The 121,679-nt window shown below is 38.0% G+C and overlaps 3 protein-coding genes across 3 annotated transcripts; all 3 read right to left on the minus strand.

The window, feature by feature from the left end:
- Positions 1-24,191: 24,191 nt before the first annotated feature.
- Positions 24,192-48,104, minus strand: rassf8b (Ras association domain family member 8b). Its single transcript, XM_059326105.1, has 9 exons — positions 47,606-48,104; positions 35,401-35,571; positions 32,685-33,035; positions 32,339-32,544; positions 31,843-32,046; positions 31,618-31,692; positions 30,077-30,199; positions 29,391-29,517; positions 24,192-28,325 (listed from the first exon to the last, which is right to left on the minus strand). Exons 2-9 carry the CDS (start codon positions 35,510-35,512, stop codon positions 28,210-28,212), a joined length of 1,314 nt encoding a protein of 437 aa, XP_059182088.1. The 5' UTR covers positions 35,513-35,571; positions 47,606-48,104; the 3' UTR covers positions 24,192-28,209.
- A 13,002-nt stretch (positions 48,105-61,106) lies between these two features.
- On the minus strand, positions 61,107-79,662 carry pkp2 (plakophilin 2). The gene is made up of 13 exons (XM_059325795.1): positions 79,398-79,662; positions 77,678-77,748; positions 75,385-76,007; positions 74,728-74,866; positions 73,282-73,489; positions 73,008-73,185; positions 68,741-68,858; positions 67,627-67,788; positions 66,667-66,843; positions 65,220-65,373; positions 64,933-65,125; positions 63,536-63,623; positions 61,107-62,025 (listed from the first exon to the last, which is right to left on the minus strand). Exons 1-13 carry the CDS (start codon positions 79,588-79,590, stop codon positions 61,957-61,959), a joined length of 2,373 nt encoding a protein of 790 aa, XP_059181778.1. The 5' UTR covers positions 79,591-79,662; the 3' UTR covers positions 61,107-61,956.
- A 6,128-nt stretch (positions 79,663-85,790) lies between these two features.
- nudt4b (nudix (nucleoside diphosphate linked moiety X)-type motif 4b) lies at positions 85,791-99,990 on the minus strand. The gene is made up of 5 exons (XM_059325796.1): positions 99,521-99,990; positions 90,682-90,792; positions 88,661-88,705; positions 88,339-88,426; positions 85,791-86,446 (listed from the first exon to the last, which is right to left on the minus strand). Exons 1-5 carry the CDS (start codon positions 99,614-99,616, stop codon positions 86,226-86,228), a joined length of 561 nt encoding a protein of 186 aa, XP_059181779.1. The 5' UTR covers positions 99,617-99,990; the 3' UTR covers positions 85,791-86,225.
- Between the last annotated feature and the right edge of the window lie 21,689 nt (positions 99,991-121,679).

Consider the following 121,679-nt stretch of genomic DNA (forward strand, 5'->3'; position numbering starts at 1 on the left):
AAACAAGATGAAGAAATGCTTTGAAACTGCCAGAGGACAAAGAACGAGGAAGCACTGGTGACACGGTGGCGCGATATTGCCGCCATTATCATTTTCAATACATTTACATATCACTTCTGAGACCGGTGAGATGAAATTAATTTCTGTCTCAGAAGTGATTCTGTTTGACTAAGTCTCTGTGATTAAAGGAACTTTTTTTTGGTTGGACATTAAACCCTTTGAAATGGTTGTCTTTTATAATTAAACTACATCTTTCCATGCTAAAAAAAAAACCCCAGATGAAAGTATTTTTTTTTAAATGGTCAAATTGAAGCAGAGGAAACATTATATGTGTGAGCATGCATGTGGAAAATCAGCAAGGGAGGTGAAAGATGAATATAAAATTAAATAAAATCACATAATTGTGGATTTTATCTTGTTAAGTATTCACCTGACAGAAGTGTCAGATGGATTGGGGTCTTTAATTCTGGAACTGTCAAATTTGTGTAATTTATTCCCTCTTGAATTCAAAATGACATCAGGAGATCAAATGCTGTCGCTGATTTCCATGAAACGCTCACCTAATTGGCTTTTAAGGGGTGGAGCGAGCACTAGTGAATAATTTAACCGACTGGTTTTAAAGTAGTCTGACTTTGGTGAGAATACTATTGGAAATCCATTACTGTGCAGGGTTAAACTTTGATTATTTTAGAGCCACTATGCAGAAATTGCACTTGCATTTGATTTAAATGTAGTTTCTTATTCAGAAAGTCATTAAAACATCTTGTCAGTCTTCTCGTGTATGAACCCGGCACAATAAAAACACTAACAAACATGCCATATCATTGTGTTTAACATTTTCTGTGTGTATTTCAAAGAATCTGCAATTATTCAGCGTTTCACCTCTCTGCATTGGGTTAACTTTGATTCACACTATTGCTGTAGCACACTCTGTAAACATATTCACAGATATCTGAACATCATCCAAAATTAATTTGCATATGAGCTGTAGTGTAGCATAATAAACAACAGACCCAGAGAGATTAAAGTACAAGTAGTCTTCTCAGTGAATAATGTCACATGATTAATGAGCTTGTCACCATTGAGTAAGACTGAAGGTATGTTAAATAAAATCATATTCAGTTTTATTATACTATAATGGCTTTATTATGGGCTTAATTTGGGAGTTTGCTTTTTAGCCATAATTAAAAATGAGCAGACTGAAACTGCTCTCATATCCGCTCCAGGCCGCAGATATATTTGTTGTTCACTAACTAGCATAACGGCTGCCTCGTGTGTCCGGTGTTATGGTTTAACTCAGGAATGAGCAACTTAAATGCTGGAGGGGGCCACAATTTTTCATCGACACTACCACAGGGCCACATATAGGACTGTGCACTTAACCAGATATGATGAAACTGCAATTTTAAAAATGTTAACAGTGCAGTAACTTAACATATTTCATGCTCAGATGCATGTATAACAGTATAAATAGGAATACAAAAGGTTTGAAGCAACAAAAAACAAAAAAAACACCTACTGTGATTTCTTTCTTTTTTTTTTTGTGCAAAAACAGCAGACCAACATTAATTGCAAGAAGTAATTTTGTGCATTTTTACACTGCACTTTTAAGGTTTCATGCTCAAATGCATGTAGTTGTACTGAGGGCCACTTCAAGTGAGGGTGCGGGCCGTATGCGGCCCCGGGCCTCCAGTTGCCCATCCCTGGTTTAACTGGTGACCATGTTAACTGGCGACTTTCAGCCAAACTACGTCTGTGGTTAAAAAAACAGTCACACTTAACCTTTTGATGTAGACTTTTATAAGACTCCAGAGATAACCTTTTACTTCGTAATAAAATAACTAGATAAAGGGATATCATGAACATTAATGTTACTTCAAAGTGTCATTAATGTTCATGACACATCCCATGTCATGTTTATGACATGCTCATCAGGAGTCACTCTTATGTACACACCTTCAAAATAAAGCGTTACCATATCTTGCTTAAGTCACAAAGGCATGTTCAAAAAATTGCCTAAGTCACATTTTATTTTGACTTAGACATAATAAATCCGCTTAAGTCACACACTTGACATAGGCCATTATCTTAAAGGGGTAAAATCACATGATCTGATCAACTGAGGATGTAGGCGATTTTACCATAGGTGGCCGGCGTCATGAGGAGATGAATTAGGCAGAAAAACCAAACAATTTTGACAAAAATGACTTAGGCAATTATTTTAACAGTGTGATGATATATATGACCAGTGGTAGAATGTAACTAAGTACTGTACTTAAGTACATTTTTTGAGGAACTTTGTATTTTATATAACTTCATACTTCTACTCCACTACACTTTGAGGCTAACATTGTCATTTTTACTCCACTACATTTAGCTGCCAGAGATTTAACATGAAAAACATGATACATTTAAAGTGATTATATAGCCTACTTTTTTTTTTAATTAAACCTAATGACAGTATATTAAATAGTTTAAATGAGCCCTATCTTTACAAAATTAAAATGCTGCTTACAAAAATGCATCAATACAAATCATTTAATAATATATATAACAATCTGAGTGGCTCCATTCTGCATAACAAATACTTTTACTTTGATACGTTAAGTACATTTTGATGCTGATACTTTTACTTGTAGTCAGAATCAGATTCAGAATCATAGGTGAGGTAATTCTGCAGTGTGGTATTAGTACTTTTACTCAAGTAAGGGATCTAAAAAATTTTACCAAGGTAACTTGGTAAAACTAGAGTGTTTTCCTTGTAGTTGTTATACATATATGTTATTGTATGTATGTTGTTTGACATTCTCGATTTGTACATGAAAAATCAATTGAAAAAGGTTACTTAAAAAGAATAAGAAAAAAAAGTAGTCCAGCACATAGACCAGCGTAAAAACACAAATTGGCGTTTTTAACCTACATTTTATGTGGTAGACTCCTTTTCCATTGCCAGTAGATGCGAATGCCTTTCATATTTTTTTCTGGTGTGTCACATTTAATGTCATGAATGTGCCAGAAAACAGGCCTGGTAAACAGTATAAGTAGCATAGAGGCCAGTATAAATGTTACAATGGTTACTTCTTATCTGTTACCTATTCAATCTCTCTTTCAAACTCGATGTCAACAAATTTGGAAAGATGTTGCAGCGCTGCTTGGATGGAGATGGATGGAATTTGAGGCAGAGATGACAAAGAGTCATAGAAGTTGCCGACCAATAGAAAAGGGCGGCAACCCAGGTGTCATGTCTCCATCACTGATGGAGCTGTAGCTGATAAATGCCTCTGACTACTGCAGAGTCGTTTGTCCTGGGAATTAGTGACAATTGCAACCTTTTCATCTAAAGTCAAACTCCAGATATTAGTGGGCTTTTTGTCCAATTGGAACTGTTCGCTCCTGTTTCTAGTCTTTATGCTAAGCTAAGCTAACAAGCTGCTGGCAGTAGCTTCATGTAATCTTCTGTACAAACATCAGAGTGGGATCATTCTTCTAATCTCCCATTTTGGACGTTTTCTCAAAATGTCCAAAGAAATATTTTTTAAGTGCCACTTTAGTCTGAAATCAATCCCAGCATGCACTGGATGAAATGTAGGAATGCATCGCAAGCAGTTCAAACTGATTAAAATTTTAGGGTTCCAAACGGGCTCCAGTACTTCTTTGTAAGTTTGTGTATCACTTATTTGGAATCTTATTTTGGAAAGAAACTCTGGGAGACGCAACTGACAGTAGCTGGTAGTGACTTGGCATAAAAGACAGAACATGTAGCCCACAGACAGACACGGAGACGAGACGGGACACTTCAGTGGGCACGCTCAGATGGGTGAAATCCCCCGGTCCGACAAACTCATCCCACACGATCGATAGCTGCTGTGACAACAGCCCCTCTCGTCACAGGCTGGAGAACAAGCTGTTGTGAAGGTCTGAGAATGGAAGATAGGCCCCCGGAGGGGAGGCTTGATTTACGAGCCCGAGTCAAGATAGAGGCACAGTCGCCCACGTACTGTGGACGGCCTTCCTGCCGCATCAGTCTCCCTCTCCCTGCCTGCCTGCCTCCCTGCCTCTGTACTTGTCCTCCTTCCAGTGTCTATTTGCCTGCCTGTTGACAGCTGAAATGGGCTGAGATGACATACCACCCAGAAAAACATTTCATTCTCTTCTTTACCCTCAGTTGGATTTATTGGATAGTGAAATCCTAAATGTCACCTTTAGCTCGTTTTACTTTTCTTTTCTTTTTTTTTTTTTTTCACAAACTTGGCCAGAAGGGAGGATGACGCGTGTCAATGTTTAGATAGATAATGCAGGAGAAAGTGCTAATTTGAAGATGTCATGTAGCCATCGACCACAGGGAGAAACAAACCGGTGACATTCAGGAGGTTAACTGTGTCTGCTAGACAATACAACCACCCGAGGTGAGAAACACAATGCATTATTTTGTGGGGAAAATATCTCCTTTGTGCACTATCTGCAGTAGCAGACATTAGGCTGAGAAAAGGGCCAATTTTGCATTGAGAATCAGCTTGCTTTTACAGACTGCTTCCACATGTTTGCTTTTTAAAGGTAGCCAGTGTGACATTTAGATTTAGTGGATTTTCGGCTCTTATTTGAACTGTTTTCAGCTACAAAGAGAAATATTGTACAGTAAAGATAGAAGAGATACCTTAGTTTGGAGGCTTCTGCATTCCTTCAGACGAAAAATATGTCTTATTTGACCGTAAGGCCACAACGAGCAGTTATTTTGGCAAAATGGCCAATTATGTTTCTAGATTAATCGTTCATACTGTTCAAATACTATAATTTACAGTGATATAGATCAGAGATAGGCAGTAAATCCTCACAACTGAGAGGCTGAATACCATTTTTTTCAGTCAGCTTCTTACCAATGGGATGCAAAATGAAGACAAAATGTTCTGCCAACGTTTGAAGGCTTACAGTTGTTTCACATACATCAAACCGGCACAACCACGCCCCTTTTTGGGTGATAGAAAGTGTGAGAGCCTCGGTTAACTCTCTACATGACAGTTTTTGGGCCTTTTCATGTTTCGCTCTTCATGTGATAGCAGGTCGCTTCCCCCAAAAAAGGAACACGGCCTTGGCAATGACGCAGTGCTGGTCTGATCTATACTATTTAGAGCCTTAAACCTCTTTAACTGGGGATCAGTATTTTGAGATTTAATATTTGTGCACAGCAGCTCCTTGGCATAGCGTTGTCAATTTAAACTGGTTCGTTTAAAGTAGGCGTTTGGCTCCTACTTTATCTTGTCTGGATGACATATTGCCAGTCTGATGTATGGGAGGTTTTTTACATATTTGTTTCATTTTTCACAGCTCTTCTTGCTGGTTTATAAGTGGGCAGGGCTCAGCTAGAAATAGGGGATTTCTGTGAACCAATCATTAACATTTGAATCAGTATCTGATAACAGTTTGCCGATTGGATAATTGATTGGCTTATCGATCAGCTAATTTATCGGCTAATTGATTGGGCTAATTGATTGGGCTAATTGATTGGCTAAGTGATCTGCTAATTGACCGGCTAATTAAAACTTTTTTAGTTTTATTCCACTAAAACCAAAAACCAAAAGAAGAAGAAAATGTTTGCATTGGAAACCACAGATAAGCTGATATAAAATGTTTTTCGACACCCTTTAGTGTGGTGTGGTGACTCAGTATAACGAGCGTTAAAGTCCGCATGGAGGAAGATTTTACGCACAAGATCAATTTTCAGGTCCTGTCCAAGTCCCTGTGAAACCAAAAGTTTAGGTTGTTATTTATTATAAGTTCACCTTTATGTCTGAAAGTGACATTCTACTTAATGCTTAATGTCAACTACAAATATGTCCATTAGTTTTTTTTTTAATTGAAAACTAAAACTGCGTTCAGTAGTTTTGTATTAAGGTGGGGGGTTTTCTAAGCCCAAACCCTTATCTTCTTCCAAACCAAGCAGTTTTCCTTGGGTGTTCTGTAAGGCGCTTATAAATAAAATGTATTATTATTATTATTATTATTCCTTTGAATTCACATCTTTAACCATGTGTTTTAAACTGGTACGTCACAAGTAGGGAATGAAAACGGATTGCAGCAATTCAGTAAAATTTAAATTCAACATGGGAGTTTAAAAATATTATAATGTTACACTTAGCGCACATAACTCCCTGTAAGTAATAGTGGTGGCTGCAGTACTTAAAGCATATTAAATATAAGATATAGATAAAGACAGATGTTTGAAACACCTTTAAGGAATCTAAGCCTATTTAGCAGTGACCACACATTCAGGCGATATTTTAAACCCCAAAGTCCTTCAAACCTCCAGCTGCACCGCCCTCCCCCCCTCTTTAATTTATCGGGCTGCTGTTGAGCAAGTGAAGACACCCTGCCTCCATCTCTCTCCTGAGCCGTATCAATATTCATGGGTCTGCCGGGTGCGTTTGTGCGATGGCTGTCTCATTAGCCTTTGATCCCCTTGCGCGAGGCCTGTCGGAGCGTTGATGCGCCAACAACAGAGCAGCGTTTGAAGTGCAGAGAGAACAGCTGCTTGCATTGATCTCCATATACTTTCTTTGCCATCCACACATACACAGATGCTGCCCACAGGCACATGAATACATGCATCTACTGTAGGGCTACTTAGTACAGTCTGACCTCACCACTGCAACAATTGCAAGTGGATCATTCTTATGTTATACTATGTAATGTAAAATACAGAGCTGAAAAAAGACGTTGATAAATCTTTGGTTGATCAACAGAAAATTTATTAGCAACTATTTTGCTAATTGCGTAATTATATGCTCATTTTCTTAGCGAAACGGCCTGTTTTTTAGTCTCCTGTGATATTAAAACTAATATCTGTTGGTTTGGGATGGTTGGTCTGACGTCAGCTTGAGCTCTGGAAATTTGTAATGGGTATTTTTCACTATTTTATACAAAAAAAGATCAATCAATTCATCAAAAAATTCATCTGCAGATCAATCAATAATGAAAATAACACAAATTGTTAGTTGCAGCCCTGATAAAACATCATATTCTAAAAGTGTATGCATTAATTACTTCATAAGTGGCAGGATAATGTCTGTAATGTGTGAAAAGACGGGCTTCATTTCACAATTATATGTCATCACAATCAACATGTAGTAGCATCGTCTTGTGCATAATGGTCTCATCAACAGGTATTATGCAAAAACACACCATCCCTGACAATTTCATAGACGAAACAAGCAAATAAACACTGTTTAGGCTGAGATTACACAAAGAATGTGGCTCACACTGAAAATGAGTAATGAGGTATTTTCTCTAACAAGATAGGTAAGCTTCTGAATTACACTGCAAGCTGGAACAAATCAGCGGAAAAAAGCTCCATTAAAAAAGCTCTTATTTACTGTGGAAATTATGTAAATTGCAAAATTGCTTGCTTGAAATCAGGAATATTTTCATTCATGCCACAAATAGTAAACAGAGTCAATTGTATTCTGTTTTTTAAATGCATCCTTTATAACATAATCCACCTTCTCTTTGTGAATTATCAACAGTAATTTGCAGGAAAAATCAGTAAAAGCAGCCACATGACATCATGTGTTTTGCAGCCAAAGCACACCACAATACGACACAGACTCAGGCTCTGCTCACTTCTTCAATTTAGCTTGAAATTAACCATAAAAAGCACACAATTCCACAATACTTCATTGTTCTTTGTTATAACGGGACAGTTCACTTCCTGTCTTAATGTTAAGACATTTTCTAGTGTGCAGCCAGGAGGCAGAGTTAGTATGACATCATGACATCTGCACAAAGACAGTCCCTGCGCTAGTCCACTCAATAATTCTCCACTGTGTTCTGAACGTGAAGAGCAGCACAGTTAAAAATGAAGACTTGGAGCTTGTCTGGTGCTATCACCCCCCTGGGAACAGGTTAGCAGATCAATACCGCCGATGTGCCTGATAACATTAGACGGTCCTTAATGGCACTAATGAAGAGAGTGGTTGACAGGCTCAGGGAGACTTGGGTCAGAGGAACAGTCTGTTAGCCGCAGAGACGTAAAATTGGGTTTTGGATGATTGTCACATTTTAAAATGTGTTTTAATGGATGCAGTTGGACTGGAAACTGCTTTAATTCATTGTTTCGTAACATTTAAGCAATGGCACGAGACATTTTGTCCACTCACAGCAACAGATCAAGATAAAAGGAGTGGAAAATGTGCACAAAAACAGGAAATTATATTTGAAAAAATAGGTGTGTGGCTATGCAAAACTATCAATGTGACTATTTTAAAAGTGATTATTCAAAGTATAATCACACACCTAACATAATATATGAGTTACAATAAGCTTTGGTGACTTATTTTTAGGGTGTCAGTGATGTATTCTGCTCTGCACACTACCAACTGTGAGTAAAAGGAGGAGAAGAATAGAAACAACATCAAGTTTTTGAGGTGATCAGCTCTTTTCAGTGTCCTTTTGTAACATCAGGTCACACTGTGCTGGGAATAAGTCTGATTGCAGGAAATGTTATCAGTCTTCAAATGTCAAAGAAACTACATCTCAGCACAATCGCTGCTGACATTTTGATAAATCAGACCCTATTTTGCGCCATCTACACACACACACACACACACACACGCACACACACACACACACACAGCAACCTGCTGCTGGAAAGCCTCGGCAGGATCTTTGCACACACACACACACACACACTACCTCACACCCCCAGCGCCTGACTGCTGCTGGTTCACAGTTCTGATAAAGACGAGGAGAGAGATGAAAGGAGGTGCAGGAGAGGCACAAAGGAGGCAGACAGTGTAACGTACCTAAAAGCAGACGTCTTGGTTTTAACTTCAGGAGCTGCTGGGATGCATCTGTGAGGCGGGACTGTCGACTTCTCCCGGTCTTCTTCCTCTCCGTCTTCTCTGGGATGGAGACTCAGGAGGAGAGCTGCTCCTTCGCTGCCTCCTCCCTGCCTCTGGCTCGCTCTGCTACTGTCTCACTATCATACCTCCCTCCCGTGCTGTTCCCCCTCCTCTTTTCCCCTCCTCTTTTTACTCCTCCCCTTTCCTATAACCTGCTCCTCTCTCCTACAACACCCTACTCCTCAAACTCAAGGGTGACAAAGGAAATCAACGTTTTTTTTTAACATTAGTTTTTCCACTGAATGTTTGCTGGCTCGCTAATATATAATCAATCAAAAAGTCATTGTTTAAACATCTGGTAAGGTTAGTTTCCTATATTCCATGGTTCAGAAAATAACATCACAAGTAACATCTGTTTGATGACATCACACTGTGGACTAGAGCTGCAATAAACAGCTGTTTTCATTCACGGATTATTTTTCGAATGACTCGATTGTTTTGTTGATTCAAAAAGTGGAAAAGATGCTCATTATAATTTCCAAATCCAACTTGATGTATGTTTGTTTTACGGCAACAGTCCAAACCTGAAGATATTCAGTTGACTGTCATATACAACCCAGCATCCGAAAGATTGTGTTCCCATACAACTAAACAGTACATTTAGTTAAGTTTTCAGGAAATGGATTTTTAAGTTGCAGTTTAAAACATGCGGTTAACGTTGTGAAACAGTTGCAGTTTGGTTAGGTTTAGGCACCAAAACTACTGCGTTGTGTTTATTAAGAGATCATGGTTTCAGTTTAAATTCATCGGACATAACTTTGTTAGGTTTAGGAAACAAAACTACATGGTTACGTTTATTGAAAAATCAGTTTGGGGTTACAGCGAGTAGTTTTGTTACCTCAATAACTCAACATGAACATTTGGTTTCACACAGGATGCAAACAGGGTTTAAGTCCGGTTTTGGCAACAAAACTACATGGTTTGGTTTAGTAAAAGATCATGATTTGGGTAGGTTTGTTTGTTACGTAAAGTACTAAATGTTTATTTTTGTGATCTCTGGGTTAAAGTCGTGTGCTTTCGAGCCATCCATCCACCCCAACCACTTCCATGCACAAAGATCGTGTTGTGATACGACAAGAACAAAACTAATCCTGGAGGGATAAAAAAAATTGGAGCCCAATCTTATATTTAAAGAAAAGTAAATTCAAAGATTTGAAAAACTAGAACCAGCAAATGGATGATATTATTCCTGAGATCAATTAGTCAAATAATCACTTCAGCTCTATGCAGCTAAAAATGATGGTCCAGTGTTGCTCAGTTGTTGCATGAAGACGAGTTAAATTCAGGCTCTATCATTTATTGATTTCCCTTATTAAAATGATAGAAATCTCAGAGGGAGAGATGTAGATAATGAGAAGCAGAAGAGTTAGTGAATTATTTTTAAGATCTCACATAATTCATACAGTACGGGCGATCGAGTTAAAGGGGCTGAAACTCAAAATGAAAAGGCTGTTGCTCGTGTTTTAACACAGTAATACAGTGATCAAATCTCATCACATCTGGCTTGTTACTCATAGCTTTCCCACCGTCTCCCATTGTGAAGAAATGAGTGGACTTACGAATCCAGAAAGAAAAAAGAAAGGCACTTATGACTCAGTGAGTGCTCTGAATAGAATTATATCACCCAGTGTGCGTTTCCGCCACTCACAGGTGAATAAGATTTATTTGTTACCTGGTAGTTATGAGACAGATGACCACTCTTGGATTCCTCTGCACTGGCCAGTTCTCAGTCTTTTCTCTCTTTTCCTCTCTCCTTCTCTTTTCCCCTTCTCTCCACTGCCTCTGCCCCTGTTTCCATAGTGACACTTTCCCCGACTCTGGCTCAACATAATCAAGTGAACGGGATAGGGGTGGGGGTTGGGGGCGAGAGAGGGAACAGGGAGTGGGTTGAAGGAATGGCCAAGATGATAGAAAAAAGGGCAAACAGCGAGAGATAAAGGAGCAAATAATGAATAAAGAGAATATCAATAAAGACTGTTTGTCAGCGGTGAACAATGTCTCCGGCTCGAGTCTGTCTCCGCCTGATGTTGGGTTCAGATCAGGCGCTTTGCAAAGCTTTGGCATATGGTTGAAATAATTATCACGCTCATCAAACAACTGGATGGCCACTTGTGCTTTGCGACAATGCTCCCACCAGAGCAGAAATGAATTATGGGATAGAGTTGATCAATCTGAATGTTAATGTGAGTGGTGCTCAGCGTGAGTCTACTGCATGGTGCCAGGCGGAGAAGGCGTGAACCAGCTCGAATGCTGGAATAAAATATTGTCCAACATTAAATGTGTTTGTTAATCTATTCTGCTCGACATGACTCAAAGGTCATCTGTCTGCCGGTCCGTCCACCGCTTTGATCTGGACTAAAATAATCTTCTGGGTGTATTGCAATTAAATTCTGTCCAGGCGTTCGTGTTCCCCAGAGGATGTATCCTACTAGTTTACATCTGGCACCACCTGCTGGTCAAAAATGTCACCAATCCAGTGAAATATCTCAACATCTCCTGTACAGACTGGCACTAATTCATTCTACAATTCTACAATTTCCTTTAGCAGACGATTTTATCCAAAGCGACGTACATTTGAGAGTTTATACAACACAAGCAAAGATCAAGTCAGAAGACGACACATGAGTTGAGTTTGAGTCCAATAGGATGACAGTGCTATCAGGCACCGCATAGGACAGTGCAAATTATGTGTGAAGGTGTTCATCAAAGAGCTGGGTCTTTAGTCTCTTCTTAAAGATTGAGAGGGACTCGGCAGATCGGGAGTTTGGAAGTTCGTACAGAGGAGAACTGTCTAGTTTGAGATGTAGGACCCTGCAGCAGTTGCAGTAGTCTCAACGTGATATCACGAGGGCCTGTACCAGGAGCGGTGTTGTATGTTTGGTCAGGTAGGCTCTGATCTTCCTAATCTTGTATCAGGAGAAACGACACGGCCGGGCAATGTGGGCCTAAAAAACCTTAAAGGTCAGTTGGTCATAAATCATGAAACACAAGTTTCGTGCAGAACTTGTGGGCACAAGTCGGTTGATCCGGGATGACAAGAAGCCCAGTCTTGAGGTTGAGGAGAAGGTGGTGTTCTGTAATCCATGTGGAAATATCCGCAAGGCAAGCAGAGGTACTAGCTGAGACAGTGAGGTCGTTTGGCGGGAAGGACAGGAACAGCTGGGTATCATCAGCGTAACAGTGGTATGAGAAACCATGATTGCGGATGATTCATACAAACACTCATTGTCCTAAAAGGATAAACTGTAATAACTTTGGACCTCTAGGTTTCCTTACGGGCCATTTTTACAGGTTTGAAATAGGTTAGTGGTACCGCCCCTTCTGCTAACACAAATTGAGACAGCAATAGTCTTCTAGGTGGAAGAGATGGACAAAATGATGCTAGAAAACCCATCAGCACACTTTACTGTTGGATTACTGTGTCCTAGCATGAATTATATAACACTGTTACAACATACTGGACTCAGAGACATTCCTTCATGCTGATAATTTCCTAATAGAACAGCTGTTCTTCCCTGGCGTTACTCACTGTGAGGCATTTGTAAAACAATTTTAAATAAATACAGCTTGAATTTCTGCACATGATATCGTCACTTACTTTAAAAATAGCAGCAAGAGTCCCACTGACGCACAAGAGCAATTGTGTTGTTGCAGATCATTATTTTGCTGCATTGATCAGCACTGAATGGGATTACTGTCGACTGCTACTCTTCCAGTGCGATCAACGAATGGCAGCGAAATGGCTTGTGAACTTTTCTAATTCTCTATCGATCCCAGGGCTGTTGTGGTGCTGTCTGCCTCTCTCCTCCAGGAAGGTCAGATGGCAGGGTCAGCCACTTGTGTGAACCCCGGTACAGATTTAGAGTTGTGATTAAAAGGACACTTCTTTGGGGTGAACGCCGGGGGTCATGAGGATCGAATTGTACTTTGTGGCTCACAGGATGGTTTCTCTAGACTGTGAGGCTTCTTTGCTGTTGTTGTGCTCAAAGAAACACAGAGATACATTCATATCTCCACAACCAAGAGGAAATAAATTGCTCTTTATAAATGTTCTGAGAAGCTGAGCCTGATATTGTGCTGCAACTTTGGTGAATATCTGAGTCCCACCCAGAAAAAAAGGAAAGGAGAAAAAAAGGGAAATTTTGAAATCTTGCATTGTAGAAACTGCGAATTAAGGATGTTTCCATCAACTAGTTTAAATCAATTAAACAAAGCTGCATACGCATACTTTCGACAGAAGATGGCAGTGTTATGTATTGCTGTAGGCTAATCCGTCAGTAAGTAGAAGAATTGCACAAGAGAGAAAAAACAACAAAAAGAGGTTGCTAATCGGACAACTTTGGCCACCCATGAGCAAATAGAGGGAAGTCTTCAGGAACTGGATTTTGAAATTGTTCTTTAATGTCAGCTCGTCTTGACTGGCAGAGAGGAAACAGCTGATCAGTAATTTGAGTTAAATGTCAGAACTTACAAAGAAAAAGTGTTTCCATCTCCCATTAAGTGCATTAACTATTTATTGAAAAAGACAAAAACCACCTCAAATGAGCGTATAAACTTTTATGTGCATTTTCAAAAGTTTTATCAAATTTTGGTGTTTCTATCAAGCTTTTCTTATGCAAAATGCACATAGAAATTCATTGATTGAAACCAGCTAGAGAGTTACATTAGAACGAAAAGTGCATTACCAAACCAAAGAAGCAACAGTAAAGGGTTAATTATGTTGTGTATGTTTGTGTTCCTCTCTAGGTGCAAATACTGTAATAAGACACAGATTTTAGATTTGTTTATGATCCAGAGCTGAGCATCTATTCAGTATTCGTATTAGAGCTGTCTCAGTGTTGTCACTTTTTACATATTTGGAACAGGAAAATTGCACATCCTGTCTCTCTGTGAAAGCCAAATTAGATGTTGGGCTTCCCCCTAACCACCATGTTGGCAACATCCCTATCATCCAATTTGGTGATAGCCCTGCCTATAAGAGCAGTACCTGGCTGAGCACAAACTTGTCAGAAAGATTTATGTCTCTCTAACTCTAAATTCCAATCTCAGCCTGTTAGTTATCCCCGGCTTTAGTTTAGTTGGCAGAATGATTGACAGCCGGCTGATTGGGGAGCTGTGGATTTCTGTGCCCTCAAGTCAGATTCTGGAGGGATTCAACCAATTACCGCTCAAGGGCATCAAGACAAGGTGCAGAGGGTTGACGCCAGTGCAGGTTGTACTCTAACCCCTCATGGTGCTTGTGCACGCCAGAGGGTACAGTAGGATGCAGAGACAAGGAACTGCAGAGATTACGGAAACACAATCAGACCTGGCAGGTTATGTCTCTCGTAATTGGAGGAAAAAGACGGTTTCTGTTGCTTGCGAGTGAAACATTAAAACAAAGGAAGAAGCAGGGGGTGGATGACAGCTTGTGTCACTGTCAATGATTGTGTGCATCTATTTAAAGCAACAGACCTAACCTAGAATATCCGTTTTCCTTCAAACATAGAACACAGACCTTCCCCTATCTGTGATGATAACTGCAGACTGGTCAAAATATGAAATACAGTATGGAACACCAAATCATCTGCTTGTGCTTTTAATTATATTGGCATTACTTATAATTTCCTAATTATTTTCCACTAATTTCCGAGGAAGTTTCCTGAAAATATATGATGTATTCAGAGGTAAAGAAAAGCTTTATTTAAAATATATACTTATTCTTTATTTATGATTTATGCTTCATCGTCTAATTGGGAAAAATGAACATTATGCTTTCTTGAAGAAGACTTGAAACTAGCACTTGACACCATAAAATCATTAGGAAAATGTTTTCTGAGGTGATAAATCAAATGAGAAGTGGAATAATTTTGTCATACAATCAGACTTCTTTTTGCAACCAGTGGAGTCGCCCTCTGCTGGCCATTAGAAAGAATGCAGGTTAAAGGCACTTCTGCATTGGCTTCACTTTACAGACCAGGTTGGGATTTTCATTTTCATATCTTATAACTCAAACATCGCTAAAATATTGATTCATGTGTCATGTTGGTTTGACTCACAAATTTAGCAGCACCAGCAGGGTTCAGTTGGGTCAGGTTTGGTTTGGGGTTTTAAACTTGTGCAGAACTCTACTGTGCAATGGCTAAAAGACTCTGGGTTATGATAGCAGTTCACTCGAAAACATTTATTAGACTTTATTAGACAATAAAAATTGAACAGTGTTTCTATTTCCTCTGTAAGCACTGCCAAACATATATAATTTATTAAAGGAAACTCGAAACTTATTAGACCCTTTCAGATATTACTGATCCAGAAAATAAATCATTATATTACATCTACTACTTTCCCACTCATGAAGCCCTTTACCTCAGCAAGCTAAAAAAAATTGAAATGCCATCTCAAACTTAACCTATGAATCTGCCTCAAAGGTTACAACAGAGTGGTATAAATTTAGTAATACTTAAAAAAAAGTCGGACCAGAGCGTTGTGGTCATTGCAGATCTGCACAAACCGATTTAACGTCAGCATGCACTGCCATTTTGTGTTAAGAGGGAGCTGAATGTATGTTATGTTTAAGTATTAACTGGTGACATCCATTTATAATGCTGATAGTCAGTGAAGATTTGCATTGCATTATGGTTTATGCATTTTCTGTTACAGGTGTTCCAATTTAAAATCACTTGTTAGCTGAAAATAAAGGTAATTATAGGTTTATTTTTTTTAAGTTATTGAATCATTTCATCCATACATGTACTACTTTGTTTATCATGATACCGCATGATAACATCATACAACATAAAAAAAAACAAGACAGTGACAACATACCACAATGAAAGCATCATATAGTCCAATAGCAACATTTTTGGGTGAGAACATTTTCTTTTATTGATTTGATTGAATTAAAAATGAAAAGTGGTCAGTTCCATGAAATGATTGTGACAATGTGATTTACTCTTGACAGATAAAGTGCAAATCTTCTCAAAACATATCACAATGAAAATGGAAGCACAATTACCAGAGGATTGTGTCTGAAAACAAAATCATGGGCAACCGTACATTCATAAATAATCCAAAAAGAAATAAATCCAGGTTTTAAACTAAGAAAAACATTTTTATACCTGTGTTTTTTTGGTAGTTTTAGTGATGCTTTGGTCCATGGCTGCATGCACTGTGTCATATTGTGTGTGTGGGTGTGAGTGTGGGTGTGTGAGAAAGACACACAGAGGGAGAGCAGACACCGACTTGTAAATGATGTCTTTCATCTCTTGACTTCAGATGTGGCTGTCACCCACTTCCATTATACAGCAGGATGAAGGGGGACACACAAGACAGACTGTAAGATGGGAGTGTGAGAACAAAGGAAACAGAATATGTGTGCGCACACATACACACACACACACTGGACTGGTTGGACTTGTATAATCACAGAAACCGAGATAGAAATTATTCTTCTTACTTGAACCTGCGATATGAGATTTCAGGGCAGATAATCTTGGGGATATCTAGGTGTGGAAAATGAATGAGCAACACTCTCAGCTCCCTCAACAAACACCGCTGTGGTGCCCTTGAGGAGGCCACTTAAACCTCAAATCGCTCCAGTGGAGCTGCTCAGTGGCCAACAGCATCAGACTGTGGCTGCACCGACTGAATGTCTGCGTGAATTTAAAGCACAAGGATGAAAAAAGCAGCCGGCAAAACCCCACTCGGGATATATTTAAAGGAAATCTGAATGTAGGCACCCAGGGGAATATCAATTTATTTAAGCCAAGGCTGAGGTGTAAAATAAAAAGTCCCTTGGGGAAATTAAAGTGTGATAAAACAGGACATTCACATATTACAGTAATACAGCCGGCCGTGTTCACCTTGGATATCCCAGATCCCAGAGTAATTCCTCTCACTCTCTCCTATCAGAATCACTTCTTATGTTTTCAGTGACAGCTCGGACAGCAGTCAGCACTGAGGGGAAATTGAAATTGCTTTTCAGTGTCTTCAAACTCCCATCTCCAGGTAGATTTCCTTTTAAGTGAATAATCCATGGCCGGATTTCATGAGGAAGTCTCACCTGTCAGATGCAGGAAATGTCTCTTTTACAAGCTACAGGGATTAATGTATTTAGTGTTCCACCAAATAAAGCTGGAAGAGTCAGAATCAGTCACACGTCAAGTAATTAGTGGTAGAGTTCACACTGTTGAAATGTCCTTTGCAAAGACAGTGAACCTCTCTGAGGTCAAGTAATGTTTTTCTGGAGCTCGATGTGACCTTTGACCTCCCATGTCAAACACTAGTGGATGGCAACAGTTTAGAGTCTTTCCTAAGACTTCAGCTGGGGTTATATCTATTTCTATTAAATTTCCTAAATTAACTGAAATTAAAGAAAGATGAAAATTACTCTTAATTAGCCGAAATCTGACACGTTTACATCTTATCTATCTATCTATCTATCTATCTATCTATCTATCTATCTATCTATCTATCTATCTATCTATCTATCTATCTATCTATCTATCTATCTATCTATCTATCTATCTATCTATCTATCTATCTATCTATCCATCCCACCTCTCAGATGCAAATAGTCCCTCATTCTAAATCTTCTCAGGTACGTCAGGATTTACCTCTGGAGCTCATGACTACTGGATATTTTTTTTAATGGAGCAACATAATGTCAATGTGAAGCATAAAAAATTCAGTTTTACAGGTGTTTGTTTTGCTTTGTTTTTTAAAAGGACCCCATTAGTTAATGCCAAAGGCAATCACTGCTCCTCCTCCTCGGAGTGAGCTGAGCTGAAAACACAATTAGATAAACCTAAAGTACAGTAACAATTCACATAGCGTTAGGGCAGCAGTGTTAAATAAGTTTAACAGACATTTGCTCGAGGACAGACACAGAAGAGAAGAGCGGGTTGTTACTATTCACCAGCAAAACTGATCTTAATGAGCGCTGCATGCAGAAGAGGATAAGCAGCACTCTTCACCTTACATACCAAGACCCTGGCTGCTGAGACGGCTTCATTAAGCCCAGCAGACTATGGGCTGTCACTCCTGAAAACGGGCAAGGCGGCCAAAGGAATTGGGAAACAACAACACAGTAATAACGTTGACATTTACAATAGGCGTCGGATATCATATCCAATTTCTCCCTGCACACCCTTAATTCCTTTTTAATTGCTTTTCCGTGTTGGTTCCGGGATAAGGCTGTCTCTCTTCATTTATGAAAGTGAAGAGATGGGGACAGTGGTGTGCTGGGGGACGGCGGTTGGTGTATGTATGTGTGTGTGTGGGGGGGGGGGGGGGGGGGGGGGGGTTGGGTATCAGATGCTAAAGGGGGTGCTGGTTGCAGGCGAGTTGCAAGGCCAATACTGAGATAATTGGAGCCTGTTTCAAACAAATCAAATACTTTTTAAAAGAGCTTTGATTAAACACTTTAGAAATGTGACTTAATTTGATGAAAATAACTGAAGAATTAAATGATTATGATATACATGATTAATTATCCTGCAGCACGCTATTGAATGTCGAGTTTCAAACACTCGTCCTTAAAGAGTGGATTGAAGTGCGAAGAGGGAAACAAGAAGGCAAATCCCTGTTTTGATAGAAACATATTTCTAAAATTGAACATATGGGACCATTAATTGTTATTATTCAGTGCAATTGTAACATAAAGACATGGTACATCAGTGTATTTAAAATGTTTGGGAATTACCCATCGACTGTGTAAAAGAAGTGGATGGAAGCCAATGCAGAAGTGCATTCTTTCTAATGGCCAGTAGGGGCTGAAACCAGTGGTTTCAAAAAGAAGTCAGGTTGTATAGAAGTCTATGTCTAATTTATTACCTCAGTAAACATTTTCCTAATGAGTTTATGGTCCCTACCCTAAGTTTCTAGTCCACAAAAAAACCAAGATGACAATGGCCAAAATGTCAAACTCAGGGCTTCAAAATGTTAGTCCACAAACTTAGCTTAGCTTAGCTTATCTTAGCAGAAGAGTGGAAAGCAGGGGGAAACAGCTAGACTGGCTCTAAATGTTTTCAGTTTTCAGACCAGCACCTGCAAAGCTTTGTAATAAATACTAGTTTGTATAGCAAATGTGTAATAATGACAAGTTTTGGTTACAGGGGCTGTGTATTGTTTTTGATAAATTTGCTGAGTCAGGCTAGCTGTTTCCCCCTGTGCCCGGGCTTTATGTTAAGCTAAGCTAACCAGTTGATGGTTGTAGCTTCATATTTCACGCACTAGTATTGTGAGTGGTATCAATCTTCTCATCTAACTCTCAGGAAGACAATGATTATAATTATTCCCCAAATTTCGAAGTGCTTTTTTCACCTGGACTAAACTGAAATGAAAAATACATCAGTTTTGTTCTACACTTTTAAAGATGGAGTAAACAACATCAATCAAGCATCAGGTCCATCACGCTGCTGCGTGACTGACAGCACAGCCCGGTGCACCACATAACTTGGCAACCCTGTAGTTACTTTTATCCAGCAGAGTGTGTGGTGGTTAATCAAAGCCCATAATTTCCATAATTCATGGATGCCCATCTGTTTGCCACCTCCTCCCATGCCCAGTGCAGAATAAACAAATTCAGGAGAGGGGCCAAGGGGCTATTTAATGACAGCATCAGCCATGGCTTGTGCAAATATCCGCACACAGACACACACACATACACACCAACCAATGTAGCCTAATCAATCTTCCAGCACAACTATAATTCATTCTAAACACAATTGTTTAATCCATCTAAGGTGCAACATTTGCATCATAATTCACAAATTGAGGTTAACTAATTAGGCTTCATGAGTGTAAGACTATTACTCATCCCCATCACACTGTGCCTTTTAGAAGACTTTCAGATAACTCACATAAAATCTCTGATCTCCATCCAGGCTGTTTCTCACAAAAGTTGTCACTCGGCGGCATCGTACAGATTTCCTTCTGATAAAATCAAAGTACTTTGATGTTATTGCAAGCCCTGGGACGGCTTCGTGATTGAATCAGCAGAGCTCGGGATAGAGAAAGGAGCCGATAATAGCTTAGAGGGAAGTGGATTTGTTGTATGATTTAGGGATAAATTCTCACCTAACAAACATTTTAGAAGTAAAGCAGCCAATAAAGAACTAAATCTGACTCTTCCTCTGACTCTGGGAGCGGTAAGATGCTGTACTTTGACTATTTTATCTTTTTTTGTGTTTAATTTAGAAACCTATTGTGATTGACAACATTTGGTAACACTGTTGATTAGAGCCTACACATTACATTGTTCATTTTGTACATGGGTAGAGGTGTACAGACACATCATTATGTGTCTAAATCTGTTAAGACAACAAAATGATCTGTCTCAGTATTTGTTTTTTTTAATAGAAGACCAGATATAAATATGATTTATAATGGAGGTCACATTAAATTTGGAAAATGTTGTATTTTTTAACTTAACATTGATTGGAAATGCAATTGTGTGCCTTCAATGTATCATATTGTTAATTTAGTTCATATTGAATTATAATTGATTTCATTTTTACAGCCTCATAATGTACTTTTTATAATTCAAAGAAGCATAATGGTTGTCGCACGGACATGTCAATCGTTTCTTCTGTGCCCTGAATAATAACAAGCAACTTCTAGTAGAAGAAATTTGCATTTTCATCATATTATTTGTGCTTTCCCAAATAACATACACGGATTTGGGTGCATCCTGAACTTGGGGTATCAATGAAATATAACTTCTGGGTAGTTACAGACACTGGAACTAAAAACCACCCTGTCTCATGTCATGTCATGTCTGTTTCCATACAAAAAAACTTTCCTTCGAAAAATAAATGAAAATTAAACGTGTTTTCTTCATGGTCTCAGTTGACACTTGGTTAATGTTGTGAATTGGAATAAAAGGAATTGGTTAGGTTTAGTAAAATATAATAGTGCGTATAATAACTAAGTTTGTTGCGTAACTTATGTGGGCAGTTTTATTGTATCAGAAAGTTTGTGGACGAAGACAAGAAGAATTCAGCGTGTAACAGCGTCATGTTTAAGATGGACTTACAGCGTTGATATTGTAATAAAAAAACGTAATAACCATTTGACATCCAGTCCTATTTCCTCTGCAAGCCTCCATTTAAAACACCATACTGATGTAGAAAAAAATAACATTTTAAAGTGAATAATAGCGCAGTGGTTTAATGGCTGGAGGCTTGGCTGGTGCCTGCATGCTGAGAGCTGCTGTCACTTACTTCCAAGTTTTATTCCCTAATGAGATCTAGACTACTGTATAATACATCAGCAAAAGCTATGGCTGCAAAACAAAAAAGGCAAACTATAAAAATCTAACAGCAGGAGACAATGATGGTTAAAAACAAGAAGCAGGTCGGATGAATTTAGCAGCATTTAAGGCTACAAATCTTGAGGTATTGTCTGGTGTGAGGGGGTCACAGATGTAATAAGAGCCCCTCTGACCCAGCTGTTGAGCTCCATTTAAAGGATTAAAAGCAGAAATACACCGGGGACAGACAAACGACTTTTCACTCAAAAACACCTAGTGTGATAACCAAAGTTCTCCAACTCTGTGTAAAGTATCAAAAGTTGAATATGAATCTGAAACTGAGTGTTATCCGGAGAAACTTTTATTTCAGTCGATTTCTCAGTATAGCCTGTCTGTCTGTCTGCGAACACAAAGCCGGCTGACCGGAGAGTGATTCTGACAGTTACTTGACTTCTGAAGTGCAGGTAAAGAGGCTGCTGAGACTCACTTCCTGCAATTCAGAAACATATTAAAAATTAAGTTGTTTTTATCCTTCGCCGATTTGGAGAAGGTCATCCGTGCTTTTATCTTATCCTCGTTTAGACAACTGCAGAAGTAACCCTCCCTCACGTCTCCGGCTCGTTCAGATATTCTCCGCTCAAAGTGCAGCCGCCAAATTTTAACATCCCCCCAAAAAATCAATGTTTTGTTGTAGGATGAACATTTCCTGATATTACCAGAGCTTGAAACGGTATTATTAGTAATACATGTTTTGATTTTCAGACTGTCAGTCCACACATATTATTCTTTTCTAACTCATACATCCTGTCTAGCTTTAGAGACAAGTGGATTTATCCACATGTTGTTGTTGCATGAGTTTGTTTGTTGGAATTTTAACCCTCTCCAAAACAAAAAATAACAACAATTAATAATGTAACAACCATAAACTGTTTGAAGTAAGTAACAACTTGTAAGTAGGTGGGTACAATACCAGTCTCATCTTAAATGTTTGCCCAAATTGCAATGTAAAAACACTGCTTTATTTCCATGTTTTTAAAACAAATCAACCTGGTGAGGAAGCAGATAATTTGAGTAAGAGCTTTAGCACAACAAATTCAGGTTCAAGACCCCTTCATCAAGGTTATGACAGTTTTGGATTTTCATCAGTTTTAGTTTTATTTTTGTTGTGATTTCTTGTTTTTAAATTCAGTTAGTTTTAATTAGTTTTTAGAGTGAGTTTGCTAGTTTTAATTAGTGTTTTTGTTTGTTGGGTGCGAGATTCAAAAAAAGTCACAATAAATGTTTTGTAACCACACAATACAGTTTCAGTTTCGTTTTTTTAAAAACTTGTTTTTATTTTTATTTCAGTTAATGAAAATGTTTTTTCAATTCTAGTTTTCATTAACTATAATAACCTTGCCCTTCATATGTTTTTTTATTTTAAAACACCTTGGTGTGGAGACACACAAAGACAGCTTGAGATGAACTGATGGAGCAATCATTAACTTATTATCTAACTGGCTGCCCTTCATAAATTCTGCTAGTGGCAACAGTTGTCATTTCAGCTTTTGCAAAATTGATGCATTTATCACTAAATGGCGTATGACTAACATACCAATTTCTTACAGGTGTAAGTCATTTCACTTGTTATTACTGATAATTTTTTTCTTTTTTTGCGTGTCATTTCATTCTGCGGTAGTAGACACTCAGAACAAGTGTTGTAGTATAAGGATCGATAAAATCCGTCATATGGCTCTCACCCATGAGACCGACTTGCATGTCCAGTTTGAAACCAGAATGTGTAGACTTTCTCAGTCACCAAATAGCATAATTTCTCTGCTGGCAAATCCTGCCATGAGTACGGTCAGGCTCACCTCAAGGCTTTGGAAGCACTGGCGTTTTAGCCTATATGTAAAAACTTGATATTGAATATCTGTATGTCTCTCTATCCTTTTTGTTTCTGTCTTGTTGATTTTATTTATTTATTTTTTATCATTGTGTTTTACTTGATTGTTTTATGGACCGCCCCTGTGTCCGAAATAAAGTGTTGATTGATTGATATTACTTTTACTACTTAAGTATGTAACTGTCAAACATAAAATGTTTGAGGCCATCCTGAAATATCTGGATCATCCGCTACACAAAACCTTTATGGACCAAAAAACAGCAGTGGACGGCTCCTCTCTCTCCGTTGCAGGATGGAGAGATACAGAAGATCCTTCTCTCCTACAGCCATCAGGCTGTCTCATTCTACCAGAGATTCTACCAGACTAACTGAATTTACCCTCCGGGATAAATAAATACATTTTGATTTGATTTGATTCGATTTAATTTAGATTTATTTACAAACAAACCATGATATCTTACCTAAACATATCCAAGTTGTTTTGTTTGAACTCACAAAAATAACTAGGTGCAGTGATGGAATGTAACTAAGTACATCAAGTACTGTACTTAAGTACAATTTTGAGGGATGTAACTTTTATACTTCTACATCACTACATTTAAGAGGCAAATATTGTACTTTTCACTCCACTACATTTAGCTGACAGCTTTAGTTACTTTTCAGGTCGAGATTTAACATGAAAAAATCAGTTGAAAATGATTGTGCAGTTTTAGAAATGAAAGCACATAACAGTATAATAAGTAGTTAAAATTAACCAGACCCTGACAACAGTAAAACACTGCTAAATGCATCAATAATGATAATAATAATCCCATTATATGTCTGGAATATTGTGTAACAATCTAAGTGGGTCCATTCTGCATAAGAGTACTTATACTTTTGATACTTTAAGAACATTTTGATGATGATACTATTGTACTTTCACTTAAGTACATTTTAATTGCAGGACTTTTACTTGTGGTGGAGTAATTTCATGTGATATTAGTACTTTTACTTAAGGAAGGGATCTGAATACTTTTTTTTTTTTAAACTGCCACTGTGTCTCCATATGTGTTATGAGTTATCATTACATGACAGGTTACTCTGATGATATATGTCCAGTTAATTGTGTAGATTTTCTTATGATCAGAGAAATATGAAATGAAATCATGAACAATACAAAAACAAAACACACTACTCATCACTGTATAGCAGTTTATTCATTTCTGGCATGTTTTTTTAAATATATTTTATCCACTTATTTATATATTTTACATAATTCTTGAATTTGATTTTCATGTCTTTCATACATATGTTGATTGAAAAATGACCCAAAGAAGAAAATTTGCTAAAAAAATACACTAGGTGAATTTGTGAGTAAACAATACAAAATCATACGATACAATAATTTGTCTATATGACGAGTTAATGCAGGTCAGTGAAGTTAGCCAAGCACAGTTCATGTAATCAATTCATGATTCATGTTTCAGCAAGCCCCTTTCTGTTTTAGCTTAAACATGAGCCAAGTGAAACACTTTAATTAAAAAAACAAAGCAACGTCTCTCACAGAAACACGTCATTATTTCAGTTACATTTGTCGTGCTGTATCTAGGAGCCCATGCTACATGTTAAATTTGTCAAACAGCTGCTCAAGTCCCAATGAGAGCAAATACACGATTGAACTTGTCAAATGGCTCGAGACATCGTGAACAGCATTCATCCATAATTACTTTCTGCGCATTCTCGTCTGGGTAATTCTGTGTGTTGAAATATCCCTGAGCCGCAGCGTGTCTACACTTGATGGCTGTCTCCATAATGGCTCCATCATCTCATTTGTATATTCTCTTTTTATTGAAAAGCACCATTGATGGCACAACAGAAACCAATCACTGGCAATGTCTGTAAACTTATTAACGCAACACGGATCTCATTTACATCCACAGATGTTGTATTTGCCACAATTGTAATAAAAGGCAAGAAAATAATGTATAGTTTTTTTCTGCTCGTATTCACTGAGCTGGCTGCTCAAATCTCCACCAGTGTGAATGTCAACAAGGCATAAAGGGACACAACAAACCCAAAACAAAAAATATCGTCTGATGAATTGTTGCATCCACTAATTGGAAGTCCAAATAAACCAATCACACATTATTGCATGCACACAGAGCTGCCTGTTGAACGGCAGCGTTAAAATCTAACCTCTAGCACTCTGCATATATCAATCTACTTTAAAAAAAAAAAAAAAAAAAAAGTCCATAGACTGATGTGACATGTAGACATTATTTACAGCTTTTTCTTTTTTTCAATAAGGCATGCCATTATTTGAAACTTTCAGTCAACGAGAGCTGTGATCCCTTTATTAGTCTCTGTGTCACTGCTGAAGTTGTTGCCATGACGATAATACTGCATACTGAGGGAGAAGGTGGAGAGAGAAAAAAAAGGACAATTTTCTGAGAATAGTTTGCCAAGTTGTGATGTGAATTCCTCCGGTTAGCTTTCGTACCGCAGAGCAAACAACGAAGATCCTTCACACCCGAGGGAGGAATTCACTTTGTTATCGTTTTGCTCGCAGCACAAACACACGTCGCTTCATACGGGTTCTTGCGAAGGTCAATAAGGTATTGAGTCTGTGAAGTGATTTCAAAGCTCGTGGTTGTATATCACACTTTGTAAACTGAACAAAACACAAAGAAATTGACACGTGAGAAATTAAAGTTTGTGAATGGATAGAAAAGATTTGTAGATGTATGAAAAGATGAGAATTAGTGCACAAACTTGTTAGTGGTGGAAGCACTCATTACTTAATTAAAAGTAGATTATCACAGCATTGCAAAAGATAGTAAAAACTCCAAGCTTTGAAAAAAAGGACATCATTTTTCTGAGGTTTTTCTCTTTTCATTCTTTTTCCAGAAATTTGTGACCTTAATCTCAGGATTTCAGATTTTTTTTGTTTCTTGCAAAAATATGACTCAATATTGAAGTCTTTTTCTTGCACATTTACAATTTTAATGTCTGATTTTTTGTTTTTCAGAAGATTAAACCACTACTCTGGTGCCCTAATTTTATTCAATTTAAAAAAAAAATATTATTATATTATTTTTACCTACAATGGCCTTAATATGCTGTTGTTCCAGCATTTCAGAATATTGTGTAATGTATCATTTGATTATAAATACAGATGCATTAATGTTCCAATCACTTTAATGTTGCAGGGCTTGGGCTAATTTCATTGACTTTATATAGTAGTATATAGGTAGCTTAATCTCCTAAAAAATATCCCATAATGTATGTATGTGTTATTTTTTAATAGAGATTTAGATTACACATGCACACACATTAAAAATATGAATTTGAGCCATGTTCTTACTGCCCAAAGCAGGGCAGAAACGCATTTGTTTGCATGTAGTGTTGATAGAATTAGCTGAAATGTATTACTTAGCCATTCTCATGGATTCAAATCCTAAATTTAAAGTCACAATTTTCTGAGTTTTCTTCACACGTTTGACATACAACCACAGACTTTGAAATGACTTCAGGTTTGAAAGCTTATTGACCCTTATTTGAGACAGTTTGAGTCAGTTTCATACCAGAAACCCAACAAAAAAAGTAGTTCACATTCAGAATTGATCATCTATAAACGGGCAAATGCAGTAACAGCCAGACTTGTGTGGAATTTTAATTGTATCTTAACTGTAGTTTTTTAATTAGTTTTAGCCTGAAAAAGTAAAGAAGTTGTTTTACGGTCAACTTCTTCAAAGAGCTCAACCGTCTGGCACCTAACAAGAGCAAATTATTCAAAGTGAAATTGCAGATACAATATGACTCAAGTTGGTACACTTCACGGGCATATGTTGCATTCATATAAAAAAGTACATTCATCTAACTATTATAGTTTTTCACACGAGCTTTGGTTCATATGAGACATCTTTAGTTCATAAAAAATTCAGATGGAGTAAAAGAAAACAGTACGTGTGTGTTGTAGTGTGTGTAGATGTGTGTGTCCCTGCTTGACGAACACAGTGAGACACCTCAGATTGCAGCTATACTGGAAGCTAAAGCACCGAGGCTTTGCAACAAAACAAAACACACAGTCATGTCTGACAGAAGAAGACAGATAACATTAGAGCAGAAGTAATATTCTCTCACTTTACTTCCACCTGTCTGAATAATATATGTTTTGTCGCCACCTGGTGGTCAAACTGGGTATGATGTCATTGTTGGCAAACTTTTCCAGGCTTGATTTTTTTACTAGAGGCTTAACTGGAGGCCTCTGTCATCACTCATCGCTCCTTTCAGAGCTTTTTGGAGAAAGAAATCAAGTGAAACGAAGAAGATTAATGGCTCTGCACCAAATACGACATAAAAACTGAACATAGAGGCAAACTATTTCACCAAAAATGTCCAATAATTGATGCCGTTACTCCAATTATCCCCTCTATTGTTTCCTTTATATGACAGGCAGACAGTTTTCCGTTTTCGCCAAACACAGGAAATATAAAGCAGTTAAAATAATATAAAAATATTCAAACTTATGTGAAAGAAAAGGATTGAGCCACAGTTGAGTTATACTGACATCAGTTACCATTATCACCTGAATTGGTGCCAAGTATTTAATCAAATTTAAATGGCGCATAGTTCAGAAGCTACCTTGAGTTCTTTTATATTATTGACATCTGGCTTGAAAACACCAGAGTAAGGCAATCAGATATGGCTATGGTTATAGCACAGGTGTGGTGTCAGTGTTTGTGCATGCTCGTGCATGGATTATGTTTTAAACTTCCTCTAGTTCATGATTCACAACATAGAAAATTGATTTTTTCTGCACTGCTTTCCTGAAGCCTTCCAGGCAACAGAAATACATCTGCTGGCTTTTTTTTATTCAGAGAAAATGGAGCTGTAGACTGAGAATGATTTAAGAGGAATCTTCACTCACCCACTGACAGATTAAATGTTAGTTTGCAAATGGATACTGACATCAGTTTAAGTCCCAGTCTTAGTAAGATGGAAGAGGAGGCAGGGCAGGAAAGATGCAGAACAGAGCTGTTTTTTGTGATGGCACACTTAATGTTTTTCCTCCGCAGTTTGTTTTACTGCCTCGCTTGAGAGCATTTCAGCACTTTCGGAAGTCAGTTCTGGGGCCTTCCTGTCACAGGAACAGTCTCTCTAGTAACATGAGGCCCAACCTGCTGCTCAAATAATGTCTCCTGCACAGTTTGGGGTCAAACGTAGATGCCTTCTGGGTTGAAGCTGGAGGTCACGGTGCTTTGAAGGGTGCGTAGGTCGCTGGGTAAGAGGCGAGAAGAGCCAAGTCGTTTCAAGGAACCAGAGTCCACTTCTGTAGCAAGCACCAAAACAAAGAAAAGGACACGAGGACAATTAAAAATCTGACATGATATTTTTGCAATCTAGGATGTTGATTGAGATTTGTTTGTTCTGCAGGTCTGTGGAATAACTTCTGGCCCAATTTTCATGAAAGCTGCCTGTAATGTAGTAATGAGTAAAAAAAAAAAGGACCCCCTTAAATTTTGGAGCTGATCCAAATCACAGGGCGGACACATTAAATTCCTGTTTTTACTTTTGTTATTTCTGCCAGATAGGGCATTTGTGCTGCAATCATGTGCTGTTGGAATAATCAGAAAACATAGTTTCTGATCATAATTCATGGCCTGAATGATTATTTACCTTTCCTCTTCATTGTCACAAAAAAACTGGACACAGCTATCAAACTGAGCAATAAAATACAACACATCCTTTTGGTAGCATCCATGTTGTTTCTATATGACTCTAATTGAGGTGAACACACCACAGTCTGAAGAACGACTTCCCATCTCAGGGAATGAAACCATCCCAGGAGCATGTGAATGCACCATTGGCATTGGCGTGCCATTCTAACTGTTAATCATTTCTGTAACTTTGTGCAAAAATTTGCCATTAATGCATTTTACAAAACAAAACAGTTGCTACTGTAGTTAAACCAGAGATATCAAACTGAACGACGACACAAGTGAGAAAGAGTAGTATGAGGCTACCACCTTTTTGGGACTTTTCCTTTTGTTTTGAGGAAGAGAAAAAGGGATTTTCCTCCTTGATTAACTGTGAAAGTCTTACAGAATTTCAGGGCTGCTAGTCATTTGGTCCATGTAATAGGGTTACAGATTGAAGCTGTTATGGCCAAAGAGTCTCAAGTCTGCCGTCTAATGTGTCCTTCTCATGTTGACCACAAGGTGGCACTGTGTACATACACATGTGAAGATAATAATTCATGTAAAGCTCTCCAATGTCATAACTAACCTCATTTTGACTGAACTTTTAATGGTGATAGCAATGTGGCAAATCTCTGTTGGTGTGTTACATACATGTCTGTGTATAGGCGAGTGTGTGTGTGTGTGTGTGTACGTGCCATTGTTGTTTTCTCCTGTAGGTTGAGCGGGCAGCACGGTGACCTTGGTACCGGTCTGCTGAATGAACTGCTGCAGGTTGACCTGTCGTAGCTCTTTTGTCAGCTGCTCCAGCTCCTGCTCCTTCTCCTGTGACGGAAAAAAAGAACCATGAATTGTATGCATATTTGCATGTAACTCAGGTGGATTTAATACATGCAAATCGATAACAGATCACACTCTGCCCAGGATCTCTGCAGAAGTCATAACCCAGTTGGGAGAGCTAAAAAGAAGCTCCCAGATGGTTACGCAACTGCAGGCGAGGGATTGTGTACTTATTCAGGCCCCTCTCTAATCAGGCGAAGAATGCTGTAATACCCTCCCTCCCTTCCCCTTCTCATTACCTCATGCTTCCCACACCCTACTGGACCTCGCCTGTACTAAGAGCACTTCACTTCGTACGGGGATGCACACAGCCAAGGATCCACTGCACATCCCTGCAAGCCAGAGATTAAACTTCGCTTCACTGCCCACAACTTAATGAGCTTAGATTTCTACGGCTCCACCTGTGTGCAGATTCTTCACACACTGCAACTTTTTAATGAGAATTTTTAAAACATTTTCTGAAATTAAACTTCAGCATCCTCCACAGGTTTGACAATTTTGAGACTTTGGTATAAAAAAAACTAAGTAAAAGTACTAAACAGACCTGTAATCTCTTGCTGGACTGGCCAAGGGAGCGTTCCAACGCCCTGCAGCTGCTCTCCAGCCGCGCTGTGTGTTGGCTCTGCATTTCAAGCTCTGCCCTCACTTTCTCCAGCTGGGTTTGCACCTGAAATCCAGAGTGGAAATGAAGAGGGAGAAAGCCAACGCTGACCACAACTTTTCAGGAGAAATTAGTAACAAACCCACATAGTAACAGTGTAGGATGGTTCTTTTGTGCTTTAATGTGTTTAGAACTTCAGAATATGAGATTATTGGCTATGAATAAAAAAGCAGTTCAAAGCCCAGTTCAGACCAAAGATTTGTGACGAATTAATAACGATTTTAGAAAGTTCTAAGTTGCAGTGTTGAGAACCGGTACGTCTCAGCTCAATTGAAACCAACTGATGGTGTCGATTGCGACACAGCATTTGAAGTCGCCGGTGGGGATTTTTAAACCGTAAAGCATGTCCCCTCTTTCAAAAACATCAGCCCGTAGCAAAGTCGGCTGGTCAACTTATTTAACTAATGTAGCTTGCTAGTTAGCTATACTTGTTTGTAACTAACAACTTAACACATCCACACACTCTTGTCACAGTGTAGGAAAGTGCACTGCAATTAACAGATGAGTTTTTCTGTAACCAGTGTAGCATGAAAGCATGCCAGAATGAACGAGATAGCTAGCTATCTAGCGATCCGCTAAATTAATACAATTTAACAACCTATTGTTTCATCCACACTATTGTCACAGCATAGGAAAGCACATTGCTATCAACAGATTAGTGACTTTTTGGGGAGTCATTTTCTGTAACCAGCGTAGTGTCTAAGCATGCTAGAATTAGCAAGCAAGCTAACTAGCAAGCCGTGGTTGAAATGGCACTTTATAAATGTTAAATGTTAAATGGACTGCACTTATATAGCACTTTACACTACAGACTGCGCTCATTCACCCACAATTCACCGCAAACATTCATACTGGTGGCAGAGTCTATCCTACAACGGTGCCACCTTTGGGAATTCATTCATACAACAAAAACGCAGCACCGGTGGGCCATTTGGGATTCAGTATCTTGCCCAAGGATACGTCGACATGTAGGCTACCATGGTCTGGGTTCGAACTACCGACCTTCCAATCCACATGTGACCGCTCTACCAACTGAGCCACAGCCGCCCAAATTCAGCAATTTGTTTGAGGAACAGCCTTGTTTACGTAGGACATTAGCCTTAAAATGTACTCAAATATGATATTTTAACACAAATTTCAAAACAAATTATATCTAGTTTCAAAGAAAGCCTGAAGTTATAAAAGTTGCAAGTAGTTGCATGTTTCAACTCATCGTGTTGTAAAATTTTTGGTTTAAATTGGGCTTTATGAGTTGTACTCATCTATGTGAGGAATAACTTTAGTTAAATATTCTAATAGTCTTTTCATACGACGGACACTGAGAGGGTCATGAATGAGAGATGCGTGCAGATCCACAAACTATTTTCCTCTCTGTTTGCATGCTGCTGATTGAATTTTGTAGCCCAAAGTAGACTGGATTGTACCTCCTCCTCGTTGACCCTCTGGTTGAGCTCAGCCTCCTGCTGCAGCCGCTCCTGCTCCAGGCCTCCCTCCATGCTCTACAGAACATGACAGATTATAAATAACATGGAGAACCTGGCGTGAAAATGATCTTCACAGAGAGGCTAAGTAATTCAACTTTTCAATTCCAGTTTTAAAACCCAATAAAACAGCATCCAGGGGCAGTTTCTCTGTGATGCTGAGCTCACCTGTATGCGTGCCAGGTACTCTGAAAGCTTGGCCTCGCAGTCCCGTACGCGGCCCTGCAGCTCCACTAGCTGTTGCCGTAGTTGCCGCTCACTCTCATGCTCAATCTGTAGCTCGTTCTGCCAGAATTCCTCCTCCTCCATCTCTGCATCGTTCCTCCTCACCTGCTGCTCCAACAGCAGCAGCTCCTCCTCCAAGTTTCCTCCCTGGTCAGTGAAAAATGATTCAATTTAAAACTCTCCAGCCACAAAGAGAATATAAAATACTTATTAAAGATGGTAAAGGAATAAAAGATGATGCAGGGATGAAACTGCTATTAATTCTAAATGGGATCTGGCGTTGCAGCCCAACAGGGTACAGAGATTTTAAAAGAATATCGTTTTGCTTAGTGCTGTGTAAAACTGAACAGATTTGTGAGGGTTTAGAGTGCAGGTGTTATGGATCAGCACATTATCTTTCCCTGTAAGTAACAGCACTGGCAGCTGCTCTTTTACTCACTTCATCGTTCTCGCCGGCGGCCTCATCCCAGTCTCGCAGCTCGGCCTCGCAGCCCAGCAGACGGCTCTCCAGGGCCTGCAGTTTGTCTCTCTGCAGCTGCACCAGTCGGCTCAGCTCTCTGGCTGGACTCCCAGGTACAGACGCTATTCCAACACCTCCAACCCTGCTCAGGTTCAGACTCACACCCCGTTGCTGGGGCTGTTTGGCTGGGTGGATGAAAGGATGGAGATTGGATTGTTGACAAGTAAAAGCATAGCAGGAGGGAGGGAAGAGAATGAAGTCAGTATAACCTGGACTTTGGGACACAACAGTCCGCTTGTATATTCTCAATAAACTACAACGCTACCTTCAGAATCTTTGCTTTTCCCAAATATGTCCCGGAGACCCTTGGCCCCTCCAGTGAAGGTCAGAGACTTGCGTTTGGGTTCCCTTCGTTTGAGCGAGCGGTCTGTCCCTGACGGGCGGAGCTTGGCCAGAGGTGGCAGGCTCTGCCGGTAGAAGCCACGCTCTGGGACGCGAGCCTGCCCGTCAGAGGTGGGCCGCTCGCTAACAGACGGGCCGGTCCGTTGGAGGATGAGCTGGACGTCGCTGGCATACTGACCCCACTTGTTAAGGGACACCACAGGGTTCTCATGCGGGGCCAGGTGACGTTCTGTCTCGCGCCATTTCTCGATCAAAGTGTACCTGCCAGTGCGTCCTGGGAAAAAAATAAGAAAATTGATGCATCTGGTGCTTAATTACAAACATTTCTTGACATCTTAAAGGCCCTGAGAACACAATCAGCTTCTCACGATGAGTGACAGGGTCCAACATGACCACAAAACATTTTGCCCAAATTACAACATGTTTGTTTATTTCACATTTCCCTTGTTTTTCGCTCTGTGTTCTTATTTTGGGGACCTTTAAGTCATCTTAATACAATGCAAATCTGCCATGTCCGCAATTTGTCAAATACAAATTCCAACGGAAATAACATACCATATTTCACCAAACACAGATCATGTGATAATAATCCGCCTTTATGAATCAGCATCTCTGTGATTTAAGGTCATATTTTTAAAAATGTAATTAATTTGCCATTTGTTTTCTCCAAGCTTTTTTTTTCTGCCTCAGCCTTGAGTCGAGAATTATTGAGGCTTAGTCCGCAATTATAAATGAACGCTTTTACAACATTTTGGGTGCAAATTTGGCAGCCTCATCTTGCTACACAGCATGTGGAACCCATTAGCAGGAGGAGCGAGCTCAAATCTATCATAGAAGCAAAATCTCGAGAGATGAGACAGATGACATGCACGGCAGCATGCGGTAAGGATCATCTTTCAAGAGGTTCAACACATATTCTGTGACTTGACATCATATCCATCAGTGAATAAGAGTAGAATACAGATTGTTTGCATGAATGTAGATTTAAAATTTTCTTGTTCAATTTCATGTTACATTTTCACGTCTGGACCATGTTGGACACAAGTGTTCTTGGATCCATTCCAATTATTGGATTGGTGTGATTTATAGATCCATAAATTAAAAAAAATAAATCTTGTTTCTGACATCTCTGCATCAAGTAAACTGCTCTCATCTGGAGCTGATGCTAGAGACTGTTCGATTTCAAATTTAATTCAGCTTTGCCTTTCATGAATTGCTTAGAAAATGGGTTTCAACAGGGATAATGTCTTTGACTGATTCAGCTCACACTTGTTCAGTAAAACTGTCTTTGTTATAGTTGGTATGCTCTTTCCTTGGGAGGTCCCTCTGACCTGTGGTGTTCCCCAAGGATCTATTCTTGGCCCGCTTGGACTCATGAGTCACAAACACATTTCAATTTCATTGTTGTGCTGACACAATCCAGATTTATGGCCTCTAAAGTTACTTGCATCATTTAATGGCTTGGTACCATTTGATTTAACACTATTTGTGTACGTTGTCATGGTGCAAACTCCTGGTGGTAAGAAATCACTGTAAGGGGGCTTAAAAAAATAAAGTGAGCTGCAGCTTAAAGAGGAAAGAGATTCAGTGAAGTCTCCCACGCTTGTGCAGCAGCGGTAGTTTCAAAGAACTTTACCAGCATGTTTAGTGAAAGAACTGAACAGTGGGAAAATTCAACTCAACAAACAGGGATTGTGTTGGGGAAAGGGTTGCGTTTAATGGTTCATGGCTCTGTGTGTGTGTGTGTCCGCCTGCATTCTTGTCTGTGCACATACAGATAAGAGTAAAACACTGCCCATCGTACCCTCACCCTCGTCTGACACAGTAAGGGTCCTTGTAAAAGAGGCACATTCATCACTACAGCCATTCACATCAAAGTGCCCTGGCCTGGACAAAAGCCACAGAGAACACAAAGGACAGTGGACGCCATAACTCCTGCTACACTGTCACCATGAAAGACATGCGTCTTTTAACTCTGTGACAAATCTATCTATGGGGGGGTTAGTGAGAAATCCCAGTAGAAATCCATCCATAAACAGGTCACCTTTCAGTTTGATGAAATCATGTTGTTACGGACTTGGATTCGCAGAGATATGCACGACACAATTCATGCAATAAATATCAGAGTGTCAACTAATTTCTCTGCAAATGTACATCACGTAAATAAACCAAAGTCTGCAGCATGACTCATCTCGTTTTGTGCAGCCCATTTATGGTGAAAATCTCTTTGTGCCCTCTAGTCACTTTTCATTTTACTGCAATTCATCATCTCCAGTATATCTGACAACCTGCCTGGCCAATATCGGACACAACCCACAGAGCAGAAAATCCCCATAGGGATTTGTGTGGGACTAAATATCATTAACGCCACCTTAGATTTTCAGTACACAAGCCGGATGGAAAAACTTTTCCATCCGGCTTGTGTACTGAAAATCATCTCACAGTGTTAAATCTGCTCTTCATTTGGTGGTATTTCACATTATTAGTTGGGGTTTTGTTTTATTTTTAGTGGGCTGTGCATCCCTCATTATATAACCAATACAAATTACATCTACTGCTCATATTCTTGTGATGTTAAATCTTTTTTGAGGATCTTCCACCTGTGAACACTGAAGACAAGCGCACTGTTTTGTTCTTACCAATGGCTTGTGCCAAAGCAATGACCACCTCCTGGCATGTGGTGAACTCCGTGACTCCGCACACGATGCGCTGCACTCCATCCACCCACACTTTCAGCTCCATGGCCTTCATCCAGAGGCCCTCATTCCTCCACACCACAAGGGGGTGCTAATAATGTTTAACTCTCCATCCTTAAAAAGAAAAAAAGAAAATATTCAGTGTTATGGACTTTGTTACACTCGACTCATGGCTTAAACCTGCATTATTTCCGATGGCCAGCAGGGGGAGACTCCACTTGTTGCAAAAAAAAGGTCAGATGTATATAGTATATGAGAGAATTACCCTTCTTCTTACTCGTTTATTACCTCAGTAAACATTTTCCTATTGAGTGTATGGTCTCCATCGCTAGTTTCACATCTTCTTTAATACAGTATGATGTTTATTTTGTAAATAACGGTCACATTTTGAGTAAAATAGCTGGTAAAACAGGGTATGCTTTAGGGTGGATCTTGTTATCAACAAGTCACTACCACAGTGACTTTTTAATTATAACAGAGGCTTCACAATGCATATACATCACACAAGTCTTGTGTGGTTTTGGTCACCTAGAAATTTCTTTTTCAGATTTCGGTTGTATTAACACTCAAACACTCTCAATTGGCATCCCAATTAATATCAGTTAATGTGACTTACAGATGCACCCTGCTAACCTTGTTAACCTAGCTAGCTAGTGCTGGTAACCATCCTCTTGTCCAGTCACTTCTGGCTCCAAGTTGTGATAGCCATAATGCCATCACCAACCCTAACCCTAACTCAATTCATTACAGGTTTTTTTTTTTTAATTACAGTTTCCTTGAAAACATCAATTTGGACATACAACACCATTTTTTTCAACCACATTTTTCAATTTATTCCCAGAAGGCCACTTAAACAAGACAACACACACATTACAGTATGATGAAAATAACAAAAATCTTTAAAATCTTTATAAAAACATCAACTGAACCCCACATGGTTGTGCAGATTGACACCACTTCCCTGTAAATAAACAACTTAACAACACTTGTTCTTCTGAAGTAGTTTCCTGTAATAGTGCTGATAAATTGCTGCAAGAACACACTTGTGGTGCAGTGATTGTGACCGTGTAGCAGGCCTCATCCAATATATTTTTCATTTGCTGGTGTCGGTGCAGGAAAGCTCACAGCGGTTGCATGAACGCAGAACGAGAGCCATTTCAAACTGCTGACACCAGCACCTCAGCAGCGAGGCAGTCATTACCAACCTGGCAAGGCCACGACAGCCAGCCAGCGCAACAGAGCAGTGAAGGAGCTGGTGTCTAATGCTCAGACCATTGCAACCCTACTGGGCAGCAGCCCTCCTTTTTCCTGACTGGGCCATCAGCTCAGCTCTTACCCTTGACTTCCATATCGCTTGAGGCCTCCCTGAACAATTTAGGCAGCTTCGATCTTCATCACAGCTGGAATGGGACCCCCATCCCTCCTGCAATTTAACTACTGATCCCCATGAGGCCTTTTCCTACAGAGACTGCATTACACTGCACACTCCTCTGCACTGAAGGCATCTGGTAAGGGCAAGGCCTGCCATTGGTGGGGAACGGGATGATTTGTAACTGTAGACAGATACTGCGGGATGCATCTGAATCCAGATGCCTGTTACAGCCCAGTAAAGAAATGAGACTATACCCATGATATACCACAGCTCAGCTGAAAGGAGGGAAAAGGGGGGACAATAAAGAAAAAAGGGGGGTGAAGGTGAAACAATAGAGGGACAGATGGATAACAAAGCAAAAGAGGGTTTGAGGTTTCCACAAGCGAAACAAAACTTGTTGCTTGAAATTTGCTGTCAGCTGAACAAAAGGTCTGTGACATGGTTTTATAACACACAGCATCCTAACAGATGTGATGACGCCTTCAAACTGTCACAGCTGCTGCTGAAATGTTGTGATACGATGCTTATTCAATGACGGCTGATAGTGAAATCACACCGGGAGGAAGAGCCAGCGTTGACACAAGCTTGTAAATCTGCTCCTTGCTTCTATCTCGCTCGCACACGGATACACACACTCTGCATGTACACACACATTGGTGTGAGAAGTCGTGCTGAAGTCATTCACTCCTCTGTGATACAATCATCATAAACCTGTTATCAAAACAGAGTGAAATAAGCTGCAGCAAATTCATTTTCACATTTTTTGAATCCAAATGAGTCAACACTGACTGTAACACAAAAGCACTGCTCCAAATATTCCACTATTATCTAAAATACAACAATAATATGTACGCAAATGTATTTGAATATATATACAAATTTGATACAGGTCATGTACAGAGCGTATTTAATTCAGATATTCCAAATTCGACCTTATTCTGAAAAGTATAATCCAGGTAGGATGTGGGATATGCCAACACTATTCAGGTTTTAGTAGCAATGTGTGTACAGAGCATTCAGAATATGTGTCTTAACAGGGGTTTTTACAGCAGGTTGTGACACACTGCCTTTTTTCCTGTTTATGGTCAGCTGCTCTGTACGTTGCTATGGTTATGGTACACGAACCCACTAACAAACAGCTTGCAAGGCTGGAGGAGAGATGCTATACCAAGAGAAAAGCCCACATGTCTGAATGGAAGGAGAAACCTGCCTACTTTTAACAAGACTAGGTCAAAACCGTGTATATTGCGGACTATGTTTTGTCAAGTTACAGGAATAGTTATGTCTATATATGATGTGAATGTTTTGGATATTAGTAAGTCAAAGTCAAAGTCAAATTTATTTATATAGCGCATTTACAGACGGCTGAGCCGCACCAAAGTGCTTCACATAAAAGTGCAAAAAGTGCAATAAAATACAGAATTGACAAAGGTAAAAAGTAGTTAGAATGCCCTGTTTGTTCCTTTAATACAAACAAGTAATAATACACTTAAAGATATAACATGGGAGTTGTGGCTCAGTTCGTAGAGCGGGCGCCCTCTGATTGGAAGATTGGTGGTTGGTAGCCTACATGTGGAAGTATCCTTGGGCAAGATACTGAACCCCAAACTGTTCCTGATGCTGCGTTCATCTGTGTGTGAATGAATTCCTGATAGCGGCAGGTGGCAACATGTAGATTAGCTTCGATTACCAGTATTAATGTGCGTGCCAATGAGCCCTGTCTGTAGTGTTAAAGCGCTTTGAGTGCTCGCAAAGACTAGAAATAGGCAGTCCTTTTACCATTCATAATACATTTTAGAAGAACCATAGCCGTTTTGCACCACTCAGTGCTTTTGAGGCCCTAATAATTACCTTTGAAATTAAATGATTGAAGTAAAAGCATTGTCCTTATGATGCTAATGACAACGTGTTTGAAAACAGGCCAACACAGAAGTGTGATCACTCACTCAGTCACTTAGTCACATACACACCCATGTGTAGGGCTGACCTCGCCAGTCATCCTAAAATAATTCAAGCCTTGGTTATCAAAAGGTTTTTGGAAATGTGGAAATCTTGCAACCCTGACCATTTTAAGAAGGTGGTTGGAGGATTGAAAGAGGGATTCTGTGAAATAATAAAATACTGTACAATATTCCCTCTGAAGTGTTGTGAAAAAGTAAAAAAGGCACAAGATTAAAATACTGAAACATAAGACATATAACTCAAATTTGTACTTAATTACAGTACTTGAGCACATCTACTTACATCCTCAACTACTGTAACATGCTCCCACTGGACCCCTGACACAAATACATACATATACAGCATATGCTGGTAGGTATGAGAAGCAGCGTACAGCTCTATAGGAGCAGGCAGCTGTGCAGAAGCAGATGTTCAGATCTATAGTTAGCTTTTTATACTTTGATCCTTATGATAAAACAGTCTTTTTATTACCACTCAGTGTTTGACTTCACTGAGAATCTAAATCTTGTACCTACGAGATACCAGGATATAGAAGCTCTGACCTGGGAACGTAAGGTCAGAGTATGTCAATGTCAAGCTAATCGAATCCTCTGCACAACAGCTCTAACAGCTTCCCCACTGCAGTCTGTTTCCTCCTGGAAACAAGCTTCGATTTTCTTTACCCTGCTAATAACTTCCAACGCTCAGATCACTAAGAGGCTCGCTGCGCAGCAGCCACCTCTGTGCCTCTCTCTCACGGCAACGGTTGCTTTTATTGTTCTGAATTTTCATCATCTATTTCCATACTTTCTCGCTGGTTGTGTCTTTGATCTAAAATCACAGTCACTTTGAAGCCCCCGCTGCCACAGTCCCGATAAATAAATCATACATGCTACATGGTGAGTGTACACAAATTAGTATTCTGCAACATGTGTGCTTCTATTTTGGTTCGGCTTACTCGTAAATGTGTACGTTCCATATTTAGTGCGAGGCCGAGCTTCACATCTCCACAGTGAGTAACTGCGGAACCTGTGGGAAAGGTGCTGGAGCTGCTGGAATTTCCTTTTCCATTAGTCACAGATTAATAAACACACAGACGCAATGCTTCACATTCCAGCTGCATACTGAAGCCTTCACGCAGTCATCCATTCACAGAGAAAGTTCACCCTCCTGCAGCAGCATCTCACACACAGCGTCACTGCAGGAATATTCAGGTGGAATTATCTTTTTATAGCTTCTGTTGAGGCTGGCATTTGTGGTCCTGGACGTCTTTTGCTGCAGCCATGTGGGTTCAGACATGAATACTGTGTCGTCTGGGCTGTAAAGCGTTGAGCTAAACTTAGTCGTGACTTCAGTCTGCCTCCCCTGAAGTTTCATTCTCAGGATGCCACAGGAAGGCAGAGCCAGGGAGGGGACACACCGTCCAGCTTAGTGTTTCTTGTTTAAATTTCCTCAAACATGAATGGTGATTAATGAGATGGATCAGCACAAAAATACCACTTTAATATCTGAGATGAGCTTTAAAAAAGGCACAAAGGGAGGGCTGCTTGGTCAATGTTGACATCACAGTTATATACCACGATAATGGTAAATAACTGACTTTTGAAACATCATGCATTTATTGAACTTTGGAAAAAAAATTGAAAAGCGTCTTGAACTTTAAATATAAGTCAATAAAAAATAACAACAAGAATAAAATTGGAAAAAAATAGATTAGTAAAATATATACATATGATTACATCAAAATAAATTACTCTGTTGTAACTCTGAGTGTATATATATTTACAAAAAACAAGTTTTCCAGTTTGAGCATTGGATATCTTGTCTTTGTACTGTATTCAATTAATATTAGGTTGCAAAGGATTTGCAAATCATTATTATGTTTGATCATCCCTATCCTAAGATAATAAAATTTGAAAAAATGTAAAAGAAGACCTTATTAAGTCACACAAACAAGTCTGGGTTGAAATGCAAAGTATCCACCAGCATTACCACAGGTACAATAACTATCATATTTGGATGATAATTTTGCCCTCTGCAGGATAAATGATCAATAAAAACGACAGAATGTACGATAATTTTACCATTTTGTGACAGTTGGTTTGTGCAGCTTTTCTCATATGACCTCATACCAGCAAATCATGTTAGGGTTACGATACAATATAATGATCATGACTCACAACTATGCAAGCTTGCTTAAAATAAACAACAACAATTGGGTAGATTTGTAGCCATGTGACATGCAGTTCAAATGGATGTTTTGTAAAATTACACATTTATTTCTTTACTCGTGTACAATAATTTCCCTCAGAATACGATCATTTTAGGCCTCTGGTACGATACTTTTTCATTTGCAATCGGTTGGTACCCACCAAAGAGTTCATTTCCTGGCTTGCTTCGGCCCAGTGCTCCCTCACTCAATCACTTAATTACACTTTAACAAACTCATTGATTACGTTTGGACCCAGTGACCTGGGTTATTTCTACAAGCAGCAACACACAGATTCTTGATCTCGCAGGACACCACAGGTGAATTGAGTAAAATATATAACTATATATATAACTAATAGATATCACCATGAAACGTCCTAACACTGTGTTAAAAAAAGGTATTTTCCAGAAACTTACTGTATTATTTTATACGTATGCAAGTGACATAAAAGCGGTAAATAAATTGTAATACAAATATTAACCATAAAATGGACATTAAAGATTTTTTTCAGTATTATTGCTTAATGGTTATGAATGTCAAATTAGAATGAATTCTATGGAAATACACATCATATTGCTGAATGTTAAATAAAGGCAACTTTCTATTTTTGTACAGTAAATTTCAATCTAAACATATTTTAAGAAGGAATTGTTAAAAACAGTAAAATGTATGGCAGAAAAGTTTCCAAACATTTACAATCATATTAAAGTAAAAAAAACTTTAGTTATTCTACATTTATACATTTCTTAAATTACCGATTTTTACTGCATATTATCTGTATTTTTCATTTGTATTGTTTTTTAAAATTGCAGTTGACTGTTGTTTACATTACAACCCGATCTCACAAAATCTGCATTTAAAACATGGACTTTAGACTTTGTGATGATGCATTGCATGATTATTTGATGTGCACTAAGTGCAACTTTTGTGCTAAATACTCCAATTCGGCATCATTCATAATTAATATGGCCGGTAGAGGGCGGCAATAACTCCAAACGTAAACGTGGGGACAGATTGGTGTATCATATGCACGCAAAATTCAATTTTGGCGAAAGCATTGCACATTATCTCAAGGTCTAAAGTCGTGATATTTGTATGCAGATTTGTGAGAATGAATTGTATATTAAGACACATTTTTTAATTACTTTGTATCGTGAAGATGTGACAATTTAAAGCAAGCAGCAGCAGCAGCGAGCAGTTCCACAACAACAATGACGCAATCCGGGGCCAATTTTTAAAGCAACAAGGAGGTTGAGGCAGCAGGAGGGGGTCCACTGAAACAAGTGGTGCCCAGACAAAAGAGCATGCTGCAGTGTGTGTGTGTGTGTGTGTGAGCCCACATGGCTCGCGGCATGACTGGATGCAAACAATCCCTCACCATGGCGACACAGCTCTGGCTTTGTCCGAGGCCTTACACAGATGACTGGATTGATTGGAGGGCACGGTCTGGGAAAGTAGACCAAACAATCACTCACAATTAAGAAGCAACCCGTGCTTTCCTGCCACTTCCTCTTTGTTTCCTCTGAATGTGAGCTTTGAGAAAACGTGGAGGTGTGTAGTTCCTTTAAACTCGCGATTAAGTTGCTGATGGAACGTCTCAGAGCTGGTCTGCTGTTGGAGGTTCACCCACCTCATTTGTTTTACACAACTCTGTAAACATGTAAGTATGTTCAGTGCTGTAAATATAAACCCTAGGATGTGTTGTTTTTATTTTTTTTATTTAAAGGTGTATATATAATTCACATACATATATGTACTGGATAATACATTTTTATTTAATTTATTTATGGAACATTTCTTTAAATTGTATTTCAGTTGAATTATACTTGAAGGTTGAGTAATTGTATGAAATTTGTGTAATGTCAATATTAACCCCCCAAAAACCCATAATTAATAATAATGATTTTTGTCATATATTCTTTTGGAGTTTTCAGTTGTACTCTTCTTATTTTTGTCTAATCTGTTTTTTATTTATTTAAATATGTTGAGTTAATGTTTAGTCATTTCCAGTAGGTTGTGCACTAATATTAAATCATAATCGATCTATTTTTAAAAAAGCATTATCTTTATATTATTTATTTAAATGTACATAATATTTACTTTATCTAATTATCTATTTTATTTTATTTATTTATTTTTTTAAATTATTTTTTCAGTTGAATTACATAAAATAACATATCAATTATATAAATTTTTTTTAAAAGTGCAATAAATACCTGGTATTTCCAAAGGCGATGAGTTATTATTTTAATTAATTGGGATGTCATAATTGACCAAATCTTCATTTTAATTTTTGCCATTTAAGAGAATATGAACATTGATATGAAATTCATGTCTTTCCATCTGGTAGTTCACATGTTTCACTGTGCACTGAGGTGGTGTCTGATCTACTTTGTCATCCATACAGCTGAGGCACAAGAAATGCTGATGTCAGCAGGTATTTCAAATATACAAAGCCAATTAAATTAGGATTTGACCCGTGTCCTCAGACAAAATGTCACTTTTCTTGATGGAGTGTGGTGGAGGCTCGGTGGCCCTCGCAGTAATAAGCTCATGACTTTGTGATTCTGAGTTGGCACGCAGCCTCGTATCATACAGCAGCATCTCTCATCCTTCCTGTTTCTCTCCCCCTCCACTAAATACACTGATAATCCACCCTGCAACCTGATGAAGATAGTAAAATAACTGGAACATGAAATTGGACCAAAATTGGCGCCAATCTGCAGTTTATTCATTCTGCAATTACTATCTAGTATCTACCAAATTATATTTTACATGTGTAAGAAAGTATCAGTGCACTTAAGTATTGTGATATTAGGTTTTATGATACTTTATTGATATTCAAAAACATTCTTTTTTTTAATTAAAAGATAGAAGATTTATAGGAGACAGATTGTACAGTGTCCGGTTTTACAGGAACTGTAATGAACGCAAAATACTGCAGATCTCACTGTTAATTTTTTTTTACTTTAATTTTCAGAATTATTGTATATGGTGGCCTGTTCTTTATACAATGACATTTTTTTTTTAAACGCACAATTATTACCTTTCTTACTGTATTGTATGTAACTGTATCTACATTGTAACTCTTGAATCATGATACATATTGTTTAACCAAATTCTGGAGTTTTCTCAACCCTGAATTCAGATTTTTGAATTCATAATTTTACATTGTAATAACTTTTAATCCTTACTTCTGCTAACTTCTGCAATGCTGAATTGGCACGATTGTAACGCCGCTATGAAATGTCAGCTAATGTTGTGACCACAATTTTGAGTTACCATTGATATGCTAATGGCTACTCTTGTAGCTGTAACAAGCAGCACCGCTAGCATCAGGTAGCCACTAGCATCGGTTAGCCGCTAGCTTTCGCTAAAAACCGAATTTCACCGCTTTCCTGCATTTCACAACAAAGAAATAAGAGTTAGCAGAACTATTGTCCCTTGTTTTGAACCCCAACTTAAAGATATAAGTAACAACAACTCACAAACTTGTTTTTGAGCAGACAACTGGCTTCCTTTGTTGTGCTAACTTACATTATTGCCCTAAATGTCAATAATTTATATTTCCAAGTTTCACCAACTTAAATCACTGTTTTAGGCAAAAAATACAAGTTGGCTTTTTTTGCAGTGTATATTTTTTATACATATTTAAATGCACACTTCTGGAGGAGTCTGAGATCTAAGATTTGTAATTCCAACAACTGCTTCTCTATAACTGTTGTACCTGACTATAGTGTTTCCATTAGTCTAAACTAATTTTAAAGCGATATTTTGAAACGTTGCCTTAAATTTTTTTTGAATTAGGAAAGTTTCCATCAACTGGTTTAGAGCAAATAAAAAAAGCTGCATAAAGGTACTTTCGTTAGAAGATGACAGTGTATTGTATTGCTGTAGGCTAATCTGTCAGTAAACAGTAGAAGAAGAGATTGCACAAGAAAAAAAAATACAACAAAAAAGAGGTTCCTAATCGGACAACTTTGGCTACCTACGAGAAAATTTAATCAGGAATTGGATTCAATTGTGCAACTCATATTTGTTCTTTCATGTCAGCTCGTTTTGACAGGCAGAGCAGCATCAGTCATGTGAGTTAAATGTTTGCTAATTCAGAACTTATTCAGAAAAAGTGTTTCCATCTCCTGTTTAGCTAAATTTTTTTTTTCAGAAAAAGACAAAAATCATCTCAAGTGACTGTAAAAACTTTTATGCACATTTTTGAATTTTTTTTAATTGAATTTTGGTGTTTCCATCAAGCTTTTCTGAGGTGAATCTTCAAAGTGCACATAGAAATGAATTGATGGAAACACAACAACAAAAAAACGACAAACTTGAAACGACAATCTGTGTTTTCTTTCCCATTTACGACCTCTGTTTCAGTGTCTTCATGTTAAGCTGAGCGCTCTGCTCAGTGGAGACGCCTTTTAGAGATTAATTCCACATCAACTTTGTCAGCTGAGGAGAGTGAGGTGGCTGCAGGTTAAACAAAAAGATGGAATGAGCTGAGTGAAAAGATTCAGAGGGGAATCACACAGAAAAGCTTTCCATTCAGGAACTGTCAACCACTTTTCTGTGAGGTACAATGTAAGATTTTCCTGTGAACAAACCGGCAGTGGAGTTCTACAGGGATACAGCAGCATTTTAAAGTTAATGGAAACACATGCCACAGTGTCCTTTATCATGTGTGGAAATAAGTTGCTGAAGACATATGGAAAAACATGTAAAATCCAGCTCTGCATTGTATTTATTCTATATGTGCTGGGAACCATCATCATGTTGACACTGGTTGACCAAACGGCCACCTTGCAGTCTCAAAAGTTAAAACTAATCAGCTTGCTGGAGACAATAAGCCTTTAACCCTGTAAGACTCGGAGCTTAGCAGGCATGGAGGTGGTGGGAGGGGGAGTCTGGACTGGATTTAAAGTCTGTGAAATTACAGTTTTCTGCTTTAGGAGCACATGTCTGATGTTGAGGCTAAATGAGATGGAATTTCATATTTACTAGTTTAGACAGCTTTGCATTGTGAGATCAATTAATCATCTGGATTATGAAAATGACTGAGGGGAAGAAAATAAGACACAAGCAAGGGCTTTAAAATGGAGCTTTGATGTTCAGCTTGTAGTTAAAGGGACACAAATTAACAGGATGCTGAGACAGCACATTGGGCTTTTAGACATTGTTGAAGGCATTTTGCTGGATTTGAATCAACTAAAAAAAACGTCAAATTAAACAAATGTTGGATTGTGTTAGACTGCAGACCAATTTGTCCCGTCAAATCATTTTATTTGGCAGTTTTTAAACATCTAGAGACAGGTTCAGTTTATTAAATTCAGTTGTATAAAGAGAAACAAAGTCCGCGCACATCACAACTTTCACCCTGGTGACCCCTGTTTGTCTTCCATATGAAAACTCAACATTGAGTTATTATAACTGAATTAACTATTTATTTATTTATATATTTTTTTTAGCCAGAAAGGTCCCATTGAGATAAAAGAGCTCTACTTCCAAGGAGTACTGGTCAATGTGACTATGCAAGTAACACAGCTAAGTCACATTTTACTCCTTACTTGACTTACTTTATGTAATTACTTATGTTAGTCAATTAACCTAACAAAAACACTTTATTTGTCTCAAACCACAACCTTTTTCTAACCTACCTTAACAACCTGAAACTGTTTCACAACATTAACCACGTGTAGAACTGCTAGCAATACGTTTAGATATCTGGAGGTGTTGATCTCCTGCCACCAGTGGGGGCGCTAATTAACGAAAAATGCTTCTGTGAGTCGTATTAGAGGTTTGGAACTAATGACCTATGTGGTTGTTTGGGTTGAAGGACTTTTTGAAAGGATGGCATGCTAATTTTTCTTTTCTTCCTTAAACATATGCTTCTTTACAAAGGAAATAAAGAATGACTTTAAGTCAAAAGAATAATAGTTTCCAGAAGCCATTCTGTTCGCGAAATACCGAAATTACCTTTTATGTTAAATTGTCTTGTGCTCAAGTGTGAAGTGAAGAAACTAGTATTTTATTATTTTTGTTACACAATATTCCTACTACAAACATAGTGCCTGTGAATGAGTGTTGCCCTTGCTTCCATCACACAGTGCTTCAAGGACTTTCTCCTCTCTTACTGTAGCTGTGTGACTCAGTTGAAGGAACTCTGATTAAAGCCACTGCTGAGTGAGCGCTTATTGCTCAACTCTATTAAGAGATTCATCATCGCAGGGACTCAGCAGATCCACTCACACACACTGACCACTCACTCATTTCCTGCTGGCTCACAGATCAAATATGTAACCATGTGGAACACCACCATCACTCCATTTAAGGATGTGTTCTTGTGTGAAGTATGAACTTAAAACTCTCTGCCATATTAGTGTAGCATTTAAAAAGAAAGGATTAGGAGAAAAACAGGAATAAATCTGACTCTGTTGCGAAATAAAGTTATGCAACTACAGCTGACCAGTGTGTCATAGTCCCTGTGTGTCTTATAGAGATAGAATAAAAAGAATATCCCCTAGAAAACCATATATCTGTTATTTAACTGCATACAACCTGTTTTAATTGAAGCAGCTTTTAAATGTTGACGCATTCAGAGGCAGAATTCAGCAATAACAACATACCTGTTTACAGCAGCAGATCACTGTGTGTCAGAGCACTTGAAACTCTTCTGTTGTGCTGTAGCTTCAGTGTTTCTCTGTGGGATAAAATCCGCTACTTTCCGGTGCATGTTCTGCGGGTTACATGCGGGAGATCCTGTGTATTCCGCATCAGATGGGACGCTGCGCTCACATCCCCGCCTCTATAACCCGAGTGGATGTAAACATGCGTCCGTCCCGTTAGTGGACATCCGACATGGGGCTGTGAACATCTGCCGCTGTGTGCCTGTTTAGCCCGCTGCTCCGGCCGTCAGTGAGGGGGAGACCACAGTGCTGGTTGTAAATTGCATCGGAACTGAACTGGGACACCGCAAGGCATGATGGACCGCTTAAAGCTGCAACGCACTGGCGACGCAAATGGACCCCGAGACCCACTCAGCTCTGATGCAGTTTGCAGTCACGATGGAGCTGGAGGGGTTTGATCTCAGAAGATAAAAATAAGAAGAAGCGATGTGTGTGTTCAGTGAAAAGCAGCGTTTTCAGGCTCATATAAAGAACAAGTTTTCACATCTGTAGTGAGCTTTCTCATCCTATTTGTACAGTTGTTAATGTCACTATGCAATTACATGCATTAGATTTCTGTTTGTGTTTTTTAAGGGGTGTTGCACTTTTTTATCACGTGTCTCTGTTTTCCATTATTATTATTATTATTATTATTATTATTATTATTATTATTATTATTATTATTAATTTTTTCAACATTATTTTCATTATTATTACATATTTTTATTTTCATTAAAGCCCCTCTAGATGAAAACACTGACTAAAACTAAGTACGTTTACTCAATTACTGTTCTTAAATACATTTTTGAGGTAACTGTGCTTTACTTGAGCATTTCCATTTTATGTAACTTAATACTTGTACTCCATTACATTTTGAGGCCAATTTTGTACTTTTTACTCCACTACATTTAATTGACAGCTTTAGTTACTTTTCAGGTCGAGATTACATGATGAACTGGCATTTTTTTAAAAACTGAACTTTTAACAGTATATTAAGTAGTTAAAACAAGCCCTACTTAGAGAAAATCAAATGCTGAAGTATAATAAATGGATAATTGAATAATACAATAATATATTTGGAATATTTCTATATAACAATCTGAGTCATTATGCATAATGAGTACTTTTACTTGTAATACTTTAAGTACATTTTGATGCTGATACTTTGGTATTTTTACTGAAGAAAGTTTTGAATACAGGGATATTACTTGTCGTTGAGAAATTTCATAATGTGGTATTAATACTTTACCTATGTTTTAGATCCCTACTTCCTGACTTTTCTCTCAAAAACAGGTAGTTAAATAACACTGTCAAAGAGTAATTATATCTACTCATCTCCTTCCTTTTAAGCACATTAATATTTGTTTCCAAACTTTAGCTACTGGACACAGTATGTATCTGGGTGCATTCAATATCATGTACTACCATACTATTTAGTGTGCCAGAAAAAAAGATGAAGTTTGTCCCAATATAGAGTATGCAATCAAATGCAAAAAAAAAAAAATACTAGGATGTCCTGCAGCATTCCTGTTGCATTTTGCAGTATGCAAGCCAACATGCTTTTTTCTGTCTGTGCTGCATATATGAGTAAAAGGGTCAAAGATCAATGATGCAATGTCATGACCAAGTATTATATGCATACTGCATGTACTTTGTATTAGCAGCTGCAGTACTAAAATTAAAAAGTAGTACCTGGAACAGAGCATATACTGCATATATACCATATATACCACATCAGACTTGTGGAAGTTGCACATTGAACTGTGATTGGCTTCAAAGTAGTTGTGATGTCACAAAATCCTGCTTCCAGGTATGCATCTTAAAGTGGCTGTACACAGATTTCAGATCTAAAAATAGCAACAGTGGGGACAGAGCTAACATCTTTCCAATCTCCAAGTCAAAAATCATATTCAAGTATGCACTCCGAGTGTTCTACTCTGCAGGCTCTGCAAAGTTTCCACTTTTTTAATCTTGTTTATCTCCTTAAGGTTTAGGAAAGGCCGACACAAAACCATATGACAGTGTGAAAAATCGAATGCTTGCAGCTGGAAGTATAATTCCACACACACACATTGCTAAAGATACGGCCTAATTGGCATCTTTGGAAACTTTGGGATCTCCACTAGAATTTAAAGACACTTCTGTGGGTTTTAGCCATGCAAAGCTGCACAAAATGCTTGGATTAGATGGACACTGAATGTTTGGTAAAATGTTTATATTCCTACTGCGAGGCGACTGGATCATTGCTCATTGAAAAGGGCTTTGTGTGATGCAGCTAATATATGCAATTTATCTCAAGATATTAACTTACCCACGAGAGTAAGTATTAATAGGGATGGCTCAATTACATCAACATGCATTCATCACTTTTTTACTAACTGTGAACAAAAATGCTCAAAAGAGGAGAGATTGGCTTGCAGTCTTATTTGGCATTTGAATAATATTTGTACTTTGTGTAAACCCAGCAGCCTGTTTTCTCTATTAGTACCTAAGATCACACGTGATTATGATCCCAGACAGGCCTTAAGCTGTCGTTTCAGACTACTTAGACCTAGGACAAATGCACTGAAAAGAACTGTATTGTACAGAGCTAATGTATACTGGAATGGACTTCTGTTCTGCTTCATCCTTAAGTGTAAGAAATCAGGATTCAGAAGGGAATTGAAAAAAGCTGTTTTGAGTAAAGAAATTAGGTTAAATTCAGTTGACTGATATCTGTAAAGCTGCAGAGTGCCTTATTTTGTACTTTTTTGGTTAAACTTGTACACAGACAGTGTATATGTGTGAGTATGTATGTGTAGGTGCTTGTACTATGTATGTATATACGTGTACTGTGTATGCATGATGCATGTGAATGTTACTGTTATTTGTCTTGCTTTTTAGGGACCCCAGGAAGAATAATTGTCACCATGGTGACAACTAATAGGGATCCAATAAACAATAAACAAACTCCAGACATATTTCACATCCTGTTGCATTTTAGGGTGCAGTGGAAACAGTCTTCATTATGCAGCCCAGACTCTGTGCACCAATACACTTTAAAGGCACTGCTGTGATAATTTCATTTGTCTTATTAGAGCCACAGCCCGTTTCATTTCCAAATTCTGAAAAAAAAAAGGTGTGAGACTGTGAGTTTCTTCTTATTTAAATTCCAGCCAACACACTCGTGTCTTCATGTTTCACAGCATTAATCATGACAGCCGCCTGTTGTGCTGATCAGGCAGAATCACACGTGACCTTCAGCTTTTCAGCATACAGTAAATTTCAGTGCAGATATGACGCACGACTGTTCAAACTGAAAAAGTAGCATTTTCCATTTTAACAACATTTGCACACCACAGTTCCTGCCACTATTTAATCTGTTCTTAGACGCTCAATTAAGCCGTCTCTCGGAACTCATTTTGTCTGCAAATGTCTTTACATGAGTCATAAATTTGATAAAAACTACAATATGGTTCTGCTTGAAGCCAGTTTTCATTTTAATAGCACTCATTCTTTCCAGTGTTGTGCATCTTTATATCAGTTTAGGATTAAACTCTGCAATTAATCCTCAACATATGCTTCAGCTGTTGTGACAATCAAGCCACGTGTGATTGATGTTTTCTCACAGGCGGTGGTGTCAGCGTTTGACAGATGCTTTCAGGATTTAAAGCTGCATTTTCAAACTTAATGCATGCTATAGTCAGGCTTCTCATTCTGTACCTTAAAGGTCAGGATTTTGAAAGCAAAGAAAATGTTTTTTATTCATTACAGAGAGTTAAAACATGGGGATTTACACTTTTTATATGCATTTTAGTTAGAAATTTGCCTAGAAAGGTTCAAGAAAAAGCATTATTTGAATGTAACATGAACAAAAGTCACTGAGGTCCTCTGACAGGTGTTGTCACTTTGCTTCATTAGGCTGAACCTGAGCAGCAGAGGTGTAATCAGCCAGGACAAGTGGAAACACCTGTGTGGGTGAGCAGTAGCACCAGCTCCTCCTGAGTTCAAATTTAGAGCAGTAAAGTGTTTAAAGTGGAGATTTATGTGTTTCTGAATTAAACCAGGTTGTACCACACAATGTCATTCTTCCATAAAGATTAGTTTTATTAAACTCAGTAACTGCCAGGTGTAGCCAACTGTTGCATCGCTAACTTAATTTACAGACAAAATTAACATTAGCCTGCTATGTGGAAAGAAGAGTAAAAAATGGAAGTCCAATAAAGGACACATCTGACCAAACACTTTTTAATTATACAAACGGGGAAGATTTTAAATGACATATTTTCCACTATAAAACTTTAAAGCTATACTGAACACACATTTCATGAATGCATAGATTAGAAAGAAGGAATACAGGTACAAAGAATTTGTTTCCAAGCCAAACTACCATACAGATTGTTTGTTCCTTCCCTCTAATGTGATCCACATTGAACTATGGAAATTTTAAACATGTGGTTAATGTTGTGAAATGCTTAGTTTGGGAAAAGATTATGGTTTGGGGGAAAATGTGTATGTTTCTTGTGTATGTTAGTTAACCTAAATTGCATGCATGGGGTATGAGGATGAGAGCCTCGGGACAACACTGGTTGGGTTAGGGTTAGGTGAAAATGATCCAGCCAGGGAAAAGATTCATAGAGGAGTCTTTAATTCTTTACTTTAATAAAGTTACAATAAACACAAATCTTTAAATCACATTCTTCCAAACACATACATTTATATAAACAATCTGATGAAGCCGGTTTCCATTGATAAGAAATGTGACGCTTTGTTTCATAGAACTAAAGTTATTAACTAATAACCCACACTAGGTTTAATCACAACTGAAGCTAGCAACTTAAAATAACTCAGTACTGATGTTTGTTGTCACATGGAACACAAACTGTCTCGTGGGTTCAAGTCCTGTGTTTGTTTGACCCATTTGTCAACTCCGTCACCTTCACTTCATTGACTTTGTCGCTCTTTATACCACATCGCCTGACTTCCTTAAATAACTGTAAATATGGATTGTGATAGGCTGCTTGGCCCCTGACCTCCTTTTTTTCACAAAAGTAACCCCTTGGCAAATGTAGTATAGCTGAGGTATGGGGCTGCTTTTTAAGGGGAGGACAGTCTTAAAATCCACAAGTTTCAACAATTCTGCTGAAAAGAAGACCCACCGTCCAAACAACTGATTTGTGCATGATTTTTTTCGATAGCTAAGATGTACTAGTTTGAATAGTACAACTAGGTTTATTAAGTTACTAGGTGGTCTACACACAAGCTTTGATGGACGTAGGAATAGCTGGCGTAACACAGTCCTGGACCTTTGTGAATATAAGATGAAGTAAAAAAAGACTCTTAAGATATCCAAAATTATTTACTGCTATTTTTATTTTGAGACAATTTAATTAACCTTGTTTTTCTTTAACACCCTGATAAATAATTGTAATCTGTGTCCAGCAGAACCCAAATCTCTAGTGGCCGCTACATCATGTCCCCCGATCAGACCTCTGCCATTGACCTTCTGCCTTTTCTTACATCCATACGGCTGTGTGCTGTTTGCCAAGAGTCGAGTCAAGAAGCGTGCTCTTGACCTTTCTTGTTGTCCTACAGACCACAATCACTCTTTGATCCTTTTCTCAATCTCTTCAAATGCCTTCTCTGCACCCGTCACAACACAACCTGCGTGACCCCAATCAATCACGAGTCAAGCATCTCTCCGGACTCCACACTTCTCATGCTGCCTGACTTTTCTCGGCTCTCGTCCTCCTTGACCTGTCTGCTGTGTTTGGCACAGTCAGCCGGTTCCTCGTTGGCACCGATGCGTACCTCGAGATCTGAGAATTTAACTGCATATGGTGTCTTTCTACCTGGCTGACTGCATCTATCAGGTTTCATTGCTGGAATTCCTCTCAAGTACATGCAGTCCTTGGCTCCCTCCTGGCTTTCCAAGTAGTGAAGTGATGTTCTCCCCTCTACTTTATGTCCTTACAGGTTTTACTTGTAGAGTACTTGACATTTGAATAACTCTGAAGTCACATGAGACACCTGAAACTAAGGGCGACAAGGACCTGGTACATCAAATTAAACTGTGTTCTACCCAAAGACTCAAAGATTACCGAAAGTCTTCTTTTCACCCTTTTTCATATAGTTGTCAAATTTAAGATTTTTGCCTATTTCACTTCAACATGTCTTCTTACAGACTAGTGGAAATAAATCATTCAAATGCACATTTAGATGTTTTTTTTTGCATCTGTAGATTTCTTCTAAATTCATCAAAAGTTACCAAACAAAAATAGGGTTCTATATATCATGATTTACTGGGAGAAAACAAGTAATTTTATGCCAAATTAGACATTTAGCACCCCCATGAAGCCTGAATGGAATGATCCTATATTTCATAACCACGTATTGCTTTACTGCTGTTTCGACCGATATTGGCGGCCAATCAGGCTGCTTGGATCAAATCATTGAATAGTCAGGGGGTCACAACTTCTAGATACATCTATAAATAAATATAAATATATCAAAGACACATGCAATGATCACATGCAACTGGTGCTGCCACCTTTTTTGTCCAATTCAGACACTCAAGACTCAAAATCAAGTATAAAAAATAAGATCTTTGGGTTGAATAAGTATTTTTCAGCTTCACTTTTCTTGCAACCCCTCAGATTTTTTTTGCAACCTGACCCCAAGGTTAGGAATGTCTGTTCTTCACTGATATATGCCACTTTTTCAGGGTGAAATACATCACTTTAAAGGTTAGGCAGTTTGTCTTAACACAGGTGAAACTCTCTTTCATTCAGGTTTTCTGCTCTTAAATTAAGTCTTTTAATGTCTAGCTTCAGTTCAGGTAGTATTATTTGAGTGTGACTGCACAGCTTTGGAAAGTTCTGCTTCATCTCAGGGAGGGTGTCACTGATTGTTGAACCTTTGTCCCACTTTCATAAGATCTCAGCGCTCTGCCCCCTGGACTCAATGATTGCTTTGTCTCTGCCAGCTGATGAGTGAATATCAGGATGCTCGTCATCTGGCAAAGTGTTTTTAATTAGTTGTGCTTTGACCAAGTGCTCTGCTGCTCCCCAAGACAGGGATTAACTCAAACTCTGACAATGACAAAGGAAACAAAATAACTGGGCTTCAGGGGGACGTGGGTTCTTTAAAAAGAAAGGTGTTGTGCCAAAAGGGAAAGAGACGCTTGCTCTGGGTTGACTCCAAAGCTATCAATATACATTTCAGAGCCAGGAGAGGAAAAGAAAACCCAGAAGATGCATCCTCTCAGTCACAGAACAAGTGACCATGTGCTGCAGCAGACTGAGGCTTTTTAAAAACTCAGCTCAGCTGAAGGCCGTGACTCCTAACGAGCAGCAGGCAGGCCCACAGCTGAGCTCGTTAACAAGGTCCTCCAAAAAAAACTCAAATTCATCAAGATTTTAACCAAAGTCTGTTTTTTTAAACCTGTATGTACTGATTTATACAGCAGAGAGGAATCAATAAATACATTGTTTCTCATTGTAAAAGAAAATAAAATTATTTTTTTTGTATTTATATATGTTTTTATTATTTTCTAATGTACCGTGTTGTTGTGAGTAAGAACAAATAAAAAATAGAAAAAAAATAAAAATGTAACTTTATTCTCATTTCAGGACACAATCAACTGCAAATTCTTACTCTTTCACCCACAATGCAAAAATTGTTCACATAGTATAGGCATGAGAACTATGCTCTTGTTTTGGTTTTGGTCTTGGTTTTTGCTCCTTTTTGATTTTGTTTTACTGTTGTGGAATTTGCTTGTCAATGTACTATTTTCTGCCAGTCACTTTGTTCTGTAACCATAAAAACAATGAAAATCTTTTGGTCATAAAAATAGAACAAAAAAACAAACAAACAATAATATGAAGACAGTATAACCTCACAAAAAGGGGTGAAAGAGATAATTAGACTAAAGGAAAACTAAATAAATACAATAACGAGACAAATCATAGGATTCAATAGGATTGTCAGAAAATAGTAAGTGAGAATAAATTTAAAAAATGTCTATATTTAAAAAAATATTATAATTATTATTATTATTTATTATTATTGTATTTTTGTACTGTTTTGTTGTGAGCAATAATTTGGGTTTTATCCAAAATCAAATCAAAATACATTTCAATTTCAATTAACTTCAGTACGCAATTAGCTGCAGCTTCTTACTTTTTATCCCATAGTTCATTGCACAGCTTTGTCTACTTTTTGAAGTGAGCTCTGTACTTAAAAGCGTCTGGTCCTGGCTGAAAACACGCATCATACTGTGTCTGACTCTGTGACATTACAGGGTGGTACTTCATTCCACACATTCTCAACAGATCAGAGAGCTAAAAGCACACATAGTTGCAGGAAACCATGAAAATGCTCTGAGTTCTGCAACAACATATCACTTCATTTGCTACCCCAAATGCTCTTGAGTGATTATGTCAGTGGAAAACAATTTGAGTGCTGACACCCCTGTGACAATGGCGTCAGTGTTAAGAAAAAAAAGTTGCTTCCCTTTTAGCCTGTTTTCCACTGCTGCTGCTCCTCTGAAAGAATCCTTTCTTTCTCTTCGTGAACTCTAAACATGTTCAGTGGTTATGTGACAGCCTCGGCATGGTCCACTTCACTCCACTCTACTCCAGTAAACAAACCCAATCTCATGTGTCCGGACACCTGTTACTGTCGGCTATTTTGGTGTATTTTTGGTGTTTGGTGACATATATTATTTCTGTGTTGGTCTGCAGGGTTCACAGTTAATCCCTCACACACAGAGTGATAACGACGGAAACAAGCATCTTATCTTTGGCACTTTTGAGGGAAAATTGTGTGCATGGGCGGATTATGAGACAATGGACCCCTGGGCACAGACATGCAAAATCTTTCCTGCAGAGGAGCAAGACACACAGACTTCATAATTACTTAGTCAAATTGTGTTGTTGTTTTGTGTCACTTTGCAATTATTTTGGTCTTTTTGTAATTGTGTGATTTCTCTTTGTAGTTTTTGTGTCCTTAGTGGGTTTTTTGTGTCTCCTTGTGGTTGTTTTGAGTCTCTTTAAGGTTATGTGACATCTCGTTGTAGCTGTTTTGTTACTTTTCATAGTCACTGTGAGTCTCAACTCTTTTTTTTACTGCCCTTGCATTTGTTTTGTATCACTTTGTGGCTGTTTTGTATCACTTTGTGGTTGTAATGTGTCTTTGTAGTTGTCTTGAGTCTCTTTATGGTTGTTTGATGTCTCTTTGTGGTTGTTTTTTATTACTTTTTATTCATTGTGAGTCTTAGCAGCTGTTTTTACTGTCCTTGTGGTTGTTTTGTGTCTTTTTAAAGTCATGTGACATCTCTTTGTAGCTGTTTTGTGTCATTTTTATCATTGTTTTGTGTCTCTTTGTGTTTGTGTTGTGTCTCTGTAGTGTTTTGCTACTTTTCATAGTCACTGTGAGTCTATTTGCAGCTGTTTTTACTGTCTTTTTAGTTGGTTTGTGTCACTTTGTGGTTGTTTTGTGTCTCTTTGTAGTCATGAGGCATCTCTTTGTAGTTGTTTTGTGTCACTTTCATCATTTTGTGTATCATTTTGGTTGTGTTGTGCCTCTTTGTAGTTGTAATGTGTTTGTTTGTGGTTGTTCTGTCTTTGTAGTCACGTATCTTTGTAGTTGTCTTGTAGTTTTCTTCTTCTTTTCATAGCCATTGTGAGTCCCTTTGTAGCTGTTTTACTGTCTTTATTTTTTGTGTTACTTTGTCATTGTTGTTGGTGGTTTTGTAGTTATTGTTGTCTGTGGATGTTTTCCCCTTTTTGAAGTTGTCCTGTGTATCTTTGTATTCATTTTGAGTCTGCATGTAGTTGTTCTGTGTCTCTTTGCAGCTGTTGTATTCAATCAATCAATCAATCAATCAATCAATCAAACGTTATTTATATAGCGCTTTTCCTACATATAAATGCAACTCAAAGTGCTTTGAGTTTTCTATTATTTTTTTTTATGTCTCTTTGTAATTGTATTATGTCTCCTCTTGGTCATTTTGCGTCTCTATCTGATTAGTAAATGTCTCTTTAAGTGACATTATACAGGTGAAGGCCAGAGGGGCCCTGGGTTTGTGCTCCATCAGCCTGTTCAGTAATCCACGTGTTTGTGTTGATTTTTATCGAATAATCCCATGATGCTTTTGTATTTAAGTCTGGTCACCTAATTAATTCCATTACAAAAGAACAGGGTTCTTCTTGTGAAATAAGAAATTCTCAGAGCAACATAAGCTGTGGAGAGACAAGTAGGCTTTTGTTAAAAGGATTTAGCTTCTTCAGAGCTTTTTTTTTTTTCTCTCCTTGCGCCAAAACCAAGGCCTGAAAATCGAGGACTTTGTCACTGAAATAGTTCACAAAGTGGGTGAATTAGAGATTATGAGCGAAAAAGAGGAAAGAGCAGAGTTGAGTTCCTCAAATAGAACAGCTTAGGGATTTAATCTGAGGGCTAAACCACTCTGAAACATGTGGGATCGAGAGTTTATGAATGGGAAAAATAAATGTTATGTAGGAACAAAGTACCACTTGGGGACAATTTTACAGACCAAAACTGAATCTTTTCTCATCTCTTCATTGAGGTGAGCAGTTGTATTGATGCTACAACACTGCCCCCTGCTGGATATGAAAAGCAAATTGTGATTTCCTAAATCATAAACATGTATGGTTGTTTTGCATGTTATATGTTGTATACCAACATATGTCAATTAGGTAATATTAGTTGAGTATAACCAGTACTAGTAATATTTCAACATATTCAAGCTAGATATTTACCATTACAGATAACATTAGAAATTGAGAAAAATCATACTCGTATGTATATTTCATTTAATTTCATGTTTTCTTTCACCATACAATGGGTAACATTAAATGTATGATATTAACAGCAGGGAATGTTTATGAGTTTGTTTTTTCATAAAACTGTCAATCGTTTGGTGGAGCATGAGGACATTTGTAATTCAATTAATTAATTGTGAATTAAATGAATAAATGTATTAAATCAATTATTTTTTCATAATAATAGGCCAAATAAAGTTTATTTATAGAGCACCTTTCATAAAATAAAACGCAGCTTAAATCGCTTTATAATATTAAGAAATCAATAACATTACAAATGTGTGGACCAAAGATCAATAACAATAAAATAATAACAAATCCTGAAGGAATAAATACAAAAAAGGAAAGGAAAACAAGTTGATAATGGAAACATTAAATGTGTCATATTAAAATAATAATAATAATCAGAAGTTAGTTGTTGTTGTATATTTTGTGACAAATAGTACATTTTAATTACATTGGCTTAGCTTCATTGTCTTTACCATAGAGGACAATGAACAGTTTGGTAGGGCATGTCTTTAGAGTAGTAAGTATAATATGTCAAAAAATACACCTACCTTTGAATCTTCCAACACACAGATCACTCATGTTGCTTGTGACTTCCTGTCAGGAGAACTAAAAAGGCACATTATTTAAAGACACAGTGACATCTAGAGGATGTTTTTAGCATGGCATACCTCAACCAAATGGTAGAGATGGCTCAATCAGGTTCAGTTCAATGCATTCTTCAATAACATATAGTGATTCAATTTACCAGAATCCACTGTGCTCTCACCAACGAACAGATAAGCAGAACACTAAAGGGGTTAAGAACGCATGAAAACATCTGAAATGTGGATTTATTCAATTATTCCATCACCTTTGTGAATAAATTAGCATTTTCTGTCTTATAATAGATGCACAAATAGGTCTTGTACTCATTATGCAGAATGGGCCCACATAGATTGTTTTATACATTCCAAATATATCTATATCTATATATATATTTTATGTAAGTAGGGCTCATTTTAACTGCCTAATAAACTGGTTTCATAGTTTCATATCGGTGCTCAAAACCAATTTTGTGCCGCGTCATGCTACATTATGTCCTGTGTCGTTGCAGGTGCAGGCTGCAGCTCTGGGAGAATCACTGATACAAAGCTGTAATTGCTTGCTTCATTAATTTGATTTAGGAAATTCAACCACCGCCTGAAATCCAGTGAGGTCTTTGTAGATTTCCCAGTTGGGATTGGCTTCATTAGACAAAGTGGATCCCTGGAGGAATTTCCCTTTTTTTAAATAAAAAGTGTCTGAGCGAGACCTCCGAGGCTCTGTGGCTGAGATCTGTTCGTTTTCTGTGAGCTGCGACTTCTCGACCTGCTCGTTTCATGTCACATTCCCAGTCTTAGTGCACTCACTGTATCATTGTATTCCCCACAGCCTTGGCCTTAAGAGCCGTGTCAGGGAGGGGTGATGTTGACTGTCACCCAGCCCCCCCCCTCCTCCCCCCTTCAGCTGTACCGCAGTGCAGCTCGTCCTGCCAGGTTCCCCGCAAGGTTAACACGCTCCAGGGCCTCAAAGTCACCCAGAGGCCTGACGGGTGAATGTACCAACCAAACATCAGAGGATTTAATCCACTCTCATGAACCTCAGCTCACACATTGATCGTTTAACTTGGTTTTAATCTTGTCCATAGACGGTAAAAGGTCAGAAATTATGTTTTAACTTGTATATGTATTGATTTTCTGCAGGTCTTAGCTAGTTTTTGATGAATGAGTCGACCTTTTCTCACACATTGACTGTACCTGTAGCATAAAGATGATATTTACAGTATGTTATTAGACTTTGCAAAACAGTAATTTGTCATGATATAACTATTGACCTTTTTTTTCCATACTCAATCTAAAGTTAGTAGTGATTTATTAGGAGAAAACACATAAGCACACATAATAATCTAACACCTCCTACTTCTTTTTGTTATAGCTATTGTAATTTGGTGTTCTTAAAAGGTACAGTATGCAGGATTTTCCTTAACCAATCAAGATCCAAGTCTGATTTCAAAAAACACCCTCTAAAAACCAAGAATTGTTTTAAAACAACCTCCCAAAAAAGAGGGGTTTCTGAAAAAGTCCATAGAATGTCAGTGTTTCCTAAATTATTTATTTTTCAGCCTCTGTAGCAGCTAGAGACGTGAAATAAAAACCATTTAAAAGCTTAAATCCTGAGCTTTAGTTGTATAGAATATCCTTTGTCCTAAAATTCATTAACTTTAAAAAAAAAAAACACAACATAATAAAAAAATAGGAAGAATGATCAAATATTTCTCCCCTCGCCTGTCAAGCAAAAAAACAAAACAAAGAAAAAAATTATTCCGTGCCTCCACACAGATTTTTTCTTTGTTTTGCTTTTTCCCACTTAGCTTCCTACTCTGTATTTAAGGGAACTGCATTGCATTTCTTAGATTAAGTATCTTAAAAAAGACAAGATCATTCAAAACACTCAGAAATCGCGTTGGTCTTAAAGGTAGAAGCACGCATACACCTTTAACGGTCTTAAAGGTATATAAACGCAAACGTTGTATCTGGTCCTAGTGGGTTAAAACAATTAATACATTCTTACAAAAGTGATCCTTCTGAAAAATCATGCATGTTGTGTTGTCTGTATCTGCAGGGACCCTGTCCCCTGTCCGTACATTCTTTTTTTATTTTCATTTGCTGTGTTCGAGACGTTTTTGGGCGTCAATCTTTGGGAAAGAAGTTACAAAAATAGGGTACATAGTGCCAGAAAAATGAAACAGAACACACAATATGTTTTTCATTCAAAACACTTGATTCAATTCATTTCAATTCTAGTCAGACAGCAATAAATCAGCTTGTTGTTGTTGTGTGTTACAGTAGGATCTATTTAAAAATACATTTTACATACATATATTTATATATATAACAGTTTGTTGGTTTGTCAAAATTAATGCTGTTAATTTGACTTCTTTTTAAGTGTGAATATTTTCATTGTGGTTCTTTAATTACTACGTCGCCTGAAGTGCTAAAATAAACAAAACACACAAAACAGTGGAGCTGCCGCTACAGTAAAAAACTACACAAACATAGAGAAATACTTTATAATTAACTCAGCATTTATGCTTGAAAGACATTCAGTTGTTTAAGAAAAAAGTTTCACACTTATCTGTTAGTTTTTTTAGTTGTGTGATGTGATTCTTGTGTAAGCTGGTTTATTGTTCTGTGTATTATATTATTTTTAATATACCATTATGCTCTTTTTCTTTGTCATATTATCACTATGGCCTGCTTGTCCTTAAGTTGCAGTAACTAACACTAACAATAGCACTAACAAAAAGTTATTAAATGGGACCTTTAAGGGAAATGTAGGCATAATTCACAATATTCTGTCTGCAGCATTGAAAAACACACAGGTGGTGCATTACAGGAGGAACAGTGCATCAAGTGATTGTTGTTGTTAACAGGTGCAGCTTGGTATTTATAGATCTTTGGCTCAGTCTCTTCCAGAGTTCACAGCCTTTGTTGTCCTTGTGTTAATGAAATCAGTTTTTCTGTACCCACACTGTAATAAAAAAGGATTCATTAAATACAAAATGACAAAATAAAGTTCCTCAATACCTTCAACTGGAAAAATAACTGTTACTTTGAGTGTAACCAAGTCAAGATTGACTTCACTGGGCCAAGATAGCCCCTTTTAAATCCATAGCCCCGCCCACTAGGCTTAATGTCTATATAAGAGAAATATAATTACAGCAATTTCTCCCCCTATAAAGCATCGACAGCTTTCTAAGGCCAAATATGCATTCAACACAACATTTCCACATTTTCATAAACATTTCCTTCCCTTGAATAAGTTATATGCCACAATAAATTAATAAAACATCATAAATCACATCATAAACATGTATGCATAAATGTAAACAGGACCACCAAGTGTGCACCCTTGGTTTTACTACTGAAACGGTGAAGGCAAAAGCATAATGGCAAGGTTTATTAATAACTAGTGAATGGTGTGTGTGTGTGTGTGTGTGTGTGTGTGTGTGTGTGTGTGTGTCAGGTTGCAGTGCAGGAAGTTCTTGAAACTAATGTTTTGAATTTTTGTTACTTTGGTGCCCCCTAGTGGTAATATCAGGAAAGACACTTACAGGCCTTAATAACAGACGACTGATTGATCTGTCTGAATAACCACATTAGTAACTGTACACTATGAACAAATTAACTAATTATTTATGATACTACTCAAAAGAAGAAGTTTTCTCAACATGTGTCGAGAGTGTCTCAAATCTCCATTCAAATAATACATTCACCAAAGTCTCTAGTTTAATCTCTATCTGCATTATGAAGGCTTTTAAAGAGGGGTTTGTTCATGTATTATTCAGAGCCTGATTTCAAAAAGATTTTATTCCTAAATGTGGATTTTTTGTTACAATGTTAGAGTTTCATTTAGCAGACTCTCTAATCCAAAGCGACGTACATTTGAGAGTTCATATAACACAAGCAAAGATCAATTCCCTCTGTAAAAACCTTTGAACCTGGCTTTATCCAATGTTCAGATTTCTGTTCTGAAAATGTATGTAAATAAGCACATATTTAATAAGATGATGCATCTTTTGCAAATTTTACAATATAATAATGCAACAATAATTGTCTTGGTGTAGCTAATCAACTGGGGAAGCTTCGTGGTGAGCTCTATTTGTTAAATTCATCCCCCTGTTGTAGCTGTACTATCTCCATAAAGATGTAAAGAAGCTAATTAAATTCCCTTCACCTGACACAAATAACTTAACCGCTAGTATCTGTGCCCTGACACTTGTAAGAACTGAAAATGTTTAGTAAAGCTTCTACTGTGGGCCTCACAGCCAATGAAGAGCAAAAAGATGAAGATCAAAGAGGCTGCAAGAATACATGCAGACAGGATGGCTCCCCGCTGAGAGCGGTGTCTAAAAAGATGTTTCCAGCTGTGCTCAGTGTGTGCAGAAGAAATCAGACATGATGATTACTACAGGGTGGTAATCCTGTAGGAAAGCATGTGTTTCAGTGTAATGAGTAGCATGGATAACGTATGAACTCACCTTCCTGTAGGCGCCATGGAGGTCACTGTGCTTCCACATGATGTGCAGGAGGAGGCTTGCTGCCTGACCTGCTCTGGTTGGTCCAAAACTAGGAAATGGAAAGTTACAGTTATTCTCTGTGCTGATAATCAAACAAAAAATCCACTGGGCCCGTTGCGTGGGTCTCCCATATTTGGTTGATCCTCCACACGCCGTCAACACCCACCGGGAGTGTTTACTTATTGATTTGATCGTTTTCGTCGATATTTGCTCTAGTTTGCGCTAGTAGGCTTCAAAGTTAAATGCCTTTTGTGTTTTTTGTGTGATTTAACTTGTGTTTATTGTTGTTTCAGACCTTTTATGCTATAGCCTGGGTACTTCTTCATACTGCCTAAATTACAGTTATAAGCTAAGTGAATGAAAGCATGGTGTCTGTGTTTTAGTTAACAATAGCATTTAGCTGTAATGTTGATCTAGCAACGTGAAATAAGACCTGGAGTCTGCTCATGGTGTTTTATTTTGAAAAACGACCGGATTCGCCGTGCCAGAATGATCTGCGCTACTCGTGTCAAGCGTCAAAAATAGAACAGACACGTAATTCACGCATGGCCGAGTCCCTGAGGCGTCCGGGACACGTCTGACAGGTTGATACATTGACTAAAATGGCCGCGTATTACTCGCTTTTAACTGATTATTTTACTATTTTTATTTTATTTATTCACCTATTTATCTATTTACTTATTTAGATGCTCATCACATCGTTTCTATTTTCTTTCCCGTTGTATTTAAGTTTTTACCAGAACCTGTTGTCTTTTAGTCTTTTAGTTCTTATCCTGTCCTGTTGTCTCTTAGTCTTTTAATTTTTAGCTCCAGCGTTCCCTCATGGGGGTCTCCACACTGGGGGGTGTGTTGGGTCTGCCCGTGGGGATGTGGTCTTGGAGACTCCCTGGGCCCGGGGGACTAGGCGGCTCTGCACCATGTGTGGAGTCCGCCCCGGTCTACCCTGGTCCTGGTGGTCTCTGTGACGGCATCCTCTATGACTGTGGGCTCTGCCACCTCTCAGTGTGGAGGCTCCCACAGGTTGCTTTTTCCTCATCTGGATCCTCGGTGCCTTGCCATGTCTCTACACTGTCATTCAATATGTGCTGTGTGTGAGTCTGAGTGAGTGTGTGTTTGTGTGCGTGCCTGTCTATGTGCGTGTGTGTGTACATACAGATGTGTATGTGGGGGAGGGAGGGGTGGGTTTTGTCATTTTATTGTCTGTTTTTAATTCTTATTTTTTTGTAAAGCACTTTGTGTTACATTTCTATGTATGAAAAGAGCTATATAAATAAAGTTTGATTTGATTTGATTTGATGATGACGGGCCCGGTGGATTTTGGGGGTCAGTTTCCCAGAAGAGTAGGTGATCAGACTGACCCGTTGTCCTTGCTGCTGATGTTGATGATCTTTGGGAGCGCTCCGTGGTTGACGATGGCTCGGACGTTCTGCACGTCGCTCTGACTCAGGTTAATCAGGGTGTAACACAGAGTAGCCGTCACCTCGGTGGGCAGGTCGGTGCCGGTGTCGTCGTGAGGGAGCATCCACAACACCTCCGGCAACACCTGCTTCACTTCAGGAGCAAGAGGCACATAAAGTGTGAGAAATTAAAAGATGCAGTTTGGGGAAGAATAATAATATCTTAAGGTTTTAATAGAAACAGTTACCAATGTCAGGGTGCAGCTCCTGGTAGCGTGACAGGTTTCTTATTAGAGAAACGGCCGTCCTCTTCACATTACTCTCCCCCTCCTCTAACATCTTCTTGATGTGCTGGAGGCCATTTTCCCGCTGAACGATAGTGAAGGCGATGGCTTCAGTCACCTGCCAGGCCACAGGAAATGAATCAAATATGTGTCATATATGCTGTTACCTTAAACCTTTCTTTAAAAGTTCAAATGTCATCAATCAAAAGGAAACTATAACCAGGACGAACCTGTTGGACTGACCCTACTGGCCGATATATATAAATATATATGATATGTATATATTTCTAAAGATATATGTGTTTTGTATTTTTATTTTATAATTAAACAAAAATTCTCACTCTGTTTTTCTACTGAAATTACCTTTATAATAATAATAATAATAATAATTATTATTATATACTTTAAATCTTTATTTAATTATTTTTAATTAATTATTATAACAATTTCTCTCACTCCATTTGTCTACTAAAATGAACTCCTGTCCATGACCTGCTTGTTATAGTTTTTTCCTTTTTTATTTTACAATTAAAAAAAAATTATTTACAGGTCTCAATACATAATAAAAACTATTGACTATATGATGTTGTTATATGTTTGTTTACATTCTCAATTTAACAGTAAAACAGTTTATTATATCAGTTTTTCCAACTAAGATTCTATTTCTTGTGATTCAGTAGCTGTTGAAACCTGTGCACCTAAATAAAATATATGCTGAATTTATTTGTCAAGTTATTGGCTCAAGTTATTGATCAATCAACAAAAATACCTGATGAAATTTTTTATTTATTTATTTATTTATTAATTAGAAATAACTAAGATTACTTGTAATGAGAAAGTAGTGCTCTTATGTTTTCTTTGTTTTGTATTACTAAGGATCTGAACTGTTAAAAGCTTTAAAATAATAATAATAAAAATAATAATAATTATAATTAATATTAATAATAAAGATTTCCTTGTTTTTTCTTCCATTTTAGATTATTATCAGTCTAAAAGTTAATATCCACAACATCCAGAATGTCCCCACTTGCTTTGTAACATCACTTCAACTTTCATCAGTGAGAATGAAATTAACTCCACAGACCATGTAAATAAAACACAAACATCCTCCAAGTTGTATTATTAATATTTAAATCTATTTTATTTGTAAACCTTATTTTTGTTTTGATATTTGATTTGACTCCACCTTGGTTTTTTTTGTTTTGTTTTTGTGTTTTTTTAATTGCTTTTATTTTTCTACTATCATTCTGTTCTTTCGTGTTGATTTGAAGCATAAATGAACATGTACATTCTTTATTTTTGTATGTGAACGAAAGAAAAAAACCCAATAAAGAGAAGTTTGGAAAAAAAAACCTCAAAAAAACACAAACACAGTGTGTATCATGTGTAAATATGTCCCATCTTATCTCACCGCTCCGTTCCCGGCTGTGATGTTCTGCAGGGCTCCGACAGCAGCTTCCTGTGTGTAGTGACGCACACTGCGGGCCATCAGCGACAGGTACATCCGGATGGTGATGGCGCTCCACAACCACTCTATGCCCCGGGGGTTGGCCTTCTCCTCCAGCAGGGGGCACTGTCGCTCCAGATCCTGGGGAGGAAAGAAAAACAGTTTATGAGCTGCAGTCAATTTTATATCCGTGGGTTCACTGAGTTCATATTGACAGCAAGAGGCAGCTATTATGCAACTGAATAATAATGACGGACACCCTTATTTATTTTTGTCTTGTTTTGTTTTTCTTGCTCCTATCTTAAGTCTGCTTAACTGGGGAAGACTGGCAGAGAGCATGCATGCCATTATGCAGCATCATCACACTGTAAATTCACATCATTATAAAGATATCAAACTGTCCAATGCAGTCACTGAGTAGCTGCAATGCAGATGATTGTTTAAGCAGTCTAATGGGAATGCAAGGGCTTGTGAGTTTTCCATTAAATCAGAATAAATTCAAAAAGGAAACATTAAAACTACAGCTTACATAATAATGGAAAGACAGCTAAAGGTTAACTGCAGAGTTGGTGATCATTCTCTATGGGTGTTCGACTGTGTAAACTCCTTTCATATTACAATTAGTTTTTTGATATGTTGTCATTAAAACAACTTTAATGAAGCATATATTCATAACCGCAGGGCGTTTTGCTGCTGGCACAGATGCAAAAAGCAGGAATGTAAAATGTTTCATTTGCTTTGATGTTACTCTCCTCACACATAATATAAGAGAAAGATATTTATGATGGCTTTCGTAGAAGACGTTTCACGGGTGATTAAACCTGCAGCAATGCAGCAAGTTTTCGCAGAATATTGCTCTCAAACATTAAACCCCAGACGTCGTCCTTTGTATTGTCAACGTGGATTACTGTCCGAGGGGATTACCTCTGTGATCTTGGCGCTGCGATAAGCGAAGCAGCCGACAGCCTTCTGCTTGGGAGCCAAGTTTTGTCGAGATTCTCGGAGATCTATGGTGTACTTCTGAGGAAGCTCTGCCTCGATCTGATAGGACAGGTTGTGCAAGATGCAAACGCAGTTCTCTGTGGACTTCAGAGCAGAAATATAGATAAATATCAAATTAAATATAGTGCAGCAAGCTGTTATAGATAAGATACAACATACTGAAGCCTGAATATAAAATCAGTGAGTTTTGCTTTGACATAAGTGAGACCCAGGAGTCTACATTATGTGAATCTTTATTTAATTATTTTTAATTAATTATTATAACAATTTCTCTCACTCCATTTTTCTACTAAAATGAACTCCTGTCCTTGACCTGCTTGTTATAGTTTTTTCCTTTTTTATTTTGCAATTTAAAAAAAAAGATTATGTGAATTACTTGACATGCACAATAAAATATTACAAAATATATATAGAGTGCTTAACAAATGTATTAGACAACCGGTTTGTGCCACAGCTGTCCTAAATTAACAGCATTAGTAATTACCAAAATCATTTTTTATTTCTGTAATGGTTGATACAACAGTATGTAGAAGCTCTTAAACCAAAATGATATTTTTAATGCTAGAATATAATTATTATTGTTATCCATGAATTTACATATTTACTATTTTACAAAAAAACTGTAAAAATAGTAAAGCACATTATTACTTCTTGTTTAAGGTGTCACATTATAGTTATTTTCTTGCATTCAAACAGAAAAATTAGTTTTAGTGGTTGAATGTTCTGCTTGATTAATTTCTGACTTCTCTGAGAAGCCCAGTGAGCCGGCTCTAATCTGGGTATAAAAAGGTGCATTCAGTTTGTTATTTGCCCAATAAATAACAAAAACATTTTTATTTTTAAACAAGCTTTTGAAAGATTTTAATAATATGTATGTTTTCTTGTTTTTTTTCTGTACATGTCTGCATTCATTCATATAGAAACTCCTGCACAACCCGTAACAAGCTGCACGATAAATCAAACTGCTGATTAGTTCCTTGTGAAACAGACTGTGAAGATAATCATTTTCTCTGGAAGTCTATCATCTCCTTTTCACCTTGTCATCCGTCTTATAGTCAGCCACGGCTCCCCGGATGTAGTAGACCAGAGAGTCGATAAAATTCTCACACTCCCTCATTGCTTTCCTGCCATCTGGACCAGAAGAGCTCAGATTCCTGGCAAAACAAAAGAAAACAGTCAAAACAATCAAGGTAACATGACATTTCTGTGTGCAGATTAGAAAAATAAGCAATGTTGATGACACAGGATTCCCACGTTGTAGTGAGACACAAGTCCCCTTTCTGTCAACAACAGGTCCCGACCCTAATTGGGGTCGTGAGATGATTTCTGGGGGTCGCCAAATCATTTTGGAAGTCAGCTCTGTCTCCACTGTGTTAAAGTGTTCATGTGTTAATGTGTTTTAGTCCTTGGTCATTTAATGTCTTTTTTGGTAATTTTGTGTCTTTTTTTGGTCATTTTGTGTCCTTTTTTTAAATAATTTTGTGTCTTTTTTTTTTTTTTTATCATTTTGTGGTCAATTTGTGTCTTTTTTGTAATTTTGTGTCTTTTTTGATAATTTTGTGTCTTCTTTTGGTCATTTTGTGTCTTTTTTGGTCATTTTGTTTCTTTTTTGGGTCATTTTGTGTCTTTTTTGCGTCATTTTGTTTCTTTTTTGGGTCATTTTGTGTCTTTTTTTGGTCATTTTGTGTCTTTTTTGGTCAATTTGTGTATTTTTGTGGTCATTTTGTGGTCAATTTGAGTACTTTTTTTGCCTAATTTTATGTATTTTTTGATTCATTTTGTGTCTTCTTTTTATCTGAACTGTGCGCGTGAAATTCTGTTGAGTGAGCGGGGGTCACAGACAACATGCATGTGTAAATTGGGGGTCGTGACTCAAAATGGTTAAGAGCCACTGCTGTAAGGGACCATAAAAAGTGGAGCCAATATTGAGGTTTTTAAGAATCTTTTTAAATACCTAAATATTGAGGCCAATGCCTGGTATTCACAGTTTTAGTGAGTCTCTTGGCTCTTCTTCCTTTGACATCAAGTCAATGGAAGCACTATTTTGGATCTCAGGCCTTTCCAAAGCCAGCAGCAATCATGTCAAATAACAAAACATTTTTATGTAATCCAACAATTAACATTCTGACTCCACACAACAGGTCCTTTGTGCGGTGCTGAAATATAAATCAGAAAGGGACTCTTCATTTCTCTCATCCACGGGGAGCTCAAAAGGTTTGAGAACATGATTAGGAGAACTTGATAACATTGGGCCAGCGAGGACCGAGTGATTTCAGTGCAGCAGAGCGGAGAGAAGAGAAGAGAAGAGAAGAGAAGAGAGAGCACGATGAATAATTCAGTCTTTCACTCATTTGACCCGCTATGGTTGCCAGGGGAGCTGTGCGTCTGATATCTCCTGTTTTGTAAACAGAGAGATTTTATGTGTCTTCACAACTAAGTCAACAGTAGGATACATCATCTTAAACCATCATTTATCTGTTGTGGTCTAACACAATTTTATTATGGTTGATACATTGTATAAAAATAGGATGGGAATTACTTATCTATTTAGGCTTGATTAGAGAGCAGTATCAGTTTTCATGTGACGGTGTAGTTAGTAGCCACTGAACTGATCATTTGAGGCTCATGAGGAAGAAACTGCCAAAATCACAAGCAACTAACAGGTTTAATGAGCACAAAGGTTAGATCTGCAGCACCCATGAATATATGAAACTAGGAAACGGAGATGAGTTGTTGCTCTGTGTTAGAGCCTGACAGATATTATCGGCCAATATTGGCCTATCAAAGGCATATCAGTATCAGTGTATATACTGTCAGATATGTGCTGTTTTGATTTTTTTTCTCTACACAGTATATAATGCAGAAAATGTTGTTTGGCATGATTTAAAAATTGTGTTAACTACTTTTTTAAAATAGATCAGAATTGACTGAAACTGAACAGTAATTATGTTTATTTAGCTATTTATTATATTCCTATTTATTCTTTATTCTCTCAGTTATATTTACAGAAGTGGCTGACAATGTATAATAACATAACAATGCCAAATATCATTTAATTTTAATTAAAGTTTTAGTTTGACAAAGTAGCTCTCTGGTTACCTACCTCAATCCACATAAAAAGGGTCTATTTTTATTCCAGCTCAAAAAATGTATATATTTGCCACCATATGGGTTATCGATGAATTTCCCCCTCTAAAATCAGCATCAGTCTCAAAAATCCCATATCAGTCGGGCTCTACTCTGTATGTTAGACAGAAAAACTAAAACAGGGAAAAAAAAAAAAAAAAAAAAAATCAATGAAGAAAAAACATTAAATAAAGCTCTATAGCTAAAAAAAAAAAAAAAAAAAAAAAAAAGCCAATATGTTTTGACCACCATAGTTCTTCACCATTTCTTTAAATATATAACATTATTGTATATTTTTGACTGCCTCCTTATATATAAGTAAACCTAGCTAGTTTTAGCCATGCTATCTGCATGCATCATAATGACTCAGCAAGTTGTGATTTTGAATGAAAAATCTGAACAACAATTTCTTTGGAAAACTAACGACATTCCCATCTACTTCAGCTGTTCATGTCATATGAGCTCATATGGTTCAGCTGACCAGTTGTGTTCAGATTTTGTTACTACCTACACCACTTCTGCTACGGTAAATTGCCCCACGCACATTTATTACGTCAGATAACAACAAATTGAGTCGCTAATGGGACAAAATCATTTGTATTTGTATCATTTGTATTTTATGTTACTTCCTTGTCAAGGACGCATCGGGACACATGGCCGTTTACACTACAAAATATATGTGGTCAAACCGGTTCCAGACCAACTTAGCAAGTGGTTTGACTGATCCGATTACAGTGCATTTTAACCCTGTTTGCGCTCGTATTTAGTGATGACAACTTGTGATCCAATAACCCAAGACGCATTTTAAAACCAAGTGTAAACAGGGTCTAAAGCTACGTTCAGACTGCAGGCAAATGTGACCAAAATCTGATTTTATTTGCTCATATGTGACTCAGATCCGATTTCTGAACAGCACAAATCCGAATTTTTTCAAATCGGATCCAGGCAAGTTTCATATGTGGTCCTAAATTGGATACATATCTAAGGTTTTCCAATGCGTCCTCAGTCTGAACGCTTATGTCGCACTCTCACTCTAGCAGGGCAACACTCTAAGCCCAGGGGAGATTTGTTTTCCTCGAGGGTTAACCCCCTTCACATTTAACAACAGAAAGCAATACATGGGAGCTCAACATGGTCTTGAGATGCTGCATACTCGATTGCCTTAATAAGTTTATAACTGTGACTTGCACTGCACATTTACTGCTTAAGTGACCACTTTTACTCCTTACTCCACTCGTCTCCTGCTGCATATCACCTGCTTTCTCTCTCTCGCTCGTCCACCCACTCCACACACACACACACACACACACACACCACCTCTTAAAGGAGACACGGCATTCCTATAACAAAGTTTAAAATGTTGTTCTTCTGCACATGTGGGTCAGTTCGGGGCCGTGACCACTTCACACTGCAGTCTGATATAGTCTACATTTAAAAAATAATGCAGTAATAAAGAGCCAAACGAAAAAATTGGATCTGAGCAAAATATCTGAATTGAGCATCAAAGCCTGCAGTGTGAACATAGCCTTAGTCTCGTCAAGAACATAAACTGGAGTTTTCCTTAACCAATCATCAAGTAGCTGTCTTGTTGTTTGTTTTCTCCTTTACATTTCTTCTTCTGCTGGGTTTTTGCCAACAAGATTCACCATAAATCGAAAAGATTAATAGTTCTTTCCACAGAAATACAGTCAGCGTTTCCTGCCTCTTATTACAGCAGGATTCAGATGAAAGATGATGACAGCTTACACCATGCTGAGAGACTGTTTACTCATAACTCAGCTTGACAGAGACTGATACTGTATATTACTGTAGCTCGGCCATCTGTTAACACTTGCCCTTTGCGATATCATAAAATGAATCCCTTATGCTGCACTGTGACCAGACAGGCTCAACCATGCTTCTTTTTTCACTGTCGTAAACTTTTAACTCACTACAGAAGTTTCTTCACACATGATCAGAAAGTATGATTTCATTGGAGCTGGTGATCAAATTGGTGCAGTATTCAGCACACAAAGTAATTGATGATTTCTAATGATTTCTAGCAAAGTGCATGAAATTGCTGCTGTATTTAGTTTGAATATCTGACTCTGGTTGTGGTGTCTGTTTACGTTAATCTATTAATCTACACTGCAAAACCACACTGAGTATTTAGTTTCAAAGCTAACAAAGGAGCCTACCTCAGGCAGCCGGTAGCATTGTGGAAAGCATCAGCATCGGCGAGCAGCTCGTCTTTTGGGTTCTCGCCTTCAGAGATGCCGGAACTGGGAACCAGAACCGAGTGGGTGAGGACTGACAAGGCTTCTTTGGAGAGACGCTCCTTCAAAAGGTCATGAGAGGAAAGGTTCCACAACAGACCTGGGAGTGAGACGGGAATATTTTATTATTGGCAAAGACAGGGAGTTTGCATGGATTTGTGTGCAGCAAACATGGATGAAATCAAAGAAAACCGACCAGTAAGTTGCCGTATGGTTTCTACGTCACGGCTGCTCTTCAGTGTGTGCAAAACGGTAGCCAGGCCGTCATTTTCCTTCACCTCCATCTTGTTCTCGCTGCTCTGGTAAACAACGTTACGCAGAGCCCCAGCGACGGCACACTGCACCTCCTCGTCGTCGTTGTCCAGGAGCTGCAGGAGCTTTCTAATCCCACTGAGGTAGTACATCTAAAAACAAGAGTTGATTATTGATTAACAGATTCTTCAGAATCTACGTGAGTGTTGACATTCAGAAAGGGTTATTCGATTATCATTTACCTAAATGAAAGGGCTGATATCACTTTTAAAGCCATAACCAAATTAGATAAACTAGTTTATTGTTCTTGCTAAATCTTACCAGACTAAATCAACAACCCCATTGTGGTGCTGGGTTGGGAGACAGAAATACTTAAAGGAACAGTTCACCTTAGAATCTTATTTTTAGTGCTATTTTTCAATCTAGATAATTTTGGAGTGAGCTGTCGAGTTTTTCGATATTCTCTGTAGAGATGTCTGCCTTCACTTGAATACAAAGACAATTTGCTTGTGGTGCTCAAAGTTTCACAAAATACAAAATTGTTGTTTACATCTCATGCTTTCACAAGCATGAGGGTCTCATCCACCAGTGTATGCACACTTCCTCCTGTGAGGTGATTTGGTTGGCAGGTTTAGTTCGATAGAAGAAAAATAGTTCTGCTCACAACAAGATCTGTAAATTATCTTGACTAACTGGGTCATGATTTCTGAAAAGAGACATAGCTGTTTAGTTTTTTAAATGTAGCTTTTTGGCGCTTTGGAGTACCACAAGCTGAGTGGCATCTAGTTTGCATTATATTCTAGAAAACTCACACCAAAACACTTGAGACTGCTATAGATTTAATGCTATAAATCAAGACAAAACTTGGCTCAGGACTGTTGAAATGTGGAAGGAAAACCAACTACAAGCATCTCAAGGGCTGAGTTGTGGTAAGCTTCACCTCATTAAAGGCTTTAACGATAACTTTGTGGTCGGGACTTTAACCCTCCACATCTCGCCTCACGATCTGGTCTGTTGGGGTGCGAGTTTGCACTTCATAGCTCATAAAAATCTGCATCTTTGCTCAAAAAAAGCCATTCTTAATATTGGTGAGGAGCTACCAAATGAAAACTTGGAAGACAAGGGCATGACTTTACCTGTGCCAACAAACATTATGTTATATCTCTTTGGATTCCTCTCTCAAAGCCAAACCAGATCAGGAAATGAAAGGCTGTTACTGGAACAATGGCTAGATGTGAAATTGGAACATTTGAACTGTACAAAAGAAGCCCAGGGGTGCAATAATGCAAATACAACTCGAAAAAAATCTGAAAAATGTCTCATCTGGGAAGCAAAGTCGTGTGTAGCAAACTCTGTAAAATGATCCCATACAATGTGTGTTAAAACATACCATCTTTTTAGCCTCGGCACTCTTAAAACATTGATTCTGTATGTAGGTGGCTGCACTGATTAGCGTTTCCTCATTTTCCTGGGACAACAGGTTCACGGCCCTCTCTAACGTCATCTCTGGAGGCTTGTTTTCTGGCATCCTGTGTGAAAATTCATAGCCATGAATGAAAAAAGATCCCAAAATATCTCTAGATACAGTACAGGCCAAAAGTTTGGACACACCTTCTCATTCAATGTTTTTCATTATTTTCATGACTATTGACATTGTAAATTCATCCAAACTATTAATGAACACATGTGGAATTATGTACTTAACAAAAAAGTGTGAAATAACTGAAAACATGTCTTATATTCTAGTAAGCAAAGGGTGGCTACTTTGAGGAATCTAAAATACAGGACATGTTTTCAGTTATTTCACACTTTTTTTGTCAAGTACATAATTCCATATGTGTTTATTCATAGTTTTGATGCCCTCAGTGAGAATCTACAATGTAAATAGTCATGAAAATAAAGAAAAACGCATTGAATGAGATGGGTGTGTCCAAACTTTTGGCCTGTACTGTATAAATATAGAAATATCTAGATTCGGTTCATGAGCTGATCCACACGATGCAAGAATATATAAAATTCTGAAATGTTCACAAACACACGATCTTACAGCGCCATGACGGTCTGTGCTTGTACCGCCTGAATGGGGAGTTCTACTTCCATCTGCCCCATGTCCACCTCCATGCTGGTGACCGAGGGCGGGTATGAGTTCAGTCTGCGTAGCCCCTGACCCTCCCTCCTGACCCGCGCCAACCAGGACAAGCCCTCATCAGGCTGGTTAGCACCAAGCATCACATCAGCACTTTGTGACTGCATAGAGGCTCTCTCCTGCCTGACAATAGTTTGGTCGCGGTTCCAGCGAGAGCCGTATTCACCGCTTTGCTTAAACGCTGCATTTGCAAACACAGGCTGCGATCCTGCTGTCTGTTTGAACGACCTCTGCCGGGACGTCCCGTGTGCAGATGTGGATGCAAGCGGGCGTGTGAAGCGGGGTGCGTCTGAGAAGGCGTAGCGTCCAAATGAATCCAAATCGAGCGAGTGGTCCAGCAGAGGGCCCGCCCTGTGTGACTGAAAGGGTCCTGGGTGGGTGTACGTCCCATAACGCAGGGTGTTATAATTGAAGCGACTTCGAGGTAACTCTGGGCTCGGTGGTGGAGACACTTCCACCCTCCTGGAGGGTCTCCGCACATGGCTGGTTGAATATGAATGGTTAGTGAGGCCGAATCCATTTACCTGTGAAAAGGAAACACAATCTGCAGTTTAATACATTGTTTTAAACTGTATTTATTGGCTTTTAAAAAAAAGAAAAAAAAAAGTACGATGTAACACAACACAACTTCAGCATCTACACCCATATATGTACAGTACTTAGGACAACATGAATACTAAAAGACCTGGTCCTGGTACACATTTATGTATCATTTACATTGTGTCAAAAATATTACCTTTATTAGTTTCTTATTCGACCACTTTTATATTATTTGTCGTAGTCCATTGGCTTTCATGTATCAAGAGCATATTGAAAAAAGTTTCACATTTCAAAAACATGATAAGGTAGTATAAGTATCAATATTCAACAACAATTAATATTGAGAATGTAAATATCACTCTATAAATGAGTAAACGAACAAAAATAATAATTAAAAATTTAAAACTCTCTTCCTTAGGTGCTTTCCCTGACATCCAAGTCTAAATGACCACTCTAATTTTCCCAGATGTAATAAATTTGAAATTATCAATAAGGGGTTGCCATATTCTGTAAAATGTTCTCTTTTTTTTCTCACAGAGAATTAGATTTTCTCTAGTGTTTCATTACATCCATCCATCCATCCATTTTCCTTACAGTATAATATATTATGTCTTGTTTTTTTCTGTGGCTAATTTGCCATAAACACTTTTTTTTAATTCACAGTATGGCCAGATGTTCTTATTGCATATCTACATGGAGCTCTGAAACTGACAATAAGTCAAAAATACAACTTAATACTTAATAAAATAATAAAATATCCTTTTATTCTACCACTAACCAGTTGGCAAAAGAAATTCAAACTTAATTTATTCCATTTAGTCAGTCTATACACCATACACCTTGAGCTAACAGTGTTAAAAAGTCATATTTAATCTATGATCTATCTATAGATAATCTATCTCAAGCTAAATGTAAGGGCGCAGTGATTCATGTGATAGGCTTGAAGGTTCTGAATATAAAGCAGCAGCAGAACATTTGACTACATTCAAATTACAGAGTACAATATTTCCCTGCAGTTCTTTTATAATGGATGGGTACAAAAGAGAGGACAACAAGTCCTGCATTCAGGAATTAATGGCAATAAGAGGATGTGAAAAGTGGATCAGAGCCATTTTATCAGCGTAAAAAAGGACTAAAGATTTCTTTTTTTTTTTTTTACCTTTAGGTGACATATAAAGATTGTCAATTGTGTGTGTGTGTGTGTGTGTGTGTGTGTGTGTGTGTGTGTGATTGCTTCAAGGTTTGAATTGAAGTTTTAGTATTTTTGCAAATTCCACAATGATAGAATTGGCTTCTTAGAAAAGTATCTAATTTTCATTGTTTTGTGTAAAAGTAGGTCCCCATTAGTCACCAAATAATCTGTGTGAAATATGCTAATTCATGTAAATGATGTACCCTGAAAGCATGTTTACTTGTTTTTCCGGATGTCCCCATAAAGCCTGATAAAAACATCACTTCATAATTTCAGAGGTTTGAAGGCGTGTATAGGCTAACTAAGCTATGGCAAGTTTACTCATTTTTTTCCAGCTCTCTACAGCCTCTAGAAAGGATGGTCCCCACAAGTGATGATTATAACTGGAGTCGATTTATGAAAACCAGTATGTGTGTGTGTGTGTGTGTGTGTGGCAGAGAGAGAGGTAACAGAGTCACTTACCTTCATGTTTGGTAAAAGTCCATCCGTCGCATCAAAGCTCCTTCCAGTGTTTTTCAGTAAATGGACACTGCCTGAAACAAGTTGAAGAGGTTTTGTTAGAGTGTACAGTTTCACACTGTAATTACCTAAACATGGCAACACTAACACTTCCTCAGATCAGGGGGACGACTCTTACCCTGCAGGTCTGAGCTACCAAAGTACAGTAAACACGGCTGTGAGCGCTAGTAAACTAACCAAAGGTGTTCATTTGCATTCAAGAGGGATTAACAAGAGGAAGGCAGAGGGAGAAGCACAGAAAACAGATCAAAAACATACTTTTAATCTTGTCTATTATTTAGATATGTCATTCATTAACATAATGGACATAATAATAATAATAATAATAATAATGATAATAAATAATTGATAAAATGTATGTAGCGATTTTAAAAATCCTCAAAGATGCTTAATTTGAAAATGAGAAGTAAAATAATAATCCACATATAATTCCAGTACTACAGGATGCCAAATAACACAAGAACCACAATACAAAGGTAACATAAAATAAGTGTAACACATATTATTACGTAGAGAAACAATTAGTCAACTAATTGATTGGTCTATAAAATTAATCTGCACCTACTTTGACACTGAATCATTTGCTAACTAAATTTTTGCACTTTCTTTTTTTGGCTTTTGGTTTCCCTTTTCTCCGTTATTATGAGGTTTATTTGAGAACATAAGCATCAGATTTCACCCTCGGCAAAAAAAAATTCTGACCTGTAGGCCAACATGGTAAATACATAAATCACGGCTACTGATAAGCAATGTCAGACTGATCTTTTATAGAACAAAATCAGTGCTGCCCTGAAAATAACATTATTTTTGGTTGATGGCTGACTGAATTCACATCGCCGACCCATCCACATCTTTATTTAGCCAACCAATGTATAATAAATAAGGACATAACCCTGTGGAAAGCAGGCCAGTGGGAGAGATATCAAATTCACACTCTGTCAGCTGTCATATCCGTCTCCCTTTAGGCAGATGAATGAAACTACAGAAACCTGTTGGACGGGCAGAATACTATGTAGCGTGCATTCCAGTCATGAAAATGCCTGTATTTAGACTTTTACAGTGAGAACACTGCCAGCATAGAGAAGGCCACTGATAATCGATTGAGTAGATTTTCATGCAAAAATGGCAGATACTGTTGTTTTCAGCCTCTCAAATATGTTGATCTCCTACTTTTTAATGTTTTAAATCATTTTTCTTTGGAGTTTGAACTGATAAACAAGACATTTAAAGATGTCAACTTGGACTTTGAGAATCTGGGATGGACTTTTTTTTTTTTTACTGTTTTCTGACATTATATAGACTAGCAGAATATTTTCAATGGCATATTTTAAACATTACTTTACATGAAGGATATAAGCTTTAACAGTAAGAAATAAACAGCCATGAAACCTTCATTCAAAGTGATCACTAACAATAATTGTTGGAGACTATTGCTTAATGGCATGGTTTAATCATCTACAGTACTTACAAAACAAAAGGTCAACATTAGATATAATTTAATGTAATTAGTATTTGTTGTGACTATGAATAGTGGGAGGGATGAGAATGTACCCTGTACACTACCCTCTGTAATTACACACACTGTTGTGGATACCTGTGTAAAGTTGTATTGAGTCATACATTACAATCACAGCCATAGAAGAAAACGTCAACACTACATTACCATTTGACACAGACTTCCTCGCCTTCCGTGCCAGAGTGAGCTGAACCTGCTGGTGAACACGGAGACTCCGGTCGTTTGAATTCACTTTTGTCGAGGATCTCGGAGTCAGCTCGGCCGGCAGAGCCAGACTGCTGTCATCCAGCACGAACGAGTCCTGCGCAGGTAACGCCGATTTAAAAAACACCTCCTCCATCGTGCGCAAATCCAAATCCACAGTCTAGGTCTGTCGCCTCATTTATCTCCGTGGCTGCTGTTCCTGGATTAATGTGCAGTCCTGCTTTGTTGTCCCTCTGATCACTGAGGTGGGTCCTGACACCGGGGAGGGCGGGGCCACAGGCGACGCACCTGAGGTGTCAGGTGTCGCTGCTGCCTGGTATCGGTTCACTGAAGCTACTTTTCTCTGGTGTTGAATGTAACTAAGTACATTTACTCTATAGCCGAATTACTTTTATGGATTTAAAATCAATGTAACGTAGGCTACTTTTAAACTCATCTACATTTAAACAGCTGTAAAAAAATAAAATAAAATAATAATAATAATAATGATAATAATAATAATAATAATAATAATAATAATAATAATAATACATGTAAAACAAATAATAAATAATTAATTAATAAAAAATAATTTTAAAAAGCTGTTTAAAATGTGATTTAAATGAAAATAAGGTAGCACACGCTAATTAACGTTAAGTGCGTTAAATATACCACTTGTAATATAAAATATAGTAGGCCTATATATATAGTACTACAGTTTTCCACAAAGCATTAGCTAGTTTAATTAGCTAATTGATTAACTGTACTTTTCACTCATAGAATATAACTAAGTACATTAACTCAAGAAACTACTGTTACTTTTATGTATTTCAGAGTTTAATATAAGTTAAGCTTCTTTTAAACCCAACTAAATGTTTTAACAGTTGTAGGGTTGGTTGACATTTGTTGACAGAGGCTAAATAAATAGATAAATAAAGAGTTTAAGACATGATTTTGAATTTAAAATACCATAATGCAAAGTAGCTCAAGGAATAGTTAAAAAATTTGGGAATTAGGGTAGGCCTATATTGTTTTTCCATTAAAGAGTTTGCTAACATTAGCTTAACTAGCAAGATAAGATCACTATTATTTTTAAGATGCTACTCTCTTTGTTAAATATCACCAAAAGACCAACTTTGTTTTATCTTTACTGATGAAACAGCTAAACAAAAGAGATGTAATAATGTGTCAATGATTAACTTTAGAGGTGCTGACAGGCTGATTTTGACAGAGCTAGGCTAGCTGCTTCCTCCTGCCTTCAGTCTTTATGCTAAGCTAGTAAATATCAGAGCCAAAATGTCAAACAATTCTTTGAAAACTAGCTCCAACTTGACCTGGCAAAACATAAAAATGCTGTTTTAAGTGACACTATTAAGCTGTAGACCATTCTGCTGCCTAAATACTTGTTTAAAGTAAGCTACATTCTGCTGGTAGCACCTTTGGTGACCATTACAGGGCCTGCTGTTTGGATTGTTCAAATATTTCTAAATGCAACCCACTAATTTTTGAATAATAACACCTGGTGATAGGTAAATATAGTAATAAAGGGCTTCAGGAGACAGGAGTTGCCTTGCCGACAAGATCACTTTTCCACTCAGCACCGCCCTCTTTGGCTTGAGTTGTAACGGGAAACTACAGCCGTCAAGAGGCAGGTCACACCAGGTGTGTCTTTCCAGGGAAAGGAGCCAGTCACTACCTTAGGCAAGTTGTGAAGTGACACACTTTTATTGCCAAGGATTTTTTCCCAAGATCAACATCCAGACATTTATGATATCTTTTTTTTATTTGGCCTCCAAATTTGCACTTTGTGCTGTTGACACGGTGCAGGCAGCTGCTTGGCCTTTTTTTTTTGTCTCATAAGAACAAAGACCGGTTTCTTTTCTATTCTGTCCTATTGTTTGGATCTTATAATATCCTCAATTATATTACTTCAAAAGAAAAACCTGGTTTACTCAGTGTGTTTGTGGTACTTGTGGATAAAATGCAGATTTAGCTTGGGAACACCCACCATTTAAGAATGATGAGAGGTGAAATTATAGCAGATTTTTCTGAAAAAGTCAAAACTGATTTTAGGGCCCGTGTTATATGATACTTTGGAAACTGTCTAACTCAAAAATATCAGCTAATAAACGCGTCACATTACAGATGCTAATCCCTGCGGAGAATAGGGGGTGTGGGTGAGAAACACAGTGACACACATTTTTACCCTAGGGCCTTTTAGCAGGTTAATCTAGTCATCACTCTACAGAAGCACTAAACCTGAAACATAATGGCTCATGCGCGGCTGACTTTTTGACAGACATTGTTGTTGATGTTGCTACTTGTAGAAGCCACTAAATCATTTGCCAAACCTTGACAATCATTCATAGACAGCGCATAGAAATAAATGAGAATTCAACAACATTTACAATAAGATTTTTCCCCTTTAATGAAATCTTTTCTCAGAAACAATCTTTCCAGTCTTCAAATCACGTTCAGGTTAAACTTTTCTGTGCATAATATTCATCACAAAACGGTGAGAAATCTTTAGTTGGCTTTGAGTAAAATGCTCTGGATACATCCATGTGACATTACAATGTGTTCAGCAGACAATCAAGCGGTCCAGATCCACTGGTCACTGAGTGGACGCAGGCTGTCTTACATGTTTGTAAATGAGCAAATACATTTCATTTGTGGGATTCTTATCTTTACTGTCATGCTTTACTCGTAAAAAGGAGCATTCAGAGAAAGAGCCAAGCATCAAACAAAGGTTCAGGTAAGTGGAGGAAGAACGTGTTTCAGCAAAACATCAACATGAATGAGTTTAAGTTAAATTGATGTTGTTTTGATTGTAGTCTGGGATAGTCTTATATGCTCAGTTACATTACAAGTGGATGTTTAAAACAGCATGGGGTAAAAAGAATAAGTGCTGTGGTTCATTAGTTATTTTAAAACAATGAAGGATGCAGTCAATTTCTAAAAACACATTTTTTTTCACATTATAAATGACTATATTCTGAAATTACATCAATTAAGTTTATCAAACAATGTTTGAGATTTTTTTTTTTTCACAAAGCAGTTGGCCTAAAAATCTGTATAATATAACGTGACATCAAAAATTTTCCCACCTGAATACAAACAAGTTTTCCAGTTTGGCACATCATATTTTACGTTCATCAACCAACAATATACACACACACATACACACAGAGAGGTTTGACGTGTTGGAGTCCTTATTTTTAGCAATCAAACAAGGCTGAAAGTTTATAATAGCTGAGTTGGTGTTTTGGTGAGTTTATGATGGCGCAGTGACCCTGGGGAAGTTGAAAGGTCACTAGTGTTTTGAGTCAGGGTCGCAAGGGAAATCCTAAAAGAGGAGATAATATATTTAACTCCTTCAGAACAGTCAGAGAAGCAATAAAATAAACTTTTGTCTGTGAAAAGGTATGACAAACTATTTTTCACTGTGTTACCAAAGCGTCCAAAACATTCCCCTGATCATTACTGCCCTGCCTTTACTTTTTAAAACTGCATTTCCCCCCAAAACATTTTTTTTTATTATAAAAAACCCAGTTTGATTACTAATGTCTATACTCAGTCTTGTGCATCTGACACAAGTTGATTAGCAAGATGCTATATATATTTTATAAAAAAAAGAAATTAGTTTACCCAACAGCTCTCAAATTTTAAAGGTTCAGTCTGTCATTTTTTGCCAATCTAAAGTGAACTTCTATATCACCCTGACAAACGCATTCATTTTTACCAACCATCTCCATTTAATACCATTTTTCATATCCTGAAACCCGTGGCACGTTTTTGTTGATACAAATATACTGTACATACTGTTCTCAGTGGGTTTTTTCTACATGTTTGTTTGTTTCCTGCCATTTACACATTGTTAAAAAATATATAAAATATTAAGAGAAAATTTTACAGGTACATTCATGTTAAAAACACGTGTTCAATGTTTCTCTTCAAAGCTATTTACAAATCTCTGTATGGTTACTAGTCGTCATTCAGCTGTCAACACAGGAGTGAGTGGGTGTCTCTTTTCAACAGTTATATGAGCAAAAAATATGAAAAATGTGACACTTTTACTGCCAACTTGAGCCATTTTGTTTGGATTTCCGTCTTTGTGTTTGTGTTAAAAATTTGGTTTATTTTTGAGGGAGTGTTTTAGCGTTTAACTGACAATGCGTAGTGTGGAGTGAGAAGACGGGTATGACCTAAAGGCCAAAAAGCATGAAGAAATGTTAATATTTGTAATAAAACTGCCAAATTGCCTTGAAGCAGCATGAGACAAATGCTCAAAATTAATTCAAAGAGCAGTTAACCATGAAAATCTACTTCTTTGATTACCGGAGTTGGAAAAAACCTCAATTGACCCTAGCAGCATGTAATACCTAAGGCAAAGATGTACAAATAGTTCCACTTTGATAACGTGGGAAACAGTAACAGAAGGTATGTGGCTTCAAACAGTCAACAGACCAGTGTGTTGGATCAGTCAAGGTTAGTGCTGTCGTAACTTCGGGGGAGAATTAGCTGAAGTTTAACGATGAACACAGCAGACATGTGAAAGGATATCGAACACAGCGCTGTGACTCAGATCCAGTTTTCAGTTTACTGAGGTATCAACTCACTGACAGCTGCTGCAGTCCTGCGAGATAGTACGTCATTGACCTTTGACCCTGCCGTTTGGGACCACAAGCCATTTTTGGCTCGGCATCTGGCGTTTGTATACGGTAATTGAGTAAAATATTTTTCATCTTAAATGCCATCATCCATTCATTGAATGGAGATGTTGGGGGTTGCTTTATCATTTTAGCATATTTATGTAAAGAAATAGTTCAGATTTTTTTGAAGTAGGGTTGGATGGATGAGGAACTGATCCATAGTCAGTGTATTATTTACAGTACACTGCAAAAAAAGCCGACTTGTATTTTTTGGCCTAAAACAGTGATTTAAGTTGGTAAAACTTGGAAATATAAATTACTGACATTTAGGGCAATAATGTAAGTTAGCACAACAAAGGAAGCCAGTTGTCTGCTCAAAAACAAGTTTGTGAGTTGTTGTTACTTATATCTTTAAGTTGGGGTTCAAAACAAGGGACAATAGTTCTGATAACTCTTATTTCTTTGTTGTGAAATGCGGGAAAGCGGTGAAATTTGATCATCAGCAAAAGCTAGCGGCTAACTGATGCTAGCGGCTAACTCAAAATTGTGGTCACAACATTAGCTGACATTTCATAGCGGCGTTACAATCGTGCCAGAGAAATTCAGAGTTGAGCAAACTCAAAAACAAAACTTAAAATATTTAGTTTAATCGTCCAACTTAAAATTTTATCAAAGTTTGTTGCCTTGTAATTTTGAGTTCACCCAACTTTTCTTTTTTTGCAGTGTAGATCACAGTCAGCACGCCCTCAGTTTGGCAATGGTGGAACGTAACTAAGTAAATTTACTCAAGTACTGTACTTAGGTACTTGTCCTTTACTTGAGTATTTCCATTTTATGTAGCTTTTTACTTCTCCTCCACTACATTTAGCCAACAGCTTTTGTTTCTTTTCAGGTCGAGACTTAACATGAAAAAATCTATTTAGAATGATTATGCATGTTTATAAATTCAACCACATAACAGTATATAAGTTGGTAGTTCAAATTAGCCCTCTTTTGATGACAGTAAAATGCTGCTTACATAAATACATCAATAATGATCCAATAATAAATTTAAAGTGTATAAAACAACTTTAGTGGGCCCATTCTGCATTTACTTTTGATACTAAGTACATTTTGATGCTGATACTTTTTTACTTAAGTAAGTTTTGAATGCAGGACTTTTTCTTGTAGTGGAGTAATAGATCTGAATCCTTCTTCCACCTCTGCAGTTTGAAGGAGTTCAGTGAATCCGCACCAACGCTCATTCACACAATAACTCAAACTAAACGATGGAGGCAGCGGTAGACCGGCAACTCCCTTGTTTTGCCGAGGTAAAATTACTGGTTTTATCAAAGGAGTCTGATGGCTTTGAAGAGAGGATTGATAACGGTTTCAATTCCCTCCATGTAAACTTAAAAAGGGCTGTCTGATAGCATAGTAAAGTGGTGAAAATATTCTAATTTCTCCAAACTGGGTCTAGGTACAAGTACCTCACACAACCCCAACTTAAATAAATCTGAAATATCGCTTTAAAGCTGGGAAAAATGTCAATAAATGATTATGACATTGTGTAAAAAAAATCCAGAATTTTGAAACATATCAATTTCCAGGCATCTTTTTTTTTTTTAAAGGAAATTAGATCCATGTAGTGTAACATGATATATGCTTTCATCATCATGGGTTGATGATATTATTAAGTCTGGAAACATTCCCCACATGGACGTGCTTTGGGGTCAATGAACCTTTTATTGACTAGAAAGCTTATCCATTCTGCTAAAAATAAAATAAAAATGACGTTAGTGAAATAAAACGGCCCAAATACAACATTCATACAAAGTTTCTGTAAGGCATTCCTTCACCAGGAGGCTGCAGATTCCTCTTCCCGAGCTGCAGCTCATCGCTCTGGTGTTTGCCAGCAAAAAAAAAAAAAAAAAAAGTGTTCTTGAGATATCCACAGTTTTCCTGTCAGAGACTTCTCCTGCTCCGTCACACGAGTCTTTAACACAGTTCTGGTGATGGCTTTGGTCTGTCCTGCAGCTAAGACTAGAAATTATACATACAGGAGAGCCGGAACTCTGAAAAGTCATTAGATTCATGCAAGACTGTACAGACTTTCAGTGAACTGTCCGAGCTGGACAGGACATGAGCTTTTGGTGCAGTCCTATCTGCAGGAGGAGCCCAGCACGTTGCCCGTCGAGGGCGTGGTGGCGGTGGCGCTGTAATGTGGGTAGTTGTCGTTGGGCGGTGGGCTCGGGAGGATGGAGTTCCCGTTGGTCGGGGAGCAGCTGAGCTGAAGCCTCCGCAGGTACTCGGCGTGGACGGGTTTGTGGCTCTGCAGCACTTTGATGGCCTCGTCCACGGTGAACCACTCCCGTTTACGGCCTGCAGAGGGAGACAGAGCACAATGTATGAGTCACAGGGAAGCTGTGTTTTGGGCCTTCTTTGTATCCACAAATATACAGTCATGGAAAAAATTATTAGACCACCCTTGTTTTTTTCCTGTTCATTTCAATGCCTGGTACAATGAAAAGGTACATTTGTTTGGACAAATACAATGATAACAAAAATAGCTCATAAGAGTTTAATGTAAGAGCTGATATCTAGACATTTTCCATGGTTTTCTTGCTAATGATTTTGGTTATTATCAAGAAAACCATGAAAAATGGCTAGATATCAGCTCTTACATTAAACTCTTGAGCTATTTTTGTTGTTATCATTATATTTGTCCAAACAAATGTACCTTTAGTTGTACCAGGCATTAAAATGAACAAGAAACTGAAGAAAACTACATGACTGTAGTTCAATCAGAGAGCCAGAACTTGTGAATTCTATGGATTTTCTATTATTACACAGAAAATACAATTTGTCTTCCACCACAAGTTGTTAAAAAAACCAATTTCTTCTAGTAACTTTGCAATAAATACAAAGAAACTCAAAAGCTTTAACATGTTACTCTCTTATCTATAATGGGAAACAATGGTTTATTGTCATAACTGAAATTGGGAAGTATTCAGCAGAGCTACTGCATCAGGCAGAGTGTATTTAAGTTTCACCCTCAGCTGATTGGTTTGTCTGGTCAGCAAGATTATTATCATATGCACATGAAAACATGGCATATATACCGACAAATACTGAATACTGAATGAGCCTAACAGGCACAAGCCCAGGGGCCCAAAGTGTCCGGGGTCAGCCTGGCCCTCCCCTCCAAATGTCACTCAAGGAGACATGTATCAACCACAAAGAAATGCAAGATGACCCCAAAGAGACATGAACCACCAAAAAAGTCCCCAAATAGCTAGAAAGAAACATAAATCAATCAAAAACAAAAGAAAACACACACAAAATGACCACAAAGAGAAGCAAAATAACACAAAACAACCTAAAGAAGACACCAAATGACCAAAACGACACAAAATGATAAAAAAAAAAACACAAAACAACTATGACAACATAAAACAACTACAAAGAGACATAAAATGACCATAGAGAAATGCAAAATGTCCACAAAAGGATACAAAACCACCAAAAATTACACAAAAACAAATGACTTAAAATTTAACAACTGAAAGAAGATAGAGAGACCAAACAACCAAAAAAAAAAAAACACAAAATGGCAAAAAAATATATATATTTCTTTTACAACTAAAAAGATACACAAAATTACTAAAAATAGACACAAAATAATGACAATGAGATGAAAACTTCAAATCTACTACAAATCACCATAGAGACAAATTACTTAAAAGAGACACAAAACAACCCAAAAAAGACAGACACGAAACGATCAAAACGACACAAAACAACCACGAAGAGACAAAAAAAAGAGGCAAAAACCACCACAAGGTGTGTGTCTTGCTCCTCTGTAGGAGAGGTGATGGGGCCTTTTGCATGTCTGTGCCCAGGGGCCCATTGTCTCATAATCTGCTTATGGCTGGAACACAGTGAACTTCTCAGGCTCGTGTTTACACTGACAGGTAGCTGATGCTCTCCACCGAGCACATAACAATGTGAGGCTGGATACGTCCAGCCTGCTGACAGCTGTGATCTACAGCAGCTCAGGACCACTGCAGCTACGACCACAGGCCCAGATTTATAGGCACCTGTTGTCACTGCATACGCCAGCGGCCATATAGTCTCCATGCAGTATGCTGGCATTCACATAAATTAAAAAGCAGGATACTGTAAAAGGTGAACTAGTCCTCTGCAGAGCAGGGCGAGCAGAAAGACACCAGAGCATGTGCAAACAAACATGAGAAGGTGAAGAGAAACCGTACCTATGTTGACCGAGTCCTCCCAGGCCTCCAGTGTTTCTGTGACAGTCAACACATAGACATACGTCCGGTGCTTCCGATCCTGGTTTTGCTTTAGGGATCAGAAGGAAAGGACGCTGATTATTGAATGATATTAAACCATAAATATTTCTCTTGTCGACACTATTCCAAAAAAGTCCACAAATCACCCAGAAATCATCTAATGCTCACGATAAAATCATGTTGTTATCTGTGCATCTTATAACCTTGTAATTGCACTTTATCATACACAAGTAGTACAAGTAAGTATAATAAACCTGACTAATATAAAGCTGTGAAAGCTTACCTCAAATACACCGAGCAGACGTCCTAGCTTGCCCTTCACACCGGCCTGAGGAATAAATGAGGAAAAATGGTTAAGGCTCTGGTGTGAAGAACAAACCGACAGTAGAGGACATTTCTCTGTGCAGTTTTTTTTTTTTTTTTTTACAGTTTTAAGTAACCTCCACTATGAATAGAGGGTGGAAACTTTAGAAAAGCAGTGTTAAAAACCACACACTACGTTCTGGGTCACAACAATGGGTATTGTGTATTACATTTCATGTTTTTGAGGTCTCCATGCACTGAATTCCACTTTAACCTCCCAGGCTTTTGTTTTGATGTAGAAATGTTTGACAAACAATTACCCAAACACAAAAACGCTCAGAACTGAACTAGAGAATAGAGCTCTGTGCCCGGTCTGAGGTATTTTTGGAGTTCATTTTTGTCCTCTGTGGCAGCACAGCTTCTTAGATTTATGGAGAAACTGTCAGCCAGGCTATAATCGTAGTTTCTCTTAAAAGGGTATAATGATTTCTCAGTATTGATTAAGAGTGGTTGAAGTTTAGTGTGATTCCAATTCGAGGTATTGTTATCATTTCCTAGAAATTACGTTTTGCCTGGAGGAAAAAGCTGGCACGATTCTTGAAAGAGCGTTATTGCGGAAATGTCATTATGCCCCTTTCATAACACCTAACAGTTGCTTTATTAATTCACGGGAATCGGATTACTGTCAAGACATATGACATCTGTCCTTTCCCCCCTCTCCGGTGCTCTGCTCAGCATACTTCACAAGTGTCACTCTGCCCCGCTGATGTTCCCGGCGGGTCGGGCTGCAGGATCTGTGAATGCACAGGAATCCAGCGAGGAGCCAAGTTTAGCCCGCTGACGTGGCTGAGAACACAAGGTTCTCAACCATAAGGGGACCTCTGGAATACCAGCGCACTCCTCAGTCACCCAGATACTGACTCTGTGGCCCTTCAAAAAAAAATCTCACCCTCAGCATGCGTACTGCAGCCATTTCTGTGTCTCCTTTTACTGGAACTGTAGTGATGTGCCCCAAGAGATGCACAGATGTTTATTCCCAACATGTCCTTTCCCCTATAAACATCACAGGAATGTCCCCAGCAGCAGCAAGTCATCTCAAATTGCCTTTGAGCAAACACCCAGAATTTGCCAAGTCACTGTCTGTACAATCTTGAACCCATCGGCTATTGGTCGGACGGTGATTTAGCCTCTGCGGGTGCGGGCCAATGTCTCTGATTTTCCAGTGTAGCTAGCACATATCTGAATAACGGATAGCAGATATCCGGGCCAAGAATCTCTCTTCTGTCATAATTAACAGTCTCATTAGCAACTTGACAAGCAAGAATGGAGTTAAGAGTTCACAGACGACGTCTACGACCAGATCTTTTCACAGGTAGCCAGTTTAGTTGAGTTACTGAAGTTGTTAAAAAGCTAAATCATCATCAGACTACAGCTGATGGTTTGGAGCAATTTGGAGATTATGTTACGCCTCTTTTGAGTTCCAAAAGGTTACCTGCAAACAACAAAGCCTGCTGAAACGTAATTAGTCAATAATATTCAGACTACAAAGGGAAACCACAATGCTTCCGATACTAAAACTTTGTCCTGTTTCTTGCAGAGTCAAACACACTAAAAACTGTCTATTTTGGTTCAAACTGCTGTGTTCAACAGTCCAGGAAAACACTTTGCAAAACTGGGAAACTTTGCATTTTCGGCATGTGAAAAAAGATCTTAATACAATTATTTGGACGGCTATTGCTATATGCTTCACATTTTTGGAGGGAGTGATCATTTTTGCTTGAATATTTTCATTGTCATTGAAATATGCATTGATCATGGTGCAATTATATTGGGAGGATCTTTACCAAACTAAGAGTTTTTCCATTGTAGGCTGGGACATGGTTTCAGAATGCAGTTTGACAAACATTTTGCCATTTACAAATTCTGTAAATTCTGATAATTTGTTCAACTCTAATTTAGGATAGGAGCCAAGAAACAAAATTATTTCTCAGGTTTATTCACCTCCTCAAACACCTCTCGTATTGCGGCACCACATGGCTCCTCCTCTGGCTCCATCCCGCCTCCGGGGACGATCCACTGGTCCGGGTGCCGACTGCTGCTGACCAGGAGAACCTTTAAAACAAATAAAAGAATGTTTAAAAATTGTATACCATGTCAATTAAATTATTTCACTTTGAAATAAGGAATGCATGTCTTCATACGCTCCTTTAGACACTGATAAACATCTCACATCAAGGGTAGGGAAGACCTTCCTGTTGTTTCAGAGGATCATTCAATCCCACACAGAAACTGAGGACTTGACATGATGACCCTTGACCCTTTTGACTCAAGTCTGAAGGGCAGATGACTGATGCCACCTCTGCTATTTATTCTCTGTTGCTGCTGACAGGAACCTAAATCCATCACAGCTTTAAATACTGAATCCTAACATGGTAAAAATGTTCTTCTGAGTGACACAAATACATGGAATTCGTGGAATATATCTGAAAATAAGAGACATAGCCGCACTCAAAATTGGTGCAATAGTCTGAGTAAAAAAGAATTCGGCTCACTCTCACTGGAAGAAACTGGATTTTTGGGCACCGTTGCATGCATTTTTTATACTTTTTTGGTGAAAACATTCTGCCGTTCCCAATTTTTTTTGTTTTGCCCTTTCTCAGAGGCTTTGTCTGAGCCTCAAACATTTTAGGGATTTTACAAAAAAGGCGATGAAGCTCAATCAAAGCCGGGGCTGAAGCGGTTCCAACAAAACATGACCCCAGCAAACAATGCATGTAAACCAAGCATGAGCCACTCGAATTCTGTCAGTGCTCCCCTAAGCGGCCTGCAGAGCTTGAATTACACTACAGTTGCAGTGTGCACCGATATGCACGGATCAGATGTGCCTGTGACTGCAGTTTCTAGCCGTATCCATATAGCAACCACAACAGACACAAGCACACCTGCTGTAAACATTATCACATTCGTCAAAAAGCGTATTCGCTCATTATTAAAATGCAACCTGTGACGGGAAATGGCTTGTAAAAATATCAACAGTCAAGTGAGAAAAGCAAATGAAATAAGATTCAGGCTTTGTTAGTTGTCACTTTTTACAACAATCAGTGAAGGTAAATATACATAAATAAAGAGGAAAAAAGTGTGTTAAGCAGCTTGTACAACATATGGTGACATTTACCTGTCACCTGGTCACCATATCCACTAATCTGCCAGAGGAGTAAGTCTGTCACTTAATCCTAACTCAGCTTTTGTATATCTTCCCTTACACTCTCTAATGGGATTGTGGCTGCAGATACTAGTTGCCTTCTGAGGCTCTTGTAAAGGCCGGAGGGCCCGGGGCCAAACCGATTGGACGACACATGCTCTGGGCTTTACCAGCGAGAGCTGTCGGCTGCTGTCTTTCTCACGTGCCCATTCAGCGAACTCAGCCACCTGCTTCTTCCCAGGAAATATAGGTTAGCATGAGGGGCGGGGGTTGAGATACAGTGCGAATGTCAAGCATGATGCCGTGGATTAAGTATGAGCGCGATCAGTAAACGCTTCCTGTCGATGGAAAAGGTTCAAGAAAAACCCACAACAGGTGTCTATCCCACACAGCAGGTGTGTGTCTGATATAGTGTACAGTAACATGTGTGTGAGGAAGGGGCCTGTGAACTAATAGTGCTGGTGCAGAACATGACGTCTTCTCAGTAGAGTGCAGACTGTAAAAAATGTGCAAAGTTGAACCTCGTAACCTGCTTGCGTGAGCTCTTTGATGAACAGGCTGGCCTTTGACAGGAAGGTGAGCTAAAACAAACTAAGCCTGAGAAAGGGGCACTTCACTCAATCTAAAAACAAAAAGGAAAGATAGTAATTGGTTTTTTGTCCGAATGTGTGCGTCATCGGTTTATTTGTCCTCCTTTTGAACTTCAATATCACCTGCCGGAAGTCTGCTCTCATACGGGCTATTATTGTGTCCTTTACTTCCAATGCGAGATGGGCTATTTCAGTGCTATGACGTAATAAAAAATTCATTATTTGTGTTCTGGATGTGTTTTTGAGATCTGCACTCCACCCCGCTGCCCTCGCCGTCTGATCGTGTGTGTCTGTGTGCTGAGCTGCAGCCAGCGAGGCTTACAGGGAGATCACTGCTGTCAACATGTCCTCAGTCTAAAGTGTGAGATGTATACAAAACACAAGCCACAGAGCTTCCGGGGAAGTGAGGACAAAAGCATATTTCTTCCGCGGTTGTTCCATTTTTATCTTTTTGTTGTTGATTGTCTTATTTGTCTCATCCTCAGAAATATAGCACTGGCTACAATTAGTTCTGTTTTAATGATTACTGGAATGTAGAGTGCTGAATCGACATATTACAAACTGTTTATAATTAAGAAATGAAATTAAGAATACTTCACATGTGCTTCTGAGATGAATACAGCTACATGTTCATAAGGGAGCAGCAAAGGGTTTGGCTTTGCCTTTAAGCTTTGCAAAGGGACACTTCAGCAAGGCGAGACATTTGTCGTCACAACAAAAGCCTCTGAGCTTCTATTCATCTCTCAAAGCTCCGAGTCACCAGGACAACTTTTAGAAACCCAGTGGATTCACTGAAATAATAGTATAAGTTCAATAAGAGGTCAGCATCTGAATGTCATCAGAACAACTCTATTGACTGATGTACCCCACAGCCCAGCCACATGAACTGAAGTGCCCCATTTGTCACCACTCATCACGTTGTACAACCAATTTCCATTACCTTTAGCTCGCCAACTTATACCAATTTTCCATTACATCTAGCTATTTCACATTACCATTAGGTTACTAATAATTATTTATCCATTACTTTTAACCTTAGACATGTACTTTAAGCTAACTATCAACCATTTACCAGAATACTTTATCCCGAGGGATAAAATAAACTATATCCATCTATCTGTTACTTTTAGCTAACTATTTTAACCATCTATCTGTTTTTTAACCATTTATCTGTTGTTTTTTAGCTAGCCATTTTAACCATTTATTCATTACTTTTAGCTCACCATTTTAACCATTTATTCATTACTTTTAGCTAGCTATTTTAACCATTTATTCATTACTTTTAGCTAGCTATTTTAACCATTTATTCATTACTTTTAGCTAGCCATTTTAACCATTTATTCATTACTTTTAGCTCACCATTTTAACCATTTATTCATTACTTTTAGCTAGCTATTTTAACCATTTATTCATTACTTTTAGCTAGCTGTTTTAACCATTTATCCGTTACCTTTAGCTAGCGATTTAAACCATTTTCCTGTTTGTTTTAACAAGCTATTTTAACAATTTATCCGTTACTTTTAGCCAACTATAAATCATTTTTGATTAGTTTCCTTTAGCTTACAACTATATATCCACGAATTTGAGCTAACTTTGAGATTATATCACTCTATTTGAACTGTTTATTCATTCTTTTTAGCCATCTATTTCCATTTATACTTTTAGCTTACCATTGAGCATCATCTGCTAATTTGCAAACACCGTTTCAAGCTCTCTCAATCGTAACTTGTGATGTTCAGGTGTTACAGCTTAGTGTGTACCATTTTTTTTTTTATGAGTAAAATTCAAGGATGTTGTAAGCACTTTCAAGGAACCTAAACCTAATCAAAGTTTCAACCAAGTATGCAATTGCAAAAACATTCCCCCAATTTTTGCACCCATGTTAGTCAATGTAATGTAAGTCTGGGTTTTGTAAATATGGCAACAGGATAGTTTTATTTTAAATATTAACAGGTTTTTGGTTAACATGAATGACTGTGAACGTTTAAAAAAAACCAAAACAGATTCTGTTGAAATTTTGAATATTAATTGGGAACAGGATATATAAAAATTCAAGCATACTCCTAACCTTGAAAACATAACGGTTAAAAATTAAGCATTTTCCAAACTTCCAAGACTTAATACGACCCCTGTTCTACTCTTCAAACCTTTCCAAGTGGAGCTGACACATACTCTATACCTAGAGCTCTCTCTGAACTATCCGATAACTTCACATGCAGATAAGTAGCATTGCCTTAACCTACATAGACGAGAGTTTAAAGCGTGTCGAAAAACCAAAACAAAATAACTCACACCGTCATGATACATAGGTCAGCGGTCAGGTGACAGCTGAACTTTGTGTACAGGGAACCCACTTATATTTGGAAAACGAGGCAGGGTGAAGGAGAAACCCCAGAGGGATCACTGCAGTGTTTCCCATCGACATTTTACCTTTTTACACTTCATAGGGGGCCCCAGTGTGCAAAAGGAGTTCTGCAAATTCAGGGGTAACACACAGTAAATCTCCTCTGGGTGATTAAAAACACTGTGGACAAATGTCAGACTCATGTGGCGTCAGCGAACCTTTCTCTTGTCAATAAAAAAAAAAATCAGTCGTGAACTTTTCACCGACACACTGACTGTCATTCTTAACTCGATATCTCCATTTGAGATATTAGAATCTCCACTGGTAATAAAACATAGGCTGTGACAGTCAGTCCTCTGGCATGGCCTCACACAGGGACAGCAGGCAGGGATATTCTGGAGGACATTAACACCTCCTCCTCCTCCTTTAGGAGGGACGCCTGTAGTTGTCAAATAAAGAAGGCTCCAAATGCCAGGCCGAGTGCCGGGAAGAGAGAATGATGGGAAGTCTAAGACAGTCGAGCAGTGTAGGGGCCGAATCAATAGTGCTAAGACAGTAATATAGTCGCAGCATTATTCAGGTATCAACAGATAAAAGAGGAGTCGTAAACAGGGACTGTTGGAGACAAATGGCACAGCAGGAGAGGCAAAGACACAGAGAAGCTGAACGCCTACATCACTGACTTTCTGCTGAAGCATCCACTCACACTGATAACCTCCCCCTCCCATTCCCAGTATGACAGTATTTACAATCTGCTGCAGTACCTTCAATATGTAGCCTCTGGGTCATAAACTCATAAACATGGTGGTTATTGCTTGAGCTGTTGTCTCGATTCAGATCATTTCTCTCTCTTTGAATAATGCATTAACTCGTAGTATTACATAAAGTTTGTTTTAATAAAGCCTCAACGCTTAGCAAGCACATTAGGTTGCTGTTAAAATCATGAACCGGCAAATAATTTAATGATACAATTTAAAGTTATAACTCGGATATTAATGCTGACAACAGTTAACTTAAAAGACAATTGGGGGAAGTGGAAAAAGTGACAAATGCCATGACCACTGCCATGACCTTTTAAGTTTATAAAGTTGTTCATTTGGAGTCCTATTTATGTCCATCTGACAAATCACAATTTTATCTCATTTTTGGTCTCCACCAACACTTTCAAGGGAAATATCAGGCTCAATATTCAGCTGCTAGCTGCTAAATTTTACAGTCTGCTGTTTGGTGCTGGACTGGAAGTGTACAGTTGTTTCCTTTTTTACATTTTTTTTCTGCTGCTGCTGGAAAGCGGAAATAACACTAATGACAGAGGTGAGAGTGAACCAAAACAGTAAAGTTCCAGACTAAAAAGACAAAACAACGAGCTCAATGCCACCGTAAAGCTCCAGAGAGCTGAGGGGAAATGTTCCGCCAGGTGATAAATCTCAGTCACTGAGTCCACTGCTCATAGTCATTTAATCAATTTTTAATAAAAAAAAATGTTAAAGCAGCTTTAAAGCCATAAAACTGTACTTTTGACTGAATCCATTGGTGAAATAATTCCACAGAAACACATCCGTTGTTCTACTTGTTTAATTTTGAATTAAATGTATCATTGTGGAGACTACAGACACTCTAAGACTAATTATTGAATGATATATTTCTACAACCTGACATAAAATTAAAGACATTTCCTTGGCACAAAGAAGCCAAGCATCTCACAAGCTGTTAAATCCAGGTTCCCTCCTCAGCTATCACTGCCTGCTCGCTGCACTGTCAGGTTCCTGTTTTCCCCGGTTGGGAGTTTAATTGCTGTCATAGTGTACCTCACCCAGAGGGCTCAGCTTTCTCCTTTCCTTTCCAAAACAAAACCGTCCAACAGCATGTATGGCTCTTATTTCACCACAGTTGAGTCTCCTATGTCTAGGAACTGATTGTATGTGTTTAAGGGAAGTATTGATGACACAAAGCCCCATACATCTGAAGCTTCTTTAGACAGAAAATGGCCATTGTTGGCACCCAAAGACATAATCAAGAGCACTGGATTGGATCTCATACTTCAGGCAGTGCCATCTATGTGATTGCATGAGCAGACATGCCTGTCAAAGCCCAAAATCCTGAGGGTGATGGTCACACCTACACTGTCACAATGTTCTCTGACTGTCCTTTCCTGTGATTACAAGTCATAGGAATTGCAGCTTAGAAAACAAAACCTGAGAAAAATTAGAAAAGAGCGCAGTAGTGCAAAGTTTTATCACAATAAATCTAATTTCATATCAATTGAAAACAAAATATTGAAACCTCTTTAATGGTTTAAACTCAGCTATGATGATGACATAACATCTGCACATGTGTAAGTGAGTGGATGTCCTATGCGTGTAAATCTTCCGATCTGTGTGTTGTACAGCCAAACACTGGATTGCTCAGAGCGCTCTGTGCCAGTCCAGGGACGCCAGACTGTGCAGTTTTGACTGTATATTGTGTAACAGTTTGTTTATGCCAAGCTCAAAGAAGAGGCTAAATTTAGACATGCAAGTCTGTGGGGCTGCCCCCTCTTATTCTATTAGTCTGCTAATTGCTCGTTTTTGACAAAGATTTATTTAGTCAATTTGTCATTTTTAATTATGTTTTTCATGCTGAATGACTTATTTCCAAGAAATAATAGAAAGTGCTTTTGGTATGATTTGTTGTGGAGAATTGTGGAGTTTTACAGATTAGTTGATTAAATCAGCTACTTTATTAGTCAGCATAATTGTGTGAGTGTTAGATGGCGAAGACTTTCTTTCTAGTCAAGCACAGCAACAGCATTTGGACATAACTATGCCATACTATGGATACATAAATATTATTCCCTCAAGGATACCGGAACATTTTAGTGAAACTCATAGTGATGATGATACCTTGTTGACTCAATGAGTCAGTGAATCTGACAATTCAGCCTATCTACTTTTTGTATTTTTATTATCATTTTGTTACATCTTGCATTTTTACTAATGTTATTGCAATATCCTCTTTGCTGCTCCAACACTGAACATATCCCTGCTGTGGGACTAATAAAAGATTCTCTCATCTGTATTTGATACAAATCACTGCATTTCTTATTGGTATCTTGTTTGTGTATGTTGCATGTAAAATATTGTATCTCAACACGTATGAAAAAATAAATAAGTATGGTGAGTTACCCAAAATAACAATATTTCAACAATATCTTGTTGTTATAACCTATTATTTGGTGAATAACACAGCTGATGTATTTTTAATTAGGTTTGGGTTGGATAACACTTCTGAAAGACACGGAAATCAGCTTTAAAGTTGGTCTGCTGTATTGTATATCAGCTCTAAACGTCTTTAAGACACAACAACAATATAACTGTCATCCCATATCATCTGTTAAAATAATCGCTTAAGTCTTTTTTGTCAAAATTGTTTTGTCAAAATGATCTCCTCATGACGCCGGCCACTTATGGTAAAATAGCCTACATCCTCAGTTGATCAGATCATGTGATTTTACCCCTTTAAGATAATGGCCTATGTCAGGTGTGTGACTTTAGCGGATTTATTATGCCCAGGTAAAAATAAAATGTGACTTAGGCAATTTTTGAACATGCCTTTGTGACTTAAGCAAGATATGGTAACACTTTATTTTGAAGGTGTCTACATAAGAGCTACATGAGCTTGTTATAAACATGACATGGGATGCGTCATGAACATTAATGACACTTTGAAGTAACATTAATGCTCATGATACTTGTCCGGTCATGTTTCTGACAGGCTTGTGTGACTCATATGTACACCTTCAAAATAAAGTGTTACCATATCTTGCTTTAGTCACAAAGGCATGTTCAAAAATTGCCTAAGTCATTTATTTCTCTTAAGTTACATAATTTACACACAGTGTTTTTTGTGAAGTTTTTTGTGTTTCCTGCAAAACTTGAAAAAATGAGTTAGGCGATTATTTTAACAAGGTGACGATATTCATTATTTACATGGTGAGGGCCCCTTTAAATCCTCATCCACATAATTGCTACGCAGCTGCCCGCTCAAGGCCGGCGGGATGCAGCATAATCATGAATGGCCACTGCCTGGTAATGGATGCTTAGCCTGTCGTGGTATTAAATGTGGAGAGGTGACGCGACATTTGATAGATATATTTAATAATAGACCCGTGTCCCATATTTTTATCTCCTCACTCAGCGCGAACCGACGTTAAAGCCCGCTATTAAAGGAAACGTGCAGCAGAGCGCCTCGCCCCCTCTCTGTTAGCTACCACAAGCTAACAGGAAGTTGACGAACTTGTTTTCAAAATAAGAGCAGAGCGTTACACTTATATGCCGTTTCGAACGGGGATTGCGTTCGGGCGTTTTATTTTTAAAGTCCAAACCGTTAGTCGGTTGTTGTTAATAGAAGTTGACTTGACAACAGTCTTTTTCCCCCTTTCTCTACGAGCTCCTCAAACTAGCCTAAACTGGATGGCCCAAGGCGCATCAACAGGGGAAACACAAACCAAAACAGAGGCACTGTGAGAGACAGAAAAACACTGTACGCACAGCTACACCTTGAAAGGGCCGTCACGCATGAACACCCACATGTTTCATTAATAATTATTGTCATTTAGAGTCAAAACCACCCCTGTGCTGTTTGAATGACTGGGCGCAGACAGGAGATGACTAGGCCACAAAGTCATACACAACCCCTGGATATTGTTCATGTGAAACAGCTTACCTCTTCTTCACGTTCATTCTTGAAGCACAGACATGCTGCTCGTTTCTTGAAGCCATCGCCATCGTATGTCCTGGTCTGGTTCGGTTTGAGCTTCATTGCGGATATGTTCTGCCTCCTTTAGATAAAAACCGGCAAAAAACAGAAAGGTAGAAGTAAAGGGGTCCAACGAGTTAACAGCAGAGCCGCCGCATCGCTTCTGCTGCTGCTCTCTGCATCCGTGGTCCGAGATGGTCAGAAATGAAGAGGAGGAGGAGGAGGTGGGGGTTGTTGGAGAGATCCCAAGGTACCCGTCAGATCCTGGATTTATGTTTTTCTCATGAAAAATCAGTGGGAGATAAATAAAAGTCAAGGCTCCGGCTGCTGCCTGTGATTTCCAGTCGGCAGTGCGTGTGCAGTCCCGCAGGCAGAGATCTTATGTAGACTACAGCCTACACAGCACAGCCCTCCTCTGGATCCATTTGCGCATGGCCGCTGACTCAGTACAATGAACAGGCAGGCTGGAGTTTAAGATATACAGATCACTCCTCTGAGGCAGCGACGAGCTCATTGGTTAGGTTAGTCTTGGTGGGTGGAGCTACGCTTTTTGGTCAATGTAGTGATAATAAACAAATGCGTAATTTGTGCTAAACTCCACTAGACTGGTGCTGCAGAGCGTGGGACAGTGTGCGCAGTCTAATGAAGAAGACTTATGACATATCTTTCATTAAGGACTGTTCTGTGCTTGGTGCAATATCTAAATTAACATTTTTTGTCAGTAAACTCTAAATTAATGTACATTTTCCAACATAAATGCACCACTAACTGTTGTAGTCTACCTGCAGACCAAAGAGGTATACTTTTAATCATATTTGACAGGTGCATTATTCTATCATTCTGATTTTTCATGATTTCAATTAATTTATTACTAATGACTTCACATGATTGCTTTCTGGTCCGTTTTAATTAGTGCTTCTTTTTTTTTCTTTTTTCTTTTTAACAATAACAATGTATTAGGGGCCTTGGGGACTCCAGTCAAAAGCACTCATTCCACCTTTGCAGTTTTAATTAATGGAACTATTTATTAAACGCATGTTTACTTGAAATTACTGAAAACTAAATTATACTAGAATAAAAGGGTGATAAATAAGCTTTTAGGTACTAATGTGGATTGCACTTGGGATAAAAAACAAGAATGCAGCTTGTTTTAAAGAAAAGTTTATTCAATTTCAGACACAATATGCAAAAATTAACTGTCGATTTCCTGAAATTATATTTGTTTTTCAAATGTCAATAAATGCATAACTAATACTGTTTTGAGAATAAGTAAATTAATATTTGGTGGTTGTTTCTCAATTTATTCGGTCGTCCTTGAAAAAAGAAATCTCTTTGGGGAAATATTTCTGTCTAACTGTGTTGGTCTAAAAATGCAAATCAAAAAAATAATTTAATCCACAAATGCAAAAATATGTTCAACATTACTCCCCTGTGGCTGCTACAATCCCTAAATTCCCAGAAAAAAATGCAGGTGATGACCTTTAATAGCTATAACATTGACATTTGTGTGATGCATAGCTTGCAAAATGTTTTCTTAGTAAGTTTGCAGAAGGAAAAGAAAAAATTAAACATGTATGTTTACATTTTATGCTGCCAAGACAGCATAACAATTAATAAGCGAGACGTGGTAGGAGGCCCCAGGAAGACCCAGAACACGGTGGAGGGATTATATCTCTCCCCTGGCCTGGGAACGCCTCGGGGTCCCCCAGGAGGAGCTGGACGTTGTGGCTGGGGAGAGGGACATCTGGAATGCCCTGCGTAGCCTGCTGCCCCCGCGACCCGGCCCCGGATAAGTGGAAAATGGATGGATGGATGTTTGATAAAAAAAACACTCTAAACTCAAATCAGAACACAAAACAAAGGTTATTTTTCTCATTAACTGTCACGGCGGGAAAAGGACATGTGAAAATGTATTATATAAGTCATAACCTAATCTATCGTCCAATTATGAACCTTCAGACTCTGTTCAGTATTAATGCCATCCAAGATGAACAAACAAAGCAAGCCCTGTTATTAGTTCATGTGATTGTCATGATGCAGTCAGCCCATGACTTTTTTATTGCTTTTATGGGAATTTTTTGGAGGGGAGTTCAATGTTTGGAGTTCCACCTGTTCCAAACGCCTCCTAATATTTGCCAAAGGAAAGTTATGATGTTACATAAAGTCATTTAATAACAAAAGTCCACTGGTTGCTTTAACTGAAAATCTGACTTGTGACACCTCCTGGATTCTAGTTTTTCTATCTGTCTTTTAATGGGGGTTTTTTTGTGTTAAAACTGCATTCAAGATTACGTACTGTAGTTACAACAGTTTGTGGGATTGTTGCATTGAATCCAGTATGTTGGGAAATCAGTCAGCAACTTCCTTCTTTCATTGAATTTACAGCTAAACTAAGGTCACTTTCAGTTCCAAACTGTGTGGAAAAAACAATCATTTGAGTATCTATGCTGACTAAAATATTTGCGATATGTCTAAATTCTGGTAAAAAACGTATGATCAGAGGTCACAGTGTTGCAATACAGTGTTTGAGGGGGAGTTGTCACTGTGAATAACAACCACCTCTGACTGCACCCCCTGACTAAACACATTACAGTAAAATCTGTCTCAGCTCATATCTGATGGCGCTCCCATGTTGTCGCTGCAAGTTAATGTAATGGAAGGTGAATGGATAATGTCATCCCTTCCCTCTGTAACTACCCCACAGGTGGGGTTTTAAAACTCTGATTGCATTGTGAGTAGCGGTAACTTATTAACTCATTAAACACTGTTTGAGTTATGTCATTGATGTGGGATAAAGCAGTTAATCGAACATAGTAGCATTCATGTGTGGATGTTTCTGTTCCTTCACCTTTAACCTGCAGGCTGAGGAGGATCCATATGTCGTAACTCAGCAGATAACATCAAAAGAAAAATGACCTCAGAGAACGAGATTGATCAAAGTGGGTCAAAGAGCGAGACAATCCACTTGTTTGTGAAGATAATCCAGCATTGTTGCTGTCAGTGATTCTTTTGTCTTATCTGACCGCCTTTCAACAACTTTTAGATGGATTTCCACAAAGAAGATAAAAAAACCCCATCTGAACACTTATCTTCTTTGCATCACATTTATTTTGTAAGCTTCTGGTTATAAAGACCTTCACAGAGTATCAGAGATAAAGTCTCTCACATAGAGGAAAAGTTATCAATATAGCAGTATTTCACCAAAAAAACAAAGCAAAACTGGCTGAATAACTTAAATCAAAGCAGAAAAACATGGAAAAACTGCTGCATTCAAGCGGTGTCGGTATAATAGGAAAAATGACTTCTTGACTGGGAAAATTCATGTGAAAGCCCCCTGAAGTTAGGACAAAGAACATTTTGTTACATAAGTTATACAGAAACATGGCAGACAAAATGTTTGGTTGATGGCAAGAAACTTTTTATTAGTTTACGTATTGCATATAAAAAAATTTGCTCACATGTGATTTGTAATACGGTATTAGGTTGTGAATGTTTGTAGCTGTTGACATATAGATTAAAAAAAGGCAGGTTAATCCATATTTTAAAGCAACCACAAGGAACTTTTGCGTTTCATATTTTTATTGATGTGTATACAAAAAAGAACAGAGGGACATACCTACATCAGGGTACATTAGTGTCGACATTAAACATGTTGTACACATCCTTAGATTTAAATTGTATGATTTTAAGAACAAACAACAGTCACACAAAACGAAACCAAATAGACTATACAGAGTTTAGATATTTAGACATAGTCTGTACAAAATGAATAAACTGACCACATAAACATAACAGATAAAATACATAAATAATAATAAAAGAGAGAGGGCAAAGAGGAGGAAGTAAAAAATAAAATACCACAAGGAACTTTTAACTATTGAATACTTTTAATGTAATACTGATGTCTCTATAAGACCAAGAATACTGAACATTTCTATACATTTATTCTTAATGCTTGCCATGGTACCATCGGGTCAGATTCTGACAAAATAATGCAGGTGCAGGTTCTCCAGAACCCACTTTAGCTCGACTTCAGCTTTGAAATAATAGTTTTTCGGGGAGTTCAATGTTCCAAATGCCTCCTTTTATTGGATAAGGAAAGTTATGATGTTACATAAAGTTACATAAAGAAATCCTGCAGGTTCTCCAGAACTTACTTCAGCTCAGACTTGAGCATCGGAAGGACAACACTAACAGCAATAAATACAGAAAAGAAGAGAATTAACACTAAATTATAGCATGACTTTCATATCATGACCTCTTTGTACAGATACTCATGTTCCCCAGAGGATGAATCCTAATATCTTTCTTGATGCCCTGACATTTCCTCTAGCACCAACACGTGGTTCACATTTGTGGCTTTTATTTAAATAAAAGTTTGTAATACCTTTTGGTAATCCCTTAACTTTTCATCTAGTTGAAAAAAAAAATCCTGACATGTTGACCCCAATCACCCTTTTTCACCTTTACTCAGAATCACCTGCACACCTATGTTGAGTAAGTGGTGGAGATAAGTGCTCTCAAGATAACCTAGAAATTCCTCAGTGTTGATGAAAAATATCACCACATGCTCAAGTCATGTTATCATTTTAACAACATCATCATCACCTGAATGTGACGGAAATCCAATCAGCCTGCAGGTCAGCGTGTTACTGAAGTCAAACAGCATCATCGTCTCTTTTTAGAGGTCTGATTACTTTACAGCACATAGTGTGAAAATATAGTTATGAAGTTACATCAAATAACAGATTACTTACGGAGACATTCCCAAATAAACCATGCACACGATGTAGAAAAATTATAAATAGGATAAAGAAAAGAAAATATAACAGCAAATATGGACTGTTATATATAGATCAGGTAACTGTAAACTTGATGGACTGAGAGGAAATGTAAGTCCAAAGTGACTGAAAGAACTGTAGTTTGTATCACATGTTAGAAAATTAATGTATTTATAGGATTGCATATAATATATATGATGGTAAGTCATTTATAATGGGCTAAATTTAGAATCCTGCTCCCAAATATAACAACATGTGCTCAGTCATGTTATCATCTATCTTAATGGCATCATTCACCTCGGAGGAAAATAAATCTCTCTGTCATCGAGCTACTTGAAGCGGTTTATCATCATCTTCTTGCATAGCAAACGAGGGCAATTAAGAGGTCCCCTTTTAGCCGAGGTGTGAGGGGGAACGAGGGATCCAGTTTCTCCAGATGGAGCAATGAAGGAGCCAGAACCGAACGGCTGCCTTCGCTGTCCTCACTTTATCAGGAGCGTCAGATGACATCTGCTCTCTGATAACATGATGGGCTCAAGCCACAAACAGAAACTATATACACAAATACATAAGCCACATGTATACAGTACAGTATGTACACAGAGATGTAGTGTACATGACAGACATACATAAAGAAACATACACTGAGTCTAGTCTGACTCTTCCTTTGCCTGTGATCCACTCAGCCAACTCCATTAAACATATAAAGTCCTGAGCTGATTAGCTGCTCACCCTTAAGTCTCTTCTTTGACCTCGGAGGCTTCAGATGTGAGGCATGTGAGGGGATGGCTTCCTGCCCGACAGGGAAATCAGAGTCTCAAACTGAAACGCCTTTTAACAAAAAAAGACATACATTTTCCGATCAAGATGACGACAATGAGGCATCGTTTATTCCCTCCTAAATTTAGCCCATGGATAATCAGGCAGTAGCGATCAGGCTAATTTTAGTCTCGGCCATCTGTTTTTCCTACGTGATGTCATCATTATTAGACACTTAAGCTTAAAACTAAGCTTTAGTAAACTCAGCCTTCCTTTTTTTATATTTGCTATGACAAACAGAGACAGGGCGGGTGTTTGCAGGTGCTCAGGGTGAGGCAAATGCTCTCATGGGATGGAGTTCATCCAATGATGGAGTGAGCTCCCGACAGCTGGCCAAGGCTGCGGAGATGGATGTGAGCTGCTGTCACTGTTGAATATAGAGCCTCTGCTAATGGATCTACGCCCTCCACCAATGAAGCAACAGGGAACCTTTCTATTTGTCCTGAGCCGAGTGTAACCTTCATCAGAGACTTTAATATCGTCAACGTTACCTCATCGTTAGCCAAATAGTCCCAGAGGCATAGCAGTGGACATTAGCTTACTAGCTAGGGTTAAAAGGTCACTATGAAAGTCCTCAATCAGGCCACTGCTGCCTTAAAATGGGGTCATTTTTACTGTATTCATAGGAAGAGTCCTTATAAACACTGTCCTCTTGTGTTCACAACCTCAGAAGCAGAAATTTTCTAAAAGCTCAGAGTTGTAACATAGTTTTGGTCATATAGAGTTAACAGTTACTTTAATCATGGTTTTATAAATGGTTTATCTTTGGTCATGGAGATGTGTCCGTCAAAGTAACTTATGCAAAACTGACTGTAACATAAGCAAGCTAACATTTCTTGGAGAGAATCGAAAAATGGCAAGAATAAAGAGGAGTCTTTTGGCGTCCATGTTGCCATTTCCTAGCAGTGGTACTCAACTTAGCCACTTTAACACCAAGCACGTTCTACCATTCAAGATTTAACTGCAAGCTCACAATTTCCATTTGAAGGCAACATAAGCTAACCAGTAACAAATGCTAGCTTAACATTTTGGAGCCTTAGGCTACTTTGGCCGTTTTTGACTTTTCATTGTGCCGGTATCTACCACTTAAACTTAAACCTCTATGACCTGATACATTTTTTTTTCACTTTGACTTACTGGATCAACATTTTGAACCCCAAGAAAATCATAAAATCGGATTTAGAAAATAATTTTTTTTACTTTCAAAAACACAATCACACTCACTTAAGAATTTCAAATTTTGCAAATGTGAACACAGATTGGAATGAGGATAACATTAGTTCTATATTTTTATACCAAATACTGTTGACCTTATCATGTTGCCGTGATCGGTGACCCCAGAAGGTGAAAGTAAAACAAGGTTAGCTCAACATTAGCTGGTTATGAGGTGGTAAAAAGCTACTCCTTCATCTAAACAGACTTCTTCTGCACACAGGACTAAGTGTGAACATCTCGTTCAGCACCAGTTTTGGTCGGTAAACATTTTGAGCACCAACAGTTTGCTTGGCTATAGCTGACAGAAGCATGCATACAGAGTTTTGCCTGGTTCAAGAATGTCAAAAATATATATTATCTGTCTGTCTGTCTGTCTGTCTGTCTGTCTGTCTGTCTATCTATCTATCTATCTATCTATCTATCTATCTATCCATCTATCTATCCTTTATTTTTGTACAGGTTTTGTAGGTTTGTAGATGACTGAAATTTCTTTGTGATCCTCACAGCATTTTAAGAAAAGCATCTCCGTGAGATCACTATGGAAAACAGCTCACATCAACATATCTTTTAACAGTTTATACAACAGAATAAATGCAGGTCTCAGGGCTGCAGATGCAAGTATGACAATGCATTGGTTGTCAGGACTGAAGGACACAATGAGTGCTTGTTGGTGCTTATTAAGGCCTGTCATTATGATAGCTGTGGATAAAACAAGGGTAAACATCACTTAAGAATGAATTACCCAGCGCACTCAGAAGGACAGGGACAAATACTCCAGGGTCAGAGCTCGTATTTCGAATCATAAAAATGAGAACATTTTAAAAGAAGAACATAAAATAATATATGTGCATGTTTTTTTTTTTGTATTTACTACGACTAGCAGACTTTACTTTGTGATGCTGTTTTTAGCTGCTGCTGCTCAGACTGGTGAGATCTGTTGAGGCTACCTGCGGGAAAATGTTCCTCTCACAATGATGCCTCTGTCTCCTCGAGGTAGAACAAAAACACAGACACTCTATAATCATGTGAAGATTAGGCTTTAAGGGGTATAAACAAAACCAGACAGTGTGATTGCCAGAATGTGGGAAAGTCGTCTGAGACAAAACCGCACAGTGATGATGACACACTGAAAAGACGTTACTCACCAAACAGGGAGCCTGGCTGAAAAACCTGAAGCAAGGCCCGTGGCAGGGACTGATGGCGAGGATGAGGAAATCAAATATCCACACACATGCCTGAGAGCTGCCCCGAACAACACTGTCAGCTCTGCATGGATGGGTTATTGAATGGGACTATGGGGCCACTGGGCTCCTGGACCAGAGCCTCTGCTCAAAGTGATTTTTAACATTTCTCGTTGGAAGGTCATTTCTTGATGCGACACAAAACGACCAAGTAGAAGAAGGCAAAAGAACTGCAGAGGGACACACACAGCTCCAAAGAGATGCAAAATGACCACAAAGAGACACAAAACAATTACAAAAAAGGGGGAAAAAAGGTGTCAAATGACCATAAGAGACTACAAAGAGACACAAACTGACCATTCAAGATTCAAAACAACTACAAAGAGACACAAAATGACCAAAAAAAAACACAAAACAACTACAAAGAGACACAAAATGACCCAAAAAAAACCCCCACAAAACAACTACAAAGAGACACAAAATGACCCAAAAAAACACACAAAACAACTACAAAGAGACACAAAATGACCATAAAAAGACTCAAAACAACAAAAAAGATGCAAAGTGACCACGAAAGCTCAAAACAACTACAAAGAGACACAAAATGACCATAACGACACAAAACAACTAAAAAGAGATGCAAAGTGACCATAAGAAGCAACAAAGAGACACAAAATGAACATAAAAGACTCAAAACAACTACAAAGAGACACAAAATGACCATAAAAAGACTCAAAACAATTAGAAAAAAAAGATGCAAAGTGACCACAAAAAACTCAAAACAACTACAAAAAGACGCATAATTACCATAAACAAAAGACTTAAAAAAACAACAAAGAGTAGAAAAATGACCATATAGACTCAAAACAATGGCAAATATGTACAAAATGACCATAAAAACACTCAAAACAACCACAAAGAGATGCAAAACACCTAGAAAGAGACACAAACATGATTACAGTGAGACTAAAAATGGGGCCTTGTACATCTCTGTGCCCAGAGACCAATTGTGGCACAATCTGTCCATGTATCGCTGAGCTGTAGTGACACACCAGAGGAGTAAGAACCTTGATTGAATAAAAACAGGACATATTTTTCAATTATTCCCAGTGATTCAGACTGCACTGCTCCAGTAAGACACTTTAAGAGGCGAGGTTAACCTTGGGGTGTTTAACAGAGGACACAAATAACAGTTCTCTGACTTAAGTGCTGCTGTGGGTAACAAAAATGAAAGGCTTATTGTTGTATGAAAAGGCTTGTATCAATAATGGATTAGCAGAAAGTGAAAGAAAATCCAGTTATACAAGTTGTAATGTCATTATCTCACAAAAAAACGTGTTATTAAAAAAGAAACCAAATGTACAAAAACAGTTTACTCACACACAGTAAGTGACATAAAGGTGTTAATAAACCCATTATGGTGTTAAATAAGGTGACTGCTGACAGGCCTCGTGTTTTGGACATGAGATGAACTACATGAAAAATAATTCATTGAGTTAATGGAGATCAAATATCCACTTTGCATTTGCCCTAACAGCATGTGTTCAAAACAAACAGACCTGTCAGAACAAGCACTATTGACGTTTTATTACAGACAGAAGGGAAGTCCCACATGAACCCAAGCATTTTTAAAGAGTGTGTCACTCCAGTTCAGTGTGTCTTCTATAGTCATTCAACAAATTAATCTGTGGACAAACAACTCAGACTGAGCTGTAGTAAGGAAACTGTACCTGCCATATACTGTGACATTGCTCTTCGACTGCTTGATGTGACTCATTTACTGGACTTGTTTTTAGATAATATATATTTCCTGGACTTATTTTTATGAAGCCAGAAAGTATGATAGTCTCTTCACCATTTTTTTCTGCTTGTGTAGCACTTAAAGTATGTTTTTCTTGTTGTAGTTCTTTTTCTCAATATTTGCATGTTTCTTCATCTCCCAGTTTCCAGGCCCTGGTCATACAAAGTATATTATTTGTATATTGTTACACTGAAAAAAAATCCTATCAAATGTCAAAGAAATAGTTCAACCTGAAGAGAGATTCTTTTTTCATATTCTACAATCTACAATCTACAATGTCACTTAGTAGACAATTTTATCCAAAGTGACGTACATTTTAAAGAGATCATACAACACAAGCAAGGATGAAGTCAAGAAACAACACAAGAATAAGTGGACTAAGTTGAGTCCTGTTAGGACGTATGTGCTTTTGGACTTAAGTGTTTTTAGGACGTAAGTGCTTTTCAGTAGTGGGTGCAGATGGTGTAACTTTTTTTTTTGTTAGTTTAGATAGATAGATAGATAGATAGATAGATAGATAGATAGATAGATAGATAGATAGATAGATAGATAGATAGATAGATAGATAGATAGATAGATAGATAGATAGATAGATAGATAGATAGATAGATAGATAGATATGGTATTCAAGTACAATAAAATAGAATAAAATACTGAGGTAGCATAAATAAAAACAACAATAGAAAAAAAACAGAGTACAACATGGACACTTAAGAAGTTTAAAAAAAAAAAGTTGGTAGGATGGCAAGATGATGGTAATTATACTGATGATATGATGGCAACAATGCTGTAGTGACTAGACAGTATATAATAATAATAATAGTACAGAATATAATATATAATATAATATGTAATAATAAATAGTAACAATATAAAATAAAAATAAATAAAATAATTATAAATAAAATAATATGATATATAATATATACATAAATAATAATAATAGTAGTATATTACAGTATATAGTAATAATAATAGTAATGTCAGCAACAGTACATATAATAATAATAATAATAATAATAATAATAATAATAATAATAATAGTTTGTTCTGTGTGTCGATTATGTGTGTAGATATTCAGGAAAGAGCTGGTTCTTCAGCCTCTTCTGAAAATTGAGAGGGATTCAGCAGATCGTATGGCGTTTAGCAGGTCGCACAGGGCTCTACATATTGTGTGATTCATTCCAAGGTTTACACAAGAGAAACTGTTGAGCAGAGGTGGTGGAGCATCTCGTCTGGTGACTCTTTAACCCAATTGTGCATGTAGCTGAAATTTCTAATTTCTTTTGGTGGTTTTATAAAATAGTTTTCATATGATCTAAAAATATCAAAGCTGCGCCCTTTAATATGTGTCAAAAATGTTTTATGTTATGTTATGGAATTTTTCTTAATGATACATAATTAATTACTTCGGCACAAGTGGGAAGAAAATTTGCTATTTGAAGTAGCTGCTCTTTTTCCAAAGAAGCCATGTTTTACTATATGAGGATTGTGCTTATTGTATGTTTTATAAAATCAGTGGAGATGGTTGTTGCATTTTAGCTCCAAACAGCACAGATTTTGAAATTTAACAACACAAGTTATTAAATTAATTTGACAGTATTATTTGTGTTTAGTCACCCATTCTCATTTCTAACAGTATAATGTTAGAATACACTAAACCCTACTAAAAGAAGCCACTGCCAGTGCTGCAGGGAAAGCCAATGGGATTTTTCCATTGGATTTTTAATTAATGCAGAAAATAAGCTCTGTGGCATACAAATGTTTATGATACATGCTTTGTTCAGCAGGATAATCTTCACAGATGGACACCACTTTTATGATTTTTCAAGAACAAATGCAATAACCAGGCGTGAAAAGCTAACATTAGGAACAACACCACAGTCACATGACTTCAGCCTCACCACTAAACTGATGATGGTGTTTAATGTCTCCGACAACCTCTGCAGTTTCATTTAGCCACCGGTTATCAAGCACACACAAAAGCTTTTAAATTCAAAAACAAAATGTGAACAAAATGCGAAAATCCTGCTGCACTCTATGTACTTTGCATCATGTAGAACAACTAAACTTACATAAATACAGAAGCACAAAGTTGGAAACTGTACTTGAAAAGCAGATTCTGCAGAAAAAAACAAAAACTTTAACTTTACAAGAGACACAAGGTTCTTCATCTCAGTTACAGTAAGTACATTGCAGCAAGACGTGACACGACCTCACAAAGCTGTTTAACACTGCAGCAAAGCCCTCGCTGTGTGGACGTTTTCTATATGTCTCAGCAGCCATCTACAGTCTTTTCCTCATCCCTTCCCTGAGGTGTGGTGCTGTTTTATGAATGAGCTGTTATGCAAGAAATGGTGACCTGAATACAGACAGACTGAGAGGGAGAGAGACAGCGAGCGAGGGAGGAAAGTACTGTACGTCTGAAATTCAAGTGACATCACTGCGTTGTTAAAAAAAAAAAAAAGTGCCAAATCACATGATCCATTTTTGTTTTGGTTGTTAGCTGAATAACAACTGCTGTGAATTAGGTCACAGCAGGTACTATTATAAATATGTGTTGTATTTGCCAGTGTGATCACCCTAAAGCTGCAGATTAACTTGTGTTTATCAAGATGTTGGAGGTATAATCATCATAATGACCTGAAAATAACCAGCACTGATTCTGTGGTTATCCCATCCGTGCCAGACAGCGTGCCAAGGAAACGGAGGTTTAGGTGCATGTGAAAAATCTATTACTCACCACCTCACAGGGCAACACTTGAACTTTGTGTGCAGTTTTACAAAGTAAATCCACTTAAGCTCACACCTCTGCCAACAGCAAATTATTCCCACTTGACTGAGATGGATTAGACTGAGAGAGGACGAGAGTGTGTGGGTGATAAATCTGCAAAAAAGATGGAGACTTTTTAAAATATATTCGGTAACACAGGTTTGTTTACTCACCAACTTTTATAAATTAGATTGTTTGTGTTTTAGAGATATTGTGCAATAAACTGGATCATTATTTCCAAATAATTCAAGCACAAAGAACAACCTACACTCAGTTTTGTCCTTTTTATTTCTATCTACGAGATATCCCATCTGCCTTTCTAAAACGCATGTAAATTCAGGGTTGGGTATCTTCTCTATGTATCAAGCAAATTATAGTACAATACAATATAATAAACACCTAAATGTATATTTTGAAAGTTTTCTTTCCACTAGTCTGAAAGAAATGGAACCAAAATGGCCCAAAACCTTGAAATTGACTGGTGCATGAAACAATGATGATTTTGCCTGTGGTGTCTCAGCTTCTTCTATTAAGAGGTCAAAGGTCATAAGCTAGTTCAACATGCAGGCTTTAGTCATTTGGTGAAAATGCACCTTCTCCAATCGCAGTTTTAAATCTTTAATAATGGACATATACTTATGGGCTACATCATGAGGTACACCTGTTCAACTGCTCAATAACTATATCTATATCTAATCAGCCAATCACATGCATTTAGACATGTAGAACTGGTGAAGACAACCTACTGAAGTAGAAAGCAAGCATCAGAATGGGGAAGAAAGGTGATTTAAGTGACTTTGAACGGCATGGTGGTCGGTGCCAGAGGGGCTGGTCTGATTTTTTCACAAATCTACACAACCATCTCTAGGGTTTACAGAGAATGAGCCAAAAAAGAGAAAATATCCAGTGAGCGGCAGTTCAGAAATGCCTGGTTGTTGCCAGAGGTCGGAGGGGAATGGCGAGACTGGTTTGAGATGATAGAAAGGCAACAGTAAGTCAAACGGGTGTGTAAAATGACAGTAGGTGGTTATTGTTGACGTTTTATTTTTTAAATGTGTTACTATTTTTTCTTTTTTGTGTGTTATTGTTGTTTCATTATGACTACATGGGTGTATGTGTACTTATGTGTTTGTAAGTTAATAACAAGTTATGTGTGTTAATAATGGTAATAATGAGTTTATAAACTACATTACTATGTGTTATACATACATATATATAAATATTATTGTTATATAACTGAATATAGTAAATTAACATAGGGAGAAGGGGTTGGATTTAATAAGCTTTGGCTTCTTCCCACTCCTTTTGAACACAAATAAGTGTTGAGTGTTCATCTTTTATTTTGTGTTCAAATAAATTCTCAATCAATCAAAAATAACCACTCGTTACAACCAAGGTATGCACCAGAGCATCTCTGAATGCATAACATGTCCAACCCTGAAGCAGATGGGCTACAGCAGCACACCGGGTACCACTTCTGTCAGAATTGGACATTAGAAGATTGGAAAAATGTTGCCTGGTCTGATGAGCTTCGATTTCTGCTACAACATTCAGTTGGTAGGGGCAGAATTAAGCTTAAACAACATGAAAGCATGGGGCCACCCTGCCTTATATCAATGGTTCAGGGTGAGGGTGTGGTACCAATGATGTGTTCCAATACCCATACTTCCAGTACTTACTATACGTTTGAGTACGCAGGGTGTTCCGATTCCGATCGCGGCGAAAAGAAGTGTACCTAAAGGACCCGGATGTTGCCCTCATAACGGTCAAAACGATGAGTGTGGAATGATGTACACTATACGCACTCAACGGCCGCCATCTTGTCTACGTAGCGGAAGAGGCGGAGCCAGGCAGAGCCGCTCAGCTCGAAAAAAAATTTTTTAATGGCGGCCGAAACAACAGCGGAGCATTGTCGTTGCTGACGACGCTGGCGCATTCTCCACATTTGCTGCGTTAATGGAGCCATATTGCCGGATTGTAGAAGTAAAGATTAAACAAAACAAAGGGTAATTTTTTCGCCGTTCGAAGCAGGAAGTTTTTCACGGGTGACGAGCCGCCGTGGCGGCTGTCACAAGCGTAATTTCCAGTAAATGCACCACAGAGTATTAGATTTGGAACAACACTCACCTGCTGAAATCTGCGTACTTAGTAAGTGTGGATAGTGTGCTGCGTTTAAGTGTACTCATGGAAGTATGGGTATTGGAACACAGCACTAGTGATTATGGTTTTCAACACCACAGCCTACCTGAGTATTGTTGCTGACCATGTCCATCCCTTTATGACCACAGTGTACCATCTTCTGATGATTACTTCCAGCAGGATAACGTGCCATAACCTCAAACTGGTTTCTTGAAGATGACAATGAGTTCACTGTCGGCCTCCACAGATCTCAGTCCCACAGAGCACCTTTGGGAAGTGGTGGAACAGGAGATTTGCAACAAACCTGCAGCAACTGCATGATGCTATCATGTCAATATGGACCAAATCTCTGAGGAATGTTTCCAGTACCTTGTTGAATCTATGACATGAAGAATTAAGGCAGTTCTTGTACAAACTGGTTCTAACAGGGTGTACCTAATGTAATTACCTGTGAGTGTATAATTCACACTTTAGTTTCACACAGGGGGAATCAGTGCTACCGGCTGCAATCTAAACATGTGTCTCAATAATAAACCAATCTTTAGCCTGTGTTAATCTAATCTCCATGGAAACCCACTCAGACACAACTCAGCCAAACAGACAAGACGTATCGAGCGCTAAAACCTCACTATCAGCACACAGATTGACGGGTTATTGATCAGCACTGTCAGCGTGACGTACACTGGTGTGACTCCCTCCGATACTGTAATCTATTAGTGCACAGTTGTGGGTTTAGTTCCATGAGATTCAATGAATGGAAGATGTTAATTATTTACATGTAACACAGCTGGGCGAGACTACCACCGTGCCCCTAATGACGGTGTGTAAAGTATGCATGTGTATGTGTGGGTGTGATGAGATCAGTGCACAGACATGATTATTTCCAGTATCTGATCAGGTCTGATTTATTTGCCCCATTAACTTGACCACAAACCACATGGAGCTGTTTGTTATCAATCATTAATTAAACACATATCTTTGGTTTAGAACCTGAAAGAAGCAGAACAATGTTCACTCTTGCTTCTTAGAAAACTTTCAACTTGTAGATTCCTATCCAGAACCACACACTGATTTTGTTATGTGCCAATAAAATATGTGGCATCTAATTAACAATCAGGAGATGACTGAGGGGAGGTGAAAGGAGAGACAAGACGAGAAGATGAGGCTCCTGAACGAGTCCAGGCTGATTTCTAAGTGTTTAAGTTGGCATGGAGGAGCAGCAGAGTGTTAGGAATGAGGGCGGAGGGAGTTTGTTACTTTAAGTACAATAACCTTTGCAGTACTTTCTGTCATTGAAAGTTGCTCTCCTGGTATTGAAACTCATAAAAAGACATCTTTGTTCATCAAATTAACACATTTATACAATGTATCTGTAAGTTTGGCTGGAACATTATGATTTTACCAAGAATAAAAAGTAAAAAGCTAGGTGAAGGCTCCCCATTTCTCCTATTTTAACTTTGCATCCGAAAAACATAACAAGTATCTGCCATCAAAACTTCTTGGTCATGTTTGGGGAAAGATGTTACATTACGTAATGCCACAAAACATAACATCACATAACTACATAAATGGTAAATGGACTGCACTTATATAGCCCTTTTACCCACTTATCCATACACTTTACACTACAGACTGCGCTCATTCACCCATTCACATTCACTCACACATTCATACTGGTGGCAGAGGCTACCCTAAACAGTGCTACCTGCCACCATTGGGAATACATTCACACACAGATGAACGCAGCACTGGTGGGCCATTTGGGTTTCAGTATCTTGCCCATGGATACTTCGACATGTAGGCTGCCATGGTCAGAGATCGAACCACAACCTTCCGACAAATAGGTAACCGATCTACCAACTGGGCCCCAGAAAATGGCAAAGGTAAAATAACTCAACGTTGACTTTTCGTCCTGTGTTTATATGATCCACCCTCCTTCAACGGACTTTGTCGCCCTTTATACACCATCACCAAACAGATGTCAGACTCACCCAGGAGTACTGGGTTCGTGTCCCATGTAAAAACAAAAGTAAACTGTACCTCGCGTTCTGTGCATCACGTTTTTGTGGGAAAATTTCACTTCCGTCACACCGTCTACGTAAATACATAATTTCCTGCATTTATTTACTGTTTACTGTTTAATCTTTCATAACACCTAAACCAGAAGTTTTGTGCACTAAACCTATATCAGTGGTTTTGTAGCCTAAATTCTCAAAATTTTAACATGGGTCCTTACGATGACAAAACAAGTTATTAGATCTTGCTGTCCTGTCATAAAGATCGTGGTCACTAGGGGTCGCTGCCTGAATAAATATGGGTCATAATAAGCTGCTTGCACAGACGACCATGTTTTAGGTGAGGACATTGTGAAATTTCACAGCTAACTTGCAGCTACACTTCTATGGATATCGATCATTATGCTATATATTGGTTTCTTAGTTATGTGGCGTATGAAACCGTGGCTGTCTGAATCTGTGTTTTTGAGACTGTCATTGGTACAATGCTGTTCCAAAGTGGAAATGCTCATCTATGGTGTTGACTGCTTATTTCACTCATGTCCTGGAGGATATAAAATCACTATATAGTCCCCTTATCAGGACACATCACTCTAGGCTCACATACAATTTTGCAGGCAGATCGGTTGCTGAAGGAATCATAAGTAGGCTTAAATGACAAGAAAACTTTAATCACAGGAGGTGTTGTAATCTGTTTTGAACATGTCGTGTTGTGTGGTGGTCTGCCAAAACCGAAAAGGTACTAATAAAAGTCATTTTTATACATAATTACAGTAATATTTTATACATTTACATATGTATTTTTTATACTTGCCTGTGAAAGTCTTGTGAGAAAGTTGTTTTTTTTTGCTAGGTAGTTTTCTTCACAATCTCAGTGTTCTTAGTGATGGTATGCTTTTTTGTAGCATGTGAACAAGGTTAAAAACTTTTTAAAGTTTTTATTGTTGTAGGTCTTTAACTGTAAAAATAAAGGTTTTGTGGACCCCACAGGTATTTTGTTCAAATATGTGACCGGGTGGCTACTTAAATACAAAGCACCCTCCTCTTACATTCAGGGGCCTCTGCAGGCACATAAAGATACACACACACTATATACACACACACCCTTCCATCCTTCTCTGCAGTGGCTGTTATATATATATATATATATAGAGTGCAGAGAAGGGGAAGGATGGCCCAGGACAGGCTGTCCTCGCTGTGGATGAAAAACTCACAGGAGCAGAAGAGGAATCCCAGCCACCAACACACACACACACACACACACACGTATGACGTAGTGTATTATACAGAAAATGATGTATTGTTTTGCAGGTTCTTCCTTAGACACCAAAGTATTGAACGCATTAAAATGTTAATCTTATGATAGCACTAGAAGAAAAGTTACCCAAGTTGTTATAGTTCATCATTCATGGCAGGTCATAATAATATATCATATAATAGTTGAAAGAAAAGGATTCATAATCCTAAATACCTCCTGTAACTTCTAAAAGTGATGCTTAGACTCATTTTATAGTTACAGCAAACTAAGCACTGCCGCCATTAGTATTCCACTGCAGCTCTCTTGTGTAACAGCTGGGATAGCGTCCTTTACCAAGTCTTCAAAAAGTCATCGAGGCGCAGAACTGGACTGAAGTGGTTCCAGGTACCTGCTGCGGCCGAAGGAGGGATTCCCTTTTGGCCAGCCGACTTTAGTTTTACGCATGAGCGAGTAATAAGGATGGTTATGTAACATCAGAGGGAGTTCAGGTGAGACGCTTCTGACTGCAGCAGCCCCCCCTCCACCTCCTCTGCAGTGGGACAGAGCAGGAGGAGAGGAGAGAAAAGGAGAGGAGAGAAAGGAAAGCAGAGGGTATGGGAAGATAGAGGGGGATGAGGAGGGAAGGAAGGGAAGAGGGAAGAAAATAAATGAGGAGGGAGCAGTGAAAAGAAGGAACAAAGATGGAAACGAGAGGCATAGAGGCGAAAAAGGAAGAGAGAAGGATGAAAGAGGTAACGAAGCGAGGAGAAAAAGAGGAGAAGAAAGAGAAAGGTGAAGGAGGAGGACAGGAAAAGGAGTTTAGAGGAATGAGGAGCTGAAGGAAAGAGGAGAGGAGAGGAGAGGAGAGGAGAGGAGAGGAGAGGAGAGGAGAGGAATTAGAGGTAAAGAGGAGGAGAGGAAAGTGAAGAAAAAACGTACAAGAGATTAAAAAAGAAAGAAGGGAAAGGGAAGGAAGGAGTGAAAGAAGAAGTAGAGGAGGAAAAGGACAGGATGGTGAGAAGGTAAAATTGTGGGAGGACAGGAAAAGGAAGTTACTGGAAGATGAGAGGAGAGAAAGGGAGAGAGGAGAGGGGCAGGAACAATGGGGGGATTAGATGAGGTAAAGTGGAAAGAGGAGAGGGAAGAAAGAGGAAAATGAGGAGTGGAAGAGGGAAAGCGAGGGAGGAGAGAAAAAGGAGAAGACGAGAAAAAGAGAGAAGGAGGGAGATGGGAGGAGGAATAGGGAGTGACAAGAGGAGAGGGAAGGAAAGAATAAAGATGAAAAGAGAGGGAAAGGAGAGGAGTGGAAGAAGGAGGGAACTGGAAAAGAGGAGAGAAGGGTAGAGGAAGAGGGAAAAGAAAGTGTAGAAGAGGAGAAGGTAAAACTGTGGAGGACAGGAAAAGGAAGTTACTTAAGAAGAGAGGAGGAAAAAGGAGAGGAGCAGGAATAATGTGGGAATTAAATGAGGTGGAAAGAGGAGAAAAAAAATGAGTGAAAGAGGGAAAGCCAGGGAGGAGAGAAAGGAGAAGACAAGAGAAAAAGAGGAGAGGAGGGAGATGGGAGGAGGAATAGGGAGTGACAAGAGGAGAGGGAAGGAAAGAATAGAAGATGAAAAGAGAGGGAAAGGAGAGGAGTGGAAGAAGGAGGGAACTGGAAAAGAGGAGAGAAAAATAGAGGAAGAGGGAAAAGAAAGTATAGAAGAGGAAAGAAAAAGAGAGCGGAAGAGGGAAGGAGATGAGACGACGGAAAAAAGTGAAGGGGAGAGGTAAGAAAGGGGGAGAGGAGGGTGATGGGGAGGAGGAGGAAGAAAGAGGGAGATGAGGAGGGCAGGAGGAGTAGAGGGAGCAGAGCAGGAGCATCAGCTGCTCTCATAACAAACACCGTTTCAACACTACAGCCCCGTCACTGACCAGCAGGGGTCGGGTTACAGAGACACGCCACGGCCAAAACAGGATGTTTGTCGTCAAGCGTCACACTGTAAAAAAAGATAAACAATAGCTTCTCAATGAAATTGAGGCAACAGATTGCACGCAATATTATTAATTAAATCTAACTACGTTACAAGTTGAGTTAATAACAACTTAACAGGAAGTGTCTGTCAATTAAAAACGGACTAATTCTATTGTGATTCATTCAAAATTCTCTTGATTTAGAATTACATACACATAAAGATTATATTTAATGTGATCAAAATAAGTAGATTCTTTCTCAAACATATTCATATTAAAGTTACTTAAACAACTGCCTCAAAATCAAGGACACATTTATATTTAATACATTTTATCAAATATATTAGGTAAAATGAAATGACTACAGAATAATTCATTACAGTGTATGAAAGTGGAAACACTCTACACTGTAAAAAAAAAAAAAAGATAAATAATAGCTACTCTTTAAAATTGAGGCAACAGATTGCATGCAATATTATTAATTAATTCTAACTACGTTACAAGTTGAGTTAATAACAACTTAACAGGAAGTGCCTGTCAATGGACTAATTCTATTGTGATTCATTCAAAATTCTCTTGATTTAGAATTACATACACATAAAGATTGTATTATATCAAAATAAGTAGATTCTATCTCAAACATTTTTATATTAAAGTTACTTAAACAACTGCCTCAAAATCAAGGATGCATTTATATTTGATACATTTTATCAAATATATTGAGTAAAATAAAATGACTACAGAATAATTTATTACAGTGCAGTCCAACATGACATCATCAGCATGTGACCAGAATGTTTTCACCTGCAGTCAGCGATCACAGAGAGAGATGGTGTGTCAGAGCAGCAGGGCTATGTTTAGGAAGCGGCTGCTCCACGTTACTGTGCAGCGGTCACCGTAGCTCCAATGCTGCATTGTCATAAACTTACATGATAAATGGCACCGTGAGGAGGCCAGTAAATGTTTATTAGCGATACTTGCATTATAAACATACTTATAATGTATTGTAAACTGTTTATAGGACTGTTTAATTATAGTTAAAAGCACTCATAAACATTTCTACGGCTTTACAATAAATAACCCATTTTAAAGCATTTTGTCATGACTTATATGGTCTATTGTCATACTATTTTAAAGTTGCTTTTTAAAATACTTTTTTTGCCAGGATCATATTAAATGATATTTCTGATTTAAATAATATTTATATTAATTCATATTTAATACATTGTTTGGTAACGCTTTATAATAAGGTCCTTAATAACCATTAATTAACAAGTAATAAGGCATTGTTCCCGCTTTAGATCCGGTAGTTGCAAAAAGCATAGTTAACTTATAATAGATGAGCAATACAGTATATTTTAATATCAATAAGCAAACAAAATAAGATTAATAAAGGCATGGCAAAGACATAATGGGTGGGTCATGGGTGTTTGTAATGCCATTATTAACACTTATATAAGCTTATAAACACACAATAATGTTAATAAGCATCTTGTAAGGACTTACAAGGGCCTTATTACTTGTTAATTAATGTTATTACAAGGACCTTAATATAAAGCGTTACCCATTGTTTTATAATGCAATATAATCACTGTTATAATACATTATAATTTGAATTAAAGTTACTCTAAGTGGTCATTGTTTGCTTATAGCTTTAAATGAATAAATAATAAAATAAAATAAATAAACAAATAAATCCCTGCAAGAGCAGAATATAAAAGGTGAGAAAAATATTTAAATTATAATTAGTTAAAAAGAATATAAAGAAATATGTTTTAACCAAATAAAAATGAACCGAAATAGAGTATTCTAATTCAACACAACTGAATGTTTATTTTAATATAATTAATTAATGTTTTCCACAATACATTTTTACATACTACAAACTATATAATAGCTTAAAAAAATCCACTTTACCTGTAGCTGTATATAAGCATTATACATATGTTAAATAAGTTTATCATAGACATAGACTTGGCCTCAAGTTACATTAAATGCTTTAAAATTAGTTCTGATCATTGTTATATGGCATGATGAATGTGTCTGAGTGCTTATAAAGATTATTATACAGATAATAACACATCACAAGTACGTTTATAATGCATTATAGACATCGGAGTCATAGGGATATATGTTAGTCAACTAATATTATGAATATTTCATCCAGTCAATTATCTTCCCAATCAAAAGACTAATAGTCTACTAGTAGTTCGAC

This window comes from Centropristis striata, chromosome 22 (assembly GCF_030273125.1).
Source record: "Centropristis striata isolate RG_2023a ecotype Rhode Island chromosome 22, C.striata_1.0, whole genome shotgun sequence".
NCBI lineage: Eukaryota > Metazoa > Chordata > Actinopteri > Perciformes > Serranidae > Centropristis > Centropristis striata.

What these genes read in the sequence shown, in the direction of transcription:
- nudt4b (XM_059325796.1), bottom strand. Translation starts at nt 99,616, where the DNA reads ATGAAGCTCAAACCGAACCAGACCAGGACATACGATGGCGATGGCTTC. An exon ending in AGAATGAACGTGAAGAAGAG is followed by an intron (nt 90,793 to 99,520) that starts GTAAGCTGTTTC and finishes TTTGTTTTAAAG; the next exon opens with GTTCTCCTGGTCAGCAGCAG. An exon ending in GGAGGACTCGGTCAACATAG is followed by an intron (nt 86,447 to 88,338) that starts GTACGGTTTCTC and finishes CTCCCTCTGCAG; the next exon opens with GCCGTAAACGGGAGTGGTTC.
- rassf8b (XM_059326105.1), bottom strand. Translation starts at nt 35,512, where the DNA reads ATGAAGGCCATGGAGCTGAAAGTGTGGGTGGATGGAGTGCAGCGCATC. An exon ending in GAAAAGCAAAGATTCTGAAG is followed by an intron (nt 32,545 to 32,684) that starts GTAGCGTTGTAG and finishes TCATCCACCCAG; the next exon opens with CCAAACAGCCCCAGCAACGG. An exon ending in TACAGGAGAAAACAACAATG is followed by an intron (nt 28,326 to 29,390) that starts GCACGTACACAC and finishes TGCTTGCTACAG; the next exon opens with AAGTGGACTCTGGTTCCTTG.
- pkp2 (XM_059325795.1), bottom strand. Translation starts at nt 79,590, where the DNA reads ATGGAGGAGGTGTTTTTTAAATCGGCGTTACCTGCGCAGGACTCGTTC. An exon ending in GCACAGACCGTCATGGCGCT is followed by an intron (nt 74,867 to 75,384) that starts GTAAGATCGTGT and finishes ATTTTCACACAG; the next exon opens with GATGCCAGAAAACAAGCCTC. An exon ending in GCAGCGCCAAGATCACAGAG is followed by an intron (nt 66,844 to 67,626) that starts GTAATCCCCTCG and finishes TTTCCTCCCCAG; the next exon opens with GATCTGGAGCGACAGTGCCC.